Raw genomic sequence first — 144179 nt, 5'->3', positions numbered from 1 at the left:
CGCTCCGACCCTCCGCTTCTGATTTTCCTCCTTAGGCCTTCGAAACCACAGTTAGAGGATGCGTAGAGATTCTTGAACCAAGCTCAGTGCAACACTAAGGAGCACGCTAGTGAAACAGCGTGGGCTTGAGAGTGGCGGTGGAGCTTGGCAGATGAGGGCGGTCCTAGGGGTCCCCCTGACCAAGTTCCAGCCCCCACCTGTGTCATTTATTTGCCTGACAAGTTACCTTTTTTGTGCCTCAGTGTCCTTCTCTGAGTAATGGGGAGAAATAATAGTTCCGCATCAAAGAGGGGTTGTAAGGATATCATGAGTTATTTCAGCTCACATGCAACAGGCTCTTGCTCATAGAAACAACAACAACAAACAAAACCAAACTCAGTGCCGTCGAGTCGATTCCGACTCTCGCGACCCTGAGTTTTTGGCTCGTAGAAGGCACTCCATAAATGCCATTTCCTTTTATGTACACATCAGGGCAAACCCAAGATTCTCTCTCTCCTACACGCACACATCGCGCACGCTGAAGAGGAGGCTTGTGTGGGGGATGAGCAGGCAGTGGACTCAGGACTGGCGGATATGAAGCGGTGCAGAGGAATGAATGGTCACAAGTAGGCCAAGGGGCTTTAAAAGGCTAGGAAGGCTTTGGCTGAATCGATTTGAGAAGGATTCCTTTCCACTTTCATAACCCAAGGTCCCAGGTTTGTGCCTTTCCCCTCCTAGTTGGATGTTAAAACCCTGCTTTTCTTTTTTTTTTTTTTTTTAATTAAGGCAACATTAACCACCCTCACCTTCCAGAAACCCATTTCAAAGGACAAAGAAAAGCAACGAACTAATCTCCCTTTGCATATAGCAAAGGGAGATAAGGTGGGCTTAGAAGGGAGAGACAGGTGACCTGTTTTCTGGGCTGGCTTTAAAATTGTCATGCTTTAGAGGAGAGCTTCATGCTGTACCGCAGAGTTACTCGAAATATGCTGGTGTGCTTTTTAAATGTGTGTGTCTGGGGCATTAGAACCATTTTTTTTCATTTTATAGTCTCTCATTTTACTGTCTCTTTGCCCCACATATGTGTGTGTATTGCCTATCTATGTGCAAATGTCCATTTTGTTTTCTATTTTGTGTGGGTGGTTTTTAAGTTAATTCAAATTGCTGAACTAATTTTATTCAGTTTCCATTCAGAATTAGAGACAGATTTTCTCTCTCCTTTTTGTAATAAAACCCAACCTGTCCAACCAAATAGAACGTATCACCTTTATTTAATTTTGTAAAAGCTATTAAGTTATTATTTGGGTTGTGTTTTCCATCTTCTTAAAAATGTGAACCCATCAATTATATTAGCCATATGGCTTGATCATAACAGCTAATTTCCATTTCATAATGTAATTGTTGTTTAAACACTGACAATTTATTAGTCAAGGTGCTTAGGAAAGTTGTCTCTAGTTCTATTTCCCTTAAATGATGATTGAAATAACCGTAAAAACTGAAAGTCATTAGGCTGTTAGTTTTCATGGCTTTAAATTCTGTGCGTCCTCAGTTTTAAATCTCTAAGAAGAGAATCTTCCACTTGCTCTGTGGTCCTGGAACTCAGAACATAAACTGTTCAGAGCAGCTTTGTTTTATTTGCCAGGCACAGGCTTTCAACAGCAAGAATTTGATGTAATGGGAGGGGGCTCACAGGGCTACTCGGTTATGTTGGACGTGAGTGCTGGCTGAGAAGGCTGTGCAGTCACACTTTACTGCAAACAAAACATGTCAGCCTTCAGTGATCTTAATACTTTGTCCATTAAATTTACTCCCTCATGTAAATGGCAGCATAGTTAGCTGGTAAACAGATGTTCCCCACTATCATCTCAGAATTAGAAAGCTGTGGTTTATGATTTGCTTTAAGCTCTGAGCTTCTCATCCCTTCAAATATTTTCCAGAGTCATTTCTGTCCCCCACCCCCACCCACCCATCCAAATTATGTTTCTTTTGCAAACCTCACTCTTGTTGGTTTGGAAAGAAAATGCTCCTGACACTATCATACATACCTTATGGGCTCCTACAAATATTCACATCTAACACATAAAAAAAGATGTAGATCATAACACCCAAACAGGTGATATTTAAAGTAATTTGGCCTTAATGCAGCCTGAGTTTAACTGAAGGTATGGTTTTAATGAACTGCTCTGTATATCCCTCAGTTTAAAATACAAGATATTCGCCATGTCAGGTTGTCTCCTAGAAGATGGGATTTAAATGCCAGATGGATAGCTGGCCTATTGATAAGCAAAAAGCTTTGACTTTAAGTCAGTTGAAGAAATGTGAACTCTTTTATAAGCTAGCCTACATCTCAACTAACTAGAATTTATTTTTTTGTTATGATCACACATTTTCTCGTATTAATTATCACCTATTATATTTATGTTTTCTGATAAAGACATTTCATTTAGGTATGCTACATGGGAAGTGCAGCCTTGGTGGTGCAGTGGTTAAGAGTTTGGCTGCTAACCAAAAGGTCAGCTGTTCGAATCACCATCCGCTTCTTGGAAACCCTATGGGGCAGTTCAACTCTGTCCTATAGGGTTGCTGTGAGTTGGAATCAACTTGACTGCAAGGGGTTTGGTTTGGTTTTGGTTTACATGGAAAGTATTTGTTAACGGCCTGAGAAGGTTTTGCAAATGATTGTATTACCCAAGGAGGGGTGTTTATATTGAGGTCCTCCATCCTCATTGTCTGGTTATAGGACCACAGACCAGTGGACTGGCTTAGCATTAGCCGGCTGCTCTCAGAAATTTTAAACCTGCTGCCACTTTATCAAGAGAACTAAGATCCATTCCCCGAGAGTCTGGAATGATTGGTTAATAATAACAATAAAACCAAAAATTACGCTGGGAATGGCCAACAGTGCTTTGTAATAGTAGGTACTCAATAACTATTTGTGGAATAGATGCCTGAGTAAATATCTCAGATCTTTCATTTCCTTATATTATTACTATTATTTCTTTAATAAACATTACTGGAGTATAACATTGTTTTGGGCTGAGTTGTATCCCCCCAATACATATTGAAATCCTAACTCCTGTACTTGTAAATTTGACCAAGTGGAAAAAGGGGTTTCCTTTTGTTGTGTTAATGAAGTCATATCAGAGTAGTGTGGATCCTAAACTAAATCACTTCTGAATTATAAAAAGAGCACAGAGACACACGTAGGGGGAAGACGTCATGTGAAGACCAACAGGGCAGATGTGTCTACAAGCCCAGGAACTTCCACTGGAGTCAAACCCTTAACCTGGACTTCTAGCCTCCTAGACTGTGAGAAAATAAATTTCTGGTCTTTAAAGCCACCCACTTGTGGCATTTTTGTTATGACAGCACTAGGTAACTAAGGCAAACATGCATAAAGAAAAGAGAGCAAATTATAAGTAGACAACTTGATGAATTCTCACATAGTAAATGCACTCTTGTAACCACCATTCAGATTGATATATAGAACACTACCACCATGTCAGAATCCCCCTTTGTGCCTACTCCCACTTATGACCCCCCAGAGGTAATTGCTACCTTGACTTCTAATATGAATAAGTTTGCTTGTTTTAAAACTTTATATAAATGTAATCATACAATGTATAGTCTTTTGTACTGGCTTCTTTCCCTCATGTTATTTATGGTCTTCCATGTAGTTGCACGTTGCAGTAGTTCATTCTCATTGCTGAATAGATTCCAGTATATAGATAGTCCACATTTTGTTTACGTGTTCTTCTGTTGTTTAACATTTGGGTTGTATCTAGTTTTTGGCTATTGATAATAATGCTGGTATGAACACTCTTGTATATGTCTTTTGGTGTACATATGTATGTTTTTTTGGTGAGTATAATACCTAGGATTGGAATTGCTGAGTTATCTTAGGTTCGTCATGTATTAGTATTGATTTTACTTCTTGATAAGGATAATGCGATGATCCTCCAATAGCATCCCATGTACCTCAGAATAAACGCTAATAGCCTTACATTATGGACAAAGCCCTAAACCACTTGGTCCTGACACTGTTCTCTTTCTTGTGGCTTATACTCCAGCCATAGTGACCTCCATTTCTTGAACACACCAGCTACTTCTCCCTTAACGGCTTTTCCCCTTGCCAGTTCTCTTTGCCTGCTATGCCTCCATACAAATATCTGGTGGAGGAGCAGAGAGAACTTATCTCTGTCACCTCAATAAGGCTTTTCCTGACCAGTCTATTAGATCCATAATCCCTGCCGACATTCCCTACCGCCCTTCCTTGCTTTGTTTCTCCATAGCACTTATTGTTATATGACATGCTATATGTTTTTGTTTGCTTGTTTTCAGTCTCTTCCTACTAGAATGTAAACTCCATGAGGGCAGGGATATTTGTCTGTGTTTTTTTCTTACTGACTGCTATATCTACTGCTATATCAACAACTTGCTGGGCCCTGAACAGTGCCTGACAAATAAATAGATACTCAATAGTTACTAAAAGAATAAATTAGTGGATAAGAAGAGGAAGGCACAATTGTGAAAGCAGAAAGCTGCTGTAGCAGAGTCAGGAGATTTGGGTGTTGGTCCCTGTTATGTCATCAGTTGACTCTGTGACCTTGGACAAGTTGCTCCCAGCTTCCTTGTGTGTCAAATGGAGATAATAGAAACCTGTTGTCATGCACCTCACAGAACTGCTGAGTGGACAAAGTGAGATAATGTGGGTGAAAATGCTTTCCAAAGTTTAAAGTCTGCCTTCACTTGGCACAGAAGAGGCTCTCAGGAAAAATGAGGTGAGAGTGATAAAACAAATAAGGCATGTACGGTGAGAGCCATGAGCTCCCCTCACCCTTGGGTCTTATGTAGAAGGTTAGTACATGTCTCGATTCAGCTCTCTCTTACTCATGCATCTTAGTGATGTGCTTTTCTTCTTAGTAGAGACTAAAGATTAGGGGTTCCTGCAGGCATCTGAGATCTCAAACCTCTATTCATAGGTAGGGATGGGAGTCATAAAGGAAATCTAGGTTCAGCTTGAATGAAGAGAGCAGTAATAACTGCTTACATTTATTGAGTGCTCACCATATGCCAGGTAAATGGTGCTTTGCATCTATTAGCTCATTTATCATTATAACATCCCTTCAAGGTACTATTACTACTCTCCATTTTACATGTGGGGACAATGAGGCAGAAAGAGGTAAAATAACTTCACCAAGCTTGACAGGTGAGGTCAAGATTTGAACCCAAGTAGTCAGGTTCAGGGCTTTGGTAATTAACCACTCTGCTCTGTTGCCCAAGTTCTAGTAGGCTTCTCTGTGGCCCTGCTCTGTGAAAGACTAGCGCAGAATTCAGTTCATGGCAGGGTGGCTCTCTTCTCTGACATGTTTACACAAGAGGCCAGGATAGAGTGGGTGTGCTATGAGGCTGCTGGACAGTGATGCTCTTGTAAAGACCTTGCACCTTCTCATCACTGTCTTACACTATGTCATCATTTGAATTGGAAAGACAGCACATATAGTAGTGAAAGTAAAAACCATTCGAAGCATAGTAGTGCTTTTGAAAGCTACTTGTCAGTGGACAAAGTACTTTTTGATTGGTAGAAAAAATATCATCAATATAATAATAACTGCAATAGATTGAAATATACCAAAATATGAGTTTATCGTAATGATACAAAAGAAAGAAAAACAGCCCCAAACTAATTGGTCACCCTTGGAGGATACTATGGAACTAACTCATTATTTTAAAAACTGACAGATAAAAGGAAAGAATCAAGAATTTATCCTGCCTTTCTTACATGAACTGTATGTACATTGGGTAACCAGTAGATGAAAGAAGTTTCTCTTTATAGAGATATTCCAACACATAAATGAAGACAGGATAGAATTGGAATATTGTATTTTGTAACCCCAAATGAAGCATGGATTTAGGCATTGAGCATCAACAGTGCTGACATCATAAAAAAGAGAGACACCAAACAGTATGTGCCTCCTGATAGAAGAACACACTATCAACTATGAGGTCCTTTCGCTAAAAAGTTTGAACCTGAATATAATCAAACTCCTAGATCAAAAATTTAACAACTTACAGAAGACAGAGAGGATAGAGGAATATGCTAAGTGATGTAGCAATAAAATCCAATCTGTGGGAAACTTCAGATGACAACCAATTTTTGTAACAAAAACATTGCAAAGAAAAAAGAAGTACCTATGAATTAAAGAATCCTTACAAGACATATCACCTGATTATAATATGTACACTTATTATTAATATGTGCACTATGGATCCTAATTTGAGTGAACTGTACAAATGATGACATTATTGAAACAATTGGAGATTTTCACGTTGACTGAGTATTTGATTGTATTAAGGCATTACTTTTTTTTTTTTAAATAAATGTAATGGTACTTTAGTTAATGTTTAAAAAAAGTACTTACATTTTAGGAGCCCTGGTGACTCAATGGTTAAGCACTCAGCTGCTAACCAAAATATTGGTGGTTCAAACCCATTCAACGCCTCTTCGGGAGAAAGACCTGACGATCTGCTTCCATACAGGTTACAGCCTAGGAAACTCTATGGGGCAGTTCTACTCTGTCACATTGGGTTACTATGAGTCAGAATTGACTTGAAGGCACCTAACAACAACAACTAATGAATGAAAAGATACGATATCTGGGGTTTGGTTTGAAATAATATAGAAGGAGGGGATAAACGGGTGTAGAGATGAAACAAGATTGGCCTTGGGTTGATAATTATTGAAGCTGGGTGATGAGTACATGGGGATTCTATACTTTAGTAAATGTTTGAAATTCTCCATAGCAATAAAATGCTCCAAAGTGTTAACCAAAAAATGTATTGTGTTCATTTGACTTCTCATATGTCTAAAATGAAAAGGCTTGACAGCGCCTATATTGGCTAACATATGAAGCAAATTGGAACTCTTATACATTGCTGGCAAGAGTGTAAAAATCATACAACCACTTTGTTAAACTGTGTGGCAGTCATCCCACTTGTAGATATTTTAGGCATTTACGCTTATCTTAGTTTCCTAGGGCTGCCATAACAAAATACCACAAATTGGGTGGCTTTAAACACCAGAAATTTATTGTCTCAGTTCTAGAGGCTAGAAGTCCAAATGAGGGTGTTGGCCATTTTGATTCCTTTGGAGGGTTCTGAGAGAGAAACTGTTTCATGCCTCTCTCCTAGTTTCTGATGGCTCCCGGAAATCCTTGGTGTTTCTTGGCTTGTAGATGCATCTTCACATAGCCTCCTTTCCTCTGTGTGTCTCTTTGTGTCTGTTCTCTTTTATAAGGACAACACTAAGTTAGATTAGGACCCAACCTACTTAGGCACCGCCTCATGTTAGTGTGATTGATAACATCTTCAAAGACTCTGTTTCCAGGCAACATCATCTATCTTCACAGGTACTAGGTGTTAGATCTTCAACATATCTTTGGGGGAAACAGAATTCAATCTCTAACAACCCAAGAAACATGAAAACTTATGTCCACAAATAGATTTAAGCAAGAATGTTTACGGCAGCTTTATTCATAATAGCTCAAAACTCAAGTATCCATCAACAGCAGAATGGAGAAACCAACTATGCTATATTCATACAATGGAATACTACTCAGCAATATGAAGAACAAACTACTGATACAAGCAACAAATGGCTGAATCTCACAGCCTTGATACTGAGTAAAAGGAACCAGACGCAGAAAAGCCTATACATTATGTGATTGTTTTTATAGGAAGTTCTCAAACTGGAAAATCTAATTGAGGTGACAGAAATCAGAACAGTGGTTGCCTGCAGGAGGTTTTTGACTAGGAAGGCAGGAGCGACTGTTCTTGGGTGATGGTAATGTTCTGTATCTTGACTGAGGTTGTGGTTACATGGGTATATATGCTTGTCAAAATTAATTGACCTGTGCACTGAAGATTTATACATTTCTTTATGTGTAAATAATACCCTAATTAAAAAAAAAATGAAATCATGGAGGGGTTCTGACAATCTGTCGCGTATTGGGAAGCATACAGGCAGAGCTATCTATTGTTTTGGCCCAGCTGCTAGGGCAGCCTCAGCCTGATAAGACCCCAGGGACGTGGACTCCTCTACAACTAGATCTTTCTATATCTGATTTGGGGTTAAAAGTTTTCTTCCTTGGAGTAATTGGTCAAATGCGCCCTAAAGAAACAGTCATTTATGGGACTAGAAGGACCCCAGAGGCCATGGCCTCCAGACCTTCTGTTAGCCTAAGAGAGGAACCATTCCCAAAGCCAACTCTTCAGACAGGGATTGATATGGGATGGAAAATGATACTGGGAAGAATGAGCTTCTTGGATCAAGTAGACACATGAGACTATGTTGGCATCTCCTGTCTGGAGGGGAGATAAGAGGGCAGAGGGTTCCAGAAGCTGCCCAAATGGACAAGAGGAGAGAAAGGGAAGGCAAGGAGTGTGCTGCCTCATTAGGGGGAGAGTAATTAGGAGTGTATAGCAAGGCATGTATGAACTTTTGTATGAGAGACTGACTTGATTTGTAAACTTTCACTTAAAGCACAATAGAAATTAATTTTTTTAAAAAAAGAAACAATTATTTAATAGTCTAATTAAGTTCTAGCTCAAGGTCAAAAGGTAAGTGATATTTAGTGATCTCTGAGATCTCAGAGAGCAGGACAATGTAGGGCATAAGAAGTAAAGCCCTGGAGCTGGGAACAGGAGGGCTTTATGCTCAGCTGTGCTGTCTTGTGGACCGTGGGCAAATCACTTTACTTTTCTGTACCTTGATTTCCTTTCTCTGAAAATGAAGGAGAGGTACAGAAAACAGTCTCTGGGCACGCTGTCACATTCTGTACACCTTTATCTTTTCCACTGAGCTTTCTCTGAAGTGCCTCTGAAAGTCCCAAACTGAACTTGGCATCTTCCCCTCTAGATCTGCTCCTCCTCCTGAATTCTTTTTCTCAGCACCACGATCACTCATTCATTTATCCATCTTTGCAAATATTTACTGAACACATAATCGGTGCTAGGCACTGGTCAAGACATTGGTGATTTTCAGACTGAGTCTAGTACAACTAGATGGTGCCTGGCTACCACCACTGACTGCCCTGACAGGGATCGCAATAGAGAGTCCTGGACAGAGCTGGAGAAAAATGAAGAACAAAATTCTAACTCAAGAAAAAAGACCAGACTTACTGACCTGACAGAGGCTAGAGAAACCCTGACAGTATGGCCCCTAGACACCTTTTTAGTTCATCAGTGAAGTCACTCCTGAGGTTCACCTTTCATCCAAAGGTTAGACAGGCCCGTAAAACAAAATGAGACTAAAGGGGCACACCAGCCCAGGGGCAAGGACTAGAAGACAGGAGGGGACAGGAAAGCTGGTAATAGGGAACCCAAGGTCAAGAAGAGAGTGTTGACATGTTGTGGGGTTGTTAATGTCATAAATCAATATGTGTACTAACTGTTTAATGAGAAGCTAGTTTGTTCTGTAAACCTTCATCTAAAGTACAATTAAAAAAAAGAAAGAAAAGATATTGGTGATTTGGCAATGAACAAAAGAGACAAAGTCTCTGCCCTGAAGAACCATATACATCCTAATTGTGGGGAGGTAGATGGTAGTGGAAGTGTATGAGAGCTGTAAAGAAAAATGTAGCAGGGAAAGTGGAGGGAGAGTGCTGGCAAGAATGGTGTGCATTTTTTAATAGGGTGATCAGGAAAGGCCTCACTGAGCAGTGACACTTTAGGAGACATTTGGAAGTCATTCCTGATCTACCCCTCTCTGAAGCGCAACCATCTGGAAAGCCCTCCATCTCACCCTGTAATATTTCTCAATTTTACTTTCTCTCCTCTCTAGTAATGCCCAGGTTCACGCCCTTCCTAATCTCCTGCCTGAATTACTACAACAGCCTCCTAACTTCTCCCTGCCTCCTGTCTTGTCCCCCGAATCAATTTTCTACAAAGCCATGCCAGAGAAAGCTAACTGAAAGGCATATCTCACAATGCCATTCTCCTACTTAAAACTCATCAGTGGTTCCCTCCTGCCAACAAGATAAAGCTCCGATGCCCTAACAAGGCATTTAAGCCTCTTGTGGTCTGGTCCCTGATAACTTCTGTAGCCCCAACCCTCACCACATGAGCCTTGACATCTCTGCTCCAAAGTAGAATTTCCCCTCCCGTACACTGTACCACCTAGAATGCTCACATCTTCATTTCCTTTGCCAGTATGTCATTGTTATCATTGTCAGCTGTTGATGAGTTGGCTGCTGACTCATGGTGATCCCATGTGTTGCAAAGTAGAACTGCTCCATAGGGTTTTCTTGGCTGTAATCTTTATGGAATCAGATTGCCAGGTCTTTCGTCCATGGAGCTGCTGGGTGGGTTTGAACCACCACTCTTTAGATTAACAGCTGTTTGCACACGGCTTACACGATCCAGGATCCTTTGCCAGTATAAGTCTTATTGTAAGATTCATTTTAATATTCACTTCTTCCAGATGATTTTCAAGTCCTGCATTTAGCACCCCAACCTAGCTAGGCGGGGTGCCCCTCCTCCGTGCTCCCCTGACATCCTGGGCCCACCTATATTAATCACTGTTTGCCGCATTGTTTTGAAATGATCAGGAATGGCTGTTTCCTCTACTAGACTATGAACTTTCGGAGCACAGTACCACATCTTACTCATTATTGTACCTTGGCTGCAACTAAACAATCAATGACTTCTTTTGTGTTTTGGTCCTCCCGTTCTCCTCCCCCCTCACTAATCTCAGTAGGTCATCCATGATAGCTAATACAACTTGTGGCTGAAGGACAGCTTTTGGAAATTGTTCCATTTCAAGGCTGATTTCAACTTAGGTTATCAGGCAGTCACAGATTCTCAGACTTGGGAGAAAAATTCTAGGTGATCTAACTCAACTACTCATCTGACAGTTGGAGGCCCTTCTTCAACATTTCTACAAATTGTGGGGTTATGGAATCCTTCAAGCACGGTGTCATGGTGATAGGGATATGGGGCACTCTCAGCTCTCTGGAGATCAGTCCTTTACTACCATCCTCTGGTTCAGGATGTCGCGTGTGAAAATAATGAAGCTGGAAGTTATTTGTATTAGAACACATGTATGTTTACACACACACGCACACACAAACACGTGGTGTAAGTTTAAATCTATAAATTGCTTACAGCTATGAACAGTGGGCTATTGCCTAAATGTTAAGCATAATTTGGGGACTAAGACAGTACCCAGAGAGAAATTATTTGTAATTTGAAGTTAAAATCATCTGCTAAATCAAGAGGCTCAGAGTAAAACGCAAATGCAGTAAGCCCGCACACAGAGTTATGATGGGAGCTGAAGGAGGGCTGAAGAAATGTCTTAAGGAGCTTTGAGATAGAAGAGCATGAAGATAAGAAATAGAGCAGTTCACACGTTACTCAGGTGCAAAGGAACAAGGAATAAGGTTTTCTGGTTGAATGAAAGTCTTAGTCTAAAAGTGGTATATAGCAACAGGATCTTCAAATGGTGGCTGCAGCCATCAAAGGAAATGTGCTGTCATGGGCGCAGGTAAGGTAAGGAGAGAGAGGGCACTTAACATTTGTATAGTGTGCCTTTTATATGCCAAGCATAAGGTCAGTGGTTTCTCATACTGAACTACGTAATTCTCACAGGCAATCACATGAAGTCGGTATTACTTTCCTTTCTACCAATTTACAGATGAGGAAACTGACACTCAGCATCCTGCTCATGATCCCACTGCTAAAGGCATGTGAGACCTCAAAGCTCATGCGTTTCCTACACCAAGCTGCCTTCGACAAGCCAAGAAGCTATCTTTACATTAGAACGGTGGCTAGAAAGGATTTTTCATAAATATTAGTCCCCTAGACCTTGGAACATATGAGCATCAGTTTTATATGTCCTCTTTGAAAATGAAGAAAACATACCCTCTGAAGCAAGGTTTGGAGGGCCATACATTAGCTGTTTTTGATTACTTACAGAATTCTCCACTAATACCTTATTACTTTATATAGAGAGAAATGACCTTTAACAGAAGACACAATTTTAGTAATTTAAATAAGTTTGTAGTAAAGGAGTCCTAGTGGCACAGAGGTTAAGCTCTTGGCTGCCCCACTGGCGGCTCTGTGGGAAAACGATGTGGCAATCTGCTTCCGTAAAGATTTATGGCCTTGGAAACTCTAAGGGCATCTCTACTCTGTCCTATACGGTCGCTGTGAGTCAGGATTGACTCAAGGCCAATAGTTTTCTTTTTTTAGTAGCAAAGTCTTTTTTGTGGTTAGTTTTTTAAAAAGTATGCAACCATGGATGAATCTAAAGGACGTTATACGTATAAATGGAATCATACAGTATGTATGATTCCATTTATATGACATTCTCAGAATGACGTAATTACTGAAATGAGAACAAATTAGTAGTCTACAGGGATTAGGAACATTGGGGTGATGAAGGAAGGTAGTGTGACTCTGAAAGGGTAGTATGAGGGAGATCTTGGTGGTAATGGAATAGTTCTGTATCCTTATTGCAATGGTGGTTACATGAACCTACACATGATAAATTGAAATAATATTATACGCACACATTGTACAAATGTGAATTTTCTTGTTTTGATACTCTAGTATAGTTATATAAGATGCAATCAGTAGGGGGAAACTGGGGGAAACATATATAGGACTTCTCTGTACTATCTCTCAATTTCCTATGAATCTATTTATGTAGTTTTTCAACTTACTTTTCTTTTCTTTTAATTTCATCCTTTTATTCTTGAAGGACTTCTAGATGAGATTTATAATTCCATTTTATCTCCATGATTGACTTATTAGTTACATCTCTTTTTTAAAAATGTAGTGATGACTTCAGTGTTTGTAATATACATCTTTAACTTATCACCGTCCACGTTTCCACATAGTTTAAGAATAATCTTACAACATATATTTCCGTATCCTCCGTCTTAGTCATCTACTGCTGCTATAATAGAAATACCACAAGTGAGGCTTTAACAAACAGAAGTTTATTCTTTCACAGTCTAGGAGGCTAGAAGTCCAAATTCAGGGTGCTAACTCCAGAGGAAGGCATTCTCTGTCTGTTGGCTCTGGGGGAAGGTCCTTATCATCAATCTTCCCCTGGTCTAAGAGCTTCTCAGCGCAGGGACCCCTGGTCCAAAAGACATGCTCCACTCCTGGCTCCTCTTGCTTGGTGGTAATGAGGTCCCACTCCTTTCTGCTCACTTCTCTCTTTTATATCTCAAAAAAGATTGACTCAAGATACAACCTAATCCTTTAGATTGTGTCCTGCCTCATTAACAAAACTGCCTCTAATCCTGCCTCCTTAACATCATCCAAAAAACCGAAATCCATTGCATTCGAGTTGATCCAGACTTACGGCAACCCACAGGGTTTCCAAGGAGTGGCTGGCGGATTCATACTGCCTACCTCCTGGTTAGCAGCTGAGCTCTTAACCACTACACTACCAGGTTAGGATATACAACACATAGGGTAATTATATCAGATCACAAAATGGAGGACAACCACAGGCTACTGGGAATCATGGCGTAGCTAAGTTGAAACACTTTCTGGGGGCACAATTCAACCATAACATCCTCCATTCCATTCTTTGTGCTGTTGGCATGCATTTTACTTGTACATATGTTATAAACCTAACAATAAAGTTTCTCTTTTGATTTAGATAGTGAATTATTTTTTAAAGTGATTCTAAATAAAAAAAGATTTTTTCCTTATATTTATCCTTACTTTTACATTTTTGAGTGATATTTATCTCTCTCTGTAGATCCAAATTCCCATATGATATCATATTCCTTCTTCCCACAGAAATTCCTTTAACATTTCTTTTAGTGTGGATCTGTTGGAAAATCCTCTCAGCTTTTGCTTTTCTGAAAAAGTCTTTATTTTCATCTTCATTTTTGAAAGTATTTTTGCTGGGCATATAATTCTGGGTTGACAATTATTTTTACTTTTAATACTTTTAAAGATGTTGCTCCATTGTTCTGGCTTGCTTAGTTTCTGATGAAACGTGTGCTGTCTTACCTTTGTTCTTCTGTATAAAGTGTTTCCTTTTTTTCTGGTTCTCTTCAAGGTTTTCTTTTTATCTTTGGTTTTCAGCAGTTTGACTATGACATAAACAGAGATTTTTTTTTTTTTTTTTGCTTATTCTCCTTGGAGTTTTTTGAGCTTCTTGGATCCGTGGCTTGTTTCCTTTCATTAATTTCTCATTAATTTTGAAAAATCCTTGGCTGTGATCACATTAGAATTTCTTCTGCCCCATTTTTTCTCTCTCTTCTCCTTCTGGACTCTAATTACACATATGTTAGACCACTTAATGCTGTTTCATAGCTCTTAGATGATCTGTTTGATTTCTTTTTCTCATTTTTATTTCTCTTTATGTTTTATTTTTAAAATAATTTCTGTTGGCCTATCTTCATGTTTACTGATTCACTGCTCAGTTATGTGCAGTCCACTAAAAAGCCTGCCAAAGGAATTCTTCATCTCTGTTATTATGTTTTTTTATTTTTAGTATTTCCATTTGACATATATATATATATATATATTTTAATTTTGCTGTTCAAATTCCCTATTTACTTATACATGTTGTTCACTTTTTCCACTGGAGCCTTTAAATTATTACTCATAGGGATTTTAAATTCCTCATCTAATAGTACCAACATCTAGGTCATCTCTCGACCTGAGTTCCATTGATTGCTCTATCACTTGGCAATGGGTAATTTTTTTCTTGCCTTTTGCTGTTGTTGCTTGCCTCATAAGTTTTGATCAAATGCTCAACATCATGTGTAGAAGAACAGAAGAGACACACATAAATAGTATTTAAGCCTGGAAATGGTTATACCTCTTACTGTTGGGATATTAGTGTGGGTGGATTAAGTCAATTTAGCTAGTCATTGAGCTGGGTTTGGGTTTTGTCGTTGCTATCATTATCTTTCGGGCACCACAGGTTTCAAATTCCTCTAGCAGCGGGTTGCTATTACCTTCTGTTTGGTGTTAGGCCTGGGTGATGGAGTGGTTTTCTCTGTTCATGCTCCATCCTGTTTTCAACTGTTCCTGCATGCCTGTTCCACAGAGGGGAGAGCCTCTCTCCATGCTCTTGTCCCTCTTCCACTAACTGACTGCTGTCGCTTCTAATTTGGTGCTACATTCATTGTAGGAACAGGAAGATCTTGGTTCTCCTGATCTATCAACAGTTTTCAGCAAGGTCTGTGTGCCTGGGCCTAAGGGATGGGGCCTTCTCGGCATTCCTGCCAATGCCCCTCCCAGGAAAAAGTCTTGTATCTGTGCTGAGTCATGTGCAGGTCAGTGTTTCCTGCTCCTCCCCTACTGGGAGCCGATCTCTGCTTTGTACTGCTGCATAATCCTGGGCTCAAGAGATTTACCTACCTTTTTTTCTCCCAAGGGCAAAAAGCTTTTGCTTCTACCTTTTCCCCAGAAACAGTGGGTTTTTACCTGCCCCACTAGAATGAGAAGGTTTGCTACTCAGGCCTCATTGGCTTAAGGTTTTTGCTCTGTATGAGAGAAGATTTGGCGAAGCGAGCTATATTTAATAATCCTCCCTCAGTGGCAGTTTATCAACCTGCAAGCCTGAGCTCCCAGAGGGGGCTTGCTCCTGTGTCCTGCCCTTCCTCCAATTTTTCTTGTCATCACCTGGTGAAATAATTACAAAGTACCTTTGTAAAAGTCTGAGGTTCCCATTTATTCTAAACTAATAAACTTGCCCACATCCAGGCTTTAAGAATTCATTAAAAAGAACTAGACGGTGCCCAGCTATCACTACAGACTCTTCTGATCAGGGCCACAATAGATGGACCCTGATAGAAGGAGAGAAAAATGTGGAATAGAACTCAAATTCTTAAAAATTCCGTACTTACTGGACCAGTTGAGACTAGAGGAGTCCCTGAGACTATCACCCTGACACTACTTAAACCTTGAACCAAAACTATCCCCTGAGGTTCCCTTTTAGCAAAATAACAGATTGGCACGCAAAATAAAAGATACTACACTTGAGTACAGTGCTGCAGTAAAAACCCGTCTATATAGAGTCAGCCATCACTCTAAAGCAAAGCTGAGAAGATAAAGGAGACAGGAAACTAAAGTACTGGAAACGGAACAATCAGAATGCAGTTAAACAGAACGCTGACACATTGTGAAAAATGTAACTAATGTCACTGAACAATTTGTGTAGAAATTGTCAAATGGAAACCTAATTTTCTGTGTAAACTTCCACTGAAAACACAATAAAATATTATAAAAAAAAAAACAGAATTCATTAAAATTTAACTGTTTTCTTCTTACTTACCTTTGTGGTGGTCGCTTTACCCTTCCATACTATATTTCTTTCTCTAGTGGGAGAGGTTTTACACTCTTTGGAATTTACTTCATTTGGTTGGCTTGTGTCCTCAGCTCTCCAGTGGGTTCAAGAAAAATTGTGACTTTGTAGACTGGCTTTTTCTTGTTGGGATAGGAGAGACATTTTCTTACAGCTTTGGAGATCCTAAGCAGAAGTGGAACTCTAGGTGATATTAAAACAACAACAACAACAAAATTTTTTATTATGGAAATTTCCAGACATCAAAAAAAAAAAAAAAAAGAGAGAAGATTAGTATTCATTACACAGCTTCTGTAAGAATTTATCACTGACATTCCCCTTCATCAATACATACAGATCCACTTCTTTCATTTTAGCAGCAGCATATATTGCATGGAGCCCTGGTGACACAGTGGTTAAGAGCTTGGCTGCTAACTAAAAGGTCAGCAGTTCAAATCTACCAGCCATTCCTTGGAAGCCCTATGAGGGCAGTTCTATTCTGTCCTATAGGGTTGCTATGAGTCAGAATCAACTCAACGGCAATGGGTTTCGTTTTAGGTTATATGTTGCATAGTATCAAAATACTTTAATTTATATAACCATTCCCATGTTATGGATATTTAGGTTGTTTCCAATTTTTCCTTATATCGAATGGTATTGCATCAATATTTGGACATATTTTGTACGTATTTCCTCATGGAATGGGTTCCTAGAAGTGGACTCAGTGAGTCAATGTATATTTTACATTTTGATATAAAATATCAAATTGTCCTTCAAAAAGTTTGCACTAAATTATATTCACAGTGACATTGTATGAGTGGCACCAAAATCTTAACCTAACTTAAAAACCTGAGGCTGCTTACTCTAAAGGAAAATAATAAAGCAGTTAGGTTTCCAATTTAGTCCATTGAAAGATATTCTCACTGTAAAAACCTATTTGCCATTTCAAAAGAGCATTTCATAGAAAGAAGTAAACACTGATCTTTTATTTTTTTAGTCTAGATTTTACAGCTGAAGCTATTGGCTCTCTAAATGGAATTCACCAAAATTTAGCGCTAAACCACATCAACAACCTTTCTGGTTTTTATTAACTCCCTATCATTGTACATCAGTGATTGTAGCAATGGCTCTGATGACTGATATAATAAGCAAAGAATGTGTTTAACTTTTGGCATTAAAGGAAAAGCAACTGACTGACATTCTAAAGCTTCTAGGTTAAAAAAAAAAACCCACTAAACACACATTTGCTTAAACTCTCATCATTCAGATTATTTTAAATTCTAGCATCTCATACATAAGTATTTTCCCATTCAACAAATATTTATATTTCCTACAACATGCATGTTTATTTTCCCATGCACTGAGAAGATTTAAAAAAAATTAGACATGATTCCTTTTCTCCAAGAATTTACAAGATACATACATGTTGGTCTTGTTGGGTGCATGGAGTTGATTCCAACTCATAGTAACCCATGTGACAGAGTAGAACTGCCCCATAGAGTTTTCTAGGCTATAATCTTTAATGGAGGAACAGATCAGTAGGTCTTTCTCCTGTGAAGCCACTGGGTGGTTTTGAACTGAGCTTTAGAAGAATCTATTCATCTATTCATCCAATTATCTATCCATCCTACTACCTATTTATTCGGTAAACATTTGTCTCTAATGTCTACTCTGTTGTGGTAATGCTATGAGAACTTGAAGTTGAATAAAAAATGGTCCTTGTCCTCAGGGAAGGACAATCTAGTGGGAGAGATAGACATGTTTATATCCTACTGGGAGACTAGAGAAGGCTTCCCAGGATAGGTGGTGTAATAGATGAGATTGAAGGTTATGTAGGGTGTCAATATATATGATGCAGGAGGAAGTTCATTCCAGGATGAGGAAATATGCTGGGTAAAAACAAGGGTCTGCAAAAATGCATTTGAGAACAAGTTGGAGTGGGGTGGAGTGATAGATCCAAAGATGAAACCAAAATTAGAAAAAGTTGGCTAGGGTCAGTAAGGAGAAGGGGGCATTATTATGGGTGTGAATGGCTAGAGAAGGCTTTGTGAAGAAGGAAGAACCACTTAAACAGGACTTTGAAGGCTAGGTAGGATTTGATAGGCTGACTGTAGATGGAAAAAACACCAGAGGCAGAGACCTGCCAGAAGCACAATGTTCTTAGGGACTAAAGAAATGGATCTATGCAGGGGACAAGAAGTACCCAACATTGTATCACATTCTTTCCTGCTTCGGGGTTTTTCCATATGCTGTTTCCTCTGTCCAGAATCCTCTTTGCCAGTAACAGGATATTTTTGGTAGCCAGTAGCAGAAAAATTCAAGTTGGAAAGACCAGTGGGTGGTTCAGGCTTTGTTTCATAATGCCTTCAGAACTTTGTTTCATTGTGATTATGCTGTTTCTCCCCTTACCTGTATGTTGGCTTTTCTCATGGTAGAGAGATGGCTTCAGTTGGCTGCTAGGCTACATGCCCTTGTTCGAATTCAGGAAGAGAAAGCAGCTCTTTCCCTATCTTTAGACGGAAGCCCTGAGCTTCATTCTGATTAACCCAGTTTGGGTCACATGCCCACCTATGAACCACTTACCGTGGATTGAATATTGTCATGTGCTGATTGGCTTAGGCCAGTCCATTTCTGAACCAATTACTATGGTAAAGAGATTAGATTGGACCGATCAGGTCCACTCTTTGAAGTGAGGGTGGGTTCTATAGCAGCCCCAACCTGTGGCTGATACATAATGTGTGTGTAAGGGATGTCTGGGATGGGGGATATGGAAGAAGGCAATCACAATGTTTACTCCATTGTACCATTAGGGTGTCCAGCAAACTCATATTCTTCTTTTAGGCCTCACCTTAAATGTCAGGTCTTCAGAGAGGCTTTCTCTGAACTCCCAAACTAAATTAGAATTTCTGTGCTCATGGCACCTTATACTTTTTCTTCATAACACTTGTCACCTTTTAAATTATATAATTATTTGTGTGATTATTTGTTAAAAGTCTGATTCCTCTACTAGACCCTAAGCTATATGCAAGCAGGCAACATGACTTTTTCTCAGTACAAGTGCCTAGCTTGCACATAAAGGTATTCTATAAAAACCGTGCAATGAATGAATAAATTCATCTAGACTTCTATTCAGTAATTAATCTTATTTAGATCAACTTCAAAATTGGCATTGTACCGGAGCAGGGGAAATATGTAAGTGAATACTAAGCTCAGAACTATGTTACAATGTGACCAAGAACTGATAAAAACCATGTGTAACAGATAAGATACTCTAGGAAATACACAGATTAAACCACTCATTGTTGTAGATGACACTGTTGAATGCCAGTTTTTTGTAAAAAATGTTGTCATTTTTAGTAATATTAAGTCCCACTCTTTTTCATTATCAAAGTTATATCTCACAGCAGAGTTAATTTTAAATGCACTTACACAGACCAGGACTTCTTACTTTTCTTATAATAAATTATCTGCATCAGAAATGCACAATCATGGAACTGAAACTATAAAGAGATTTTTATGCAGGCTAAAGAAATGATCATAAACAAGCCAGTGGAGCTGCTGTCATTCAAAATATTAATTTTGATTCCTAGCTGTTTTAAAATTTATTCTCATATTAATTTTGGTGCAGTTTTCAAATAGACGGGCTTAAGAAAAATCAAGTTTCAACATTTACTCAAGTCATCAAATGTAGGTCTACAACATCGTACCAAGCCTCAGGATTCTGGTTAAAGATGTTTGAAAAATTCACCTCTAGAGACTCAATTAAATTTAGTCAGATTATTTGGACAGTTTATAGCAGGTTGAATAATGCCCTTCCAAAATTCACATCCACCTGGAACCTCAGAATGTGACCTTATTTGAGAACAGAGTCTTTTGCAAATGTAATTAGTTACAGATCTTGAGATGAAATCACCCTGGATTTAGGGTGGATCCTAAATTAATGACTGGTGTCCTTACAATAAGAGGAGAGGACAGAGGGATACAAACACAGAGAAAAAGGTGACAGGAAGGTGGAACCAGAGATTGGAGTTATGTGTGTCCAAGCCAAGGAATGCCAATGATTGATGGCAACCACCAGAACCTAGGAGAGCAGCATGGGATGGTTTTTCTCTCAGAGCCTCCAGAAGAAGCCAACTCTGTTCACACCTTGCTTTTGGACTTCTAGCCTCCTGAACTGTGAGAGAATAAATATCTATTGTTTTAAGCTACCCAGTTTGTAGTATTTTGTTACAGCAGCCTTAGAAAATTCACACACAGCTTTAATGTAATTATTTTCTACACTTTCAGTGGAAAAAAGTCTCATTGTTGGATTGGTCCTGAACAAACATTGAAGTGTTTTAATGACCACTAAATGGTTATTGATTTTATCACTTTTAAATGTAACATATTTTTGAGCTGTCGTACAGAAACAGCCTAAGAATATCGTATGTTTAGGTTTGTTAGAATACGTGAAGAAATTCATATTTACTTTGATTTACTTATGGTCTCATTCTGTTATTATTTTGTGCTTTCAGAAACTGAAAATTTCAATTCAGTAGAATATGGAAATTAATGATTTTTGTGTGGCTTAAGGATTTGTTAGCATTTTTTGGTGGGTCCTATTCAGAATTGGGTTTGTTTTTTTTGGTTTATTCAGACTTGTTTTGCTCATTGCAGACATGTTTGAAATCATTGCACCTTCATAAAACCAAAGCATGAAATTGGTGTTTCTTTAAAAAGTTAATACTGAAACTAAACCAAAATGCTTTATCTGTGAGCAGCCGCAGGCTGTTCTCCAAATTCAAGTTGGGTTTTTAACATCCCATTAAGAAAGTCAGCTTAGCTTGGTGAGTAAAAAATTGACGTTAGGACATCTGTGTTGCAGTTCTGTTTCAAATGTAACTTTGGACAACTGCACAACCTTTCTGTACCTCAGTTTCTCCACCTATAAAATGTTTTGCAGTAGGCACTCAATGTTTGTTGAATGAGTGAATAAAGTTATGTTGTCGTTAAGTTGTTAGGTGCTGTTGAGTCGGTTTTGACTCATAGCAGTCCTACACACAACAGAACGAAACACTGCCCAGTCCTGTGCCATCCTCACCATTGTTGCTATGCTTGAACTCATTGTTGCAGCCACTGTGTCAATCCATCTCGTTGAAGGTCTTCTTCTTTTCCACTGACCCTCTACTTTACCAAGCATGATATCCTTCTCATGGTCCCTCCTGTTAACATGTCCAAAGTATGTGAGATGTAGTCTCCCCATCCTTGCTTCTAAGGAGCATTCTGGTTGTACTTCTTCCAAGACATATTTGTTCATTCTTTTGGCAGTCCATGGTATATTCAGTATTCTTTCACCAACACCACAATTCAAAACTGTCAATTCTTCTTCGGTCTTCCTTATTTATTGTCCAGCTTTTGCATGCGTATGAGGCGATTGAAAACAGCATTGCTTGGGTCAAGTGCACCTTAGTCTTCAAGGTGACATCTTTACTTTTCAACACTTTAAAGAGGTCTTTTGCAGCAGATTTGGCCAATGCAATGTGTCTTTTGATTTCTTGACTGCTGTTTCCATGGGTGTTGATTGTGGATCCAAGTAATATGAAATCCTTGACAACCTCAATCTTAATAAAATTACAGCAACCAACATATATATATATATGTATATATATCTATTGAATTGATTCCGACTCATAGCTAGGACAGGGTAGAACTGCCCTATAGGGTTTCCAAGGCTGTAATCTTTACAGAAGCAGACTGCCATATCTTTCTCCTGAGGTAGGGCTGGTGGATTTGAACTGCTGATGTTTCGGTTAACAGCTGAATTCTTAACCACTGCACCACCATGGCTCCTTAACCAACACTTACTGAGTACAAACCACGGGCTAGGCATTTTGAATGCATTATTGCATTTACGTCCTATGAAGTAGATGCTATCATTTCTATTTTATAGAGGAAAAAATTGAGATAAATTAACTTGCTCAAGGTCACACAGCTAGCTGAACTCAGTCTAAGCCCAGTGCCCATGTTCTTAAACATGCTATGTCTGAGTTTTCCCCATGGCTCAGCTAAAGGCACCTATCAACACTGCAGCTATTCCTTGCCTGGTAACTTTGTGTCTGTGCTGTGTTCTGTGATGCCATGTGAAGAAGCAACTCAACAGGACTGGAATATCTTACCATGTGGTGTCAGTGATCTTGAGTGCAGAAAACTCCTTTACCTTTTGTGTCTTGAAGAGTGCCTCTCTAAGGACATTGTACATCAAACAAAGTGATTGACCTCAAAATATGAATTGCCCTTTGACCCCTCTGGGGTAAGCGAGGGGCATAAAGCTAAGTATTACTGCCATTTCTTTTGGAAATCTAAATATAACAACCCCAAAAAGAAATGCTTCAGACCCAGATTGTAGTGGTTGGAGATTTGGAAGGGGAGATTCCATAACTGTTTATCTGGGCCACAGATAGTATTGTAATTAATATTTTGAAAGTGTATGCGTGGACATTGAGGTTGAGTTTACATGAACGAAAACCTTCATTTCAATTTGAAAACAGTGACACATAGTGATCTGGCTATGTGGAGTGTGAGATGAGATTCAATGTTCTTCCTTATGGTTGAGAAATATAGTCCATGTTTTGGAATCATATTGAAATTTGATTTATATAGAGAACACATTTTCGGGCACAAACAGAATATTTTACAAAGCTGAAGTTAAATGAGAGTGACTCCAGTTACACTGTGGATGCCAAGGGCATGCTGATGCCAAGTGAGTCCTGTGTGCCTGGAAGGAAAATGGAGACGCTACTGCATGTATGAAGGGTCACGGGGAATTTACGGGCTGTGCTAGGCGTGAGAAACAGACAGAGCTGAAAAAGATGGACCTTCTCTAGTCTAATTTTTAATTATTCTTTAAAAAATGTAGTTTGGCTGAGAGGAAGAGAAGAACAAAGGAGCTACATTAATGAGCAAGGAGAGGATAGGTATAGGATAGAGGAGAGAACCGTTAAGAAAATGGAAGGAGATGTGATTTCTGAGTGTATTCTTAATCAGAATCATGTACCCAATAGAGATTAATGCTTCATAAACTCTCGAAAGTATTTCTAAAAACACTTAAGACATTTTTAAATCTCACTCCCCCTCCCCCCAAAAAGAAGAAAACTGTATTAAGACTGATGCAAGCCAGTAGGCAGCAAAACACTCGTTAATTTTAGAAGCCTACCATATGTCATCTTAACACCACTGAATGCTGTTTTCATGGCTCTCTTAACATACCCTGTGATGTCTGAGTACTGGATGACATAGTATCTTTCTGGTTTAATTGTGCATTTCCTTGCTTCCTTTGGTTTTTGTCTGTCAAAACAAAATATTCCAATGCCGATGCATATAAATATTTAAAAAAACTAAGAGTTAATAATTGAGCAATTTGATATGCTTGAAATAACTTTTAAACTCAAAGCAAAATTAATATAAAATGTTTAAAAAATTATCAATAGGAATCCCTAAAAACATTTTTTTTATACTCGCTGAGTGTAAATCTCCCAATTTACACTCAGGGAGAGAGCTTTTAAAGTGGTTATTTAAATCATGTACAATGCATCATTTCTTAAAATACTTACAAAAAATAGAGGTAACTAGCCCTGAAGAGATTAATACAACTATATAAAAAAATGATATTAAACTATCAACTCATAATACTGAGTACTATAAATGTTCAATGTACATTTATGATATTTTAGCAGAATGACTTGTATTTATTAAAGGGTATCTTTCCTTGTATAAAATATTTTAATAACAGCACTTTAATAATTTGAAATACATTTATATGTACTTAAGCTATTGTTTGAAAGAATCAAAATTATTAATAAAATGCCTGAATGTTTGATTATACCTAATTTCTTTATTAGGAAACACTGAGAAAGTAATAAAATTGTTTAGTGTTTTTTTAAGGCGACATAAATACTAATGTTCTCAAGACTTGGACAAATCTTGTTCATAAAGCCATATAGGCAAAGACCATCTTTCCTTCAGTGCCTGTTGCCTACTGCTGTCAAGTTGACTCTGACTCATAGTGACCCTATAGGACACAGTACAACTGCCCCATAGGTTTCCAAGAAGTGGCTGGTGAATTTGAACTGCTGAACTCTTGGTTAGCAGCCGTAGTTCTTCACCACTGCACCAGCAGGTTTTCCCTAAAATTAAAATAATACCCCCTCTTATTTCCAGTTAAACCTGAAGGCAACTCCTCTTTATAAAGAATTTAAGAATAATGGAATATATATATATATATTTAATAATTTTTATTTAGCTTTAAGTGAACGTTTACAAATCAAGTCAGTCTGTCACGTATAAGCTTATATACACCTTACTCCATACGCCCACTTACTCTCCCCCTAATGAGTCAGCCCTTCCGGTCTCTCCTTTGGTAACAATTTGCCAGTTTCTTTTTAACCCTCTCTACCCTCCCATCTCCCCTCCAGACAGGAGATGCCAACACAGTCTCAAGTGTCCACCTGATACAAGTAGCTCACTCTTCATCAGCATCTCTCTCCTACCCATTGTCCAGTCCCTTCCATGTCTGATGACTTGTCTTCGGGAATGGTTCCTGTCCTGGGCCAACAGAAGGTTTGGGGACCATGACCGCCGGGATTCCTCTAGTCACAGTCAGACCATTAAGTCTGGTCTTTTTATGAGAATTTGGGTGGAATATTTTGTCTAATTTAAAATTCTGGGTAACAAAAAATTGCCAGGTATATGAATCTTTTAGTTCTGGATCACACATTTCAAGGAAATAGGGTATAATAATGTGACTTTAATATTAAGACTATGTCAGACACAATTGTACTATTTTGTGCCTCAGCAGGCACTTTCATCTTGCAGTGTCAGGGCTGTCACAGGAACATAAATTACTGTCTATGATTACAAAGAAACCTGATTACTTGGGTCTGGTTAGATAGGAGCTTATGGTTTGTTGTTGTTAGGTGCCATGGAGTGGGTTCCGGCTCATAATGACCCCACGAACAACAGAAGAAAACGCTGCCTGGTCCTGTCCCATAGTCAATTATTGCTATGTTTGAGCCCATTCTTGCAGCTACCATTATCGATCCATCTCGGGGAGGGTCTTCCTCTTTTTCACTGACCTTTTACTTTATCAAGCATGATTTCCTTTTCCAGGGACAGGTCCCTCTTGGTAATGTGTCCCAAGTGTGTGAGACAAAGTCTCGTCATCCTTGCTTCTAAGGAGCACTCTGGCTGTACCTCTTCCAAGACAGATTTGTTCATTCTTTTGGCAGTCCATGGTGTATTCAACCTTCTTTGCCAACACATAATTCAAAGGTATCAGTTCTTCGGTCTTCCTTTTTCCATTGACCAGCTTTCCTGTGCATATGAGGCCATTGAAAATATCATGGTTTGAGTCAGGCACATCTTAGTCCTTAGGCGACATCTTTGCTTTTTGACACTTTAAAGAAAGGTCTTTTGCAGTGGATTTTCCCAATACATCACTTGACTTCTTGTCTGATGTTTCCACGGGTGTCGATTGTGGATTCAAGTAAAATGAAATCCTTGACAGCTTCAATCTTTTCTCTGTCATTATATACCTTATTGGTTCAGTTGTGAAGATTTTTGTTTTCTTTATGGTCAAGTGCAATGCATACTGAAGACTTAGTCTTTGATCTTCGTCAGTTAAGTGCTTCAAGTCCTCTTTGCTTTCAGCAAGTAAGGTTGTGTCAGCTGCACATCGCAGGTTGTGAATGAGTCTACCTCCAATCCTGATGCCGTGTTCTTCATATAGGCCAGCTTCTCAGATTATTTGCTCAGCATACAGATTCAATAAGTATGGTAAAAGGGTATGATTCTGAGACACACCTTTCCTGACTTTAAACCATGCAGTATATCCTTGTTCTGTTTGAGTGACTGCCTCTTCGTCTATGTACAGGTGCCTCATGAGCACAATTAAGTGTACTGGAATTCCCTTCTTCACAATGTTATCCATAATTTGTTACGACCTACAAAGTCGAATGCCTTTGGGTAACCAATAAAATACAGTAGGCATCTTTCTGGTATTCTCTGCTTTCAGCCAAGATCTGTCTAGTATTAGCAATGGTATCCCTGGTTCCATATCCTCTTCTGAATCTGGCTTGAATTTCTGGTAGTTCCCGGTCAATGTACTGCTGCAATTGCTTCTGAATGATCTTAAGCAAACTTTTACTTGTGTGTGATACTAATGATAATGTTTGATAATTTCCACATTCCGTTGGATCACCTTTCTTTGGAATGGGCACAAATATGGATCTCTTCCAGTCGGTTGGACAGGTAGCTGTCTTCTATATTTCTTGGCATAGATGAGTAAGCACCTCCGGCGCTGCATCCATGTGTTGAAATATCTCATTTGGCATCCTGTTAATACCTGGAGACTTGTTTTTTGCCAATACCTTCAGTGTAGCTTGTATTTCTTCCTCCAGTACCATTGGTTCTTGATCCTATGCTACCTCCTGAAATGGTTTAACATCAACCAATTCTTTTTGGTACAGTGACTCTGTGTATTCCTCCCATCTTCTTTTGATGCTGCCTGCATCTTTCAGTATTTTCCCCATAGAATCCTTCAATATTGCATTCAAGGTCCAAATTTTTTCTTCAGTTCTTTCAGCTTGAGGAAAGCTGAGTGTGTTCTTTCCTTTTGGTTTTCTAACTCCAGGTCTTTGCACATTTCATTATAATACTTAATTTGTCTTCTCTAGCTGTTTTTTGAAACCTTCTACTCAGCTCTTTTATTTCATCGTTTCTAGAGTCTGGTTAGATAGGAGTTTATGGCATTTGTTTCAATTCTTCTTTTGACTCAGTAAAAATAGCACATTAAGTGAAATTATTTTCAGAGCTTTTCTTTTGTTGTGCTAGATTGTCTTCAAAACTAAACGTAAAAAACGACCTGCAATAACGTACATCCTTTTTGTTAATTTGCCTCTGATTTGATAACAAATTAGTAACTAATGTAATAATATTAAATATAAGATGCAATATTAGTATATATATTAAATCAGATGTTAAAATTTCTTTCTTTCTTTTTTTTTTTCCATCCATCCATCCGTCCGTCCATCCATCCGTCCGTCCATCATCTACCTATCTAATCTACCTATTTGGTATCAGTTAAATCAATGTGAAACTACATTTATAACGTGTATGACTGAATAGCGTCTCCAATTTAAGAACCTAATTTAATTGCGAGATCAATGATGGGAGCATATATTTTCAAACTGTTCCATTTTTTGAAACTATGTGTATTCATTACTTTTTCAAAAAAAGTAATTAACATTTTATTAGGCTAGAATGGGGCAGTAACATTCTTAGTGCTATTAGTTTTAACACAGCTAAGATGGCTTATTAAAAAAGGATCTTGTAGAGTCAGAATTATACTTTTACTCATTTCTCTCTCATTGCTTTTTTTCTGGTAAAACTGCTTGACTTTCAGCCACGGTAATTTGACTATGTCTAAAAAGAATTAACATAATAAAAATCATCCATTGTATAAGAACATTATGACTAAAATTAGAGAATCCTGAAAAAGTCCTTCAACATTTTGGAAAAATATGTATCAAGCAAGAAAAAGCATTATTACGTTGAGTTTAGGAATAAGTTCTTAGAGGTCAGTTTCTATATTTCCCGTGTTTGAGTATGTTGAAAATAGTTGCGCGGTTGCAGCTGATCTAATAAAACCAGGTATATTCACTTACGATTTATTCATGAGTAGACACAGGGTGTGTATATTCTTGTTGATTTTAATTCAGGATAGTTTAGGACAAAAAGTAGAACACAATAATCTGGGGTTTTGGTGGAATTCTGAAGGTAACATGATATTAAATAATTGATTTTTTGGATAAGAAGCTGAGAGTTGGACACTGGTGGTGTCTTCTCAATATTTTAAATTGCTGCCAGGCAATCTAAGTAACAGCAGTCACATAATTATTTGGTTATGTCTCCAATTTTATGAGTGGTTTTTAATAAAAATATTTTATTGACTTCACAAACGAGTTAAATTTGTAAGATAACTTCTCTTATCCTCCTAGAGAGTCTCATTTCTGAATATTTAGCTGACTATATATAACAATAGTTCATCTTTATTGAGTGCCTACCATATGCAAAACAGTTTACATGCATTATCTCATTTAATCCCCCCCAAAATCTTATAATGTAGGCATTATTATTATTTGTACTTTACCAATAAGGAAGCAGACTCAGAGAGGTTAAGAGATTTGTCCAGGGACCTGCTCATAAAGATCAGAGTGGGATTAATTCCAGTCTATCTGACTCTAAAACTTGAGCTCTTTCTTCTATGCTCTTGTCATTCTCCAGAGCTCAGGGTCCTAACCTGTTAGACAGTCGTTTTGTTAACAACACACACATTTATTAAAGATCAAACATCTCTAAATGTTGTGACATATTGTCTTTAATTCACTGCATTCACTAATGTGCCCCCTCTTTCTTGTGAGGGTTAGTTTTCTTCTTGTACGTTATTTAGTTTTATTATCTTTCTCTTTATGTTGTTACAGATTGGATTCCAATTTGTACAGTAGTGTTCCAGATCTTTAAAAATGACTTACATAATAAGTATTTAACATTTCCAGTTTCTTGCTGATTTTTGTGAAAGTCATTTCCTTTGTATCATCACAGAAGATTCTCGTCAATTTTATTCTTTCGCCTTTCTGTGGAAAAGAACTGAGTGCCAGCAAACTCCAATTCTATTAAATACCATTCATTTAAAAAGAATTAAAATCTGAGTTTTTTCCCAATAAAATGATCAGCAAAGCAGAGAAACTGTTTCTGATGATGGAAGTAAATAAAGACAATAAAACACCTGTCAAGATTCACAGCCGTCATAAGTTAATCTTTTCCACATGCCCTGGGCACTTGGCTTACAATTTCTATCCTATTGTTTTTTATTTTTTCATCTGTTGCTTTGTCATTGTTTTACAGGTTCATACATTCCTCCTTTGTCATCTCAACTGCTTTATAATGTCACGAGAACAGGACCACATGTAGCTTTTTTGAGATATAATCCTGAAGATCTCAATATTATAATTAAAAAAGCATTCAACAAATAGAGACTGAAAAAATACCAAAATAATCCTTTGTGTTGAAGGGAAGAATTAACACTATTAACTAAGAAGTAAGCTTTATTTATTTTTTGAGTCAAAGTGACAAGATTGAATTAATGATTTTAAAAACACAGTATACTTTAAAGATTGTGCCGATTCAAAAGCAAAAACAAAAGAATTAAGTTACTAACAAACTAAAAACTTAGTTTTTCACGGTAAAACGACGGGGATGGAAGATGTTTGTTACGTTTTATATAGGTGTAATCTCACCGTGGGTGGTGAGTTATTTCACTGACCTCTGATGAAGGGTTCTTCCAGTGGAAATGGAAAGGGCATAGGCACCTAGTCTTTTGGCACAAGAGCATCACACTCTCTTTCTAAAATGCTGTTAGAGTGTTGGTTTGTGGGTAAGTAACTCAGGCTGTTAGTTCTTCATTAGCAACCCAAGAGCACTGGTTTTACTATGTTGATCGTCTTTACGGATTAGATTCGTGATGAGTTGCCAACTATTCGAGAGTCAGATTATTTGACTCTAGAAAATCTGGACTAAACCTTTTAACACAAGAAGAAACTAAGGCACAGAGAGATTGTCCAGAGCTGTATAATTGGGAGCAGAACTCCTTCACGTACAACCTTGTGGTCTCTCTTACTCTTTATATATATTATGCTTATAAAACATCTAAGTAAAATTCTCTCCAATGATATTAATTTATGGTGACTTAAATAAAAAAATATATGAGTAGGAAGAAACTTAGCATTTGAGCCATATAAAAACAATTTAGGATAGAATTTCCACATGGCAGACAGATTAAAAAAATACAACTGAAGGAAATGATTTTAAACAATATTAATTATTTTTCTGTATTTCTTAAATTATGGATACAGCCTATGCTGGTTTTAACATTGATGTTTATAGAAGGACGTGGTGACTATTCTTTCTTTATTAGAGCAAAGGTTCTGAATTGCTTGGTACCCAACTTTTTCACTGAAGAAAGAAGTTAGAGTGACCTAGTTGTTGGGATTTCACTTTCTCACTGAAAATATAGACATCCTTGGTCTCTCTTTTCCTCGTGGAGAAAATGATTCCTTTTCCTAGTCAATTTCTCTGGACTTTCCAGTAGCTCTTTTTCTCTGCTTAAGTCTCATCTTTTCCCTCCTCAACCCTGGTTTTGGGACACAAGATAAACATCACATGCAGCTAACAAGAAAACAACTCTGAAGACCCCAGAAAAAGTGTGTGGGTTTTATTGATGGGTGTTTGGTTTCTAATTTAGACATAATTTTTTTCTTTTGGACAATAATTGAGATAGCAGCAATCCAGGTCTGCTGAAAAGGGCCCGGGGTATTGACTCCTCTCCTACCCCAAGTGCTTGCCAAGTTTCCTGAAGCTGGGATAGCATTTAAGCCCATAAAATCAAAGTTCATTAATGAAAATTAATTGAAAATTAACTCACCACGACTCCAGGGAAGAGCTTGCATTTAAAATGTTGTGTTGTTAGCAAGCGAGTCTCTAATCACTAGAGCATGGCAAAATACTTCAGAATGACACATAGGTTAATGAGGTGGGGAAACATCAGAAGAACAAAGTCTTGTAATATTAAAATAGCCACTACATTTCAAATGGCTGCCTTTCCCCTCCTCTGTGGCTTCCCTTTCTGCCCCATTCCACCTTCTTGTTTCATTGGCAATCGGCAGAGCACATGCCAAGTTACTAAACCTTCCCCAGTAAGTTTTCCCAGAGAAGAAATTCCACAATAATTGTCCAGGATTTGATTACTAAATATAGACTTTACAAATACCAATTTATCTACTGTCCAAAGTTTAAGGAACCCACTTTTTTGTTTTTTAAACTTTTTATTATGGGCATTTTCAAACGTATGCAAAAAAGAGAATGCTGTAATGAAACCCCGACTTTAACAGTTATCAGGTACCTATTTTGAACCATATTTTAGTAAACTTGAAAAAACACATATTTATAATATTTTATATTTATGTTTATGTTTTCTTTCTCACAAGATAGAATTTGAGTTGTGGAGGCTTACTTTTCTTATTTCTTTCTCCTTTATCTAAATATATTTATTAAAAGCGGTCTGATTTTTTTTTTTATGTGGAAGATAGAATGTAGGAAGGATGGAACATTTATTTTTTTTAAATCCCACCTGTATCTCTTCTGAGAAATCATTTAGGATCTTTTGAAACTTCTTTACATGCAAAGAGTTCCTTATTTTATGTTTATATTCATGGATTTTTCTTTTTCTCTGTTAAGTCTCAGCTATCATTAAAATTTCCCTGTGTCTTTTGATTACTCCCAGTGTGATTCTTTTCCATAGAAACATCCATTTTCATTTTGCTCTTTCTTAGCACAGTTCATTATTATGTCTGGTATAAAAATATTGATAAATTGGTGTGTAAAAGAATCCAATGAATTCTGCTTTTCCTCTCTATACCATTTTTTTTTGTTGTTTTTTACCATTGTTTTTAAAATTTTGATGATGAGAAATCAAGGGAAGAATTTTGAAGATAAATTCTTTTTCTCCATTTGGTGGTTACCAGAGTCAATTTGTATTTCCCTTACTGTTAGTCCCCTTAGCAAATCTCATCTCTCAAAATTTATTATTCAAATATTCTTGATTCAATCTCAATTCAAAGAAGAGTATAAGTACACTCTCCTAATATATCTTTTGGAAAGCTTTTAAAAAGCTATTAAAAACTATCCAGGTGTTTGTGATTACCAAATGTTATGTCAATTCTTTCAAGGCGTAGAATTTAGACATTACTTCATAGTAGAGGAAGGCCATCTTAAGACTCCTTCTTTTTCACAATTTTGTATTTATCGGTTGTATTTTCTACTTTTCACAACTCACTTCAGAACAATTCTGCTTTTGTATCTTCTTTTTTAAATTTATTTTTCAGAAAGGAGTTCTTCCCATATCACATTACTCTGATATTTTCAACTGAATCGTTTAGGGAAATACATATTTAGGGTATTATTGTAATAGTATTTACAAATAATAAATTTTTAAATGGAATAGAAAACCTGATGGAGTAAAAAGTTAGTCTATGAAAAAGCCTAGCACTACCCCAGGTGGAGTAAGAGATTGGTATCGGGCTCTGTGATTTTTTTAAAATTAATTATTAAGGAAAGTTTTTGTGTAATCCAATTTTCAAGATAAGATTTCATATAACAATAGTGTCCACAACTTTTCTAGAGTCTATTTTAAAAGAGAAGTAAGGACATGAAAAAGACACATTAATTATCTCAGTGTGTCTATTGAGTATGTATTACATTTATCTGATACGTTTGGTCAGATGTTTATTTCCTTTGACTGAATTTTTGCTGCATTTACATTTATTAATTTTAAGTAACATTATGTAGTCTATTCTGGGTTCCTTCCTTGTCCTCCTCTGGGATATACAAGTATTCCATACTTAGTAAAAAACACGACGTGATGAGTTAACGGGAATCGGGGAACAGGAAAGGAAATAGACTGTTTACTGAAGAGAGCCATTATGAGAGAGCAGCCCCAGCTTGAATGCAGGCAGCAGCACATAAACTTGTCTTCTCCCTACAGAAATACGAGCACAGATGCGGCACGTGTGGCATCTGAGCGTTCCCAAGTGAAATACACGTACATGACGTTTCTTGAATTTTTACATGAGTCGTTATTTTCTAAAAGTCATACTCCTTTTCCGTGAATCAAAGTCCTTGGCAGTTGCCATTATGGGGAATTTTAGGACATGAACAAAGTATTTGAATGACATGTCAAAAGAAAATACGTCTGTTTTCCTTTATTATTAACCAGTCAATAAAATATCTCTAATTTTCCTTAGATAACTTACAATGAAAGTTAGAGTTCAGACTTGATCTTGTAAAAAAATTTTTTTAACTGTTAAAAAAAAAAAAAAAGCCACTAAGAAAAAAACCCTGGCGTAATTTGAGTTTGGGGGTTTCAAAGCTGGTATTTGCACTCAGGGGAAAAAAAAAAAAAAAAAAAAAAAAGAGCTTTTCATTAATCCATGACTTTGGAAACAGTTACTCTAACCCGCAACCACATACAAATACAAAAATCCTAATGGGACCATTTTCTTACTAAGCCTGTAACAGTTTACATTCACCTAATGGCCTGGGGTTATGAGCAAACTACTCAATTAGAGAATTTAGGCTGGTTGCCCACATATTTTAGAGCAAATTATCCCTTCACAAATGCAGAACCCCCTATATAAAATGCCTAACCAGTATTTCCTGTAAAAAAATACTATTCCCTAAATTCCCACCTTGAACCTACTAAGAATTTCTCTTTTGCTAGGGCAAAGATTTTATGGAAATATTTGTTTTTATATCACATACCTTACTGTCGGTCTTCCTGCTAGCTTGTGTTTTGACCTTAAAGCAGCTAAGAAATTATTTCAAAACACTCCTAAATAAGACATTTCTTTTTTCAGTAATTTTGCTACTGATAGCTAAGAACTGGAAGGTGCAGAATCCTGCCAATTCTTTGATAACAGATCTTCTGCTTGGGGGGTTAACAGAATTTCATGGTTATCCTTAACACTTACTATTTCTTCTTATGCCTCTTTCATTTAAAAGGGGGTCGGTGCTTCCAATCTATAAACACCCATTAAAAGTTCTCCACCCTTTTATACTTGGCTGCTGGTCTTAATTGTCTGCAGATGGGTGGATCACTGCACTTTTATTTCAAAGGTAGAGATTTGCAAAATGTAAACGAGCCTATTTAAAGTTCTAAATCAAGATTCTCAATGTCCATTAAAAGAATCTGTGTGTAAATGGAGATAGAATTTAACCTGAAAGTGTCTTTTTGAAAGAAACCTTTTCACCTATATCTAAGAAAAAGTTTATATCACTACCAATGCATTACATATATATTCAACACAAACTGTTTTGCTAAAAGGATATTTAAAAATTTCATGCAAATCTTGGAACTAAGGGAAATAAATGTTTGCAAAACATTATTTTCTTCTTTTATAATTGTTGTTAAATAAGAAATATTATGTAACTAATCCTACCTTATAAATTTTCATTGCGTTGAAAAGGGACAAAAGCATTTGTTACATTTGTAGACAAAATATGTACTAACATATTTTATTGCATTTCATATGAAATCTTAAAATGTGACTACTCAATTTTCAGTTCATCTAATGAATTATTATTTTCTAACCAGGTAAAAGTCTTTTTTAAAAAAATTAACCTCAATTGCTTGTGACTGAGAATTGAACCTGAGCTAGCTGTTCTTTTGGGTTTAGCTGTTCTTGGCACTGTGGTGTTCTGGCTTATCTTCGCTAAGGGACTGACAGTTTATCTCAGACCCTACAGTTTCTTCCATCCTTTTTTTCACTAGCGTTTCCCATTAGCCTTGCTTTTCATTAGCCCACCCTGATAGCTGACCACTTCTAATCCATAAATTAAACAGAAGAAAACCACAAAAGTGTGCTCCTTTTATCTCTGGAAGTCAAATCCATCACAAACTCAATTTAGTTTGATATCTCTGGGTCTAAAATAAAATATTCCAAGTACCACAAAGTATTGCTAGAATTCTTGCACTTAAAATTCAGTCTTACGCATTCACTTTGCAAGGGATTAGTATACAGAGGAATTGCTTTGGACTCTTTTATTCACTTTGGCTTTGTATGTTCAATAGTCAAATTCTATACCCATATTCTATATCCAGTAGTCAAATCAAGGTTTGAACATTTGACAGCTGTAATTCCCTCATCTTATCTCTAAATGAAGCGCACAATTTATTTAATTTTAGCAAGGGGAATGGTGTTTTTCCTAAACTCATTTTAAAACACAGATTATAATGACAATGTTCATAAAAGTTGTTCCAATCTTTGAGGCTGTGTTTAATTTTATTTTTTACTTAATTTTTCTGTGTGTGATGGAAAAGGAAGCAGAAACTGGGCACACAAATAGAAACACACACAAACAAAAAAACCCTAAAACAATTTAAGTTACTTCAGTTTGAAAAAAAACATTTACAAGCTCTCAACAAAATTTTACTTTTAAAAGCCATTTTAATATTTGTTATCTTTTTCTGAGTAAAATACGCTGATGCTTTTACATGTGGATCTTATTATGTGAACAGCCGTCTAAGCCTGCTATTGAACATAATCATATGAATTACGAACTGTGACTTTATTTCTTTTATAATCTTTGTAGTTCTTGCCATTACTTTTACATGTCTATGTCTGGCATTATGTAGCTTTGAAACTATGCCAAAAATATTTATTGTCGTATATCTGGCATTCTCATACAATGTGGCTGAGTTTGGTTTTCAAACTAAGCAAAGCTTATTAGCAGATACAATGTTCTTGGCATTTGTTCGGGAAAAAATCATATGTAATTTTAGTACTCCCCTGAAATATAACCTTTTGTACTCTTTGAAACATGTATGAAGTTGAAATTCCAGTGCCTGGACATTCCCTTTTTTCAAATTTTGGGTAATTCTTCTTCAGCTATACAGTATGAAAAATGAATAAAAAATAACAAAAAAACAGAAAATAAAAGAATGAATGTAATTACAAAGTGGAACATCTTGAAATATTTCTGTGGATTGTACGTATAAAATGTTACTCTAGTATGCAAATCCCAGAGAGCTGGGGTGGATCCCAATGATACAACACAGTGCTAATACTTTGAGGTTACTCAAACTAATAATAATGATTAAAATCAAACTATATATGAATAATTCTTTTACTAATTTCTTTGCTGCTTGGCTAGTAAAATTGTTTAAAGAAGTGTTATGTGGATATTCAGTTCCTGCACCTCGGTCTATATCCCACCCTCCATCACCACACTGTTGTTTATTGTGCTCAGACATAGCACAGTATTATGTGCACTGAGTTCACTTTCAATGAATTTTTGTGTACTTACATACAGTAATCTATTATAACAAGTTATTAGCATTGTTTAAAATGTTAAAGGATATTTTCTAAAAGAAGGTAAAATCAAAACCCTTATACAAATATGAAATGAACACATGTGAAAGATTTTACTTAATGCATTAAGTAATGAGGGAACTAGTAGGATGTTATAGCCAATTCAAAGAAAAATATACATATGGGCAATAAGAAATACTAAGATGTTTTTACAAATAGTTGCAAAATTGATCTATCCATAAAGTAATCATCAGTTACATTCTACTGGATATAATTTATTTGCATTTCTATGGGCAAGTATCATTTGTATTATCCATTTTCCGTAATTTGCAGAGTAATAAATTAGCACAGTGAAAGGTGGAGGTAATACAGAGGAGTGTATTAGACAGGATACTGGGTATCTTTTTTTTAAGCAGATTTTTAAGTCTTTTAAAATTTTTCCTGACAAAGGATATTAGCATTTTTAATTATATTAAATTGTCCAGTGTTATAACAGTTAAGGAGATTACAGAAGGGCTCTAGATTGTCATCATGCCACTTTTCAAACCAAAATATGATATAAATCACACTTAAATTTGTACTCATTTTCTAAATGAGTCCATTTTGACTACTACAATTTGCATTCTTCCTATTTTTACATTTTCTGACTTTGAACCACCAAAGTATCAAATTTCATATTTGATATGCATATACAGTAAAACCTGAGAGAGCTGGAACCTGTGTCAGTTGGAAACCTATGAGAGAAGGAAGACTCAAATATTTTCCACTAAGAGAGAGTGATAGAAAAGTGGTAAGACTGTACTCTGTTAAAAGCAGAAAACGTGTAATATTCAGAAAAACAAAGCATTTCCATTGGGTTCTGGCTTTCATAGATTTCATTGTACTTTAATGCTCCTTGATAATCAAGTAAGAACGAAGGAGGAATTAGAGACGTTAAGCCCAGCTTAATAAATCAACAGCTTATCCATTGTGCAAAGCAGTAACAGTAATCATAAGCATAGTTTACATTTTTATAGTAACATTCTTCCGTGCACCCAGAGTATTTTCCTGCCATTAGTGAGATATTTCTTCACAAAACTGTGACAAAATGTTGTAATATAAAACATTAAAAACACAATTCCCTGCTGCTGGATTTGTCACAGCCTAAATCTTTGCTTCCTGGCTTGGACTTGATCACCAATTATTGGCCACTTAGATTATCACCATGTCCTGCTCTGGACTCATTAGGACTGCCTGATAGATGTTAAGGTGACAGCTTGGTTACTCTTGGGACAATGGCTTGAATTTGGGGAACTCAGGCAGTGTTTCTTTGGTTGGGCTTCCCCATGCTAGACATGCCAGGAGCAGTTCTTGTGTCTCATGTCACCCAGAAAGAGCTCTGGGGGAGTCTACATATACAAAAGTTGAAAGAATCCTCAGGAGACTTTCTCTTTAATTTGCATGATATAGAAGTGGGAGGATGGATAGGATAGATAGCTGAGGAGAGGATGGCTGGGAGGAAAGCTCAGACCCAGAACCAGCTCACTTTCAGCCCAGCAGGCATGATGAAGGCAGCAGTTGTTACCACATATCAGCAGCACCCCGAGGATTCCACAGCTGAGTACTGTCTCTGAAGAGGAGGCAGTGTCTGATGCCATCTTTCCCTTTGGCTAGGGTTCCAGGGATTGTAAGGTTAGAGAAAATGGTCTGGTAGATATTTATTCTACAACTCGAAGGTTAAGTGGTACTTTCTGTAGGGTCAAGTAGCCGCATATGGTGCCTTTGTGCAAGATTGAAAAAAAGCAGCCCTTCCTCAAGACATTTTACTGCCACCTGCAGAAAAACTGTCTTCATAAATACACAATGACTACAACATGTTTTATACTCACTGGAACTGTGCTGTGTACAACCTGCACACCTACACACGTTAGTGGGTTTAGGATTATAAGGTGACAATGATGTCCAGTTTGGGTTGCGGTGAGAAATGACTAAGGGCCCTGGGCTGGTGGATGGTGAATAAAAATGAGTAATTAAATAGCTAAGTCACTGAGAAGGGTAAGTGGGTCATAAGGTGGTGGAAGGGGTCATAGGAACAGAGGTTATGGGGTGGCAGAAAAAGGGGTGAAGAAGAGGAGGTATAAACTACTGATGGGTTTCTATTTTACTCTAAGATTTTTAGCAACATTATTCTCACAGAAACTTCCTTGAGGTATTAGTACTTAAATTTATTGCTACTAAATTTTTCTTTCTCATTTTGCTTGAAATTTGAGGTAACTTAAGGATAGAAAAAAAAAATTTCTTTTCTTTTTTCTAAGGATAGAGTTCAATGGAATTGCATGAGATATGAAACAACCTAAGAGTAGCTTCCTTATTTTAAAACACAGTGTTAATAACATTTTACAAATTGTTAGTTTTTATATATGTTAATCTATCCCATGAATATACAGTGGAGTCAAAAACTTTTTCAAAAATCTAGAGAATCCAAATAGTGTGTTTCATTATCTCCTCATAATAACGATTGTATTACTTGTACATTAAGAGTCTTATGCTTTATGAAGTGTCTCCAATGGTAGACTATTCACAGTTCTAGAGAGGCACTACACCTGCTGGGCAACCATTCTTTAATCCTTGTACCATGTACTTTAGATGGTAAAGATTCTATTAATTTTGAGAATTTGTATAAATTATTTTGTATTTTTATATTCATTAGTTTTCTTGGTTAACAAATATTTTTTTGACTACCTACTATGTGCCAGGCACTGTATTTGGTGCTGGGGATACAATGGTGATCAAAAACAGCTCTCAGAGACCTACAGTTTAGTGACAGAGGCAGGCATTAATCAAATAACCACAGAAATAAATGTACAATTATAACTGGTCAGAGCCACAAAGGAGAAGTTTACAGGGCTCTGAGATGGTGAAGTTTGTAGAAGGGTAAACTCAGTGCAAGCTAATTTAAGTAGGATTTGTATTTCCTGATTTTTGTATTTATCAAAGATATTTTATCTTAGAAACCTAATTTAAAAAAAAGTCTATCTTATTGAGTTAACTACTCTATAAAACCTAGTAATTCTGCAACACACAATAGCCTATTATTTACGTACTCCAGTATTATTGTAAAAATACTATGTAACATAAACTGTTACTTTATTAATTTGAATCACAGAAGACGGTCATAGATGGTTAAAATTGGTGAAGTCAAAATTAACTTAGTTAATCTTTGCCAATTGCTTCTTCCAGAGACCCCCAGTCAAGATCCAATCTGTTTTCATTATGGTTCCGCAGCCAGTATCGCTGTTTAAAAGCAATTACAGGTGATATATTTGTTCCACTGAAAGATGTCAGTCTTCAGTGCTTTAGTTACTTTAGAATCCACGACATCCTATATTCTGAAACATTCTCACTCTGTGTTATGTTACCCAGTGCTGAGTATCGTTGAGCACTTTTGTTGCCATTCACTCCATTTATTTCCAACTGGAAGACATTACTTTTATGAAGCTTAACTTGATAATATACAGATGCATTCACTTTTTGAACAGGATGTAGAATTCACATCACAAAAGCTGAATGCATTTATGAATATGAATGTGACTATACCAAAAATACGCATTTCATTTTTTTTAAAGGGAGTGGTGATAGGTATGAGCTAAGTCATTCATATTTGTTGTCCAAATAATCCTTTGGGTCTTATTATGAGGCCAATAAAAATTACCCAGCAGTTTCCATCATACTCTAATCCTTTACCAGATGTCTTAGGTTGTGTCTTCTAGAAGCAGACCGTCAGATGAGGCTGTGCAAATGATTTATTAAAGAAGTGGTACTGGGGGAAGCCAGTAAGGGAATGGGGAAAGCAGGACAGCAAAGAGGAGAAAGCCAACCAAAGATGAATCTCAGGCTCACTTTCACAGAGGGTATCTTTAGCTTATGACTGTAGGGGAACTCTGGAGTATAAGTTATATCTCAGGGTGTACTGATCAGGAGCAAGGGAGTTGGGCTTTCATACTCATGTACCCACCAGTCCCCCTGAGGGTGGGGTGGTGAGTAAACTCCTAGGCATTTTCCAGTGTTGGCAAAATGGGATCCAATGTCTCAAAGGTATCTTCTAAAAAAAAGCCATAGTGTTTGCTGTTGAAGCAAAGCACTCTAAAGGGTAAAGACACAAAGAGGCTATCCTTGGGCCAAGGTCCTAGGATAGCCTTATCCATACTGTCTTTCTCTCCCTGCTGGCGGAAATCAGGGTGACCCAGCTTATACCATATAGATAATGGTAATGACCTGAGGGATGGTGATGCAACATAAGGACTGGAGGCCCTTAATGACTTCGTGGAGCAGAGCTTCTTGATGATCTAGAAAATTCACATTGGACTTTTACATAAGGGTAAGAGAGAAACCAGCCTCTACATCACTGAATTATTGTTGGTCTCTTTATCACAGAAGTCTAGTCTTTTTTCTAATTAATACAAGCAGCTTTGTTCCTTTCATAACATTATTATGTTATATTATAGATCCATTTTGGTTTATTATTGATTTCTTCTGTTAGAATATACATTAGATGAGAGCAAGGAATTTGCCTATCTTCTTCCTGGCACAAAGTACTTGGTAAGTATTTATGAAATAAACAAAAGTGTAATTACCTTGCTCTATAATAATTAAATCTGAAATTATATAAGTAAATCTGAAATTATATAATTAAATCTGAAATTATGATATCATCAGCAAAATACTCTAATTAGCTGAATATTTATTCAAATACTTACCTTTGAATGTGAAATCTATATGCCTTCCTTGTATCTTAAATTTACCCATAATTCCATTCAAAGTGTCAAGCTTCAAGGGTTCCTTTAAGAAAGTCAATGGTGATAGTTTAAAAAAAATTGAAGAACTTATTATAATACCATGTTAGGAGTGATATAGAACAAATGGAGAGTTTAATGAAAAGTAATCCAAATGATTAATGAGATAAAATGTTGACATATTAAAAATGGTAGAAGATAAATTACATAATCTTGAAAAAACAAGGCTGAAGGGCACCTTGGTAACTGTCTTTGCGTATTGGAAAAGTGATTATAAAGAGGTTGCTGAGCAACTGTTTTCCATGTCTGCAGAGGAAAAACTAGCAGGAAAGAGCTTAAACTGATCTGACAGTAATAGTGGTTAAACATTAGAAAAGACTCCAGAGTAATATTGTAGAATCTCTGTCCCTGATGAATTTTAAGGACAAACCATCTGTCTTAGACATTTCAGGCACAGGTCTGCATGAAGAGAGAGGTTTGGATTAAATGACTCCTTGAACTAGCTCCCTCTCAATTCCAAGAGTCTGTGCCACTGTACAGGATATCCAGGAGATCTATCTGGCAGTGACATCTTTCACTCCATTGACCAGGCAGATCGATTAAGTGGCATACCTTTTCTGTAACTTGAGAGAGTTATTTCTCTGGATGAGGCTGGTGGGTGGAAGCTAGGGAGTAGAAAGACTAGTCTCCTAAAATAATGACATTTAAAAGTATATTATTTCCCTAGAACACTAAGATACTAAGTAATTTCAATACAATCAGTATAAACTAATCAGAAAAGTCCTAAGAATTTTCATACATTTCAAGCACTATATTTTATTTAGTAAGATTAATTTCTATAGCAAAAGACGGGAAAAATAATGATTTATGGGTGACAATGAAATTCCACAGAACAGAAAAAACAATATTATTGATATTCTTTATAGTATTTATATTTGTGTTACAACACTAGCAACAATGTAATAATGTTATTTATGTATGCCACATTAAAATTTATATTATGTTTATACCACTTATTAATAATTAAGTTAGAAGGCCCCTAAAGACAAGGTTTCATTAGAAGAGAGATTTCCTAAGTCTTAGAAGTTTGCTTCTTTATTACTGAATATCACAGCTATTGTTTTAAACATAAAATGTAAATATTTTCTTTTGATTAGTAACATATATATTTTGCATTTTGGCATGGTGTATTGTGAATGACAGCTAAAATTGAGGATTTATATATTTTTGGGATTTTAAACTTTATTAAAAAATAATTTTAGTGAAACTTTACGTGCTTGTTACAGATCTAAAGATAATTTTTTAAATTCTTCCAGAAAAGGAGGGAAGATCTTGCTTTTATTTTATTTTTTCATTAGAAGAATCCAGTTGGAAGTAGTCGAGGGTGAGGCATTTGGACAGGAAAACTAGGCATTGTTGTTGTCGGTTGCCATCGAGTTGATTCTGACTCATGGTGACCCCAGTGTGTACAGAATAGAACTGCTCCATAGGATTCTCAAGGCTACGACCTTTTGGAAGCAGATCACCAGGCTTTACTTCTAAAGTGCCTCTGGGTGGGTTTGAACTGCCAACCTTTTGGTTAGTATTCTAGCACTTAACCATTGTACCACCCAGGGACTCTTGGATCCTGCTTTCATATTGTAAGATATTGCAGTCTTTTTTTGTTTTTGTTTTTAAATGCCAGTTGCTATAAAGTTACAAATCAGTAAGTTTTTTTCCATTGAGGGGGAAATATCTGGTTAGACTTAGAAGGAAATCTTTGCCAACTCTTCAAGTAATAAAGCTTGAAAGTAAATGTTGCTCCTAAACACCTGAAATGATGTTTAAACTCACTCATGATTAGAAAAATACAAATTAAAACTACAATTGGATACCTTTTTTTGAAATCTGTCAGATTGTTAACAATAAAAAAATTTGATCAGATACTGTGTCGTCCAGGGTGGAATAAGAGGTACACTGCTGTTGGAAATGTAATTTACTACAATTTCTATGGAGGACAATTTGACAATATCTAGTGAAATTATAATTGTATGTATCATTTAACCCAGCAATTCCACTTCGAGGAATTTTTTGCTGCAGATGTATATTGACAAAGAAATGTCACATGTTCAAGGTTATAGACAGCTGCATTGTTTCTAACAGTAAAAGACCAGAAATGAATCTTAAATACCTGTCAGTAGGAGACCAGTTAAATGAAGAACACTACATCCTTTCAGTTGAATACTAGCAACATTTATTGTCTCTGTGGAGGGGAACTCTAAGGTCTGAGGACAGGGGTAGGAAGGAGACTTAAATTTCACTGTACACTCTTTTTACAACTTTTGATTTTGTATCATATATAAGCATTACCCATGTAAAAAATAAACCAGGTAATTTAAAAAGGTAAATATTGTGAATATTATAACAACTCATTCATTATTAGTTTGAGGATACATTTTATAGTTAATATATAATTAACTTCAATTTCAAAGTGTAGAATTAAGGCAATTTCAAATTTTATTAGACTCTTCCCACACTTTCTGTATGGGTTATAATTGACATTTAAAATATTAAAATACACCTCAAAACAATATTAAAATATTGTCCTGTGTAAAGATCACAAGTTATACTTTTTTCTTTCACCCTTAGAGTGTGACGTCCTTGAAGCCAGGGACCCTGTGTTCTTCTACCTAGAAGGACAGGAAGGAAAAAAATACTTTTCAAAAAATTATTTTAATTATAAAAGTAACACATGCTGTGCATACTTTAAATTTGGTCATTGTTTTCAAGTTGACCTTAAACAAGTACCAATTTATACTTGTCACTAAAGAGTACATCTAAAGAAGTATATTTGAAGTGTTTTACTCTATCACCTCAGAGAACTGGCCATAAATAAACTTTGGCTAAATAATTCAGCTGGAAAATATGAACAACTTATTGATATATAGATGGAATTTGTGAAGAAAGCACACTGTCTCTGAAGTGGTCTGAAATGAGCCATTTTGCAAAAGTTTGAGAGTGAAACTTAGATTGCCTCAGTGTGGATAAGAATGGAATGTATATTATGAGTAGATCATTCTAGAGTGAAGTTATCCGTAATAGGAATTGTTAAAAGATTTCCAAAACTGTAAGCTACCTTCCAATAGTACAAAAAATATTTCTATCGTAAAGGCAATTTGATCATATTCACGTTGTACAGGTTCAAGTTAAAAACTAGAAAAATTAATATTGGAAGTATTGAAAGATGTCATCTGTAAAAACAACTGAAAGTAAAGAGAATAATTCAAGTTTACTATGAAATAATTACAAAGAGTAATAATCTTCCAAATTCTTCCATCAAATTTTAATCACCAGTACCAGGCTGAGACATAACGGGGCCTGAGGCCTCTTTATTTTAAAGCTTGGTATTTTGTTCATCATAGATTTTTTAAAATATCATTTATATTGATTACTGAGTTACTTGGTACCACTTTATGCTTTGCAGCTGAGGTGAATGGCTCACTTGATTCATCCTGGTTCTCGTCCTGTGGATTATTCAAATAATAAATGTTAGGAGAGAAGAAATCAATAAAGCCTCCCTTAAGCATCATTTTCCCAATATTTTATCTAGAGATATTAAAATGAGAAAAATAGAATTGATGAAATGTTAATATATTTGGAATTGTCACAATTCAGTAAGGTATATATTCTTATCCATATTTTATAGATTAAAAAATTGAGACTCAGAGAAGTCAATAATTTGTTTATAACACACAACTAGCATGTTGACACAACCAAGACTGAAGCAGATCTCTCTTTTGCCAAAGCCCAAAGCTTTTCAATACACTAGGTACTTTCCTGGAAATTATAGACATTTGAACCAAGCCATGATGAAAGATGGCATTCTTCAGACAATAAAATCCTGATGGGAATTCTGGAAATAATTTTTAAATTTAACTAATTTTTTTGCAAGAGAACTTGGGAAAATGCCCAAAATGAAAAAATAAAAACAAACATGTATGAAGAATGAATTGAAATAGAAGGAAATATATACATAGTGAAGGGGTTACTAAGTAAATAAATGAGACATCAAATACGAGTCCATTATGTAAATTCCATGCTGGATGTGACCAGCGCTGATTAGTTGGCCATCATTGTGCTTTACTGCTGTGATAGAAAACCCTATGAGTAGTTTTTAACTTTTTCCCCCAACTGAAAACTCACCTGTGGCTTTATTCAACATTGTGAAACGAGTTTTGGAAAACAGTAACCTGTGGTTGAAAACATTCACGGAGAGTTGTCAGACAACATGGTTGCAATGAAAGGTGAGGACAAGGGTGCTAGCACTCTTTAAAGATATTAATAAGTGGGTAGGATGCATACCACGTGCAGCTTGTTCCTTTAATCTGGTGGGAGAAAAAGCTGCCTCCACAGTTGTTAACCACGTTGGTATTTTACAACAGTTATTTTCTTTTCAGGTTCCTCTCATAAATGGAGTATTTACAAACACATGTAAACTTGGATTTTATTTTTTTTTAAAGTCTAAGTGTAATATAAAGCTGTTTAAGCCTTGCACATGGGTCAAGGACATTTTAAAGATTCTAAAATATATTTTTCAAAGACTTAGAAGAAAAACCCTAACACACATTCAAAAACTGAAAGCTTATTAAAAAAGTTGATAAAGATCAAATTAATCATTTTAATTGCAATTTTGAAAGACATGTTGGAATGTTTCAATAAAATATTTCAGCAATTATTGTATAATCACCTGATTTGAATTACATGAAGGGGAACTTCTTTCATTATCTTTAAATCTGTGTATAAAGAACTGACAAAGAATTCAGATAAAAATTAATGGAATATGAAACAAAAGTGTAAAAAGTTAACAAATCAATAGAAATTATCCTGACATAACACTTGGATACAAGAAAAAATTTCAAATCATATCAAAAGCAAGAATTTACTAGAAAGATGAAATGCATTTCAAACAGAAATAATGAATAGGTTCTTAGATTGTTTGATAATCTGGTTAATGAAGATTAGGGAACTGTATGAACACATTGGAAAAGGATTTAAATTACTTTCTGATTTGACATAAATGGTTACATTTACAAAAAGCATAAAAAAATCTTAATATCCCATTATAACAAGGACATCAAGAACAGATAATAACTCTCATGGATTCAAAGGCTATTTCAGATTAATCATCGCACGAGGAAACTTGAAGTACCTGAATTACCCTGAAATTTTACAGCACATACATGAAAAAATCAGAGAGCACTTTCCCCATGTAAAGATGGTGGCGCGGCGGCGTCAGACCTCCTTGTCTAACTTCACAAGGCGGGGAAGAATCATTATCAGCATGGACAACCCAAGGGCTGATTGCTATGAGGTGGAGGTCAGATATACCTCTATCCTCCAACCTTTTCCCAAATCTGACACCAGCCGACCCTCCCAAGGCACTCCCTACTTCTCTGCTGGGTTCAATAATTCACTGCAATGGCCACACACAACTCACAAACTGTACTTACAGTTATGGAGTTTATTAGGGAAGTAACAGGTTACAATTCAGAATATAGTTCTTTGATAAGGACAGCCTCTTCTCAGCTGTGGGCCTGAGCTTCGCCGGTCGGCAAGCCTATCTCCGTGGCAAGCCCGACTCCGCCAGGAAGCCTCCTGTCCAAAGGCGCTCAGCTCTTTTGCTCCACGAGTTGACAAACCCACTGTAACCTGCCTTACTCTGTGGGCTGGGAAGTTCACTGCACTGTCTTGCACTGGTTTCCTGGCTCTGCTGCCGCTGTATCTCTACTGCTGCCTCTTACTGTTTTTCAGCATCTTTGGTGTTACAGCTGTCTCCTGGGTCTAGGAGGTTCTCAGCACTGAGACCCTGGGTCCAAAGGACGAATTCTGGTCCCATTTGTTCTTCTTGGTAGTAGTGAGGTTCCTCTCCTCTTTCTGCATCTGGGATGGCTCAATTTAAGCCCAGCGGGATGACAAAACTGACCAATCCCCTCACTAGGGGTAATGTAGGGAGAATCCTTGTTTTTTTTTTCCTTGTTTTGCCTGGTGGGTGCCTCCAATTGTGGGAAGTGTGCAGTAGCATGGGCAGCTAGAAGTTCACAGAATAGTCCATCCAAGAATGCAAGGCTAGTTCAAGATTTGAAAATCAATGTAATTTACAACATCAACTCACTAAGGAAGAAAAACTGTATGATCAGAGCCAATAGATACAGAAAAAACTTTTGACAAACCTCAACATCCAATCACAATAAATATTTCCTGAAAGCTAAAAGGGCTTACTTAACCTGATAAAGAGATCTGCAAAAATACCTACACCTAACATTATACTAAAAGTGAAAGATTGAATATATTCTAATAAGATTGGTAATAAGGCAAGGATGTCTGCTTTCACCACTTCTAGTCAACATTGTACTGGAGGTAGTAAGCAGTGCCACAAGGCAAGAAAACAAATAAAAAATGTAGATTGGAGAGGAAGAAATAAAACTTTTTCTGTTCATGGATTATGGTATTTTTTAAATAGAAAGTTCCAAGGAATCTACAAAAAAGCTCCTAGAACTAATAAGTCATTTTCAACAAAGTCACAGAGTAAAAAAGTCAAAATAGAAAGGTAAAACTTATTTCTGCGTATTACCAACAAATATTTGGAAATCAAATTTAAGACAGTATAATTTACAATAGCACCCAAAACATGAACTACTTAGGTAAAAATCTAACAATATATATGCAGGATCTGTATGTTGAAATCTATATAATGATGAAAGAAATCAGAGAAGATGTAATACAATGGGAAAATACTGTGTCCAACGATTTGATGACTCAATATTGCTAATATGCCAGTTTTTCTCAAACTAATCAATGCAATCCTAATAAAAATCCCAGCAGAGTTTTTTTTCCCCTAGAAATTGATAAATTCAATTAAAAATGCATTTGGAACTAGAATAGCCAAGACAATTTTTAAAAAGAACAAAGTTGGAGGACTCACAACACTTCAAGACTTACTATAAAGGTATAGTAGTCAAGATGTTATGGCCAGTGGCAAAAACATAGAACATGAATCAATGGAAAAGAATGGTGTGCCCAGAAATAGACCTATACATACACAGTCAATTGATTTTTGACAAAGGCACAAAGGCAATTCAATGGAAAAAGGACAGTCTTTTCAACAGATGGTGCTGAAACAGTTTGACATTTATATACAAGAAATTAAACCTTGACTCATACTTCACCCCTTATGCAAAATTAACTCAAAATGGATCATAGATCCAAAAGAAAAACCTAAAATGTAAAATTTGTAGGTAAAAACATAGGAGGAAATCTTTGCGATCTTGGATTAGGCAAAGGCTTCTTAGATATGACATCAAAAGCACAACCCATAAAAAAAAAAAAAAAAAGGATAAACCGTCCGTCATCAAATTAAGAACTTCTGCTCTTTAAAAGACACTGTTAAGAGAATTAATAACAAGCCACAGACTGGGAGAAATACTCAATATAACATATCTGAAAAAGACCTAGTATTCAGAATATATAAAGAATGCTGAAAACTCACTAATAAAAAGATAATTTAAAATTGAGGAAATTCCTTGAATAGACAGTTCCCTGACAATGACCTATTTAGGGAATAAAGAGAAGTCTGGTGCATCTGGGCACAGCCCAGAGATGGTACAGGAAAAGAGGTGGAGTCAGACTGTGAAGGGTCCTGAATATCCTGCAAAGGAAATTTTTTTTTTTTAAATTGTACTTTAGATGAAGGTTTACAGAACAAACTAGTTTCTCATTAAACAGTACACATATTGTTTTATGACCTTGGTTAACAACCCCACGACATGTTAACACTCTCCCTTCTCAACCTTAGGTTCCCTATCACCAGCTTTCCTGTCCCCTCCTGCCTTCTAGTCCTTGCCCCTGGGCTGGTGTGCCCCTTTACTCTCATTTTATTTTATGGGCCTGTCCAATCTTTGGCTGAAGGGTGAACCTCAGGAGTGACTTCATTACTGACCTGATAGGGTGTCTGGGGGCTGTACTCTCAGGGTTTCTGCAGTCTCTGTCAGGCCAGGAAGTCTGGTCTTTCTTTTTGAGTTAGAATTTTGTTCTACATTTTTCTCCAGCTCTGTCTGGGACCCTCCATTGTGATCCCTGTCAGAGCAGTGAGTGGTGGTATTTTATATTTTATTGTATTTTTTGGTGGAAGTGCACACCGTAAAACAGGTTCCCATTCAACAATTTCTACACATATTGCTCAGAGGAAGCTGCTTTTAAATGTAGCTTCTAAAGTGAGGTTCCTTCTGTAATATTACTCAAAAAATTCATAACTTCTTAAAGTTATTCACAATTCAGCTGTATATAGACCTATATATAATTTTGTATATACATATGTTATAGATGGAATAATAAAGCTTGAAAAAGAGGTTTGGTTTAGTGTTTACTATTTAGGAAAACTACCTATTAAGTTTAACACACTTGGCTACTAACTGAAAGGTTGGTGGTTGAAACCCACTCAATGGCACCTCGAAAGAAAGGTCTGACAATCTACTTCTGAAAAAAATCAGCCATTGAAAACCCTGTAGAGCCCACTTCTATTCTGACACACATGGGTTTGCCATGAGTTGGAATGTTCTTAAAGGTACTTTTGTAAGAAATGAGTTGTGTAGTTTCCAGTTGTCTAATTTCAGAGGTTTGTCAAGAAAATCAACCCTGTATTCTATAACTCATGTATTGTTTCATGCCTCACAGCAGGAAGTCTTTTCCTTCATCTTTACCTTCAGTTTTTCCCCTTTCCTCATTTCTTACCACTTTCTTTGTCTTTTATTTCTCTCATCACTCTCTCTCACTTTTTTTTTTTAAGCTAAGACTACATTGTCTTTGTTTTATGTGTAAGCTTTACATGCATACGAAAGATTTAATTTTCATCAGCTCTTGATTTGTCATGTGAATCATTACTTTTTAGGTAGCATGAGAATACCACTTTTCGGAGTTACTAGGTACCAAACCAAGAATGCATTTAACTTGCTTAGCTTTTATTTTTCCAGAACAAGCAAAGTTTATTTATTTTTAATTGTAAGAAGGAAATGTTCTCCTCTTTTTTCAATAACTAGACTAGCATCATATGGAGTTCTGAAATATCTACATGCCAGGATACTTTGTGTTCTAATTTTAAATCATGCCTCACAGACAATAAATGGTTTCTGGAATTATGCGCTATTTATGATAACAAAAGTTTTAATGTTAGACTCGATAAATATCAATATCAAAATACACTGGATATTTTCAGAATTGTTTCATAGCATTCTAGACTTTATTTTCTCTAATTTTTATTGGCACATGGGAACCACATTTAACAGACATTTGCCTCAGGAGAGTGTGGTAGACAAGTCTAGATCTCAAGTAAGCCAACAGGAGTCTCACTGCTTGTTCCGTGCTGTGTTTTCTCCCTATTTGTTGTTCACCTTCTCCCAAGTAGTATCTGTCTTATCTACCAAACCCACCTTCAGGAGGCACCTGACAGAAACTTCAAATAGCACCTCCCTTAGACATATGTGAATTTTTAGTCTGGATATAAAAAGTTAAAAAAACAAAAAAACTCGGGTATGGGATTTGAGCAATGACCTTCCTGATATCATTCCATGTAGAACCCTATGATGAGCCATCAAAATTATTTTCCTTAACAAGAAAGATGTGTGGCTGCTAACTGAAAGGTTGACAGTTCAAAAAGAAAAAAAAAAAATGTGTTACCAGTTTTCTCCTGTTACCCTAACAAATTACCATGAATTTAGTGACTTAAAACAATACTCACTTATTATCTCATAGTTCTGTAGGTCAAAATCCAGGCACAGTGTGGTTCTATGGTTCTCTGCTCCAGGTTTCACGAAGCCGTGGGGAGGCTGCATTCCTTTCTGGAGGCAGGCTCATTCAGGTGCTTGGTTGGCAGAATCCAGTTCCATGTGGTTGTACGACTGAGTTCTCTGCTTGCTGCTGGCTATAGCCAGGGGGCATTCTCAGCTTCTAGAAGCTGCCTACATTCCTTGGCTCCTGGACCCCTTCCTCCATCTTCAAAGTTAGCAACAATGGGTTGAGTTCTTTTCACACTTTGAATCCTTCTAACTTCCTCTTCTCCCCATCTCTCCTCAGCTCCCATCTTCTGCCACACTGCTCTCATGGACTCTGTTGTTGTTAGCTGCCATAGAGTCAGCCTTTGACTCATGGTGAGCCCATGTGCTACAGAGTAGAACTGCTCCATAGGATTTTCTTGGCTGAAATCTTTATGGAAGCAGTTCACCAGGACTTTCTTACACAGAGTTCAGGGTGGGTTCAAGGCGACAATCTTCAGGTTAGCAGCCAATCACAAACCACTTGTGCCACCCAGGCTCCTGAGTGACTCTAGCTGGAGAATTTTTTTCTGCTTATTAGGCGTCTTAGTTATCTAGTGCTGCTGTAACAGAAATATCACCAGTGGATGGCTTTAACAAACAGAAGTTTATTCTCTCACAGTCTAGTAAGTTAGAAGTCCAAATTCAGGGCGCCAGCTCCAGAGGAAGGCTTCCTCTCCCTGTTGATATGATGGGGTGAATGTGTTTTACATGTGACAAGGACATGAATTTTGGGGGGCGAAAGGGTGGAATGTTATGGATTGAATTGTTTTCCCCCAAAATGTGTATCAGTTTGGCTAGTCCAAGATTCCCACTCTTATGTGACTGTCCACCATTATGTCATCTGATGTGATTTTCCTATGTGTTGTAAATCCTACCTCTGTGATGTTAATGAGGCACGAGTAGAGGCAGTTATGTTAATGAGTCAGGACTCAATCAACAAAATTAGGTTGTATCTTGAGTCAATCTCTTCTGAGACATAAAAGAGAGAAGTGAGCAGAGACGGGGGACCTCATACCACCAAGAAATAAGAACCAGAAGAATAGTCCCTAACCCTTTGGACTTAGGGTCCCGGCGATGAGAAGCTCCTAGACTGGGGAAGATTGATGACAAGGACCTTCCCCCAGAGCTGAGAGAGAGAGAAAGCCTTCCCCTGGAGCTGGAACCCTGAACTAGGAGGGTGAACTAGGACTTCTAGCCTCTTAGACTGTGACAGAATAAATTTTTCGTTATTAAAGCTATCCACTTGTGGTATTTCTGTCATAGGAGCACTTAGGGTTCAAGTGATTAGACTGGGTTTACCCAGATAATTCATAGCAACCTCCCTATTTTAAGATTAATAACTGTAATTACATCTGTAAATTCCCTTCACAGCACTACCTAGATTAATGATTTACTGAATAACCAGGGGACAGGAATCTTGGGGGTGGGAAGGACACATCTTTAGAATTCTGTCCACTAGAAAGTACAAGACCTATACAATGAAAACTAAAAAACTTTACTCAAGAATATACGAGGACATTGAAACAAATATAGAGTCATAGCATACTCCAGGAAGGGAAGGGTCCTGTGGAAGCATATTATTTCTCTCTGAAATTAATCTATGCTACACAATTAAAGAAATTTTAATAAAAATTCAAATGGATTTTTTGGGAGTTCTTGACAAACTGATCAAAAAATAAGAATTAAGTAGATGAAAATAATGAGACTAGAACTCATTATTTGAGCCAACTCATTTTATGAGCCAGGTAATATAACTTTGACACCGAATCCAAAAAAGGACATTATCAGAAAGGAAAATTACGGTCATTTCCATTCACGAAAGCCCCCCAAATCTTAAACAAAATATTAGCAGATTTAATCCAGCAATATATAATAAGGATAATAGATGAATGGAACAGAATAGCAAGGTCAGAAATAGATTCACACATATATGGTTGCTTGGTTTATGACCAAGGTGGCGCTGTAGGGCAGGGTGGAAAGGACCACCTTTCAAGAAATGGTGCTGAATTAACTTCCTGAACTGGAAAAAAAAGAAAACACTAAAGATGCTTTCCTCTCTCCATACGTTAAAAAAAAAAAAAAAAAAAAAATTAGGTCTGCCTAGAACGAAATTTGAAAAGCAAAACAATAAAAATTTAGAAGACAATATAAAAGACTATCATAATGACCTTAGGAGAGTAAAAGATTTCTCAGACAGGATACAAATACCACTAATCATAAAAGAAGAGTGATAAATCTGATTCCATTAAGAACTTCTTTTAATCAAAAGACACTATTAAAAAAGTGAAATTCAAGCTATAGAGTGATATCTGTAGCATGTATAATCAACAAGACTTGTTTCCATATTATGCAATGAATTACGAAGAATAAAGACAAAAGAACGTGATATAAAAATGGGCAAAAGGTCTTAATAAGCACTTTGAAAAAAACTCCAAATAGCCAATATTCATATGAAAAGGTGCTATTCTTCATATATAATCAGGGAAATGCAAAAGAGACACAGTAAGTTGCCATTACACATCCATCAGATTGGCAAAATATTAAAACATTTAAAAAGTATTGGTGAGGACATCTACTGGTTCCACCCAGCCTGGAGCAAAGGAGACTGAAGAAAACCAAAGACATGAGCGAAAGATTAGTCCAAAAGAGTAATGGACCATAACTACCACAGCCTCCTCCAGACTGAGTCCAGAACAACTAGAGAGTGCCCGGCTACCGTCACTGACTGCTCTGACAGGGTCCTGAACAGAGCGAGCGAAAAATGTAGAACAGAATTCAAACTTACAAAAAAAGACCAGTCTTACTCATCTGACAGATTGAAGAAACCCTGAGAGTGTGGCTCCTGGATGCCCTTTTAACTCAGGACTAAAGTCACTCCTGGGCTTCACCCTTCAGTCAAAGATCAGACAGGCCTATAAAGCAAACAATAACAAACATAGTTCAAGCATGTGTAAGAGACTAAATGGGCACACCAGCTCTAAAGCAATGATGAGAAGGCAGGAAAGGATGGTAGACTAGACGAATAGAAATGTGGAACCCAAGGTCAAAAGGGGGGCGGTTAACACATCCTGGGGTTGGCAACCAATAGCACAAAACAATGTGTCTTAATTGTTTAATGAAAAACTAATTTGCTCTGTAAACTTTTACCTAAAGCAAAATAACCCCCCCCCCCCGCAAAAAAAAAACAGTGTTGATAAGGATGTGGTGCAACAGGAACTTCTGTGCCATAAGTTTCGTTGTTGGTTATATAAATTTGTACTATCAATTTGGAAAAAATGTTTGGCATTGTCTCGTAAAACTGAAGATATACATGCCCTAAGAACCATGAATTCCATATCAAGGTAAAGACCCTATAGAAATCTGTGTTTATATGCTTTCTCTTTCTCTCTCTATACACACATATACATATACTGTATATATACACATACATACACACGTATATACATACATACACACATACATATACATACAAGAGAATGAAATGCTACCTAGGCCTGTGCCACTGTACCATTCCCATGAGCCATAAGGTTTTCACTGGCTGATTTTCCAGAGTAGACCTCCAGGCCTACCCGTGTATGTGTGTATATGGAGCCCTGGTGGTGCAGTGGTTGAGAGCTTGGCTGCTAACCAAAAGTTCAGAAGTTCGAATCTACCAGCCACTCCTTGGAAACCCTATGGGACAATTCCACTCTGTCCTATAGGGTCAATATGAGTTGGGATCGACTCAAATGCAACTTCGTTTTTTTAAATATATATGTGTAGGCAGGGAGCCCTGGTGGTGCAGTGGTTGAGAGCTACGGTGAGCTATGGCTGCTAAACCAAAAGGTCGGCAGTTTGAATCCACCAGCCAATCCTTGGGCCCTATAGCGCAGTTCTACTCTGTCCTATAAGGTCGCTATGAGTCGGAATCAACTGGATGGCAATGGGTAAGGTACACGTAGGCAGTGGTGGTTTAGTAATAGACTTCTCAGATGAGTAATTAGGTAGTAAAAGAAGTATAAAGAAAAGCAAGAAGTGAATATGATAATAATCGTGATAGCGTTCATCTCCAGGCAGGTATCTTAGTTATCTAGTGCTGCTATAACAGAAATATCACAACTGGATGGCTAAAAGTCCAAAGTCAGGGTATCAGCTCCAGGGGAAGGCTTTCTCTGTTGGCTCTGGAGGAAAGTCATTCTCATCAATCTTCCCCTGGACTAGGAGCTTCTCTGCACAGGGACCCCAAGTCCAAAGGACACACTGTGCTCCTGGCACTGTTTTCTTGGTGGTATGAGGTCCCCCTGTCTCTCTGCTTGTTTCTCTCTTTTATATCCCAAAAGAAACCCTCTCAAGACACAATCTAATCCTGTAGATTGAGTCCTGCCTCATCAACACAACTGTCACCCATCCCCCCCTCATTAACATCGCAGAGGCAGGATGTAAAACACATAGGAAAATCGCATCAGATGATTAAATGATGGACAATCACACAATACCAGGAATCATGGCCCAGTCAAATTGATAGACACATTTTTGGGGGACACAATTCAATTCATGACAGCAGGTGAGGGTTATAATAGGAAACGGGTACATTGGGACCTCTTAGGGTACTGGTAGTGTTCTACTTCTTGACCTAGATGGGATTACATGAATGCTTTATAGTCTTTAAGTAGTATACTTCTATTTTATGAACTGTTCTGTATGTTTGCTCTCATTCCACATCACAAAAATATAGTTCTAATCATTTTGCCTCCATACTTCCTGATTCTTCCCTTAATCAGAAGCATTCTCAGTGTTCATACAGACTTAAGAGTTATTATAGCAAGCCTATGAAAAGGACAATAAGGGCAGTGATGGCTCAGTGGTAGAATTCTTCCCTTCCATGCTGGAGACCCGGGTGCACTTCATGCACAGCTACCACCCATCTGTCAGCGGAGATTTGCCTGTTGCTATGATGCTGAACAGGTTTCGTTGGAGCTTCTAAACTAAGACATACTAGGAAGAAAGGCCTGGTGATGTACTTCCAAATATCAGCCAATCAAAATGAACTAGGAAGAAAGGCCTGGAGATCTACTTCCAAATATTATCCAATGAAAACTCTATGGATCATGGGGATGGTGTAGGATCTGGCAGTGTTTTGTTCTTTTGTGCATGGAGTCGCCATGAGTTGGGGGCTGACTGTATGGCAGCTAACAACAACAACAAAACAAAGAGAACAAACAATTCAGGCTTAAAAACAAATACAAAATCACTTCCAAAGTAAGCTCTTTAGAATAAAAAACCTTGCTAAACAGAGTGAAACATAGCATTTGACTCTATTTCCAGGGAGATAAGCTGAAAAACTCCCAAAATAGAGGAGCAGAAAGGCAGTGTTGGAGTATAACACTGAAGAAGTTTGGGGGTTGGGAACGGAAAAATGGGCCTTGATGGGAGCAGGTAGAAAAAGAGAACATCTGAGTGGATTCAGCATCATTCAGTGCGCAAGGCAGGAGGCCTGGGCTAGGAGACAGGAAAGCTGTTATCACTGTTGCCTACTAGGGCTACTTGCTGCCTACATATGCATTATCCAGCAAAGGAAGCCTCTTTCCTATGAACTGCCTGGTGAAGGGCAGAGGATACACCTGCCAAAGACAGAGGGTGAAGTCTCAGACCACCTGGTGTTGTACCATCTTCCTAACTCCATCTTATTCTATCCCTAGAGATTTTAGTCTGCAGGAATCAGAGTTTCATTTTAATAAGCACCTCAGGTGACAAACTTAAACAACTTTTGACACTGGAGGCTGCCCAGTGAAACTCCCTGATAAAAAGAATCACCAGTGGGACTTGTTAAAAATCCAAATTTCTGGGCCCCATACCAGACCTATGGAATCAGAAGCTCCAGGAAGGGCCTGAGAATTCTGATTTCTAACAAGGGTTCAGGTGGTTCTCAAGAACTTTGGGAATCTCCTCCAAACACTTCCAATTTTATTTTCTGTTCTTTTGCAATGTGAGTTTTTTTCTGAAAGAAAAAAATATATACATGGATATTTGCATTTAAGTATCTTTCAGAAAAGGGTAGATTACAAACTGTAAATTTTTTTTTTCCAGCCCAGACTTCTCAATGCTGTAGACTCTTAGGTCCAACTCTTAACCTGTCATTTCCCCTTGAAGTCACACAAACATCTTGAACTTACCATGTTCAAATTGAAATCAAACCTGGCTCTCTTCCAGTGTACCCCGTATCTCAGTGATGCCACTCACTGGGCAAGCCAGTCACGATTTGTCAGTCTCCTTCAATCCCCATCCCACCTCATCATGTCTAAATCACCAAGACCTCCCCATTTTACTTCCTAAATTGTTTCATTTTTTCCACTTGTTTCCATCTCCTTTGTTCCCATACCAATCCATTTGAACTACTGACGCTATTCTTAACGCATAGCTCCTAATTGGTTCAGTGATAGCCTGCTTGTGTTCTCCTCACTGAGGCAGGAATAATCTTTTCAAAACATATATCCGATCATTTCAAAATCCCCTCTCCCACCTTTGCTCTCAATGTTGCGGGTGGAAACCCCAGGTTCTGCTCAGTGCAACTCGTCTCAGAAAACAAATGAGGGACCGAGGCGGGAGAGTGGAAAGGTACCTTTACGTTGTTGCGCAAGGGAAGGAAACAGCTGGGGCTACCGCCAACAAGACTGCTCAGTGAAGGCAAGGGGGAAGGTTACTTTTAAGGGGTTTACAAGTAGGAAGTTCATGCAAGTTACATCAGCAACATTTTTAATCATATTAGACCGGTGCAATGGGGTTTACATATAACTTCATGCATTGCATTTTTAGAAAATGGCCATTAAACTCCACCTAGAGGCAGGGAAGTTACTATGTATGAGGTGTTTAATGAGTTAAAAGGTTATCCTGAATGTCAACACGACACCTAAACCAGTTTCTGCCAATTTCCTCTAGTTTTGGGCATCAGTTAAGGAGAAGCGGAACGAGGATTTTAATGTAATGTTATGGGGCATGCCATGCAAAGGAACCAGGACTCTAATGTAAAGTTATAGGGTGTGCCAAAGGAACCAGGATTCTAATGTAAAGCTACGGGATGTACCAAGCAAGCTGCCTGAGGTAGTGGAATTTCCCGAAGCTTGGGGACCTCTGTCTTATCAAAAACTAAGGTTCTTTTTTTTTCTTAAACCGTGCTTTGGCTTACAGAGCAAATTAGTTTCTCATCAAACAGTTTATACACATATCGTTTTGTGACATTGGTTGCCAATCCCACAACATGTCAACAACACTCTCCCTTTCTTGACCTTGGGTTCCCCATTGCCAGCTTTCCTGTCCCTTCCTGCTTTCTCATCCTTGCCTCTGGTGTGCCCATTTAGTCTCATTTTGTTTTATGGGCCTGTCTAGTCTTTGACTGAAGGGTGAACCTCAGGAGTGACTTCAGTACTGAGTTAAAAGGGTGTCTGGGGGCCATACTCTTGGGGTTAAGGTTCTCAATATGGCCAAAGAAACCCAATTAAATCTGGCCTCCAGCTTCCTACCACAGTACTCCCTCCCTGTAATCTATGCTCCAGCCACAATGGCCTCCTTTCAGTCCCTCACGCTTGCAATGTTCCCTTCTGACAAAAGGCCTTGATATTCCCCTTGTTTCCCTTTCTTTTTTCTTCAGTTTCTCATCCTTTGGATATCCATTGATTATGACTTCTTCAACCTCCTAGTCTTTCCAACCAGATTAATGAATGACCCTACTGTAAACTCTCCTAGTAATTTCTCCTAGCAATTTTCATTATTTCTTTAAATAAATGTGGCTCATGTTTGTTGAATAAATGGAGATTAGACCTTTTGGAATTCCATTGACCACAGCAGTTTGTTTTCTTTCTCACCTTCTCTGGTATTCTTCAGATTTCACTTCCTTAGAACCTATATCAGAACAATTTTAGGATTAGCAGGGGATAACTCATTATCGGGACTCAGCTAAAGCACTACCTCAATGGCTCCCTCCCCCTACCCCCTAGGATGTTGTTGCCTTATTATTTTCTGATACCTTGAACATTTGCCTCAATCATAGCACTTATTTACCTTGTATTGTATTTTTTGTTTGTGTTCTTGAACATTTCTCCCTCTAGTGTCAGCTGTTTTAGGGCTGTTGTGTTATTTTTCTCTGTTTATGGGCATTTAACACAGGGCCTCGTCCTCAGTATTTGGGATGACTCTATACCCAGTAGTCAAGCCGTATAGTGTATATATTGATTCTTCTGCTTATAATGTCCTTCCCTTATTTGCATGACAAACTCTTACCTGTTATATAAAAGAGGTAGTGGTATAGTGTTACCTTCAACAATGTATATAATCTTTTTACTTTTCAGTTTCCTCCCTGGAAAAATGATACTTTAAAAGGTTGTTGGGAGGATTAAGAGTTAATGATTCAATGCTTCTCTCCCTCCCCCTTGCCAAACCAAACTCTGCCACTTCTTAAAGCAATTCCCTAGTGAATTAAGCCTCAGGATTAGGTTCTTTTGGAATCTCTGGCACCTAGCTAACTCTTCTCTGCCTCCAACTCCTCCTCCCCCTATTTTTCCCCTTTACATCCTGATGGCTTAATTAACGCTGAGGCCAAATCATTAGCAAACAGAAAGCCATTCTTCCAGGTTTCTCTCAGGAAACAGGATCTTCCTGAGATGAGAATCATTTGCATAGTTTAAAATAGCAAAAGATGAAAAACAAAATAGTTAAATTTCCATAACAAGACAAGTGAAATATTTCTGTTCGTTTCCTTCTACATTTGTAAAGTGCCAGACCCACAGTACTTCATCCTTTTTAGTTTACTGAGCTGCAAAGGACTCCATGGTGAATCATCTGGTAGCTTCTGGTATAATAAATCATTCTTGCCAATGAAATACTAAACTTACTTCTTTTACTTTGCCTGTTTGTATTGTCAAAGCTTAAAAGTAACCTACTAAAACTATTAATAAAAAAAAATTAAAAAAAAACTATTAATATTCTTTAAAAATCATGGAAACTTTATTTTAAAATGTGTATGCAACTTAATAAAGTAGAAAAAACATGAAAGATGTTTACACACGGGTAAAACATATGTCACAGGTCAACTCAATAAAGAGCCTTTACTTAAGTTTCCTACCCTTCTCCCTTATCTTGTGCATATCTCTTCTAGTTTTTTCCCATTCAAGTATCATTTATTATTCAGACTTGTCTTTCGCAGTTTATTACGAAACTAAGCACTCTTGGTAAAGTTTTAAAACTGAGTCAAATATACCCTCAGTGGTTTATCGTGGGCTCACGTATTGGGACCAGTTGAGGGAGTATTCTTGAGGTAAGAGTTTCAAGATTGAAAACAACTTATGTAGTTATCTGCAGGTTTGAAGTCAACATCAACTGGCATTTGAAGCTTACCACACATCGGTGAGGTAAGCGCCCGCCCAGTCGTCAAATGATCCTTTCTGACGTCAAGAGTGATAAACGCTTGCGGGGGACTACGCTGAGTTTTCTTCACGGGCTTGTTTGGGAACTGGTCTCTTAAAAGCTGAGTAGTATTAACGTGCTCTGCTGCCCGCTGGTTGATAGCTGATCGGGGACTCTTCAGGACGGACACCTTTGCAGACGCACCTATCTCTACCCTCAACTCCCCAACTGTTGTCTTTCCCACACCAGGACCGATTTCAGTGTTTTTTCAGTAAGACTTGGCATAAGAGTCTTTAAAAGAGAAAAGGGAAGCAGAGAAAGAATAAGAAATTTTGTGTTAGTAATAGTCATTATAAACTGCAGTACACCTCTAAGACGCGACGAGCTGCCTGTATTTGCCACCGAAGCCACAAACACCCACAGGCCAAGCGTACGGCTCGCCGGCCCCAACTGCCCGCCCCTCGCCCAGTCACGTGACAGGGGCGAGGCGCGCGCCGGCCGAGGCGCGGATTGGCGGGCGGCGGGAGCGCGGGGTTTGATGGGAAGGAGTTGGCCGGGCCCATCGCTCTGTCAGTGGAGGCGGCTGCTGGCTCCGGAGGTCGGCTGCGCGTTGGCGGCAGAGGCTGGCGGGGTGGACGCCAGCGCCGGGCGTTGCCCGCTTCTCGCAGGTAGTGCTCAAGATGAGCGCAGTTGGAGGGCTTGGCGGAGGGGAGGTACGCTGAGTTTTCCCCCTGGGAAGTATGCTCCGGGTTCCCCCGCCTGCCTCTCACGGTGCCCCCGCCCCACATCTAGTGGCCTAAGAGCTCCGCTGCTGCTGCGGCGGCGGCGGTGGCCGCTCAAACTCCCGCGGTGGCCCGCGCTGACCCAACCACGCCGCCTCATCCTCTTGATTTCCCATCACAATGGCAGGGTGGCTTTGGAGCTGTGGAGACTCCCTTTGCTCTCTGGGTGGTGGTTTCCCCAGCCCTGTTCTCGGAGATCCCTGGGGGTGATGAGGTTGGGCTGAGCATCGGCTCTTCTGTCCACCAGTGTCGAGGGGAAGCGTCGGAAGGTTCCAGACTAGCAGGTCCTACGCCAAGTAATCGAATTGAGTGTTCTGCTCATCTGGTCTGAATTGTGCGGAAGCGCCACGAATTGGAAAGATCAAGAGGGACTGAAAACTGTCAGTGTCATGCTGCTCGGCTTTGGTGTGTGGGCGTGGATTTGTGCTATTTAGAGAGAAGCCTTTCTACAACCGTTGTCCTTATTTGAGGAACAGTGGGCAGTGTGAGGGGTGGAGGGGAGGGCGAGAATTTGTAGGTGTCATAGTTAGGCGTGGCAAAAGGCGAAGAGCCAAAACAAAGTAGTTTAAATTTTTTAATATTGCGTATGGGATTGAGAGAGTTGGGATTGGTGAACTCAGTTTTGCTGATGGTGCCCTCATGGTTTTAAGCCTGTGACTCACTGCTGCTTGGCTCCCGTGGTTTCTAGTGTCTACTGTTTCTTCTTTCTCTGTGGCCTGGGTGTTACCGTGGACAACACTGACCCTATTCAACAGCAGTTTCAGGCCTATGTTCAAGCTGGCAGGGAGTGCTAATCTCTTGTTGTCAGCAACCCCCATAGTTCCTCTTTTGGAGGACCAAGTTGATTTTGAACACTATTTTCTTAAACAAGAGTGGTGCCTTTAAAATTAGAATTTTAGGGTTCCCTGTCATCTACTGAGATCAGCCCGGTAATGCTGTTAATAAACTTGTATAGTGTTGATATATTGACTTGGAAGTGAATGTAAGGAAAGGAAGAAATTGTATGGCGGTTAAACAGATTTTATTTCAAATAGAAATCTAAATCAAATTGTCATTTTTTGGTAGTATTCAGAGTGAAATTTGGCTTAACATGAAAGCAAGAATTTAATCATCGTAATGACAATGCTTTTATAGTGTACTTCTTTCTATTGATTTCATTTTTGGGCAATAAATGGTGGTTGGGGATAGTTTAGAGTTGTGCCTTTTCAGTGAGGTCATTTGAAGGAGCTCTACAACAAATCATTAATCTGAAATTTAATAGTGCAATGTGTTATGGAGGTCCTGTTGATGGTGATTCAGTATTTTCTGCTTGAGCTTGGAACTTGATAAATTAAATGTAAAACTAAACTTCCTTTGTTGTTTTCTCAAAGGCCTACAAGTTAATTTTAATGGAAGACTTTTGAAAGAATTTTGCTTTGTGTTTTATACCAGGAAATATGAGAGCAACACAGCTTTGGTTAAAATATGAACAGTAATTTTACTTCTCAGCTTTTAAATTATGAAATAGGTGCTTTTTTATAAGAAGTTAGAAAGGTATTTCATATGAGAAGCCATTGTCTGTATTACTTATGTCTTTTGATGATAGTAATAATGATAAAAAAAAGATAGCTATCATTTATTAAACACTTATGTGTTGGACACTGCTAAGTGATGTATAATTTTATTTATTCCATACAACAATTCTGTGATATGTAGGTATTTTCATCATTTCACAAATGATGAAACTGACGCTTAGAGAATTTAAGTAATTTGCTCTGGATCACGTAGCTGTGATATGGTTGAGCCCTATTTTGAAGCCAAATCTATTTTGCTCCAAAGCCAGAGAGACAGTTTCTCTGGCCACTATTTTAATGTGAACTGAATATTTAAAAATAACATTCCCCAAGATTTAAAATTCTTATACTCAAAACCTAAGAGTGAAAGCAGTTAATAGAAAACATTCAAATAATATAGTAGGTATTGTTATTCATTGAAAAAGCACATTTAGATGTACCAAGCTCTTAAGGTCATGTCAAATGCCACCATGACAGAGTGGAAAGAGGCGCTCCCAGTACATGTTCATGGAAGTGTTCTTGGGGACAAGCCACTTGAAACTGAGCCATCGCTTCACTCAAGGGCAAGCAAATTGATTTACACTTCTAAAAGCAATGCTAGAGTTATTTGGTTCTTGTGTATTTTCCATGTGTTTGAAAGGAAGCAGAGATGGATTAGAGAAAGGCAGTTACCAGAGCAGTAGTAACTAATTTGTACTGAGAAATTATTACCTGTCAGGCAGTGTTATAAATACCTTAGAATATGTCATTTAAGCCTTTCAACATTTAAGAAGGTCCTTAACTATCCCTTTTTTGCAGATGAGGAAACTGAATCACAGAGAGGTTAAGTAACGTACTTGTCCAAGAAACCCTGGTGGTATAGTGGTTAAGAGCTCAGCTGCTAACCAAAAGGTCAGCAGTTGGAATCTACCAAGTGCTCCTTAGAAACTCTGTAGGGCAGTTCTACTCTGTCCTATAGATTCACTGTGAGTCAGAATCAACTTGATGGCAACCTTTTTTTTTTTTAAAAAGCCCTTTTTTGCAGAGGAAATTGAATCACAGGGAGGTTAAGTAACTTACTTGCCCAAGATTTCATAGTAAGTGATGGGCCACAGGATTTGGAGTTAAGATGGTTGGGTGGAAAGGAGAGAACCAGTAGTTGAAAACAGAAGTAGTATGCAATTAAAGATATAGAGAAATATTTAATTTAATCATTTAATTTGGTTATGCCTTCATATCTCTTGGAAAGTACCACCCATTACATATGAATTATAGTATGTGGCGCATACCAGAATTTGATAGAAAAGTAGCTGGAACAATTAGGGTCAATTGTTTCTTTGATTACGAGCCTGAAAACATGGATATGGTATTTCCACCCTAATGTTGTTTTAGGGAACAAATTTAAAAGTACAATCCCATGCTTCAGGGATCTCAGAGGCTAAGCTATAATTTGTTTCATTAATACTGAAACAATTTTCTAAGCAAATAATTAATGTCAAAATTGATATTTCTTGTGATATTATGCATATATTTTGTTACACTTATTTTAGAAGTGATATGCAGTAAACAAAGGCAGTGGTTGTAGGGAGAAAGAGAAGGCACTGGACTAGGAATCAGACTTTTAGTAGCAGTTCTGTCCTTAGCTATGTGTACACAATTTTGGCAAATCACTTAGCCTCTCTTCTATGCAGATTTAATAATTCAAATTTAACCAAATGAGGAATTGGCCTGTGTGGTACACTGTACTAACGCTGTCTTTTGTGTTTCTAACTCTCTTTCCACTTCAGTAGCTCTGTTTACCAACTATTTGAGAATGTCATAGGTGCTTTTATGTATTTTATATATAAGCGTACCAATCTAATCTATGTAAAGCAGACTGTATTTCTAATTTGTGTGTTATTGGGGATGACTGGTTGCTTAAAAAAAATTAAAAACTAAAATGCTAAGTCTGACTCTGCTACTTAATATCTTTGGGACCTTAGCAAATACTTCACTGTGGAAGTTATGATCCACACACTTCTGTAGCCTGAGTTTCCTCACTTGAAAATTGGTAGGTAATAGTATAGTTATAAAATTCACATAAAACATTTATATTAGGACTTGCTAGAGAGTACATCCTTTGCAAGTGTTTAACTGATGTTATTGATTTGAAATATAAAAAATTATATTCACAGTCTCAGGAGATGATGGCTACAGCCTTGACTTGGAGGGACATAAGTCTGCTACAAACCGAAATGTGTAGGTTAGTTATATACAAAACATTGTGTTAGGTTCCATACACTGTTGTTAGGTGCCATTGAGTTGATTCCAACTCATAGCAACCCCATGTACAATAGAACAAAACACTGCCTGGTCCTGCACCATGCTCACAATCGTTGTTATGCTTAGGTCCATTGTTGCAGCCATTGTGTCAATCCATCTCGTTGAGGGTCTTCTTCTTTTCCGCTGACTGTTGACAGGTTCCATACTCTAGTGCCAGAATAATGTGATGATGTATAATTTGAGAATACCAAGTTAAGGGGTTCATCTAAATCTCCTCTCTCTCTACCTTTCTTGGTGATCTTTTTTTTTTTTTTTTTTTAACATCCTTGTTGTTAGGAGCCGTTGAGTCAGTTCCAACTCATAGTGACCCTATGAACAGCAGAATGGAACACTGCCCGGTCCTGCACCATCCTCACAGTCATTGCTATGTTTGAGCCCACTGTTGCAGCCGCTGTGTCAATCCATATTGTTGAGGGTCTTCCTCTTTTTCGCTGACCCTCTGCTTTACCAAGGATGATGTCCTTCTCCAGGGATTGGTCTCCCATGATGACATGTCCAAAGTATATGAGATGAAGTGTTGCCATCCTCACTTCTAAGGACCATTCTGGCTGTACTTCTTCCAAGACAGATTTGTTTGTTCTTCTGGCAGTCCATGGTATATTCAATATTCTTTGTCAACACCATAATTCAAAGGCATCAATTCTTCTTCAGTCTTCCCTATTCCTTGTCCAGCTCTCGTATACATATGAGGTGATTGAAAATACCATGGTTTGGGTCAGGCACACCTTAATCCTTAGGTGACATCTTTGTTTTTAAACACTTTAAAGACATCTTTTGCAGCAGATTTGCCTATGTGGTACGCTGTTTGATTTCTTGACTGATGCTTCCATGAGTGGATGGAAGTAAAATGAAATTGTGAATTGTGGATCCACAATTTGTATTTGATTGTGAATCCAAGTAAAATGAAATCCTTGACAGCTTCAAACTTTTCTCCGTTTATTATGATGTTGCTTATTGTAGTGAGGATTTTTCTTTTCTTTATGTTGAGGTGTAATCTGTACTGAAGGCTGTAATCTTTAATCTTCATCAGTGCTTTAAGTCCTGTTCAAGTTCAGCAAGCAAAGTTTTATCACCTGCATATCACAGGTTGTTAATGAGTCTTCCTCTAATCCTGATGCTGCATTTTTCTTCATGTAATCCAGCCTCTCAGATTGTTTGCTCAGCATATAGATTGAATAAATATGGTGAAAGGCTACAATCCTGACGCATACCTTTCCTGACTTTAAACCTTGTAGTATCCCCTTGTTCTGTTTGAACTGCTGCCTCTTAGTCTATGTACAGGTTCCTCATGAGGACAATTAAGTGTTCTGGAATACTTATTCTTTGCAGTGTTATCCATAATTTGTTTTGATCCACACAGTCATGAATGCCTTTGCATAGTCAAAACGTAGGTAAACATCTTTCTGGTATACTCTGCTTTCAGCCAAGATCCATCTGATATCAGCAATGATATCCTTGTTCCACAACCTCTTCTAAATCCGGCTTGAATTTCTGACAAATTCTGTTGATGAACTGCTGTGATCGCTTTTGAGTGATCTTCAGCAAAATTTTACGTGGGCGTAATATTAATGATACTGTTCGATAATTTCCGCATTCTGTTGGATCACTTTTCTCTGGAATTGGCACAAATATAGATCTCTTTTCTAGTCAGTTGGCCAGTTAGTTGTCTTTCACGTTTCTTGGCATAGAGGAATGAGAGATTCTAGTATTGCATCAGTTTGTTGAAACATCTCAATTGGTCAATTCCTGGAGGCTTGTTTTTCTCCAGTGGCTTCAGTGAACTTCTTCCTTCAATACCATCCGTTCTTTAATTATGTGCTACCTCCTGAAATGGTTGAATGTTGACCAGTTCTTTTCGGTATAGTGACTCTGTATTTCATCCACCTTCATTTGATACTTACCATGTCATTCAGTATTTTGCCCATAGAATCCTTCAGTATTGCAAGTCAGATCTTGAATATTTTTCTTCATTTCTTTGAGCCTGAGAAATGCCAAGCATGTTCTTCCGTTTTGGTTTTCTAACTCCAGATCTTTGCACATTTCATTATGATACTTTACTTTGTCTTCTCAAGCCACCCTTTGAAATCTTCTATTCAGCTCTTTTACTTCATCATTTCTTTCATTTGCTTTAGCTACCTTCAAGCATAAGTTTCAGAGTCTCTTCTGACATCTATTTTGGTCTTTTCTTTCTTTCCTGTCTTTTTAATGACGTTTTGCTTTCTTCATGTATGATGTCCTTGATGTCACTCAACAGCTCATCTGGTCTTTGGTCATTAGTGTTCAGTGTGTCAAATCTTTTTTTAACACCATCTTGAGATGGTCTCTAAATTCAGGTGAAATATACTCAGGGTTGTATTTTGGCTTCCTGGACTTGTTTTACTTGTCTTCAGCTTCAACTTGAACTTGCATGTGAGCAATTGTTGGTCTGTTCTGCAGTCAGCCCCTGGCCTTGTTTTGACTGATGATATTGAGCTTCTCCATTGTCTTTTTCCACATATGTAGTTGATTTGATTGCTGTATGTACCATCTGGTGTAGTCCATATATATATATATAGTCGCCTTTTATGTTGTTGAAAAAAGGTATTTGCAATGAAGAGGTGATTGGTCTTGCAGAATTGTGTCATGGGATCTTCGGCATCATTTCTATTACCAAGGCCATGTTTTCCTTGGAAGGACAACTACCGATCTTGTTTCCAATTTTCCATTGCAATCACCAAGAGTTATCAGTGCATCTTGACTGCATGTTTGATCAATTTCAGACTACAGAAGTTGGTAAAAATCTTTACTTTCTTCATCTTTGGCCTTAGTGGTTGGTGCATAAATCTAAATAATAGTTGTATTAACTGGTCTTCCTTGTAGGCATATAGATATTATCCTATCACGGACAGCATTGCACTTCAGGATAGATCTTGAAATTTTTTTTTTTTTGATGGTGAATGTGACGCCATTCCTCTTCAATTTGTCATTCCCAGCATAGCAGACCATGTGATTGTCCAATTCAGAATGGCCAATGCCATTCGATTTCAACTCACTAATGCCTAGGATATCGATCTTTCTGCATTCCATTTCATTTTTGTTGATTTCTAATTTCCCTAGGTTCATACATAGTACATGCCCTGTTCCACTTATTAATGGATGTTTGCAACTGTTTCTTTGCATTATGAGTCGTGCCACGTCAGCAAGTGAAGGTCCTGAAAGCTTGATTTCATCCATGTCATTAAGGTCAACTATTTTGAGGAGGCCATTTTTCCCGAGTTGTGTTTTGAGCACCCTCCAACCTGAGGGGCTCATCTTCCAGCACTATATCAGACAATGCTCTGCTGCTATTTATAAGGTTTTCACTGACCAATTTTTTTAGAAGTAGATCATCAGTTCCTTCTTCCTAGATTGTCTTATGTCTTAAGCCTGGAAGCTGTACTGAAACCTGTTCACCATAGGTGACCCTGCTGGTATTTGAAATATCGGTGGCATAGCTTCCAGCATCACTGCAACATGCAAGCCACCACAGTCCCACGAACTGACAGATGACATTTCTAGGAATGTTTTAAGATCTATTTAATGTCTTGGATCAGAAAAAAATTTATATTTTTATTCATTAAAGTTCCTGGATTTTCTATTTTAGAAATTTTAGGATTGAAGTAATATTGAAGGATTAGTAATATTTAGATTACAGTTTAAGGGTGGCTCGTAATATTCAGTATGTTTATAAACTTCAGAATTTTTTTTTTTGTTGTGCTTTTTTTAAGTGAAAGTTTACAATTCAAGTCAGTTTCTCATGCAAAAACATATACACACATTGTTATGTGACCCTCGTTGCTCTCCCTTCAGTATGACAGTACACTCCTTCTCTCCACTCTGTGTTTCTCCTGTCCATTCAACTGGCTCCTGTTCCCCCTCTACCTTCTCATGTCGCCTCCAGACAGGAGCTGCCCAGATAGTCTCATGTGTCTACTTGAGCTAAGAAGCACACTCTTCACCAGTGTCATTTATGCCTTATAATCCAGTCTGATCTTTGAAGATTTGGCTTTGAGAATGGTTTTAGTTTTGTGCTAACAGAGAGTCCGGGGGCCATGACCTCTGGGGTCCCTCCAGTCTCAGTCCCATGGTCAGGTCTTTGTACTCAAATATGAGGTCTGCATCCCACTTTTCTCCAGCTCCATCACGGATTCTCTGTTGTGTTTCCTGTCAGGGGAGTCATTGATGAGAGTTGAGCACCATCTAGTTCTTCCATAAACTTCAGAATTTTTGAAGACAGATTATAGGTATTTATGTCCTTAAAAATCACTTTGATGAATGAAAGTATTTTATAATTCATCTCTTTGTTACTTTTCTGACCAAGAAAGTCCAAGATAGGTATGACTCATGGTAATTCCAATCTATAAATAGCATTGCAGAGTGAATGTACTTGCTTGGTACTGGCATTATTTTGTGAATACATTTATGGTTTTAAAAACATGAATAAAAAAGGCCTAAATAAATTTTTTGAGTGGTGATGAAGTAGTTTTATACATTGGCAAGTATATAACTGTAACCTGGTAAAAATGTCAGTTTAAAAGTATACTTTTACCATTTCAACTTAAAAAAAAAATTTATGTAATTATTGACTGGTTAGTTGATTTAAAATATTATCATGCTAAATCTATTATAAAACTTTTGAGAAAAAGAGCTAAAAGAAAGGGATAATCAACTAGCTGACATGAAAGCCAATTACCTTGAGGGACTTAGAAGTGTTTATGTGGTTGTTGAACAGTAGCATTTAGTAATAGAGTAGCACTGAAGGCAGAGAGGCTTTGGGCCATGTTTCTTCTGAGCTACTAGGCAAATCATTAAACTTCTTTTCATTTAATTTTTTTTAAATCTGTAAAATGGTAATAATAAAGGCAATAATAAGAGTAAAGAGTACTATGATCAGTGGTAGAATTCTCGCCTTCCACGAGGGAGACCTGAGTTTCATTTCCAGCCAATGCACATCAAACGCAGCCACCATACCTCTGTCAGTGGAGGCCTGTTCTCTGTTGCTGTAGTGCTGAGCAGATTTCAGTGGAGCCTCCACACTAAGACAAAGACAAAAGAAAGGGCTGGTGATCTCCTTCCAAAAACCAGACAGTGAAAACCCTATGGATCACAATGTTCTGATTGATCCCGTAATGCACGAGGTTGTAGTGAGTCAGGCGCCTGCTCAACAAAAGCTAACAACAGTGTATGAGAAGGTATTATTAACTCCATTTTATAGAAAAGGAAATTACAGCTCGGAAACATTAAGTGATTTGCTCAAGGTCACAGGTACTCTTTTACTCTTATTTTCTTATTCAGAATCATTTTTACTTTCTACGGTTACTTGTAAGGTGATGTTATTCTGAACATTAAACACCCCTAATTTCAGATAACTGGGAGATATTTGAATGATAGAGATGGTTTGATTTTATTTAAATACGTAGTAAAGCTTATCTTACAAGAGCAACAAAGGGGATTTATTTTAAAGAACAGAAAAATGCGAAGTTGTCATTGTCATTAAGAAAAAAAATTTCCAGCTTGATTTTCATTATTAAATATGTCCTGGCTTTGAAGAAAAGGCTTAAAAATGGTGGACTCCACCCCAATGATTGTCTTAATTCAAATACTACATAAGTAGAGCCAAAAGAAGTTAATATTTCATAGTATTAGGCAGGATTGCAACATCTAAATTTTATAATGGGTGTGCTGTGTGTTTAACTTAAAATTTTAAAATACTTTATTTCTAGCTGAGAATTCCTTTGGACGATTAATGGTGTTTATCATTGTGCTCCGTTTCTACAAGTAAACGATGGGTGGATTATTTTCTCGATGGAGGGTAAGTTTTCTTTATAGCTAGTTCTTAAATCTAACACAGAAGTGTCACATGAAGCTATTTGTAAAAGTTTTCTTTGTAGTGCAGACAAAGTATTAGTTTGATATTACCCCCAATTCTATTTTTTCTTTCTTTGATTCTTTTCTGAATTAGTTTTTTATTTGGGCTTTATTTTCAATAGTTTGTCTTGTTATATAGGTGTCCAATGCTCCTTGTAAACCTTTGGGGTAGTTCTACTTCTTCCTATAGGGCCGCTATGAGTTGGAATCCATTCAGTGGCAATGGATTTGGTTTTGGAATGTCTCTGTTTTACAGTATTATTTCACTTATGAATTATTTTTCTGTATGTATTCATGGGCAAATGGTAGTTTTTTTCTTGTTTTCTTCTCATACTGCCTTTTATTTGAAAGGTGGTTGAAACTAAATATTCTATATAATAAATTTTTACCAATTATATCCACAAATATTTACTGAAGTGAAACGATACACTTTTAGGAATTACAGATTAGACAAATTTATCAAAATTAGAAATGTAGTTTAATTTTTTTAGATAAGCTTTTAGGAGAAATAGCTCAAATTTAGAGCCAGAAGATATTAAACAAAACAAAACAAAACCAAATCTGTTGCCGTGGACTTGGTTTTGACTCATAATGACCCTGGAGGACGGAGTAGAACTGCTCCATAGGGTTTCCAGGAGTGGCTGGTGGATTCAAACTGCCAACCTTTTGGTTAGCAGCCGAGTTCTTAACCACTGTGACACCAGAGCTCCAGAAAATATAAATTACACTGATAAATGCTCTTTTCTGCTGTTGTTGTTTAAGTACTGTTGAGTCAGTTCTGAATCACAGCGACCCTTTAAGACAATAGAACTGCCCCGTAGGGTTTCCGAGGAGTGGCTGGTAGATTTGAACTGCTCACCTTTTGGTTAGCAACCGAGCTCTTAACCACTACACCACTAGGGATAATGTTATCTCGGACAAACTACTTTGCTTATTTCTTGACTCCCTATTACTATAAGAATGGTACATAATTTAGATTTTGGACTGTGACTGGACCACTTTGTTTTGGATTGGCATTATATTGACAACCCTCCTCTCCAAAACAAAAACAAAAAATCTTCTGCCTGAGGATCATATTAATCTTTTCTTCCCTTATCTTTATTAGGTTAAACCATATGAATTTGCCAATATTCAACCACTTTGACTTGTAAAAATGGCAATTTTGTATGGTTTAACCTCGTGTTAATAAGTCTTGTGGTAACTAGAGTGAATTGATATTTATTACTCTTTTAGATTGGCAAATATTTTCTGAAGTGTTGTGTGAGTCATTTTGGCTGTTTTTTATTCTTGGTATAAAACATATGTCTCTGTCAAACATGTTCTGTTATAATGAAGTATTCCTATATGCCCTTTTAAAATCTGATTTCAGAAAAGCATATTAGGAATTCAGAATGAAGATAGCCTATTGATTTTAACTTTCAGAGTCCTAGGTGAACTTTTAGCAGTTGCAACATAGGCCATCTTTAGTCTGTGAATTTTTTAATATGTGAATTCTTCTGAATCATATATCCAAGAAAATTTCTGTGGGAGGAAAATTTGTTTCTCTCTGTAAAAATGTGTTCTGTTGGGATTAAGAATGATAAAACAAATGAGTTATCAGAGTTGCATGTCCTTCTAGGGCTAAAAGGAAGTTAAATAAAATGCTTGTTTTTTAATCTTACATAGTTCTGTTTATAATTATAATTATTTTAATTTAAACCTAACCCTTCTAATTTATAAATATTAATACGCATTGCTTGATAACATTTGAAAAAATTTACTTTTAGATTGAAACGTTCTTTTCTTTTATGATTATATAAAATGTTTCTTGAACATGAAAATATGTTTAAAGTGACTAGTTTTAATGCTGTCTCTTATTTCTGTTTCTGTAATAGACAAAACCTTCAACCATAGAAGTTTTGGAAAATATAGATAAGGTATGTTCTTTGGCTGTGAGGTATTTTAATTCATTTTAGGTGTTAAATAAGTATTATTTTAATATGTATGATTTTGGAGACAAGACCTGGTCTGGGAATTAGAGATGATATAGAATAAGCCTGAGAACTTTAATGTAACGTGACCTCAAAAAAATCCAAAGTCTGTCAGTGACTTAAGGAGTCTGTGTCTACTAGCAGAGTCTCTTAGAGTGAAGTTAGATCTTACAGCGTGATGTAAATCAGTGCTATGGATAGGATAAGGTAGATATAAGATAGCCTGCAACGGTTTTTATCTGTCTGCAAAATTTTCACAGGTTTTTATATTGTATCATTATTAAAAATTATTGTTCTCTGGGAATATTGAGAGCCATGAAAGAAACAAAGAATCTGGTATAGATCACTGTCTTAATTTTTATCAATTTTTTCTTTTTACAGCCAGATTTTTTTTTTAAGCCTTGTACAGGAAGAATTATTCTTTGTTTGACTCAACAAGTATTATTTACTGATGCCAATTTCATTCCTTTAATCCTTGCTAATTTGATAATTTAAAAGTGGTATTTTAATTTTGCATTTTAAAAAGTGGCTTGTTAGAATAGGCATTTTCATATTTTTTAGCTTCAGTTTTAATTTTCGTTTTTGTGTCCTATTTTAAGATATTAAGGTATTATTTTTCAGTGAATTTTAAGAGATCTTTTTATATGATCTTTCTGTCATGTAAATTTTTTGTTACCATTTTAATTTCTTTAGGAAGTTTGAGGTATAATATAGATTTTTTTTCTCTTAACAGGAAATTCAAGCGTTGGAAGAATTTAGTGAAAAAAATCAGAGATTACAAAAATTATGGGTTGGAAGATTAATTCTCTATTCCTCAGTACTGTACCTGTTTACATGTTTAATTGTATACTTGTGGTATCTTCCTGATGAATTTACAGCAAGACTTGCCATGACACTACCATTTTTTGCTTTTCCATTGATGTAAGTATATTGTTATTTTGGTTGACATTTCCGCTTTCTGACCAGATGGTTTTAGTATATTCAGTCTCTATTTTGAAATAGTAAGGTCTCAAAAGATTGAATAAATTTGGATTTTTTTCTTAAAGTTTGAAAAATACTTTTCAAAAAGTGGAACAATTATTTTAAACCTTTATTTACAATCTAACATACCTGAGGAATATGATCCAGTGATATTAGTAATAATGGCTCTGTATAGCAATATTTTGATTCTCAGATGACCGTGATCCCCTAGGGATATTGGGCATGGAATAGGCATTTCAGTTTGTGGGGAGTAGTGGTAAGTGGGAGAGGTTTGTAATACTAAAAGAACAACTATCCAAATATATTCTGAATACACCCACTCCTTACTTATTGACATGATTAGGTTCCAAAGGCCAGGTTATGCAAAAATGGAAGATAACCACATCAGATCACAAAAATGGAGGATGACTATATAATCACATAACTGCCAACCACTAAGAATCATGACCTAGCCAAGTTGACCTATAACCGTAACCGTCACAGCCAGTGTTATTCTCACCTCGCAGCTTGGCGTTGTTACTACCAGATGTATGTTGTCAATGAACAAAACAGTTGAATGGTAGATTTTTTTACTGTTGTTGTAAATACAGAATGTCGGATAGTGAGATAATTGGTAAGTGAGTAAAAAAAAAAAAAAAATGTGAGTAGTAGGTGTATATTCTGTCTTCCCACCTCTTCCTTTCTTTCTACTCATTGCTGTGAGCAATTGACTTTTATTGTAGATATATTTTGTAATATAGCATTTTATAGAGGGTATATCATGCTTGAAAATTTTTAGAGACAATTGAATAAAAACTTAGTTCATTCAGTCAGCAAAGATTTATAGATACAGGTTGTTCAGACCTTGGATTATAATGGTGTATAATACAGAAATATACAAGTTCCCTGACTAGATACTACTCAGACAACATAATTAAATTAAATAATAAGCATGATGAGTATTATGAAAGAGAAGTGCAAAATACTATGGGAGCATTTAATAGGGAGCCCTAATCCAGTCTGGGGCAGAGGTCAGTAATAGTTTTCTGTTGCTGCACCAAGCTTATTATCTTATAATTTTGTAAGCCAAAAGTTCAGGCAACTCAATTGGGTCTTTACTTATGGTCTCACAAGGCCTGAGTCAGATGTTTGCTGGCCTGGACTCTTTATCTGGAGTCTCTGGGAGAGAATCTACTTCTAAGCTCATTCAGGTTGTTGGCAGACTTCTGCTGCATCTCTCTAATATCCTCTTCTACCCTCAGCTGGGAAAAAGCTCTGCTTTTAAGGCATCAAGTGATTGCATTATGCCCACCAGGATAATCTGTTTTAAGAAAATCAACTGAAAACAACCTTAACTATATCTGCAAACTCTCTTTATAGTAGTTCCTAGATTAGTGTTTGATTATATAGCCAGGGGATGGAAATCTTGGGGAGGAATCTTTAGAATTCTGCCTACCACAGCCTTCCTGAGAAGATGATGGTTGAGCTGAGATGTGAAGGATGAGTATGTATGTCTAAGGTGGTGTGACATGGTGAGTAGAGTGTTTTAGGCAGAAGGAACAGCATACCTGACGGACCTCTGAGGGGTGATATAGGATGGTGAGTTTAAAGAATTGCAAGAAGGCCAAAGGCTGGATTATAGAAAAAGGCTGGATCGTTAAGCAAGGAATATTTCATGTGTATGTTATAGTCCATGATAAGGATTTTAGTCCATGATAAGGATTATAGGCTTTATTCTAAGAGTAGTGGGAAGTCATTAAAGATTTTTAAGAAAGAGTATGACATGATCATATTTGTGTTTTGAAAATACCACCTAGGCTACAGCATGAAGACTAAATTGGAAATAAGAATGGATCTGGAGTAACAAGTTAGAAGATTATAGTTATCTAGGAGGGAAATGACAGATGATGATTTACACTCGGGTGGCAGTGAGGAAGAGGAACAGGGACAGGTAAAGAAGAATGAAGTAGATTGAAGAGAGATTTAGGTGGTAGAATTGAGGTAATATGAAGAGGCTTTTGGTGATTGACTGGATGTGCAGGGGGAGGAATTTCATGCACCAAGGGTAAAACTTAAGTTTTTGGCTCGGGAAATTTGATTGATGGTAGTGTCACTCATCTAAATAGGAAACAACAGGAGGAGGAGCAGGTTTGGTGTCCCGCTGAGTCTAAAATACCTGTGTGCTACCCAGACGGAGCTGCCAGGTAGACGATTAAATGTAGTCTGAAGCTCAGGAGATAAATTTGAATAAAAAGAAAAAAAAATTTTTTTTTTTCTTTTTATAGGAGATATAAATTTAGGATTTGGCATCTTATGGATGTTAATCGAAGCCATCCTATGTTTATTCAGTAAATATTGGACACCCGCAGTCTGTTAGGTGTTGGTCTAAACACTAATGATAGAGAAAGTAGTGACAAGATCTCTGCCCTCATAGAGTTTACATTTTACTGGGGTTAGACAGACAAAAAATGAGAAACAAGTAAACAGTTAATTTAAAGAGAGATAAGTACAGTGAAGAAAATAAACAGGGTGATGTGATAGAGAGGAATAAGCTATTTTAGAGTGGCCCTGGAAAGCCTCTTTTGAGGAGGTGGTATTTGAGTTAAGAACTAAAGTATGAGAGGAAAAAAAAAAAAAAAAAAAACAACAGCATGGAAATAGATGGAATTTATGGAATATTGTTTATATGTACAGTATATACCAGCACACGTCTATAGAGAGTTATATGAAGGGATTATTCCCAGAATATTAATGGTAATTCTATCTGAACAGTGGAATTTTAAGATGTTATTTTCTGTATACTTTTTGGTATTATTTGAATTTATTACATTAATGTGTTCTTCAGTCCTCAGCAGCAATAACGAAAAAATCCATGAGTTGAGGGAAGATCTTTCCAAGAATAGAAAACAGAAAATGCAAAGGCTGTGAAGTAGGAGAGTGCATGACTTATTTTAGGGTAAAAAGATGGGTGTAACTGGAATGTGTGATGGAGAAACCAAACCCAAACCCATTGCTGTCAGTTGCTTCTGACTCAATAGTGATATGAAGTTGGAGAAGCAGGCAGGAACCAGATCACGGACTGTCATAGCTCAAAGTTTAAATTTCATTTTGGGTGAAATGGAAAGCTTGTAAAGGTTTTAGTGGAAGAATGGCAGGATGTGGTTTGTGTTAAGGAGATTATACTTGCTGCCATGTGGAGATTGGATAAGAGGAGGACAAGAGCAGAAGCAGGGAGCTAAGCTTAGATGCTATTGTAGAAGCTCAGTCTAAAGATGAAGATAGACTGGATTACCCTACTCTAGTACAGCGGAGATGAAGAGATGATATTTGGATGTATTTTGGAGGTAAAATTGATACAGCTTGATGGGAGGAAATGGAAGATAAGAGAAAAGGACTAATCAAGGGTGATACTTAGGTCTTTAGTTTGATATTTGGTAGATGTAGGATCTTTTTCTCTACAGCAATAGCAAAAAGTTTTTTTTTTGTTTAATTTTTAGTGCAGGGAATATTTTCAAATTGGAATTCCTAAAGCTCATAAATTTTTAACTTTGTATGTAGATATACAAGAGCTGAAGACTTAGTGCATGCGTAATATATAAAATAATTGTCTCTGCCAATTTATTTTCCTTCTCTCTTGAAATCTTTTGGGATGCTTTTTATCCCAGGTGTAGTAGTAGATTTTATAATGCTTAGCCCTTTATTTCTTTTTCTCCTTCTATTTTTGCATAAAAAGAGTAGAGAAAAGAAACTTAGAAGGGGAATAAGTGTGGGTGGGATGTTTAGCTCATTTAAAAGCTTTAAAATATTTGACATCTATTTCTGTATAAAAACTGATTTTCTTATAAAGTATTCATATCTACTTGCAAAAGAATGTCTGATGGGGAACTCTCTTGTTCTGATTCTAATGGCTGATCCACAAATTATGATCCACTGGATCTGCTATTATGAATCATAAGACAAACTTTTTGGCAAATCATATACTAATTGTTTTTAAAAGTAGAAAAACTTGATTTCTTTAAGAATGTGCATAATTTCTTCTACTTCAGTTTGATCTTTCTACTATTTTGAGTAAGAAGCTTTACTGTCTTTTCTGTGTCTCTCTGACTGTACTGCATCTAGTATTTCTTGGCTTATTAAGCTTCAGAGCCATTTCTCACTTTGCTTCATTCACACTTGTGACCTGGTTCTCAACTGTTGCAGCTCAATTTCAGTGAGCTCTTCACTTTTGGAAGCATATACCAGTTACCCAACAAAGAATAGAATTGTCCTTCTGATTGATGATAGTCGAAACAGCATGAAATAAAATACAACAATGTGAAAGTAGACAGTGTGGTAAATAGAAAGAAGGCTTACCACAGGGCATTCTTTTTTATATGAATGTGAGCTATTGCCCAAGCTTATCCCTAGACTTGTTTCCTTCGGAAACAAAAATTTTGAGAAGAGATCAGAATTTGTTTAAACAGTTGGCAGTAGAAAGAACAATATAAAATCTATTGCATTGCTCATCATTGTCAACATTGATTATACAGCTTAGAAATCTACCTGATATCTGCAAAAAGTGACTGTCATCTCTGCATTCCAAGTTTCCCACATTCTTTTTACTGAACATAGAGGTCATGGATTTGGGAGCACATTTGCATATTCACTATTCCAAAGTTATTCTTTATGGTAGAATATTAATACTCCATATAAGATGTTTTGAGATTTTATTATATCTTCTCTTCAGAATGCAATATTGAGGAACTTGTTGTGATTCCAAACTTACTGTTTTTCTGCCTTTCGTATTCAGTAGCATATTTATATCCTCCTGATCTTTTCAACTGTTACTGAAATTTAAATTTAAAATGCTGCACTTATTTAGTGGGAGCCATTAAAGCTGTGCTCCTTAAGGAGGAAAGGTTTGGGTTACAGTTACAACTTTGCATTTCTGCTTTATACTGGCAGATATGCATTACCTTGGGAGTACGTTGACCCTTTTCTAAGAGTGAACAACCATTAAAATTTATCTCTACTCTTAACTAACTCTACAGACTGTCTTAAAGACTTTTTTACTCCTGGTGGTGTAGTGGTTAAGTGCTATGGCTGCTAATCAAGAGTTCAGCGGTTGGAATCCACCAGGCACTCCTTGGAAACTCTATGGGGCAGTTCTACTCTGTTCTATAGGGTTGCTATGAGTCAGAATTGACTCGATGGCAGTGGGTTTTTTTGGTTTTTTTTTTTGATCTTATTCTTACAAATTAAAACTTCCTAGAAATTCCATTCTCTCTAAGATCATTTCAGAAACCAATCATAAAATACAGGTAGCCTCTGATTTACGATATAAGTCAAAGACCTCATTTTTTTTTTTAATTGCCTTTCATTATCAGTATCTTTATAAATTCAATCTTTGCCTTTGGGAGTTGGAAACGTTACATATAAACTTACAGATATATTTTAATACATACGTACATAAAAATACACAAATCATAAAAATGACTCTGATGATGAAGAAGAGTTGGATGATGTTGGCATTTTGTCAGTTGTGATAATAAGTCCACTTTGTGCAAAGTTCTGAATCCTCTGGATTATCCCTGGGAATGGGGATGGCGTTGCTAATCAAAATTACTGAGAGTTGTCTGTATGGTCCTTTTCTTTTTTTCATCATGTGTTTTGTAGTAACATGTCACTGCTTCCCGAATCTGCCTATCAATTTCAGCAGAGTAACCAGCGTTTGGGCCTATGTTTTCTAGCAACTGAAGCTCCTGATTTAGTTTAGACAAAAACGCTAGCTAATCCTTTCACCGTAATATTTTTGACAACTTCTCTCCTTCCTATTCTTCATTATTTATTTCTTCTTCAAAATCCATGAAGTCCTAATGTGTCAATTCTCTTTCTTTGTGATCTGAGCTGTTCCACATCAGCGATATCAAGTTCTAAATTCAGTGTTCTTACCATATGGACAGTTTTTCCACCCATCTCTTCCATCGTATTATCCTGATCAGATGCTTGGAGCGTGTTCATATAACTCAGTAATTTTTTCCATATCCCCTGCATGCATTTTCCTGTAACTTCCTCCCAGGAAGATGCAATGTTCCAGTTACACTGACGGTCTTAAGTATGGTTTGTTTTAACTTAAATATGTCGTAAGTTGGGGGCTACCTGTATTTGCTTTCCCAGAGGAGTTAGCTATATTTTACCTCTGTGTTTTCTTTTGCCTCTTAAAATGGGGTTATAGGGGAGAAAATTAAGCAAGGGAACTGAGGAAGGTGATGATCATGTTTGTGTTCCTTTTGATTTTGTACTTAAATTGAAACCTATTTGAGAATAAGGCATGATCTTATACAATTTTTATGCCTCCTTCATACCTCCCTCCAACTAGCACATATTCCATGTTTCCTCTATCCTGCTAGAAGGTTGGCAAACATAATTTGTATCCTTTTGAAGAAAGTTAAATGTTTGTTTCACTGTACTCTAATAAGAATACAAAGTATCTTTCATCAATTATAGTTGGCTTTTAATTTTTTTAAGGGAGAAGGTGTGAACATCTGTTAAAATTTACTCAAGGAGAATTCTTACTCTTAGTTTTTGGTAGATAAGAAAAACATTTTGGAAGCATCTTTGATTGGTAGATATTTTTTTGATAGAATTTTGTCCTTAAGGAATTATGTACTGATATAGAAGTTTTAATTAATTAAGAGATATATCTTACTTTTGGATGGGAAGATAGTATTGTAATGGTATCAGTTCTCCCTAAATTAATCTAAAAAACTATGATCACAATAAAAATACCAATAAAATTAAAAAAAAATCTAGGCATACTTATTCTATAATGTTTAATGGAAAAACAAGCACATAAGAATAACCAGGAAAACTCTGAAAAAGAAGAGAAATGAGAAGCAGAGATCTACCAGACATCAAATACATTATAAAACTTCATTAGTTAAAACAGTTTGGTATAGCATATAGACAGAAGGACCAAAGAGACTTAAGAATCCAGGCATCAAGTAAAAAATGAATATTATATATGGTAAAGATGGCATTTCAGGTCAGTGGGGAAAATGATGTTGAGTTATATACACAGTAAAACAAAAACAAACAAAAAAATAAACTAGACACATAAACCCAAAGCTGATTCCTACCTTATTCCTTATATAAGAATCAATCATTGTTATCAGTTTGCCTGACTGACTGTGAAGATAATTCTTGCTAAAGCTTTCAATGGTTAAATAAAGCGGGGGGGGGGGGGGGGGGGGGAGGGGCAGAGGTCAACATAGTTAGAAATATTGAGGCTTTTTTTTTTTTTAGCTTTATATATTGCAAAATTGCATCTAAAGCATTTCAGTAAATTGGGTAGGGCTTATGTGATTGTTGGAAAGGGAACACAGAAGGAATGAAATATAGGTGAAGAGTGTTCTACGTATGAAGGTTGGTGAAAAACCAGAGATTTAGGGAATATTAATTCTTTAGTAAAAGTGAGGAAGGTTTGATTATATTGATTGAGTTTTAGGTGTTTTGCTGTATTTTAACTTTTAACATTTTTAGTCTGAGTATAGTAAAACACTGAATATTAAGGACTTAAAATGTTTTACCATATCCAAAGTATGATTGTTCATGGGGTTTTTAAGTATGATTGTTGTATTGAGGTTCTAAATATTTCCTGCTAGAAGACAGTTATGATTTTATAGTGTAAGCCACAAGATAATACTTAACAAAAATTCACGTTAAGCTAATTTTTCAAATAGCATCAGTTTCACTCAGAAAAGAACAACTAGAATACTTTGGTGAATGTGAATTAAAGAGTTTTTAGGATATTTTAGAACTACGTGGTTATATGCATGAAACATTACTTTTCCTTATACTATTTTTGTATTCAACTACAATAATTATCATGTTTCTAATTTTTGTTGGTTGATTCTTGGAGAATTTATAAGTATGCAATTATATCATCTGAAAAAGACAATAATTTTACCACCTCTTTTCAGATTTTTGCCTCTGATTTTTTTCTCTTGGTTACTTGTGTTGACTCATACCTTCAGGACATTGTTAAATTATAGAGAAAATAGTGGACATCTTTACTTGTTCTTTGGGAATGTGTCTAATATTTTCCACTGAACATTAGTCTGACTTCTGGGTTGAGACATTTATTTTATCATGTTAAAGAATTTTCCATCTACTCATAGTTTATTTCGTTTTCTTTTCATCATCTATGGAGGTGGTGGTGGTCGTTAGGGCCATCGGGCCGGTTCCAACTCATGGCAACCCTACAGGGACAGAGTAGACCTGCTCCATAGGGTTTCCAAGGAGTGGCTGGTGTATTTGAACTGCCAGCCTTTTGGTTAGCAGCCCAGCTCTTAACCATTGTGACACCAGGGCTCCTCTATGGAGGTAGTAATATGATTTTTCATTTTATGTCCAGTGATATTAAATATTGAATCATTCTTGAATTTTGGAAAAACTCTACTTTCAGTGTTTAAGTCCTTTTATAAACATATCCAAAAGATTTTCTATATTTTGCTTCTTGATAAGTTTGTGATTAGGATCATTTGAATATATTTCAAAGCTTCTGGAACAGTTTAAATAGCACTGGCGTTATCTGTCTTCTACAGGGTTAGAATTCCCTTTGAAACTGTTTGGGCTTAGTGCTTTTTATAGAGGGTAGCTCTTGACAACTTTTTAAGTTTAATAGTAGCTAATCTTTTTTTAGGATTTTTGTCTCTTCCAGGGTTAGTTTTGCTAAAAAAAAAAGGAAAAAAAAATATGTGTGTATATATACACAGGAAACCCTGGTGGCGTAGTGGTAAAGTGCTACGGCTGCTAACCTAAAGGTCGGCAGTTCAGATCCGCCAGGTGCTCCTTGGAAACTCTATGGAGCAGTTCTACTCTGTCCTCTAGGGTTGCTATGAGTCAGAATCGACTCGATGGCAATGGGTTTGGTTTTTTTTTTGTTTTATATACACACATATATAAAAATTACTCATTCTACAGTTTAAAAATATATTTGTATAGTGTAGTAATAGCAATAGTTGTCACTGTCTCTTATGATTCTTCTACTTTGCATCCATGATGATTACCTTAATCATTTTTGTTTCTTCGTTCTTTTTTGTTTTTATTACTGTTTACAGACTGTTTTCCCCTTAAAGAATGAGCTTTTAAAAAACTGCTATTTTTTAAATTCTTTTTCTGCCAAGAATATACGATGAGTATATTTCAGAATGAAGAACTAATTTTCATAACTTATTATCTGAATTTATATCTAGACACAGTGTGTTTCTTTTTTAAAATGATGAATAATGTTTGTATACTTACTTCTGCCATGTTCTATGCAAAAGAGATATTTTGCTCTATCTGCATAGAATTTAAGAGATGACCTTGATAAGCTTGTGATTAGGCTCATTTTGAATTTCTTTTAATATCATTTGACATCTTACTAATGCAAGGCCTAAAAAAAATATTCTCATGAAGTCTTTGGAAGGATGTATTTAGCGAAGTTTACTTACCAAATGTTTGTTTGAACGTAAAGTTTCTCTGCCCTCAATAGTGTATTCCATTGAGTAGAGAAACCGCACCCCCCCCACCCCACAGTGTTAAATAATAGAGAAGGATTAGTAGCTTACATTTGTGTAATGCTCTGCTTTTGCAAAATGTGCTTTTCACTTACGCATGGGAATAGACAAGTTTTTGGAGTGGATGCTTACTTTGTAAGAAAGGATTATATGATATTGTTGTTAACCTTTTGGGGGTCCATAGATCCCTTTAAGAATGATAAAAGCAGTGGATTCTCTAGAGAAATACACTTAGGCACACAAAGAAATTTTGCATGTAATTTTAGGGGAACTCACAAAAGGTGCACGGACTTTAGGTTGAGAATTTCCTCTTTGAAAATACAGGTAGACTTCTGATGTAATCTTTGACAGAAAAGAGTGCTTTTTGATTTTTGAAATATAAAGGGAAACAAGGTACCTTAATTCTAATTGGAAATGTGTGTTTGTTTTCATCTTATATGTCTTCTGATTCACTTGTCCTAACAGTTGTTTTTGTTTCTGACTGTTGCTTCCCCTGTAGCATCTGGAGCATAAGAACAGTGCTTATTTTCTTCTTTTCCAAGAGAACAGAAAGAAATAGTAAGTTTAATTTCCAAGTTTTAGTTTTTTTATTGAAATAAAAAAAGGCCTATTTTACAGTGAGTGTGTTGATTTATAATTAATGGCAGGTTGTGAAATGGAATATTGAAATGACAGAACAGTAACTATCAAGAGTTTTTTGCACTTAAGCATAAAAAGATTATGAATATGGTTCTATTATTCATTTGTGTTATTTCTGTCTTGCTCATTCAGAATATTTTATATAAAACAAAACAATTCATCTCTTTAAATCAAGAGAAATTACATTCGTTTACACTGAAAGGTATAACTGTTATCAGCATATAAACTAGTCTTGATAGAAAACTTTTATTAAGGAGTAAAATACAGTTACACATCTTTTGATTTGTTGTATTAATTGCACCACTCTTTAACCTCACAACCCCATGGCCTTTGTTTTTGTGGAAATATGCAAATTATTTATAAACTATCCTTCTGTATTTGATCCATGTATGTACAGATTGCATTACAATTAACAAGGGATATATAAATTTCATTTTAAATGAACTTTACGTATGGCTTTTTTCCCCTTGTTTTAACTTTTTATTGTGGAAAATTCAAAACATACAAAAGTAGACTGAATAGTAATATGCTTGTTACCCAACCTAAACAATTACCAACTCAGGGTCAGGTTTTTTTTTCATTTCTACCCCCACCCACTTTTCTACCTCTTGTATTGAAGTATAGCCTAGATATATCTATAATAAACCCATTGCCATTGAGCTGATTCCAACTCATCAGGACCCTGTAGGACTGGGTTTTCAAGGCTGTAATCTTTCTCACATGGAGCAGCTGGTGGGTTTGAACTGCCCACCCTTCGGTTAGCAGCCCATTGCTTTACCACTGAGCTACCAGCAAACCAAACTCATTGCTGTCGAGTTGATTTTGATTCATAGCAACCCTGTAGGACAGAGTAGAACTGCCCCATAGGGTTTCCAAGGAGTGGCTGGTGGATTAGAACCGCCAGCCTTTTGATTAGCAGCCAGATGCTTAACCACTGTGATACTTAAGAGACAATTGGAAATTTAACGCTTTAAATGTTTAATATTTTATGACATTAAGAATTCTTTTAAAATATAATTTATATATTTAAAACGTTAAATTTCCAATAGTCTCATAAGTATCATACCTTTTTTTTCAAGTTTTGTTTGACTCCTAATAAAGATCCAAAATAAAGTCCCTACAAGTATGCAACTTTTAAATTACCCTCTTTATTCATGACCTTTCTTCCTTCTCTTCTGCTTTGTTTAGGTCCTATAGTCTAGCCCAATGACAATTTCCTTGCAGTTACCCTTGACTCTTTGGCCCCTTTTCCCTTCCTACTTCTCTGGCAAACCCTACTCTATTTAAATACAGTTATATGCTTAATTTGTGACATGCAAAACCCAATCCTGGTTAAATACATTTATATGCTTAATCTGTGCCTTCATCAGAGCAGCTAAACTTGCTAGAGGAAAATCATACAACATACAAAATAGAACGGTGATTGCAGATATCAAGTTTGCACTCAATGCTGCTATACAGTTCTATTATAGTTCCCTATTGAATTCATATTTTTCTCTTTGAGAGCATTGTTTGCTATTGTATTTCTCCTTAAATTACTAACCCTTGCCTCCCCACCGGAAACTAAGAACCAAACCAAAATGAACTAACCAACCAACCAAAAAAATCAGAAGCCACAAAGAAACAAGCAAGCAAACAACACCCCACAAAAATCTACCTGGCTATTCCTAACTAATGGTCTCAATTTATAGGGAAAAAAGATGCAAACGGATATGAGCTGTCGTCCACTACCAAATACATCACATTAGCTTCGTCCTCAGTATGTTGTCATCCTTCATGGTGTTGTGGAATTCTGGCCTTGATCTCGTCTATGGCTAAAAAACCAAAAAAACCAAACTGGTTGCCGTTGAGTCCATTTATGCTTTGGACCCTATATACTCTGCCCATTTCAAGAATCTTGCTTCTGTAGTTTCCCTTCCTGTAATTATCTTTTCTTCTGCATCATCTGTATCTACTGGATTGTTCCTATTGGCATGTAATTATGCCTCAGTAGCACCATCTCTGGAGGAAAAAAATCTATCCTGACCCTATATTCCCTTTAAGTTCTTTAACCACCTCATTTCTGTCTCCCCTTCAAGGTGAAATTTCATAAAAAGTTGTAGTTGGTATCTCTGCTCGCCTCCCCCCCCCCCCCCACTGATGCCTTGTCACCTACTCTGTTTAGGTTTTGTTCCTACCTCTTTACTACAATGGCATGTTTCAAGGGCACCAATGGTCTGTGTCTTGTCAAAGCCAGTAGTCAATTCTCTTTCCTCCACCTTGATCTCTTCACAGCATTTGAAATAATTCAGTTATCCACTCTTTTCTTGAAACATGTTTATCTTAAGCTTCTTTGGCCACCTCATGGGTTATTTCCTTTTTTAGTTTTTTTGCTCACTCCTCCTCTATTAGAATTTTGTGCATGGCTGTCTTTTCTTTTGAATAATTTGTTTAGATCAGTGCTATCCAATAGATCCTTCTGTGATGATGAAAATATTCTATACCCATGATATCCAATATGGTATCTGCTAGCCATGTGTGGCTGTTGAGCACTTGAAATGTAGCTAGTGTGACTGAGGAATTTTAAATTTTATTTAATTTTAATTACTTTAGATTTAAATAGCCCATGTGGCTAGTGGCTATTGTATTGAGTAGTACATATTTTGGTGATTTTTATCCACTCTCACAGATTTAAATATCATATGTTTGTTGATGACTATCACATCTAAACCTCTGGCCCAGATCCTTCCCTCGAGCTCCAGATTTGTATACCCAGCTATGTAATTGAAACTTTCACTTGGGGACCCAGTAGGCATCTCATATTTAATATGGCCAAAATGGAATTATTATTGCTTCTCCCCTTTTCTCCTGTTCCCTCATGTCTATTCCTCCTTGTGTGTTTCCTAGCTCAGTAAATAGTTATACTGTCAACTAGTTGTTGATAGTATGATAAATACTTTGGACATGTTATCTGGAGGGACCAGTCCCTGGAGAACGACATCGTGCTTGGTAAAGTAGAAGGTCAGCAAAAACGAGGAAGACCCTCAACGAGATGGATTGACACAGTGGCTGCAACAATGGGCACAAGCATAATGATTGTGAAGATGATGCAGGACCGGGCAGTGTTTTGTTCTGTTGTATATGGGGTCGCTATGAGTTGGAACTGACTCGATGGCACCTGTCATAGACTTATGTACCCCCTAAAATGTGTGTATCAGTTGGGCTGGCCCATGATTCCCAGTATTGTGTGATTTTCCTGTATGTTGTAAATCCTGCCTCTATGATATTAATGAGGGAGGATGGGTGGCAGTTGTGTTAGTAAGGCAGGACTCAACCTACAGGATTGGATTGTGTCTTGAGGCAAGATAGAGAAAATAGAAGCAAGCAGAGAGACAGGGGACCTCATACCACCAAGAAAGCAATGCTGGGAGTAGAGCATGTCCTTTGGATCTGGGGTCCCTGTGCAAAGAAGCTCCTAGTCTGGGGGTACATTGATGAGAAGGCCGACAGGGAGAGAAAATCTTCCCCTGGAGCTGATACCATGAATTTGGGCTTTTAGCCTACTTTACTGTGAGAAAATAAACCTCTCTTTGTTAAAGCCATCCACTTGTGGAATTTCTGTTATAGCAGCACTAGATGACTAAGACAGCACCTAACAGCAGCAGCAACAATTGTTGAAATAAAAACACTGGGAGTCATTCTTTTTTTTTTTTTTTTTATTGCATATTAGGTGAAAATCTACACTGCAAATTAGGTTCCCATGCTGTAGTTCGTACATAAACTGTTCCATGGCCTTGGCTTCATTCCCCGTAATGTGTCAGCACTCTCCCCATATCGGCCCTGGGTTCTCCATTTCCTTTCGTTCTGATTTTCTACCCCGTTGTGGCTTCTCATTTTTGCTTTTAGGCAAATACTGTCCTTTTGATCTTGTATAATTGATTGTTCTAAGGAGCACATTCCTCTTGGGTGTTATTGTTTATTTTATGGACTTGTCTATTGTTTGGCTGGAAGGTAGTCTCCTGGAATGGCTTCAGTTCCAGGTCAGAAGGGTGTCTTAGGTTCCTGGGAGTCTCACATTCAGTCTGTTTACCAGCAAACCCTGTCATCTTTGCCTCCTTGCCTCTTGAGTAATTGACAGATACTACTGATACTCTTCAATGGTGGTTGTTTACTCAAGGAGTCAGTGCTGGGCTTGAAGTGAATGAATAATTAGCTTTTATAAAATGTCCGCATGAAACAACTATGGCGAGAATATTTTCAAAGAAGTTGAGAAAACACTTATTCAATACAGCCTGAAATGGAACCTGCTGAGATGTATTACAACTAATGGTGGTAAAGATACATGTGAAGCAGAAAACGGGCTAGTTAGACAAATTTACACAACTCATGAATATGTAAGATGTTAAGATTCTGTATTTATTTATTGTTCAGTAGCAGGTATTTTCAGGAAATATTTGAATCTATCATGTGTTGAACCAGAAGTGTCAATGGTGAACATTCATTCTCACGGACTTAACCAGCATCAGCTCTGTGAATTTTATCAAAAATAGAACCTGAATATCTTGACTTGCCCTACCACACAGCAGTTTGATGGAGTAGCAGTGGTCATATTTTATTGTGATAGTTTGGGCTCAGAGCCCAGCTTGTAGTTTTTCTGAATGAAAAGAACTACCTTCTGCCATTATGATTGAACACTAAATGGTTTTTTTTTTTCCTTTAGCTACAGACTTGATGTTTCTTAATAAATTTAACCTAAATTTGTAAGGCAAAATAATGCTTACATGCAAAATGTGTGCTGTGGTAAAATCATTTAGAAAACGTGTGAATCACAAGAAATGACAAAAAGCAATTTTAAAAAGTACTGTGAAAAGTTACAACAAGAAGCAAGAACTTCATTTGATCTTGAACCATAGTTCCAGCAGCTTTTTTTGCAAAGGAAATTTCTGTATTTCAAAATCCATTTAACTGTACAGCTGAGGAGCTCCAACCAATCTTCCATTCAAAATGATTACACCTACTCCTAGCTTACCGATATCTCATTATCCGACATTTCGCATTTATGACAATAGTGATTAGCAATGTAATGACGTGCTCGAAGGCAGATATCAAGAGAAGAATATAATAGAATTCTATAAATGCCTTCCAAGCAGTGAATATACTCAGTTAAAATCATGTGCTCGTGGATTGATATCAATATTTGGCAATACCTACCTGTGGGAAAAGACATTTTCAGAGATCAGATGTGTAAAATCTCATTACAGATCAGTATTAACTGTTCTGCATGCACCTACATAATATCCTTGATGTTGGCGTTTGGCCCCCAGAGCCTGAAATGTTTACTGCTTGGCCCTTTACAGAAAAAGTTTGCTGAGCCCTGGATTAAAGGATGGATGTTTAGCTTGGTCTTATCTAGCTAAAGATGACTATTTTCTTTTAAGATTTCAGCAGATTTTTTTCCACCCTTCGATAACATATTAATATTACTTAATGTATTTTGAAAAAATTCTTTTGTAATAAAAACATTCTTTTATAAGTTTTATATTTCTTTGGCCTTTTACATAAATAATACACTTTGAATGGAGTATTCAGATGTTTGCTACTCCAGAAGTTCAATAAAAAGTCAATAACTTTATAAATTCAATTAAAAGATCAAAACTTAAGAATAACTACTTAAGTTCCATTTGATATAAATGTTTAAGTCAAATCATAACTCTCTTTTTTTCAGCTGGAATAGTATCCCTATTTACAGTAGTTAAATATTTCAAGAGAAAAACTAGAAACCTAAAATAAGTTTGTAAAGCAGGCATTGACAATCATAAATTGTATCCTTTGAAAATATTCTTTATGTCTCACCATGCAAACCTGAATAAGTAGGCAGCTTTTAGAAATGTTTAATTTTGAAAAGTTATTAGTATCCCATTCCTTTCCAAGTCCTTCCTCAAGCTATAATGCTATAAATTTTCAAAGTTTTCTTTATTAGTGTTCAGTATCTTGAAGTTTGACTAACTTTGTAAAATACATGACCTATTTCTCTGCCTTATAAAAAAAGATAATTTTTATTACTAGTGTATAAAAAGAGTTTAGGTATTTGTGAATTAATGTGGTTGGGTGTTGAAAGGAAGGAAGAATAATAGAAAGTAATGTTTCTGAAACATTTTAAATATATGTGTGTCTTTTCATATTTCAAAAGGTGTTTCAGTTATGCAAAGTTCATTTTATTCCTAAATGACTTGTAGTATATAGGCAAAAATGTGGAATTTATATGGATAAAGATTGAGATAATTCTTGTTATCTCATATTAGGTAAATTTAGAGAAATCCTAAGATGAGAAAGTTTTTTTGTGCCTGCTTGGTGTATAGCATTTAGCATGATTTTTTCTTATATCTAAGTATCTTAATATCTGATTTATCTTTGATATAAATCTTGTTTTCTAGATGAAGCATTGGATGATTTAAAATCCCAGAAGAAAAAAATAGTAAGTTAACTTTTATTTAAAGTTAATTTATATAAAACTAGTAAGAGCTGAATAATGAATATGTGTTGTAAGTTAATGACTCTCTGAAGAACAGATATGCTTTTAGATAGCATTTTAATGATGAGGCAAAATTATGGATATTTTTGCTAGCTAATAATGATTGTCAGGAAAAAGTGGTTTAGATGGAGTTTGAGATTCTGAGGAGCTATGCCAGTTGGAAGCTGTAAAGTAAATAGATGAATCGTATCAGAGGATTAAATGAGGCAGAGAGGGTTAAAAGGTGACTTCCCAGATTGACTATCAGAGCCAAAAAAGGACCAAACATTTATATATGTCATTTCTCAGTTTTTCTTGACACCATAAGGCCAAGAGGGAGGAATCAAGAAGATTTAAGACAAATTCAATGTGAAAAGACTGAAGAAAGGGGACAAGAGAGGGGATTTTTACTTCTGTGTCTTCCACTTTCTGTCAGCAACTTTGACCATATGGATATCTGTTGTGGGCCAGTTAAATATATTCTTTGGAAAGGTTGGAGAGAGGGCCAAGAGTAAGAGAGAAAGGGCTCTAGGTGTTAGAGGTTGATATGTAATAGTCTTTAATCAGTGAATGAAATTGGTTCTTGATTTGTATAATTGTGATTTTTTTAATGTAGTTAATTTTGAATTGTGGAAAATGGTAGTTGCTTGAAGTAATATTATGCTGTATAGAAACTTATTTAGTGAAATTTAATGAGGTGCCTAATATGTAAAAAGTAACGATTATGTTTGAAACTAATAAAATTTACAAAAGATAAGATTAATGTTCAAGATAGTTCTATGAGTTGTTCTGTAGAAGAGCTTGATCTTGAGGGTTTTAAGTTCCTGGAAAGTAAAGGAATGTGAATTCCTGAAGGATTTTTTATCTTTTGGATACTTATTCAATATTCTGTGAGGTATCTATCAAAATTGCATTGTCAATCGTGATAGTCCCAAATTGAAACATAGCAATATGTCCATTTTATCATCATTGTATTTTTGGCATTCTGCACATTATGGAACAGCCAGAAATTCAAAACAAAGAAATACTGATGTTCTCAATAATATAGAAGATGTGGTGGGTGGGGACGGGGGTGCATTACGATAAGTGACTGGTTTTGTTTGCTGATGAGAAAAAAAGAAGAGGTGGTAATGGTGATCAGAGCCAAGTCCTACTGAACCAAAATGAAGAGTAGTGCTTAAAGTAGAAAAGACAAGGAGGAAGACAAAAAAAAAAAAAAAGATTTCAAGTGATGAAAAACAGACCTAATGCTGTTGGCATCACATGACCAGAAAACAGAATCTTGAAAAACTTTCAATAGAGTAACAGAATAGTCTTGGAAAATTCTGTGAAAGGGCAAGCTAAGCTATTTACTTCTTTAATAGCTCTTAAAGGAATCACAACTTAAAAAATGCTCCATCCAAGCCGACAGTTGGAAAACTCAGTTCAAGGTTCAGTAGCTCTGTATATCTAAATGGTTCATGAGGCATCAATATTACAGAATAGATCAACATAGTGTTTCTCTTGTAGTATGATTAAAGAAAAATAAGTTGACTATAACTCACTTTATTAGTTAGAGAACAGAGTTTTCTACTGACTTGACTGTTCGTTATAGTACTGTTTCTACCGGGAACTGGTCTCTTGTCTTTACTACTCAAGCCCTTACCATAGTTGCTTTGTTTGAGTAGCTTTATACTTTGTTTAGAACAGTAAGTGTTGAGGATGAATTCGTAAGGAGTACAATCTAGCTAGTAATTGTGCTGTCGAGTCAATTCCTATTCATATCGACCCTTTAGGACAGAGTACAGTTGCCCCATAGGGTTTCTTAGGCTATAGTGTTTCTGGAGCAGATCACCAGGTCTTTTCTCCCACAAGCCTCTGATGGGTTCTAGCCGCTGACCTTTGTGTTAGCAGCTGAGTGCTTAACCATTGCACCACCAGGGCTCCTTATTGTGCTGTTGTCGAGAGGGAAAAGAAAGAGGCGTTACTGTTGAACAACTAAATGTAATCAAAACTGATTTTGTTCAGTGATGCTTAGGTATAAACTTTATAGCTTTAAGAATACTTTTATTGTTGAAATGCCTGCAGGAAAAATAGTTTTGTTTTTACTCTAAAATTATCCAGCCCCTAATCCTTCCCTAAGGAGCCCTGGTTGTACAGTTGTTAAGCTCTCAGCTTCTAACCAGAAAGTTAGCTGTTCAAATCATCAGCTGCTCCATAGGAGAAAGATGTGGCAGTCTGGTTCTGTAAAGATTGTTGTTCGGTGCCATGGAGTCGGTTCTAACTCCTAACGACCCTATATACGACAGAATGAAACACTACCAGATCCTGTGCCATCCTCACAATGCTTGCTGTGTTGTTGTAGCCACTCTGTCAGTCCATCTTGTTGAGGGTCTTCCTCTTTTCCACTGACCCTTTACCAAGTATGATGTCCTTCTCCTGATAACATGTCCAAAGTACGTGAGACAAAGTCTCACTGTCCTCGCTTTTAAGGATCATTCTGACTGTACTTGGAAGAGATACAGCCAGAATGCTCTGTAAACATTACAGATTAGGAAACCCTATGGGCAGTTCTACTCTGTCCTATAGGGTTACTTTGAGTTGGAATCGACGGCAATGGGTAACCCTTCTCTTTCATTAACAGAATTAATATGTCATACATATTATTTGATATTTTATTAAGGGTAGTTTCTTTAATCTGAATACTGTAATTTGTAATGACGCATATGAACTAACAATTGGTTAAAGTGAATAATTTATAGTTTACTTTCTTAGAAAGGAACATGGTAACATCGTACAGTATTTTAAATCTTAGGAGCTTAAAATATTTACCTATTAAAATAATGCCAGGAATTAATCTTTAGTCATCTAAAAAATTCCCAAGTCTGGATGTGTACATTTTGCCACTCATATATTGTAAGGTCCTTTAAAGGAAACTTAGTTTTTTTTAATCACTGAGTAATCTGTGAAATAGATAATCCCTCTTCATCCAGGAGCAAGGATGCTATAAACAAGGTTCAAAATCAAAACCTATCAAAATAGATGAGTCGAAATGACTTCTTTAAGTCAGTGTTTAGGTGCCGTACTTTTTTCAGAATAGCGCTTGTATGTGGTAATTCCTTTCTGGCATTTCTTAGGAAGTTTATGCTTTTCTGAATCCTGAGAAAGATCAGATGAAAAACTGGGAAAATGAGAAAAAGTGTTATAGTTTTATGAGCATTAAAGCTCAACGATCAACTACAGATGTTACTGTTTCAAAGGAATCTGTTAATGCCAGCTGAAAACAAGAGCAGGAAGCGCTGACACCCTGGGCTGCAAGTTAATGTCACCATTTCTAGAAATGGAATAGGGCCATGTAGAAAAGTGGTCACAAGCTAATCGGTTAATTTTGCTTTTGAGGCCATTTAAAAAAATTTTTTTTTAGCCCTATCACGTATTAATGAGTCAGTCTTACAAATAAATACTAGTAAGTTTATATGCATAATATACTTTATACAAATCTTATGAAAGATATTCCAGGAAATAAGTTTTGGAAACAAGAAACCCTTAAATTGGTAATTTCTGCATGTAATTCTGTGTAGGGCTGCTAACCTCAGTAGAAGATACAAATGTTGCATTTTTTATATTACCCAATCATGTTTGCCTGAGTTTTCCAGTACTGAGTAGTCTCTATAGGCTACAGATCTTTGTAAATACTTTAACAGAAGAAATGCAAAAAGAGGTGACTGTTATTGTGAAGTACTTCTGTATGAAATCAGAAAATGATATAAAATCTGAATTAGTAAAAACAATATGGATTTCAACAGCAAAACCAAAATTGGGATAAAAACCAAAAAACCTGTTGCTGTCAAATTGATTTTGTCTCATAGGGACCCTATAGGACAGAGTAGAATTGGTTTCTAAGTAGAATTTGGGTTTCCAAGGAGTGGCTGGTGGATTCAAACTGCTGACCTTTTGGTTAGCAGCTAAGCTCTTAACCGCTGCACCACCAGGGCTCCAAAATAGGGATAAGCAGGCAATATTTTTGTTGTTGCAAAAGGAGGAACTTACATTATGCAGCACGTACCATTGTGCTCTAAAGATGCTTTTGGACATACTCTTAGTAATTTGACCTAAAACAATGTAAAATTAAAGAAATTTCTCTGTATCTAGAATAGTTCTCACAAAACAAAGATCTAGAATATTGGGTAGGGCAATTAATGCTTTGTGTGTTTAAAATATTTCTCAAGAGTGATAAAAAAATATTTGTAGAATTATCTTTCAATTTAAATGATTTTTGACATTTGTGTTAATGCTACCTTTTAATATTTTTATGATTAAATATCAGATAGGAATAATTTTTGTTATTGAAATATATAACCTTGTCATAGTACATTGATTCATAATAAGTAATCAACCATACATTTATTATTGTATCTTTTTTACATTAAAAAACCTGTGAAACTTTTAGTGTAATCATAAGTGATTAACTTTTTTCACTTATTGTTATTTAAAATAAACTATTATGAAACATAACAGAATAATTTTTGACTTAGAGCATTCCTGAGAATTCCAATTCCTTGTTTCTGAATAGTGAGGTTAATATGTCAGTTACAGAGAAATATGGCTATTGTCAGGCCCATTCTGAATGACTGAGGTGTCATTATGTGTTACCGTGTAAGCACTGTTCTGGATTCTTTTTCCTACATTATTTAAACTGTACGACAGTGCTATGAAGAAAGTATTAATATTTGTATTTTGCAAAAAGCCAAACTGAGGCAACAAACCTGTTCAGGTTTTTTCTGGCTAATTCAGAATGAAGGTGTGCTTTGAACTTAGGTTTTTCTGACTTCAAAGTTTAAAGTTCACATTTTTTCCACTGATCAGAATATTTCTCCATTTAAAACAATTTTTTCTAAACATATATTATGGATAAGTGTGTGAAAGCTTTTGGTTAGAAGTAAATGTAAAAGAAAGGATAGATACACATCTATTTTGTGTTTTTTTCCTGATTTTATTTAAGATACTTTATGGCACACGCACACACGTATGTATTCACATGTGCACACAGACATACGCATGCACACACATATGAACTCTGAATGATGTGCTGGCAATTGCAATCATTCAGCAAGGTGGCATTTTGATTTGAGTTTTGTGCCTTGATGTAAAGATCAGAGTTGTACCTAATCATTTTTTTTTCAAACTAGTAATGGTCTCAATCTAGAGCTGTACAGTCCGAATCAGTAGCTATTAGCCACATGTGGCTATTTAAATTTACATTTTTTTTATTATTAACTTTTATTGAGCTTCAAGTGAACGTTTACAAATCAAATCAAACTGTCACATATAAGTTTATATACACCTTACTCCATACTCCCACTTGCTCTCCCCCTAATGAGTCAGCCCTTCCAGTCTCTCGTGACAATTTTGCCAGCTTCTAACTCTCTCTATCCTCCCATCCCCCCTCCAGACAGGAGATGCCAACACAGTCTCAAGTGTCCACCTGATGCAAATAGCTCACTCTTCATCAGCATCTGTCTCCTACCCACTGTCCAGTCCCTTTCATGTCTGATGAGTTGTCTTCGGGAATGGTTCCGGTCCTGGGCCAACAGAAGGTTTGGGGACCATGACGGCCGGGATTCCTCTAGTCTCAGTCAGACCATTAAGTATGGTCTTTTTGTGAGAATTTGGGGTCTGCATCCCACTGATCTCCTGCTCCCTCAGGGGTTCTCTGTTGTGCTCCCTGTCAGGGCAGTCATCGGTTGTGGCTGGGCACCAACTAGTTCTTCTGGTCTCAGGATGATGTAGGTCTCTGGTTCATGTGGCCCTTTCTGTCTCTTGGGCTCTTAGTTATCGTGTGACCTTGGTGTTCTTCATTCTCCTTTGATCCAGGTGGATTGAGACCAATTGATGCATCTTAGATGGCCACTTGTTAGCATTTAAGACCCCAGACGCCACATTTCAAAGTGGGATGCAGAATGTTTTCATAATAGAATTATTTTGCCAATTGACTTAGAAGTCCCCTTAAACCATGGTCCCCAAACCCCCGCCCTTGCTCCACTGACCTTTGAAGCATTCAGTTTATCCCGGAAACTTCTTTGCTTTTGGTCCAGTCCAGTTGAGCTGACCTTCCATGTATTGAGTATCGTCCTTCCCTTCACCTAAAGCAGTTCTTATCCACTAACTAATCAGTAAAAAAACCCTCTCCCAAATTTACATTATTTAAAATGAAATAAAATGAAAAATCCAGTTCCTGCACTGCATGAGCCACATTTTAAGTTCTCATTTGTCACATATGGTCTAGTAGCGTGTATTGCTTATAGAACATTTCTGTCGTTAAAGTTCTATTGTACAACACTCTTCTAAAACATAAAAAATCTAATTTTTAGAGATCAGGCATTTAGTTCTTTGGAGTTGATATTCTATGTAGATTATATATGTTGATTTGGGAATATATTTATTCTTCACATTTTCTCTCTACCGCTATGCCCAATCCCCCTCAACTCCAAAGTGATATCATAAACATTTCTTTTACATCAGAAAATTAAACTTGCTTGTTTCGAGAATTGATCATAATTTTGAAATAATTAGGAAAATATTTTCGTTTCGCTAAACCAAGGTTAATGAATCATTCATCTAAGCTCTTAGCTTCTTAAATGTTGAATCGAGTGTTTAATGAGAAATCTATTAATTGCTATTGTGGTAGCATATTTTAAACTGTATTTTTAACTTGGTAAATGTACTCTGTGTTGCTCTTAAAAATAAATGTCATTTGGAATAAATATGGCATTTAATGAATCCAAGAGGTTATTGGTGGTCACTGAGAAGGAAAAGGTCCTGTTCCAGTTTTTATAAAGCATTTTATTCACGTAGCACATTAGCTGTTTGTCCTAACTATGACTGTCTTGTACTAAAGTTAAACTTTTTCTGATGTTGGGCCATAACTGCTAAAATGATACTTTACTAGTGATTACTTTTTAAATTAAACCCATGTATAGCTTAATATAAAGTGACTTGAGAGCATTGTAAATAAATACTATAATAATGAAGTGTTTTAATTACATTCCCTAGTGTGAGCATAGAACTCAGTAAAATTTTTACTTAAATTCTTACTATGTTAAGTTTTTTCCTCTAAAGTTGAATCTAAGTAAAAAAAAGGGGAGCTTAGCTTTTAAAGTCATTTGAGCAAATTCCATGGCTGTTTTCCCAGGTAGTGAGTTTTCACTGCGTTTGCAGCAAGCTAATTGCTTCTGCTAATGAATAATCTAAAATCGATGCTGACAGCAGTTAATTGGCGCAGAGATTTTATTTGGTAAAGCTCTTGGCTAACGACCTTCTTGAAATTAATAGCATTAAATGCTGTGAGGAAATAAATCTGAGGAATTGCCTGTCATTTGCTTGTCATGTCTAATAACTTCCAATAATGATAGCTGATAGATTTTTGCACATTCCATTATTGAAGTTGGTGCATGTAATTATTCTCCTCATTATATGTAAACAATTAGCAATAGTTGGTATTTCCTTGCAGTAAAGCTGTTAAATACAAGTAACATATCAGAGGTTAGAAGCCATTTTAAAATCTGGATTTTAATTATTTAAAATAGGAAGTCTTTAATTCTATCTGGATATATTATGTGCTGTTTATTTTAAGCCTTGTACTTGAACGCACTGTGTGTTGTGTTTTAAAATGTGACAATTTATGGAAATTTTTGTAGCTTGAAGAAGTCATGGAAAAAGAAACTTACAAGACAGCTAAATTAATTCTTGAAAGGTTTGATCCAGACTCAAAGAAAGCAAAGGTAAGGCTCCAATGTTACTACTATTTTATTATATATTGCACATTGTAACAGGCCACTGTAATAACATTATTGTAATTGACAGGAGTATGAGCCGCCATCTGCTGGAGCAGCTGTAACTGCAAGACCCGGACAAGGTAAATAACTTTGTAGAAACTGCTGCTGCTGTTGGAAAGATCCGTATTTACCCAAGTGAGTTCAAAAGTGTGATGGAAGTGTGTGAAAACTATATGTAGAATGCTTTTATGTTAACTTGGTCATTTGGCCTGTAACTTGGAGTGAATGGCAATAATTGTGTTTCATTTTGATGTTATGGGACTATGTTGATATGTAAGCGTGTCTAATACCTTTTAAGGTGAAATGGATGATTAGTTTTAATCTTTTGAAATCGAAGTAATTTAAGTTATTAAGTGATTCACCGATATTTTATAAGTTTTTCTTTTCAAATAAGAATCTCTTGGGATAGCTGTTATTAAGAAAATCCTTATGTTTTTATGATTTATTATTAAGGAATTCAATGAAGATTTTTGTGAAATTTGAAATTTCTTCTAAAATAACACTTTTATTTGAATACAGAATAAAATAATTTAGAAATAAGAAAAAAGGAAACTGAATTACTGCTATATAATTATGTTAACTTTTCTTTTGTGAGGTTACATTGCCAGATTATTAATGAGGCTGTTGTTATTATATCATTAAATATTACATAAATGGAAAAAATTCATTATTTTAAGTGATTACATCAAGTATTCCCAAGACCGGCATATGAAAAAATGTTCCTGAATTTGCATTGGCTTCCTTCTTTGTTCTCTTCTGTAGAATCTAATAATATAGTTAGTAAGGTTTGTTATAATGCAGAATACATTTAAAAAAAAAATTAACTTCTGTTTTTGCAGAGCATCAGAATTATAGTTTGGTGTGTAAAGTTAGCATGACATTTAGCACTTCGAAGAGTAAATGGTTTTCTAAATATCCACAAAGACGATGGACACTAAATAAGCCATAATAGTTTTAGGTTTTCTAATTGGCAGGGCTATATGGAAAGAATCCTCACCTTCTCACTCCTCCTTCCCCCTGAATCTTCCATAAACAGGATTTTGGTTTATAAAGAGATTAGACTGCTATTTTGAAAAAAGTTAAAATAAATTAGATTTTTGTTTTAGTATACTTACAGTGAAATTTCTACTTTTGTAATTAGTTTAAAGTTTCTACAATTTATACTTTTCTGTAGCAATTATAAAAAAAAGTTTTGAGGCCTATAAATCAGTTTCCTATAATTTGTACAGCATTTTGTGTAATTGGTACTAAATTTTCAAAGTTACTTTCTAAATCACTTTAGTGTATGCATTTTTCAAAATACTTTCCAATTACATGTTTAAAATGTGTTTTTGAGATGTGTACCCCCTTAACAGTAGTCTAGATAAACCCCACGTACAACTTAATACGTGCTAAAAACCTTAGAATCAAGCCGATTAGGTGAGACAAGAAAACTGTTTTCATTTTCTGGGACAGGGAAGTCTGTAATGATGACGAAATTCAGCTTTACTAAGTACTTGGCCTCTGTGATATGCCAAACAATGTGGTATCTTAGCTAATTTTGTGACTTCTTTAAAGTCTTACTTTCCTCCTATTTTTGTTTTAACTTTTTTCTTTGAAGCCAAGAGAAATAGGAAAGAGGCATTTGTTATGGATTGAACTGTGTCCCCCCAAAATGTGTATCAACTTGGCTAGGCCATGATTGCCAGTATTGTGTGGTGGTTCTCCGTTTTGTGATCTAATATAATTATCCTGTGTATTATAAATCCTAACCTCTATGATGTTAATGAGGCAGGACACAATCTACAGGATTCGCTATATCTTGAATCAATCTCTTTTGAGATATAAAAAAGAGAAGCAAACAAAGGAGGAAAGGGACTTCCTACCACCAGGAAAGCAGAGCAGAGTGCATCCTTTGGACCCAGTTCCCTGTTCTGAGAAGCTGCTAGACGGAAAGATTGACGAAAAGGACCTTTCCTCAAAACCAACAGAGAGAAAGGAGCTGGTGCCCTGAATTTGGACTTCTAGCCTCACACACTGCAAGAGAATAAATTTTTTAATGTCATCCTCTTGCGGTATTTCTGTTATAGCATTACTAGATAACTAAGACAGCATTTTATTGGAAATTTTTGGTTAGAGTGAATAGATTAGTTTTGTAGTAAATTTCTCAACTTCTTCCTCATCTCTTCTTCCCATCTACTTCTCATAAGTTTTATCTGCAAGAGTGTCTCCAGAAAAGCATTTCTGAAAATAGTTCATTTGTAGAAGTGTTCTAGGATTAGCAAAACCAAAATAATCTGTCTTTACCTGATACTGTTATCACTTCCATAGCTTTGTTTTTCCCAATGTTCTGCCAACGAGAAGAGTTATTTTGCCATAGAGCATTCACCTTGGTCCCACTTTTTCCTTCACTTTGATTCATACTCTTGTATAAATACTGTGATTTTGTTTTTTTTATCTCATTCCTTATCCCCAAACACTGTCTTATAGGCTGATTAAGGCCACGACTAATAACTGAGAAACAGAGAAATGTGAAAGGAATTTAGACACCAAGTAGGGGTAGATAGGAGAGCAATGAATGGTGGTAGGAGGAATGCTGGGAGTTTCAGATAAATGCTTATGAGACTGTTCTTTGTTCCTTTTTGTCTGTAGTAACCATCTAAGTAATTTACATACCCATGTGTCCTAAAGTTTATCTTTACCACCAAACTAGTGGTCTGAGATAAAGTTCAGATTGCTTGGGAGATCATACCAGCCAGTCATTTTCAAAAGTTCCCTTCCAGTGTGCTGTAAGATCAGTGACACAGAGTCATAGGTTTTTGACTATCCGGTAGTTATACAGCCATTTATCTGCAAAGGCGCCCGAGAATATCAGTTATGATGAATATGGGCAACCTGTTGATATGGAATACATGTGATTTTTGCAGAAAAACATTACTGTTAGTTTTTTTTATCTGTTCTTTTCTGTCTTATAAAAAAAGTAACAGACCTATGATCCCCTTTACTGACATTGCTATTTTAAGTATTTACTAATATTTAGGCAATGTAAGTTATTTCAAGAATCTGAAGTTATTTTTCTTTAGAAACTTTCGAGACTCAAGCAGATTTTTTCCTTCTGATGCCATGTCTAATTATAGAAAAAACATTCCTGGTCTCTCTGCTTTGGATTCCTGTGGCATTGCTTTTGGATATTCTTTTAGGGGGAATTAACAATTAGCTAAGGAGCCCTGGTGGTATAATAGTCAAGTACTCGACTGCTAACTGAAATGTTGGCAGTTCGAACCCACCAAGTGATTCTGCAGGAGAAAGGCCTGGCGATCTGCTCCCATAAAGATTATAGCCTAGAAAACCCTATGAGACAGTTCTGTTCTGTTGCATGGGATGGATAAGAATAGAAATCAACTTGATGGTACCTAACAATAACAATATTTAGCTATCGTATAAACAAATTGTTTATTTAAAAAAATATGTCTTAGATATTTATTATATGCAGACGCCACAGGGACTAAAGAACAATGTAATGTGGTTTGCCCTTAAGAAGCTTATAACCTATTTTTTTCTTTAAAAAAAAAAAAAATCTCTTCTGGGGTGTACTATTTTAGTATTCCTACCGTTTCCAGATGTGTAGTAATTAATTGCTGTTTGGAATTTTTCGTTACTTTTAAAAAATTCTAAATTATGGTCTGACTTTATTCTACTTTTTGAGAATTATATTTTAATTTTGTTTAATTTGATTCTGTTGAATCTCTTAGATTCCTATCATTTTTATAGGTGACTTAGTCATTAATTTTATTTCTATTTGTCTAAGTTCTGTGTTTCACTGAGTTTGAAGTACTTCTTTGTTGAACTGCTCTTCTTTTTGAATTCAGGTTGTTTCTGAACATAAACAATAGAAAGGGGGAAAAAAACTACTGAAGGGTGTATTTATGTACATGAGGCCCTTGTATAGATCTGCGCAAAAAAATTGAACTTAATTGTAGTGTCTTTATTTTACTGGCTCTCTTGCATGATCGCTGAACCAGAACTTTGACTCATGTGATTCATGTATACTAGGCATTTTTTTTTCTTTTAGTTTTTATTACTTAGCTGTTAGTGATGTATATTATGCTGAGACTGATTATAAATTTCGACGATATTGTTCTTGATTTGCTTAGGTTTAGCACTAACAAGAGCATTGCATCATGTTTGCTGGGCAGTTAACCCATCTAACCTGGCCTTCTCTACCCTTTTTAATAGTCTTTAATTTTAGAACAGTTTTAGATTTACAGAAAAATTATGAAGGTAGTGCAGAGAGTTCCCATATACTCCCATTTGTGGCTTTTCCTATTTTTAACATGCTATATTAATATAAAAAAAATTTTTTTTTTATATTAATATGGACCAATATAATTTATTCAGATTTTCTTAGGTTTTATCTAATGCCATTTTTCTGTTTTAGGATCCCATCTAGGATGCCAAAGTATTTAATTGTCATGTCCTTTTTGGCTCCTCTTGGCTATGACAGTTTCTCAGGCTTCCCTTATATTGATGACCTTTTTAGTTTTTACCTCACCCCCCTCCTTTTTTTTTTTAAAATAATACTTTATAGAGCTTTTGGTGAAAGTTTACACAGCAAGTTAGGTTCCCATTTGACAATTTCCACACAAATTGTTTAGTGACATTAGTTACATTTATCACAATGTATCAACATTCTCTTTAATTGTGGTCTGTTCCCTTTCCAACACTCTGGTTTCACTGCCCTCTTAATCTTCTCATATTTGCTTTTGAGTAATTGTTTGGTCTCATACTGATGGTTTTTGAGTAGTGTACCAGTCTTATGGGTAATATCCTTTATTTTGTGTGCCACTCTGCTATTTTGCTAAAAGGCGATCTTAGGGGATAGGCTTGGTTCTAGATTTGAAGAGTGACTCAGGGTGATTGTCTCAGGGAGTTCTCTATTCTCTATGGTTACAATTTGTCTGGGTTTTTTTTTTTTTTTTTCTGAATAAGAATTTGAGTTCTGCTCCATATTTCTCTCCCATTCTATCCAGGACCAACTATTGTGATCTCAGTCAGAATGGTCAGTGGTGGTAGCTGGGCACCATCTAGTTCTTCTATGACCTCACCCCTTTTAAAGCGAATTTTTAGCAGTGGGTGCCTAATCTTGGAAAATCAGAATCCTAATGTGATATCAAGGAAAAAATAAAATTAAAAAGCAAATAAATATCTGTATATATGCATATTAAATAGAACGGTGGTGCTTAGATGCTTAGCATTTATTTTATTTCTGTAGAAATCATTGACTGAGAGATGGAAAGACTGTGTCCTTACTAGATTAAAAAGTAATCAAGTTTAATTTTAAATGGATGGCTTCCATAGGATAAAAAATCTAGATATTTGGGAATGGTGAAAAAGTAAATTTCTTTTCAAGGTTTTAATTCGTATGTAGCATTAAATTTGGTTTTTATGCACTAATTTCTAATATATTTGTTTTTTTCAACAAATACTTGTGGAGCATCTACTATCTACCAGGTACTATTTTAGGCCCTGGGGATGAAGTAGTGAACAAAATAGACCAAAAAAAAAAAAAAAAAAAAAAAATCCCTCTCCCTTGTGGAGGAAGAGAGAGACAATAAATGAAGGAAGGAACATAGAAAGGAAGGCAGAAGGTGAATAGGGAGTGCCTTGGGTGAGGGTGCATTAAAATTTTCAGTATAATGGGAAGGCCTCATTGATAAGGTGACATTCCATCAAAGACATTAAAGAAGTGAGGAAATGAGCCATATAGCTATCTGAGGGAAGAATATTCTAGACAGAGGAATCAGTAAGTGCAAAAACACTGGGTGGAACACATAGCTGGAGTGCTCTAGAGACAGCAAGGAGGCCAGGATTGCTGGACTGGATTAAGCAAGGAGGGCAGAGTAGCAGAAGAGGCAACAAGAGAGGTCACTAGTGGTCATATCATGTAGGGCCTTGTAGAATGTGAACCACTGTAAGAACTTCAGTTTTAAATAATATTTTCCCCCAATTTTATTTTGTTTTATTTTGAGCACAAGAGTGACATAATTTGTTATGCTTTAAAACGAAGGTAGATATTAGTTAAGAAGAAGCTGGAAAGGGATGAAGCAAGGGTAGAAGCTGTTGTAGTAACCCAGGAAAGCATTGATGGTGACTTAGATCTAGGTTAGTAACCGGAAGTTACTACACAGGAGGTGATTTAAGAAGTAGTCAGATTCTGCATATATTTGGAAGGTAAAACCCAAAAGATTTCCTGGTGGATTGTATATGGATTTAGAGAAGGAGGAGTCAGAGATGACCTCAAGGATTTTGACCTGACTAACTAGGAAGATGTAGTTCCCATTTATTGAGATGGTGGAAAGTGCAAGAGGGATACTTTTTGGAGGGGGGTTAGTCAAGGTGGGGGCAGTGAAGAACAGAATTTGGGTTTGGTTATGTTAAGTTTGAGATGCCTGTTAGACATCCAAGGTGAGTTTTTAAGGAAGGAGTTGAATGAGTCTGGAAAACAGGAATATCTGGCTTGGAGGTATAAATTTGGGTATCATCAGTATGTGGATAATATTAAAACCACAAGACTGGATGAGGTTACAAGGGAGTAAATGTGAAAGCAAAAGAGTAGAGGACCAAGGTGTGTGTAGTAACTTCCTGTTACTAACCTAGGTCCAGGTTACCAACAGTGCTTCCCTGAATTACTGCAGTGGCTTCCTAGTTAAGTCTCTCTGCTTCTACCCCTGCTTCATCCCTTTCCAGCTTTTTCTCAACTAACATCAGCCTTGATCCTTGGTCCTCTTAGGATATTGATGTAATAAAGTGGAACCAGAAAAAGAAACTGAGAAGTAGTAGTCAGTGAGATAGGACACCCAAGAGATTAGAGTCCTGGACTCTTAAATGAAGAGAGTGTTTCAAGGTACTGATCATTTGTAACAAATACTGCTGATAGGCCAAGTAAGTTGAGGGCTGAGAATTGACCATTGATTTTAGTAATGTGGAGGTCTTTGGTGACCTTGAAAAGAACAGTTTTGGTGGAGAGGTGTGGGCAAGAATCTAATTGGAATGGATTTAAGAAGGATGAAACTAGAGCAATTGGAGGCAATGAGAAGGGGCAACTCTTGAATAAAAGTTAGTAGAGAAATGGGTAGATGGAGGGGAAAGCATTTTGTGTGTGTGAGCAAGGGCGCTGTTTGAAAGAAATGATAGCATGGTTGTGTGCTACTGGGAATAACCCAAAAGATCAGAACAATTGATGATGTAGGAGAGTGGGAGAATTGGTGGAGAACTGCCCATGAGTAGGCAAGAAAGGATGGAAACCAGTGTACAAGTGGAGGGATTGGCTTTTGATCCAAAACCTAAACCTCTTGCCATCGAGTCTGTTCCGACCCATAGCAACCCTATAGGACAGAGTAGAACCGTCCCATGGAGTTTCCAGGGAGCAGCTGGTGGATTCAAACTGCCGACTTTTTGGTTAGCAGTTGAGTTCTTAACTCTTGTGCCACCAGGGCTCCTGGCTTTTGATAGGAGTATGGGTAGTTCATCCATAGTAACAAGAGGGAAGACTGAGAATATAGTACAGATAGGTGGTGGAAATTTTCTTCTGATTGCCTATTTTCTTAGAGTGAGGCTGGGGGAGGTGTGTTGGGAACTTGAAGAGAAGATATGATGTAATCCTCTACAAGAATGAGAAGGTGTATTAGGGAAATGCAGTAGGATTAGGGAAATGTGCCAGGTGGCACTAAAGGCCACTTAAAATTACTGGCCATGAATTTAAAACATGATTGTGTGTGGTTTTCCAGTCAGGTTCAGCTGCATGGGTGCAGGCCTGGAGTAGGCAGGTAGTTGATTTTAACCAGGCTTGGGCTTTGCCTAACGAATTAGATAAAGTGGTAAAAGGGCAGGGAGTTGAAGGTGTATGCAAGAGGGTAATTATAACAATAGATTATATAATCTAAGATGATAAGGAAGGAAATAAGGAGGTGACATGGGGATAACAGATAGTTAAAAGGTGCTGGTAGTAGTAATGTAACCAAAAACCAAACCCCTTGCTGTCCAGTCGATTCCTATTCATAGTGACCCTATAGGACAGAGTAGAACTGCCCTATAGGGTTTCCAAGGAGCAGGCTGGTGGATTCGAACTGCTGACCTTTTCTTTTTTTTTGGTTAGCAGCCGAGCTCTTAACCACTACATCACCAGGGCTCCAGTATTAATGTAGGGGTCTGCAAACCACACAACCTGCAAGCCAAATCTGGGCTACAACCTGTTTTATATAGCTCTCGAACTTACAATGGGTTTTACGTTTTTAATGGGTTCTAAGAAATAACAAAGAATGAGAATATTAAACAGACTGCATATGGCCTGCAAAACCTAAAATACTATCTGGTCCTTTACAGAGAAAGTTCGTTGACTCCTTTAATAATAATTACTGGGTTGTAATTCCTTTTGGAGTTGAACAAATAATAGAGAAAGTAAGCTGGAAAAGGAGCTGTGGATGGAGAGTGGGATGCTTGAATTGAAAGGGGTGCAGTTACTGGTAATGGCAAGGTCTAGGACTAGGCTATGACCACAGGAAGTAGGGAAGAAGATAAGATTATTGGAGGGTGCCGCAAAAAGATGGAAACAACCTAAGTGCCCATCAGCGGATGAATGGATAAACAAATTGTGGTAAATACAATGGAATACTATGCAACTATAAAGAATAATGATGAGTCCACGAAACATAACATGGATGAATCTGGAGGACATTATGCTGAGTGAAATAAGTCAATCAGAAAAGGACAAATATTGTATGGTCCCACTTTTATAAAAAGTATGAAAAGTCAAGAATAGGTATACACACAGAAGGCAATGTTCTTTGATGGTTACCAGGGATGGGGAGGGGGAGTCACTTTCTACATAGTAGACACTTGTTATTTCTAGTGATGGGAAAGGCTATACACAATACAGGGGAAGTCAGCACAACCTGACCAAAGTAAATAAAGACTCTGAGAGGTATGCAAGAATAAAAGGTAATTGTGGTAAATTCTATAACATATACAATTTTGCAACAACAGTAATAACAACCAAAAAAAAAAAAAAAAATTGTGGTTAGATAGATAGGTACGTATGCTGTTATGTGTACACGAAGGCGTATGTGAGTATATGCATGTGTATATATAGGTATATTTGTAGGTATACGTACATGCATGTGTATGTTGCATATATATTCATGTATATAATAAAACATATAGGGGCATAGTTACAGAGACCTCTAAATATATCCAAACACCTCGTGTGATTGGTTTACTGGGTTAAGAGGTTTGGGGCCCATAGTCTCATGGGACAGCTCAGACAGCTGGCATAACATAGTTCATAAAGACAATGTTCTACATCCTAGTTTGGTGAGTAGTGTCTGGGGCCTTAAAAGCTTGCAAATGACCATCTCAGATACAACTATTGGTCTCTTCTGCTCTGGATCAAAAGAGAATGAAGTAAACCAAGACTCAGGAAAGAAACTAGTCCACAGGACTAATAACTCACAGAAACCACAGCCTCTTCTAGCCTGAGACCAGAAGAACTAGATGATGCTGGGCTACCATTCCCAACTGCTCTGATCAGGGACATAATAGAAGGTCCCGGAAAAGTGTAGAACAAGATTCAAATTCCCAAAAAAGACCAGACTTACTGAAAGAGACTAGGGGAACCCCTGAGACTATCGTCCTAAGATACGCATTTAACTTGAAACTGAAGCCACTCCTGGAGGTCACCTTTCAGCCAAATAATAGATTGCTTTATAGAATAAGCAGTGGCATCCATGAAGAATGTGCTGTCTTAAACAATCAACAGTGTGAGACCAAATGGCCAACATTTACCTAAGGGCAAAAATGAGAAGGTGGGCGGGGTGGGGGTTGGGGCAGCGGGCAGGGAAGCTAGATCAATGGAAACAGAACAAACAGAATGGAAGTAATGAGAATGGTGATACATTTGCAAAAATTGTAACCAATGTCATGGAACAATTTGTATAAAAATTGTTAAAGGGGAACCTAATGGGCTGTGTAAACTTTCACCTAAAACACAATAAAATATTAAAAAAAAAAAAAGATTATTTGAGGATGCCATATGATAGCTAAAAGTGAATTCTTAACCAACCCTTCTATATTTGTTTAAAAGGCAGCCACATTCACTTTTGCCTTTGTACATAACCCTGCATCTCTATTAATTACATTAATAAAAGAATAGTGAATTGTTTGTATCCTGCCACAGCTAAATTTGAAATCAGTATTGCAGAAGAACTAACTAGTTCTAGCAAATGGACTAATTACAACCTCCTATTTAGGTAGGTTTTTACTCACTCACCTTCCTTTGTTCCATGATACGTATATTCCATGGCATATATGGAAGATTAAAGTAGGAATCATTAATATTTTTGATCTTGATAGCAAATGTAATAACACTTCATGTTTTGTTGATTTTGGGGATGTACATTTGATTAAGAGAATCTGGAAAACATTATAAAATTATGATTTCTACCCCTTTTGTTGTTCTTTACTAAAGTATTAAATCTGTACTATTACAATTATCTATTTCTAAGAAAACACTGTAAAACTTAGTAGCTTAAAACAGCAATCATTTATTCCATTCATGAATTTGCAGTTGGGCAGGGTTTGGTGGGGACAGTGCATCTCTGCTTCATTTGGGCTACATGATTGGAGCTGGAGGATCTGCTACCAAGGTGGCTTACTCAGGTGGCTGGCAGGTTGTTGCTGACTGTGGGTTCTCTCCACATGGGCCTCTCCCTGGGGTCGCTTGGGCTTCTTACTAGCATGGTGGCTGGGTTCTAAGAGCAAGTAGCCCCAGAGACAGGAAGTAGTCCTGGCAACTGGCATGGCTCTATTCTTTTGGGTAAGCAGTCATAGGGCACAGATTGAAGAGGAGGGGACATAGATTCCTCCATTTGTTGGAGGAGAATCAGAGAACTTTGGGGTCTTATTTTAAAACTGCTATACCTTTACACTTAATTGTGCCCGTGAGAAATGTATACATAGATCGAGAGGCAGTTGTTTGGACAGAACAGGGGGATTCCGCATGGTTTAAAGTCAGGAAAGATGTGCATCAGGGTTGTATCCTTTCACCATACCTATCAGTCTGTAAGCTGAACCAATAATCCAAGAAGCTGCACTGTATGAAGAAGAGTGGGCATCAAGATTGGAGGAAGACTCATTAACAACTTGTGTTACGCAGATCACACAACCTTGCTTGCTGAAAGTGAAGAGGACTTGAAGCACTTGCTGATGAAGATCAAAGACCACAGCCTTCCATATGGATTGCACCTCAACATAAAGAAAACAAAAATCCTCACAACTGGACCAATAAGCAACATCATGATAAACGGAGAAAAGATTGAAGTTTTCAAGAATTTCATTTTACTTGGGTCCACAGTCAACACCCATGGAAGCAGCAGTCAAGAAATCAAAAGATGCATTGGATTGGGTAAATCTGCTGCAAAGGACCTCTTTTAAAGTGTTGAAAAGCAAAGATGTCACCTTGAAGACTAACGTGCACCTGACCCAAGCTGTGGTCTTTTCAATAGAATCATATGCTTGTGAAAGCTGGTTGATGAATAAGGAAGACTGAAGAAGAATCGACGCCTTTGAATTGTGATGTTGGAAAGAATATTGAATATACCTTGGACTGCCAAAAAAATGAACAAATCTGTCTTGGAAGAAGTACAACCAGAATGCTCCTTATAGAAGCAAGGATGGTGAGACCGCGTCTTACATATTTTGGACATGTTGGGAGGGATCAGTCCCTGGAGAAGGATATCATGTTTGGTAAAGTACAGGGTCAGCAGAAAAGAGGAAGACCCTCAAGGAGATGGATTGACACATTGGCTGCAACAGTGGGCTCAAGCATAACAAGGATTGTGAGGATAGCGCAGGACCAGGCAGTGTTTCGTTCTATGGTACATAAGGTTGCTATGAGTCGGAACCAACTTGACGGAACTTAACAACAACAGCATACCTTAATACCAATAGCAAAGGCATTCTGTCCTCACCAGTTTTTCAATGCCCATCTCAAATGCCACCATCACCATGAATCCTTTTTTTGTTTCATCTTTGAGTTTAATCTGCCCCTTCTTGGGCCCTCTAGTACTTTTGTTGGTTCCCTTTTTATGGGATTACCTTGCACTAGAGTATTTAGTGGGCTTGTCTTATATTTGCTTGCCACCTTTATATGCAGCTCAGAAATGCACTTAGTGGTGCTTGTCATGGTGCCTTACTCATAAAAAAAAAAAACAAAAACCCTTTGCCCCCTTACTCATAGTGGTTGCTTAATAAATGAGTTGAAGAAAATAAGGGGAAACATTCAAAATGCTTGAATTTTGAAAACAGTAATTGTAAAACAGTAATTTATCAAATGGAACCCTGGTTAACTTCAAGTTGCAGGTTGTTTAAAATTTAAGGTTGAAAGAGCTGGAAAACAGACCAGAGTAGAAATAAATCATCAAGGTAATGAAAATAAATAAATGAACAAATAATGATGAGATGGAAAACTGTAAAGCAAAATGTACTCTTAATTTAAAAAGCAGAATCAAAAGAATCCCCACTAAAGGCTGGCAGGTGGTATATATTATTAGCAAATTTTGTGCTTGAGGGTAACTTTTCGCAGGATCTCCTGAAATTAGGCTGAGATTCTCCATGCGGTAGGCAACACAAATTCATTTTTCTCTGTGACCTCGGTGGTGATGTTTGCCACCAGAGACCGAGTCCCCCTCAAACATATCTGTCAAAGTATTTTGGCCATTGACATTGGTTTCACATGCATCCTGGAATATCACTCTATCTCCCTCTTTCCAGTATTTTTTTGTTCCCCTTTACCTCTTGATAGGGTGATTTTAGGTCTTGGATTAGACATGTACTTCCATGAAGCAAGCCAGGCATATTCCTGTAATACCAAACTCTAATGCACAGTACTATTGTTCTCTCTCAACCGTCTAACATGAGCCAACTAGTGAGTGCCAGGACTAGAAGACAGTGTCCTTGCTGAATTAATTAATTCAGTGCTAAGTTCTTTCTAGAGGTGATGATGTCGTTTGGGGTCAGAGACACATAGGAACTGTAGCAAGCTGGTAAGGTAAAAGCAGCTGGGAATTTTTATAAACAAAGGTGTTGTTGTTAGTTGCCATTGAGTTGATCCCAACTCATGGTGACCCATGTATGCAGAGTGGAACTGCCCTATAGGGCCTTCAAAGGTGTGACTTTGTGGAAGCAGGTCGCCAGTCTTGTCTTCCACGGAAGTTGGTAGTCACATATAGCCATTGGTGCCACCCAGGGACTCTTTAAACATAAAGTAGGAGATATCAAAATGTACGTGAAGTTACAAAGCCTGGGAATTTATGGAGGGATCAAGACAGCCCTAGGACCATCAGAGCAGCTGAACCAACAGCACCATGGACTACTTCATCTTAGTTCTGTGGAGTTTATGGGTCCTGGTTTGAATCCACCAGCCATTCTGCCAGAGAATAATGTGGCAGTCTACTTCCGCAAGGATTTACAGACTTGGAAACCCTGTGGGGCAGTTGTACTCTGACTTTTAGGGTCACTAAAAAAGAAAAAAAAAATTTTTTTTTTTTATGAGTCAGAGTCTGCTTGACAGCAACGGGTTTGGTTTTGTTGGCTGTATAACTATGTGTATTCATTTCCTATTGCTGCTGTAATAAATTACCACAAATTTAGTGGCTTAAAACAACACAGATTTATTATCCTACTGTTCTGGAGGTCAAAAATCCGAAATAGGTCTCACTGGGCTAAAATCACAGTGTCGGCAGGGCTGCATTTCTTTCTGGAGGCTCTACGGGAGAATCTGTTTTCTTGCCATTTCCATCTTCTAGAGGCTTTCTTTATTCTTTGCCTCCTTTCATCTTCAAAGCCAGAATGGCTAATTTAGTCTTTTCTCATTTTCCATCATTCTGAAATTGACTCTACTGCCTCCGTCTTCCACATTTAAGGAACCGTTATAATTACATTAGGCCCAAGTAGAGAATCGAGGATAATCTCTTTATTTCAAGTTCAGCTGATTAGCAACTTTAATTCTATCTGTAATCTTAATTCCCCCTTGCTGTTTTAAATAACATGTTTAATAGGTTCCAGGGATTAGGACATGCACATCTTTGGGGCTTTATTATTCTGCCTACTACACCATGTACACTAGGCAAAAGGAAGTTGGAAATCTGATGTTGAAAAGCAGGAGAAAAGTAGATGCATTTCACAAACCTTTATTAAGCTCATACTCTGTACCAGTTATATTGCCACATCCGGAGGCTACAAACATGCAGTTCCTGCCTATTAGGTCATGGCTAAAAGGGGTATAAACAAAACAAAACAACCCAAAAAACCAAACTCGTTACTGTCAAGTTGATTCTGACTCATGGCGGCTCCATATGTTAACAGAGTAGAGCTGAGATCCATAGGATTTGCTCGACTGTAAGCAGATCACCAGGCCTTTCTTTTGAGGCACCACTAGGTGGGTACACACCGTCAACATTTTGGTTAGTAGCCAAGTGCAAACCGTTTGCACCACCTAGGGACCTAAAAGAGGTATAAACAAACAAACAAAAAGCCCATTGCCGTTGAGTCAATTCCGATTCTTTGGGACCCTATAGGACAGAGTAGAGCTGCCTCATAGAGTTTCCAAGGAGTGGCTGATGGATTTGAACTGCCAGTCTTTTGGTTAGCAGCCAGTCTCTTAACTGCTGTGCTGCCAGGGCTTGGAAAGGGGTGTACAGGCATGTAAATAAACAATCTTGATACAATCTTGACACAAAACAATCTTAGGACCACAGTGAAGATAGGCACAAAGCACAATACAGAATAAATTTTAATAATCTGCTAGGAGAACAGGGTTGGGAAAGGACTTTTCAGGCAGAAGGGACTCCCTATGCAAAGACAAGAGAAACAGCTTGGTACTTTGAGGGACTGCAAATGGTGCCATATGTCTGAAAAGGGAGGTATGGTTCATGTGAGGGAGGGGTCAAATTATGAAGTACTTGGTATACAACATTATGGAGTTTGGGGCTTTATCTTATAAATAACATGAAAAGCTACTGGGGGCTTTGTATTTTAGGTTAAGTTTGCATTTTAGAAAGAATATATATATATATTTTAGTATGGGGAATGGATTGGAGAAAACAAGGTTGAAGACATAAAGATCACTTAAGATATCATCTAATTAGGTAAGAGATAAAAGCCTGGAGTAGGTATTTATGGCAGTTGTCTTAGTTATGTAGTGTTGCTATAATAGAAATGCCGTAAGTGTGTGACTTTAATGAACAGAAATTTATTTCCTTACCATTCAGGAATCTGCTGTTGTGTGCTTTCGAGTTGATCCTGACTCATAGCGACCCTACAGGACAGAGTAAACTGCGTGATAGGGTTTCCCAAGCAGTAATCTTTACGGAAGCAGACTGCCAGGTCTCTTCTCCTCCAGAGTGGCTGGGGGGTTCGAACTGTTGACCTTTTGGTTAGCAGCCAAGCTCTTAACCATTGTGCCATCAGGGCTAGAAGTCTGAATTCAAGTCATGAGCTCTAGGGAAAGCTCCCTCTGTCTGCTTGGGGAAAACCCTTGTCTCAGGTTCTGTAATGATCTTATGGCATCTATTTTTTGCCCATTTGTGTTGGCTTCTATCTGTGCCTAATTAACTCTTTTTGTATCTCAAAAATGATTGGTTTAAGATACACCCTACACTCATATGACCTCATTAACATAACAAAACCCTATGGGATTATATCTAATACGTATTTTTTTGGGTACACAATTCAATCCATGACAGCAAAGAAGTTGGGGGAAGGAGTGGGGGAAAGAGATTTAAGTGATAATTCAGGAGTAGATTGACAGGACTTTATGGTAATTAGACATGGAAATTGGGGGATGGGAGGAGGAGTCAAGATGTTGCCTAGGTTTTGGATTTGGGTAGCCAGGTAGATGTTAGTGTTATTAAGCAAGATAAGAAATATAAGAATTAGAGTGGTAGGTTTGTATCCAAGGTTTCGAATTTCTTTGGTCCTTTTGAAAAAAATTTTTTTTTGAGCTAGTGTTATATTCAGGTGGTGAAGTTCACAGACGGTTGATTATTTCATGTGGTGCTCAGGAAAGAAGTTGAGGCTACAGGTACAGATTAGGAATTATTGGGAAGTATAGGTGATTTTTTTTTTTTTTGGTAATGAAACTGTAGGATTAAGTAAAGTTGCCCAGGGAGAGAGAGCATTTTTTTTTTTTTTTGGTAATGAAACTGTAGGATTAAGTAAAGTTGCCCAGGGAGAGAGAGCATAGAGTTTGAAGATCTGTGACAGAACCCCAAGGAACATTAACATTTAAGGGTAGATGGAGAAAGAGGAGCCCAGGGAAAAGACAGAAGGGTTGATCAGAGTTAAAAGCAGAGCAAGACTGGCACCTAGAAAGTTGAAGGTAGTATAGTGGGGATGGCATCCTACTATCATATTTTGTAAAGAGTCAAGTAATTAGAAGACTGAAATGAGATCTTTGGATCTGACAGGTTGTACAACAGAGAGAGTGGGCATTGTTATCATACCAACTAGAATTAGAATCCTGGCTCTGTGTCTTATTTTACTGTGAGACCTTTGGAAAGTTACTTAGCCTCTGAGCTTTACTTTTTTCTTTTAAAAACTGAGCTAGGAGTTATCGGAAAGGATTGGTCTAAATATTAAATGAAATTAGTAAGCTTACTAAAGTGCTTAGTATAGTTCTTGGCTAATAATAGATATTTGATAAAGAGTAGCTAGGATAATAACAATGATGTGGGGGGTGGTAGTGTAAGTTTGTTAGTGACCTAAGCAGTGGTACTTTCTCAGTGATAGGATGGTAATGATATAGCTAAAAAGGAGGACAGAAACTGGGTTGAGCTGGGTAGAAGAATGAAATGGAAGAAGTTTTTTTTGCCTTTTTCAAAAAGATTTGCTTCTAAGGGAAGAGGATTTAAAGTCATTTTGGTTAATAAAAAGGCATCAACCTATTGAGAGAGCAATTTTAGTAGAGAAATAGGGCAGAAATTGAATATAAATGAGCTTAGTATGAGTAGGATATGAAGATGATACAGTGAACACAGACTTTAGAGTATTTTGAAAGTAAAAATTTGGTTCTCTAAAGGAACCATGTTCACATAAATTCAAATACAGACCTGAAGAAAAACTCCCCTGAAGATATATCCTATGCCCTGCCAAACTGCGTCTCATAATCCCACTTATAAAGGGCTAGATTCAACCCAAATTTAAGAGCCTTCACATCTGCATATATGAATTATTCATAGGCTTAAAAAATTGTGCTCCCTCATTACTAAAATCCTAGTGACTGAAATTTTTTTCATATGAGGCTTAGAACTGGACACCTGAAAACCAAAACCAAACCCGTTGCTGTAGAGTCTAGTCCAGAAAGCCTCTGACCAGTGCTAGGGAAAATGTGAAGATTTATCTTTGTAGTTCTGCCAACACTCCCATTTTACGGAAATTTGAAATCCAGTTGTGAGTAAAATACTTTTTAGTTCACCGTGGGAACTGGTGGTGTCAACTAGGACGGAACTCCAAGCCTCCTAACTATTGTATGGTGTTTTTTCTACTATAGTTCAGTATGAAAATAAACACAATCCCTTCTGCCAGTATATGAAGAATCAGTATCTTAAAACCTAATAAATTAAGAAGTGGTTATTTGAGATAAAGAACATTCATCTCAAGAATTATTTAATAGCAAGCTAGAGTTACAGATTTGAGTTTTTACATAAATTGTGAGTTTACACATTTAAAAAAGTTCACGGATTACTTTAGAAACACATTTAATGTATAAATTGATATCTGTTTTATTTTAAGAATGACTTTAGAAATTCTGAATTTCTTAGCTTTTGATTTATTGTAATCTGAAACCTTTAGATATGCCCTACTGCTATTAGCTATCATTTATGAAAACCTTGTACTCTGGCTAAGCTCTTTGCATTGATTATTTCATTCAGTCTTCATAACAACTGTAAGAGGTAAGTATTCTCATTATGGAAATGGAACTGAGACATGCCATCAGCTTGGCCAAGGCTGCATATCTGGTATACAGGGTGGAGCTAAAACTTATTGTCTTTGCTTTCTTCTCTTTGTTTACTGTAATATAGTAGTCTTTATCTCATTTTGATTCTATTTGCTTCATTTTGAATTTAAAATCAGTGTAGACATGTCCTCATACTCAGTGAGGGTGATTTCTGTTGAATTGTAGATTGATCATTGATAAGAATGTTAAAATATCCTCCAGTTGAGAATTGACCCTTCTGGGACGAACACTCCTTATGATATTTTGCCAGATTGAGATAGAATGCTTGGTAAATCTTTCTTGGAGCTGGTATTTTACATTTAAATGTAGGAAATGTTGAGTATCACCAAATGGCTACTTTGTTGAGCACTAAAAACTATTTAGAGTAGTTAATAACAAAACATTTGTGAATGGCAAGTAGCTAAAAGTAGATAAATCTTAGATATTTTAAATTGAGACTACCAGTGTCTTTCATGGCACTTTACCAAATCTAGATTTGGTAGTTTTGCTAGTTATTGTAAACTATTGATGATGTTGTAACCCTGTTACATGCTTTTCCTTTGAGAATGATGAAATTCCATATTCCCCCTTTTATGACTCTTCTATAATATTTTTCTCCCTTTGCCCAAATTTATGTGTAGAATTATTAAGCTAAGTTTCTCTTATGGAGTGCTAGACGTAGTGTACTTTGTTAAAAAGTGTTATCAACTTTGCTTTTCAGTAGCACATGAGTGATGTTAAAAGAGCGATTCATTTGATTTTCACAGGGTAATGTATATTCAAGTGTTTATGAGTCGGAAGGACTTGGTGGCAACTGGTCTTGTTTTGGTTTTAATTATCAGAAGAAGCAGTTATAAGTCTTTGATCAAGAAGTAAAAGGATAATAGCAACTTTTAATATAGTCTAATACATGTTAAGCATATTTATCTGGAAGAAATGTCATTTTTTGAGTTACGCTTTGCCTGAAAATTGGCTAAAAATGATATACAGTATTTGATGCCTTATTTTTTTTAAGTAGCAATTTAAATAATCAAATCTCAATATGGTTTCATTGATCTCAGTACCTTTTGCAGCGTTTAATGGCTTTCCTAATGTGTAATCACCTACCAAGGTTTTCCTTGTGAGTAAAAGATAATTGTGTGCCCAGCTAATTTGCAGGAAATATTGGGATATGATTAGTCTAGGTGAAAATCTGAAATTTTCTATATAAACTACATGGAAAGTAGCACAATATAAAGATGGCTCCATTTACATAGTGGTGATATGCTTGTCATTTATCGTAGAGGCTTGGTTACAGACCAAATTATGGACCAGTGAAAAATTAATTGGTCTCAGTAATTGTAGTAAATGGCCGTTTGAAAATACTTAGTTTGTGAAAATACTGTCCCCTGAAATAATAAGTATTCAGTAAATATCAGTTATCAATTTATAGACATTGTCCTATTTAATTCTTATAACAATTCTGTGAGTTGAGAATATTATCCTAATTTTACAGATCAAGAAACAGAAACTTAGTGAAGTTGAGTAAACTCATAGAGCCAGGATTCCAATCACACATTTGTGACTACAGGTCCCAGGTTCTCAACTAGTAGACTAGGTTATAGTCCACATAAAAATCTGAACTGAGGTCTAATTTTAGAGCTGTGTTCTCAACCGCAGTGAACTTTTCATGAAAATCTTTTAACAGTCAAATAGAGGCCAAATTTAAAGTATTTCGATTCTGAAATAGTATGCAGTTTCACTGTTCATGCCAATTAAAATATAACTTATTTAGTTTCAGCCCACTAATTTAGAATTTGTGATAATTTAATGCGATGTATATAAAAAAAAAGCTATTATGCCTTTTTAACTTGAAGTCGTGCTACTGTCACTTAAATAAGGTATTGGTGGGAATGGGAAATGATAGAATTTAATTTTATCTTGTTGAGTAGAGGTCATGAAACTCTTGTGTAAAGAGCCAGATGCTAAATATAGCAAATGTCTTTGAGGCCCATGTGGTCTGACTTAGCTCTTCAGAAGTAGCTACAGACAATATATAAACAAATGTTCCTAACTATGTTCCAAGAAAGCTGTTTATAAAAACAGGCAGCAGCCTGGTTTTGGCATGTTTGCCGACCCCTGTTACAGATAATCTTGTAATTTCTGCAACTATAAAGGGTAAGATTTACTTATGATGATACACAATTTGTATGGAAAAGAAATTTGCGAATAAAGGTAACAGTAGCATAAAGGAGAATGGCAGTGGTACGTGATAGTAAAGAATACTTTTTCAGCATTTCTATGACTACCTCGATTAATTACTTCATAAATTATTTGATAATTACAGAATATTCTTATTCACTGATTTCTGAAAGTTACTGATTTTTTTTATCTTGAAAAATAAATTTTCAATTCCAAGTTTTATTAATTTGAATTAACTTTCTTTTCTTTATCATAAGTTAGGAGTGTTTACTGTAAAAAGATATGACATAATTGGGTGATGATTTATTAAATTTATTTTGAAAAAAGTTTGACATCAGTGGCTGAACTTAGATCATGGCTTGTGAAAACATACAGTTGAGTTGTAGGCTTAGAAGTATAGTACTCTGCTGTAGTTAGTTTTCAGTGTTAAATTTTATAAATTCCTTGTTACAAGCAGTTTTGACCCTACAATGCCTTATGGTGCCACAAAACTTTAATAAATGTAAGTCATTTGTGATATTGGCTAATGTGGTATATTGGGTGTTAAACCTAATATATATATATATACTTAATCTTTTCAGAGATTCGTCAGCGAACTGCAGCTCAAAGAAACCTTTCCCCAGCACCAGCAACTGCTAACCAGGGCCCTCCTCCACAAGTTCCAGTATCTCCTGGACCACCAAAGGACACTTCTGCCCCTGGTGGACCCCCAGAAAGAACTGTTACTCCAGCTCTACCATCAAATGTGTTACCAAGACGTCTTGGATCTCCTGCTACTTCGGTGCCTGGAATGGGTAAACAGAGCACTTAATGTTATTTACAGTTTATATTGTTTTCTCTGGTTACCAATAAAATGGGCCATTTTCAGACAGTATGGAAATGGCATTTCATTTGAAAATAGCAGAGCAGTTATCTGATTAAGCAGGAGTTCCATATTCAATTAGCCATAACTCTTTACAGCTGGTGCCTTGTGATACTGAAACCTATTTCTTGAGCTCATTTAACTGTTATGGCTTCTTTGTTTAAATGGCAATAAAACTTTGTAGTATTCTGTAGTCAACAGTATAGCATATCTTTTTATATTCAACTTTAGAATGTCTCCAGATTTATCTAAATTGAAGATAGAAGAATACACTTTTGGAATATATTCATGTGTTTTGCCAAACCCTGCACATGTGTTTTTAAATGTGACAATTACTTAACATATTTCAGGAAGAGTATTCCTGCATGGTGGTGTACAATACTACTATCGCTGGTATAGGCTGGTAGATTTTTCTTTTTTTAAGTCATAGAACATTAGTATTCTCTGATAGATACTTTAGTATAAAGTCCTATCATGTTAATGTATTACCTTTACTACTGTCTTTTGTTCTTTAGATTCTTTTTTTTCCCCAGTGTGGTAAATTTCTAGGGGAAGATGCCATTTTAGAGTTTATCAGATTACCCTGAGATTTTCTTTTGGACTGTGACTGGGGCATGGAAGTCTACTGCCTTAGTAGATGGCAGTATTTTATGTAGATTTACATTCCAGATTATTGAATATGACAGTAAATTATTTGTCCTATTTTGGAATGTTTAATTCTAATATATTTATTAGAATTTATATATTATATATTCTAATTTAATTTAATTATATTTAATTTATAATTATATTTAATTTAATTTATAATTCTAATTTAATTCTACTCTGCCCTATAGGGTTGCTATGAGTCAGCATCGACTCTAATATGACTTTGCTATTTCATGACTAATTACAAACATATAACTTCTGAGGCGAGGCAGTAGTAGATATCAAGTAATCAGGGCATTTATGGAATAAAATCAATGAGCAATTTATTGCCATAGATTTTTTCATCTGTTTTTCCCTCCAAAACAGAATAAGATTTTAGAAAACTTAATTTATAAACAAAGCTGACTGCAAAAGAAATGTGCACAAATCTTGTAACTTTTAAAAGTTACTTTAAAAAATTTTAAAACTTGACATAATGATATCACTATACGGCAGCCATATATTTTGTGAAATTGAGAAAAGTTAAATTGATTGAAAATTATTCATCTTTCAGTATTTGCTTGATTACAAGTACCCATGATTTTTAAACTAAAATTGTAATCGTTTAATGAAAGAACATTTTTTTGTGACAATATATGAATTATATACACTTGTGCATATAACTAATTTTAAAGAAATAAAAGTTTAGCAATTTACATATAAGAGTAAAATTGTATTGCTCATGTAAGGATACGGTTATATAAGGAATAATGGCCTAAATTTCATGATCATGTGAACATACATGTTCTGCCAGGGTTACTAATTTATTCCTGTGTGGAAGACCGTTGAAGTTGTACATTGCCAACAATATGAATGAGTTAAGTGATTTCTTATAGAGAAGATTAATAATTCATTTTTTCATTATACCATATTTGTGGAAGAGAATCAATTTAATGTGTATTACCACAGGGTACCCATATGTTTGAAAATTAATAACCAGCAGGTACTTGATAATTTGCCAAGCTGTGCGAAAAGGACGAGTATTCCTACAATGATTGCTTTTGATGTTTGTATTAATTACTGTTGTCTATAACAGTATGGCTATGAAGATGTGTGGTTTGAAAAGTTATTAGTATGCAAGGGATTTAAGATATTTTTATGAAATCTCTTGTCATGTTTTATATATCCAGATTGCTTTATGGACATTTTCATTTTAAAAATGTAGAAGTAGAATACTCAAGCAAAAGAAAAGTTTGAGTTAAATGCTTTCAGAATCTAATTTCGCATGTCTTTTCAATTTGAAAATTTGATAATGAGGGATGACACCTAATGTCTGCATCCAAATTTATTTTTTGATAATAATGATTGAATAATGATATTAGTACAAGTAAACCAGCACCTTATCTGAGGAAACTGTAAAAATGTACTTGATTTGTAATACTAAGAATTTGTTCTAGAACCTAAATTTCATTTCGTAGGTATAACTTTTGTATCAGTTGCCCTTTTTTAGGTGGTAACAGCTTCTAGGTTTGTGATTATTTATAATTTTCTTTTTTTTATTCCTTTAAAATATTAATACAGTAAGATACCCCAAAACCAGTCTTGAATGCTTTAAAGTTTTTGTCACAGCCATTTTGAAAGCCTTGTATCCTTATATCCCAAGAGTTGATACAGCAGGGCCTTATTTTGTTTGAGAGTTTTCTATGAGGTTTCAATGTAAACCTCCATTGCTACACACCGTATTATGTTTATCCTGCCTCAATTACAATAGCAAACATTACATTTTATTTATTTGATTATCTCACTTCCTTCTTAGTGCCTTCTAGGTTGTCTCACAATTCAGAATATTTCCCGCTAACAGTTCTCTTTCAATTTTCAGAGATCTTGGAGTTACAATTCATAAAATTTGAATTATGTAGCTTTTTATTGATACTGCTTTTATGTAATGTAAATCATTATCTAAATTCTGTGATTGCTTCTTGCACTCCATACTCCCCATTAGTCTCTTCTTATATTGCCTAATATTATATGAACACAGTATATCTCCTGATTTATTTTGTTGTTGCTAGTTGCTGCCGAGTTGGTTCTGACTCATGGCAACACCATGTACAACATAAAAAAGTGTTGCTTGGCCCTGCACCGTCTTCATGACCTCTGGTATGCTCAAGCCCTAGTAGTGAAGTGCTTAACCATTCGTGTCACACAGGGACTCATATACAGGCATACCTCGGAGATATTGTGGGTTCAGTTCCAGATCGCTGCAATTAGAGTGAATACTGCAATAAAACGAGTCACATGAATTTTTTGATTTCTCAATGCATGTAAAAGTTATATTTATACTGTACTGTAGTGTATTAACTGTGCAATAGCATTATGTCTAAAAAACAATATGCATACCTTAAAAAATACTTTATTGCTAAAAATGCCTTCAGCAAGTCGTAATCTTTTTGCTGGTGGAGGGTCTTGCTTCGACGTTGATGGCTGCTTACTGATCAGGTGCTGAAGGTTGGGGTGGCTGTGGCAATTTCTTAAAATAAGACAACAATGAATTGTCACTTGACACTTCATCAATTGACACTTCCTTTCACGAAAGATTTCTCTGTAGTATATGATGCTTTTTGACAGTATTTTATCCACCATAGAGCTTCTTTAAAAATTGGAGTCACTTCTCTCAAACCCTGCCTCTGCTTTATCAACTAAGTTTCTGTACTATTCTAAATCTGTTATTGTCATTTCAACAGTGTTTACAGCATCTTCACCAGGAGTACATTCAAGTACTCAGGAAACCACTTTCTTTGCTTATCCATGAGAAGCAACTCCTCACCTGTTAAAGTTTTGTCATGAGATTACAGCAGTTCAGTCACGTCTTGAGGCTCTACTTCTAATTTTAGTTCTCTTACTATTTCTACCATATCTGCAGTTACTTCCTCCATTTAAGTCTTGAGCCTCTCACTCAGAGTCATCCATGAGGGTTGGAATCAACTTCTTCCAAACTCCTGTCAATGTTAATATTTTGACCCCCTCCCATGAATCACGAATGTTCTTTATGGCATCTAGAATGGTAAATCCTTTCCATAAGGCTTTCAATTTACTTTGCCCAGAAGAAGACTGCAAAGTCGGAATTACTCCTTGATCCATGGGCTGCAGGATGGGTGTTGTGTTAGCAGGCACGAAAACAACATTAATCTCTTTGTACATCTTCATGAGAGCTCTTGCGTGACCAGGTACATTGTCAATGAGCAGTAACATATTGAAAGTAATCTTTCTTTCTGAGCAGTAGGTCTCAACAGTGGGCTTAAAATATTTGGTAGACCGTGTTGTGAACAGATGTGCTGTCATCTAGGCCTTTTTGTTCCATTTATAGAGCATAGGCAGTGTAGATTTAGCATAATTCTTAAGGGCCCTAGAATTTTTTGAATGGTAAATGAGCATTGGCTTCAACTTAAAGTCAGCAGCTGCATTAGCCCTTAATCAGAGAGTCAGCCTGTCCTTTGAAGTTTTGAAGCCAGGCATTGACTTCTCCTTTCTGCCTTTAAAGTCCTGCATGGCATCTTCTTCCAGTGTGGGGCTGTTTAGTCTACACTGACAATCTGCTGTTTAGTGCAGCCGCCTTCATCAGTTATCTCAGCTAGATCTTCTGTACAACTTGCTGCAGCTTCTCCATCAGCACTTGCCGCGTCACCTTGCACTTTTATGTTATGGAGACGGCTTTTTTACTTAAGCCTCATGAACTAATTAATCTCTGCTAGCTTCAAACTTTTGTTCTGCAGGTTCCTCAACTCTCTCAGCCTTCAAAGAATTGAAGAGAATTAGAACCGTCCTCTGGATGAGGGTTTGGTTAAGGGAATGTTGTGGCTGGTTTGATCTTCTATCCAGACTGCTAAACTTTCTCCATGTCAGCTTTCTTATCATTCGTATGTTCACTGGAGTAGCACTTCGAATTTCATTCAAGAACTTTTTCTTTGCATTCACTGGCTGACTGTTTGGCACAAGAGGCCTAGCTTTGGGCCTGTCTCAGTTTCTGACATGCCTTCTTCACTAAGCTTAATCATTTCTAGCTTTTAAGAGACATGTGATTCTTCCTTTCACTTGAACACTTAGAGGCCATTGTAGGGTTATTAATTTGCCTGATTTCAATATTGCTGTGTCTCAGGGAATATGGAAGCCCGAGGAGAGGGAGAGAGATGAGGGAAAGGCAGGTTGGTGGAGCACTCAGAACACATACAACATTTATCGATTAAGTTCACTGTCTTGTATGGGAGCAGTTTGTGGCACCAATTACAGATCACTGTAACAGATATAATAATAATGAAAAAGTTTGAAATATTACAAGAATTACCAAATGTGACACAGAGACACAAAGTGAGCGTGTTATTGAAAAAATGGCACTGATAGACTTGCTTGACGCAGGGTTACCACAAACCTTCAATTTGTAAAAAAAAAAAAAAAAAGCAGTATCTGTGAAGCACGATAAAACGAGGTATGCCTGTACAATGTCGAAGTGGCAAGAGCAGACATCCTCTTCTTATTTTTGATCTTAGAGGGAAAGCAATTCTTCTTTTACTGTTAAGTTGATGTTAGCTGTAAGTTTTTCATGGATACCTTTTATCAGGTTGAGGAAACACCTTCTTTTCCTAGTTAGCTGAAGGTTTGTTATCAGGAGCATATGATGAATTTTGTCATATTTATTTTCTGCATCTATCGATATGATCTTTTTTTTTCTTTTCTTGTTTTAAAATCCCTTCATGTAATGAACTACTTTGATTTTAAAGTGTTAAGACATGTTACTTTCCTGGGATAAACCCCATTTGGTCATGATGCATTATTTTTACATAAATTTTTGGGTTCAATTTGCTAAAATTTTGCTAAAAATGTTTTCATCTCTGTTCTTAGGGATATTAGTCTGTACTGTTCTCCCCACCCTGGTAACCTTTTTTGTTATTGTTGTTCTGGACTCAGTCTGGTAGAAGCTGTGGTAGTTGTGGTCCATTAGTCCTTTGGACTAATCTTTCCCTTGTGTCTTTGTTTTTCTTCATTCTCCAGAATGGGGTAGGACCAGTGAAGTATCTTAGATGGCCACTCAAAAACTTTTAACACCCCACCAGCTTTTACTCACCAAAGTAGGATGTAGAACATTTTTTTTTAATAATTTTTTTTCTAATTCTGTTGTGGTCAGAAAACATACTTTTATTATTTGAATCCTTTTAAATGTATTCATACTTGTTTTATGCCTCAGAATATCATCTGTCTTGGTAAATGTTTTATGTTCACTTGAAAAGATATCTTTATGCAAAAAAAGTGCACCTTCTATGTTCATCTGACAATTTCACCCCCCGCCCCCGCGTGGTATTTTCGTAAATGCAGTATGCTAATTTTTTTACAGCAACATGTAGAAAAAATTGGCATAACAGTGCTTATGAAAATACCTTGTGGGGGGAGGGCGTTGTTGGCAAATAAATGTAGAAAGCACATATTCAGTTCCTGTTGGATAGAGCAGCTATAAATGTCAAGTTGGTAGTAGATAGTGTTGTTAAAGTCTGTAGTCTTAATAATTTTCTGTCTGCTTATTCTGTCAACTATTGAGAGAAGGATGTTGAAATCTCCGACTATAATTATGTATTTGTCTCTTTCTTGAAGTTCTGTCAGTTTTTGTTTCATGTGTTGTGAAGCTCTAAACACATATACGTTAGGAGTATTATATCCTGTAGATGAATTAACTCCTTTGTCATTATGAAATTATGGTTTTTGTTTCTGGAAATATTCTTTGCTCTAAAGTCTACTGTGTCTGATATTAATACATCCACTTCAGACTTTAAAAAAAATTAATGTTAGCATATTATATTTCTTTGGTATCATTTCATTTTACTTTTAAACCTTTTACTTTAAAGTTAAAATGGTTTTCTTGTTGGCAGCATATGATTGTGTCTTGCTTTAACATCCAGTCTGATAATCTCTGCCTCTTCATTAGCGTATTCAGGCCAGTTACATTTAATGTAATGATCAATATATTTGGGTTTGGATTTAAATCTTCCATATTGCTATTTTTTTCTATTTGTCTCATCTGCTCTGTTACCCTTTTCCTTGCTTTCTGACTTGTTTTTGATTGAGTATTTTTTATGATTTAATTTTATGTTCCTTTTTGCCTTATTAGCTATAACATTTTATCATGCTGTTTTAGTGGTTGCTTTTGGGTTTAGAGTATATGTATCTTTAATTTTAGTCACCCTCAAGTGATATACCATTTTACACATAGTTTAAGAGTCTGACAATAGTATGCTTATGATTCTTCTCTCCTGGCCTTTGTGCTATTGTTGTCATACATTTTACTTCTACATATATTATAACCCACTGAAGCTCTAAAATAAATTGTAGTTTTTTAAACTTTTCAAATTAAACTATATTGATGTTTTATAGCTTCATATTGAGATTTTACAATGCTGTCTTCTTTTTTTTAACATTTTATTGTGCTTTAGGTGAAAGTTTACAGATCATATTAGTTTGCCATTCAAAAAATTTGTACACAAGTTGTTCGTGACATTGGCTGCAATCCCTGCAATATGTCAGCACTCTCCTCCTTTACCCCCTGGGTTCCCTGTTGCCATTCTTCCGATTTCCTCATCTCTCAGTCAATTTATGCTGACTTCCCCTATATTGTGTATTGCTTTTCCCTTCACCAAAGTTAACACGTATCTACTATCTAGTTAGTGGTTTCCTCTTTCCACCCACCCTCAAAGATTGTTTCTTTTTGCAGTGTAAACATTTCCTTGAGTTTTTATAATAGTGGTCTCATGCAATATTTGTCCTTTTGTGATTGACTTATTTCACTCCATTTTGTGAGGTGATTTGTGGATTCAACGTTATTCTTTATCATTGTATAATATTCTGTTGTGTGTATGTACCATAATTTGTTTATCTGTTAATCTGTTGATGGCACTTAGGTTATTTCCATCTTTTTTGTTATTGTGAATAATGCTACAGTGAACATGGGTGTGCATATGTCTATTTGTGTGACAGCTCTTGTTTCTCTAGGTTATATTCCTAGGAGTAGGATGGCTGGATCATATGGTATTTGTATGTCTAGCTTTTTAAGAAAGTGCTATATTATTTTACATTTTCACCAGCAGTGTATGAGAGTTCCAATCTCCCCACAACCTCCTTAGCATTTAATATTTTCTGTTTTTTGATCGGTGCCATTCTTGCAGGGGTGAGATGGCATCTCATTGTGGTTTTGATTTGCAGCTCTGTGATGGCAAGTGATAGTGAATATCTTTTCAGGTATTTGTTGGCCACCTGAATGTCCTCTTTGGTAAAGTAAGTACATTGTTATTATGTTTCCTTTAAGTAGTCAATGATCTTTTAAAGAGGTTTAAATAATAAAAAAAGTCTTTTATATTTACTCACATGATAAATATTTCAGATGCTCTTCATTCTTTTGTATAGAGCCAATTTTCCACCTGGTGTTATTTTTCTTCTGCTTGAGAGACTTCCTTTAACTGAAGAATTTCTTTTAACATTTGTTATAGTGCAGTTCTGCTGCTGGTGAATTCTCTCAGCTTTTGTATGTCTGAAAAATCTTCATTTTGCCTTCATTAAAAAAAAATATTTTTACTGGATATGGAAGTTTAACAGCCTTTCTTTTACAACTTTAAAGACATTGTTTCACTGCCTTCTGGCTTGCATCGTTTCTGGTAAAAAGTCTGTCATCATTCTTATTTCTTTCTCTGTATGTAATGTATCTTTTTCTGGCTTCTTTTAAGTCTTTTTCTTTATCACTGATTTTTAGCAATTTGATTATGCTGTGTCTTGGTACAATATATATATGTTTCTCGTGCTTAGACTTTGTTGAGATTTTTGGATCTTTGAGTTTATAGCTTTAATTGAATTTGGAAAATTTTTGTGCATTCTTTCTTCAGATAATTTCTTCCCCCCCCCCCTTCATGGACTCCAATTATACATATATTAGGTTGCTTGAGGTTTTTCCACAACTTGTTGATGATTTATCTAAAAATAAATAAATAAAAGTATTCTTTTCTGTATATCATTGTGTATGGGTTCTATAGTTATGTCTTCAAAGTCACTAATCCTTGTTTTTTTCTTTTGGCAGTTTTTTAATCTGTCCATCCCATCTTTTAAATTTTCATCTCAGACATTATAGTTCTCATCTGTAGAGGTCCATTTTTGTCTTTTTCAATATCTTACGTGTCTCTACTTAACATTTTGACCTTTTCTCTAGATTCTTGAACATATGGCATATAGCTATAATAGGCATTTTAATGTCTTTTATCTACTAATTCTGTCATTTATGTCATTTCTGGGTCAGTTTTGATTGATTTTTCTTCTCGTATGCATTATGTTTTCCTGGCTATTAACATACTTGGTGATTTTTGATCCAGTGCCAAACATTGTGAATTTTACCTTATTGGATGCGGAATACTTTTGTATTCCCATAAATATTCTTGAGCTTTGTTTTGAGATGCAGTTAAATTTTTTGAAACAAAACTGAACTTTTCAGGGCTTACTTTTAAGCTTTTTAGGGAGGAATCAGAGCAGTATTTAGATTAGGGCTATTGAGGCAAAACTCCTGAATACCCATGACCTGCAAGATATGGCTGATGGGAACAGATAGTATTTCAGGCCCTGTGTGAACACTGTTTCCTTTAATCCTTTTGAATAGTTCTTTATTTTCAGGTAGTTTCCTTACATGTGCTGATTAGTACTCTGCTGAATTCTCTAGGGGGACCCTCTGCAGATCTTTGGTGTTCTTTCTATGTGCATTCTCTCCTCTCTGGTACTCTTCCCTCTGAACACTAGCTTCCTTCGCCTCCCCAGAGTTCCAGCTCTGTCTCTTCAACCGGCAAGACTACTATGCTTCACCTGGTTCAACCTCTCTCTGTCACTGCCTGGAAACTCTCTAGGTAGTAAGCTGGGGCAATTGTAGGGCTCATCTTATTTGTTTCTCATCTCCCAGGGATTATTGTCCTATATTGTCTGATATCTAGTGTCTTTAAAACCATTGCTTCATATATTTCACCCAGTTTTTTAATTGTTTCAGACAGGAGTGTAAATCTAGTCCCAGTTCCTCTATTATGACCCAAAGAGGAAGTCCCTTAATTTATTACGTAAACTCTTAAAAGTTGAGGATTTTTTAGGATTAGTTTATGCAGGGCCGAACATAGTTTCATTTCCTAATAGAGTATGTTGGCAATTCTGATATAGCATATAGTTACTTTTTTTTTTTTGTAGTGCAGTATTTTTAATGAAAATTTGAATGCTTCAAAGAGATTTGTAAGAATTAATAATGTTTTGTAAACATCTTTTAAAAATTCTAACAGGCATAAATATTTCTTGGTAACTGAATTAAATTTTATAGTTGTATTTATGTATTTGGCAGGTCTCCATCCTCCAGGTCCACCTTTAGCAAGACCCATCCTCCCTCGAGAACGAGGTGCTTTGGATAGAATTGTTGAATATTTAGTTGGTGATGGTCCACAGAACAGGTAATTTTTACTAGGATGGAAGATGAATGAAAATAAAAAATATGTCCATTGGTCAGGGTGTATGTGTGTATGCTAGATAGTCTACAGTTTTGTGGCTCCTATTTCCTAATTTTAGAACTTCATGGAGTATCTTATAGCCCTGGAAAAGCATACACACTCAGTTGTTTTTAGTAGGAGTTTGGATAAAGTAGTCTAGATAAAATCCCTTTGGAAAAAATAATATTAACCCTACTATAAGATTATTTTTATGCTTGAAGAACATAAAAATAGTGAAAATCTGGTAGGATATAAGAAATAGATTTTCATAGATGTCAGTACTGTACTTGGTGATGGTGATAATTTTAATAACAATGAAGATGATTTACAGGTATTTAGTTAGCACTTACAGTTCTCAAAATGCTTTTCCAATTATTATCTTATTTGATCCTCATAATAACTCTAGGAAGATAAGCATAATATAAACAGAGCTATTGCCATAACATTGACTTATAAAAAATGTTTATGATAATAGAGTAGATAACTGCCAAGTTTACTGGTTAATATTGTTTGATAAAGGGTTCAGAATTTAATGATAGTATAATAAATTGTATGTTATTCAAAACAGATGGAATGAAGTTTGGTAGCATCAAGTATTTGTTAAGTACGTACATGAAGAATAGAAAAAGTGTATAAATTGAAAATGAGGAAGATGTTTAACTGGAAAAGGTATTGGAATCATGATATACAGAAATGTACCTTTGGACTGGACTAAACAAAATTACATTTCTTTACTCTAAGACTTCTTAGAGGCTTTAATAATATTAATTGAAGGGGAAACCCTGGTGATGTAGTGGCTAAGTGCTACGGCTGCTAACCAAAGGGTTGGCAGTTCGAATCCACCAGGCGCTCCTTGGAAACTCCGTGGGGCAGTTCTACTCTGTCCTATAGAGTCGCTGTGAGTCGGAATAGACTCGATGGCACTGGGTTTGGTTTGGTTTGGGATATCTTTTCCAATCTTATGTGACCACAGATTTGGGGGCTATCATCTCAAGGAATATACTTTGGGGAACATTTAAAATTAAATGTTCTGTTAACAAATGTGTTTCTGCTAACTTCCAAACAAAACTTGTTGCTGTTGAGTTGATTCCCACTCATAGCAACCCTATAGGACAGAGTAGAACTGCCCTGTAGGGTTTCCAAGCCTGTGATCTTTATGGAAACAGACTGCCACATCTTTCTCCCTAGGAGTGATTGGTGGGTTAGCTGCCGAGCTCGTAACCACTGTGCCACCAGGGTTCCTTTCTGATAACTTGATATATTCATTTAACTGTTACCTAGTTTATTTTTAATTTGATGTATAAGTTGAATTTTAAAATGACTGGAACTTTGGCTTTTTTAAACATGTTCAATGAGTATTGTTTATGGTTTACTAAGTAACATCTAATTTGGTATGGCATATTTGCTATGTTGAAATATATATTAGCCATGATGGGTAAAGTAACTTTTCTCTTGAGTTTTGTCTATGTTTGTAACTGGTCTGTTCGTTTTTCCTTTTTGTGTAGGTATGCCCTTATATGTCAGCAGTGTTTTTCTCATAATGGCATGGCTTTGAAAGAAGAATTTGAATACGTTGGTAAGAATTATTGAGCAGTTTGATTTAAAATATTTTACTCTTAAATATTTTATCCTATGCCGGTGGTTAAGAGCTTGACTATTAACCAAAACGTTGTCAGTTCAAATCTATCAGCCACTCCTTGGAAATTGTTTGGGGCAGTTTTACTCTGTCCTGTAGGGTCGCTGTAAGTTGGAATGGACTCAATGACAACGGATTTTTTTATGCCACTTTCCATGTGAAATGAGTTTGTTACAGATACTGTCTCTGTATAGGAGCTCTGGTAGCACAGTTGTTAAAGCACCCAGCTGCTAACTGTAAGGTCAGTGGTTTGAACATACCAGCTGCTCCTTGGGAGAAAAATGTGGCAATCTGCTTCTGTAAAAATTATAGCCTTGGAATCCATGTGGGGTTGCTATGAGTCAGAATTGACCTGACAACAATGGGCAGGGTTTTTTGGGTTTTATTTCTGTATACATTTGTCAGGCATATTTTTCTTATTTTAACACTTAAAACAAAGCAGGTCTTGGAAGACAGCTCAGGTTTCTTCCTCATACAATGCACAACTTCTAGCCCACTGTGCATCAGAATCACCCAAAGAGCTTTTAAAAATGATGCCCATGACCTACCTATAAAGAGTCTGATATCATTAATCTGGGGTAGTGACTAGGCATCAGCATTTTCTTTTCAGCTCTGAAGATGATTCTCATGTGTAGCTACTATTAAAAACTACTAAACTAATTTTGCTTCTAAAATATGACATAGCACATTTTTACTTTGACATGAGAAAGGTTGTAGATATTTAAAATACCTAATAATTTTGGTGACTAGGTCATTATTAATATTACTTTGCTGTTAATTAACCTGCTGTGTAACTTACTGTGCCTTTTCTGCTTTAAAGTTAGTATTCTCATTCTAATAATAATTAGAAAATATTTTTTAATATTAACTAGGTAGAACCTGCATCATAATATTAAAACAACACGTGACTTTCAGAAGAATTAATAACTTTTGAAGCGTTCTTTGACTATGTGCAACAGTAATTGTAAATTATCTAACTAGTCCTTGAACTTTCTTTGGTTTGTAGTTTTGTTTATTTTTAAACTTTTTTTCTGCAGCCTTTCGATGTGCCTACTGTTTTTTCTTGAATCCTGCAAGAAAAACCAGGCCCCAGGCTCCAAGACTTCCAGAGTTTAGTTTTGAGAAGAGGCAGGCAGTGGAAGGCTCCAGTTCAGTTGGTCCCTTGCCATCAGAAAGTGTGCTTCCCCCATCAGAAAACCAACTCAGTGAAGGTATGAATATATTACCTTAGAAGTGTTTTTTCTCTTAATAATGTGTGCTATTTAACAATAAAGCATAGTGCTTTTATTTTTAGAAGAATTTATCAGATTTTGCAGCATGCATATATTAGCTATTGCTCTGATACTGTAGTCTCCCGTGTGGTTGTAGTGATGTGTTTCAGTTTTAACATGGAGGTTATATTGTGCTAAGCAGCGTCTAGCAACTGCTAGGTAAATATTGCTTATGGATTGACCTCTTGTAATAACTGTTGGGAGATTTGACTAGTGATGTTTTCATGGAATCTTTTTTTTCACATTAGTGGAGCAGATTGAGAATTATGAAACATCTATTCATAAGGCTAACATTTTTATAAGATTTGTGATTAACATTGATTAAGATAGGTTTGTATCTACCATTGAATTGGTAGAAATTACCAGAAAGCAGAAACCTTTGGAACTGGAAAGGCATCCTTGCATAGGACTGGTGTTCCTCTGAAACAATTTATGGAGACCCATGAAATTAACATTACTGATGATGGGCTGCATGCGTTTGATGTAAAATCAACTTTATACAGGATTTATCAGAGTTCATGGGTTTTAGAATTCATCTTGCAGCTGCCTTAGGAATTCTAGAGGCAATGTCATGAAAAATTGGGAGAGATGAGATGGAAGATCTGACTATTAATTGCCAGCTATTTCTTGCTATGCATGTTAAGCCAATGTAACTGTTTGTTAAGCAATTCTGAATTATGAAGATTGCTAAAATTGTGGCACAGGCCATGATATTTTGTTGCTAATCCTGCTCTATACAGTTTATCCAGTCAGTATTCATCCTATTAATTTTTCAGAATTATCATTTACATATATAAAAGCATTGAATGTTGCAGAAATTGCTTTAACCGACAATAATATATGAGGCAGTAAACATTTAGTTATCAGAAATTTAGTATGAGAATTTGAGTATCTTTTTTTGTTTATTTTTGTTTTTACTTTGAAGAATTAACCTAAAATACGTGTGTTAAATTAGGCTTGGCTTTTGGCTTACTAACAAATATCAAAATGAATTTAAATACAGATAGCTATGACAGAGGCCGGTATATTTCCAACACTGAATCAATGCATTCGTCTTCTCCAAGTCTGCAACATCAACTCCAGACACAATGTCAAAATTTTTTCTTTGGCTTGAGTCGTGCTCTGAGCTGCATGCTGTCACACGCAAACCATCTACCTTGCCAAAGCAGCCTCTTGGAACTGAAAATTAAAGAATTTTCATACTGAAGATACCTAGAGGAAAAATTGAAGTCCATCGCATGAGTAACCTTGCTTTTGAAAACTAAAGTGAATATTTGAAAGCCAATAGTAGTTGGGACAAAACAAAACAAAACAAAAACAAAAACACGCAGCCAACAAAATAAGAAATCTTGATAGTAAATCCCATGCTTTAAAACTTCTGCTAAGGTCCAGATGGATAGTTAGCAAACAACACCCAGCTCTACCTTTCCTTCTCATCTAATCTAGGAGGAGCAATACCCCAGATGTCTCATTTTCTGTCTGAAATCTCTGGGATGAAGTCTAACTGGCTCAAACTCAACCCCAAAAAGGTAATGTTAATAGCTGAAGACAAAACTTGAGGTAGAGTCTGGTAACTCCATAGTGCTAGAAACTGAAGCAGTGATTCCAATTGGTTAGGAAAGCCTCTAGAGTAGTGCTTCTCATACTTCTCTTTGGATTCGTCAAAATGGCTTTGAGCACCTTTTTTCTTCTTTGGCTTTCTGGAAGACTGAAACTTTTCTCCAAGACTCCTATCGCAACATTATGATACACACTTATCAATTCCAAGCTGGATTCCTTTAGTAAATGACTGGAAGCTTTTCTGAATGAACAGATGAAGGCTGCAGTTGATTTGAACTCCGGTGGCGTACCCTATGATTAAATTGAACTACTTAGTAAGATCATATCATCTAAATCATCTATTCTCTGTGCTGACAGCCAATATAATTGGGGGCTTAGATTTCTAAATTCTTGAGTGATCTAGAAACAAGGTCTAGAAAAAATTTTCTCACTTTAATTTTTAAACTTTTTAAAGTGTTGAAATAGCTGTAGGAACTGTAGAGATTATATTATTGAACTTATAGATGGAAAAACAGGCAACTTTCTTTCATCTAAACTTTCTTTTCAATGAACACTCAGTAACCATTTATATGAATAATCTAGATTTAATGAAAGCAACATTTTTTTTCAATCTAAATTTTGCCTGGACTCTGATACTGGAAGATTTTCCTTTACAATGAAGTACAAGGCTTTAAAAAAAATTGGACCACTCTTTAGAAAAACATGTGGAATCTTGCAAAAATTTTTCACTAAAGAAGGAAACCTAGAAGAATTTCTTATAGTAATTGCTCATTTGAATTCCTAGAATTTTTTTCTAGAACTGTATATCCAGATGCTTTGGTAATAGAGTGTTAGAGAAATACAAGAAATTAGAGCTGTGGATTGTCTTTTTATCTGAAAGCATTAGCAGAAGGAGTATGCCTAAGTAATGAATTGCTTTTAGGTTTCTCAGTTTCTTTGATGGTTAAGTGAGTAGCATAGTAATATTTGAATCTCTGCTTAGTCACATTAAAGTACTTTATCTGTTTTGCTTTTTTTTTAAAAAAAATATGGTTTCCAAAATGCCTCATGTAGAGCATTCTTTTTATTAGATGTGGTAGTCATTAGAATAGTAAGTTCCTCCATTGTTAGCATATACTAAACCAAACCCGTTGCCACTGAGTCGATTTTGACTCATAGCGACTCTATAGGACAGAGTAGAAGTGCCCCATAGAGTTTCCAAGGAGCGCCTGGTGGATTCAAACTGCCAACCTTTTGGTTAGCAGCCGTGGCTCTTAACCCCTACGCCACGAGGGTTTCCTAGTATATACTAGCAATGTTTAAAGAACTTTACTATTGTGTTTTCGTTGCTCAGTTGTCTTGGTCTAGGTATTATATGTAGTTTAGTAGAAAATAGATTTTTTCTACTGGAAATAACTTGCTAGTAGTAAAACTCATGATTCGTCTACTCAGTACTATCAAAAACAGAAGGTAAAATTTACATAAGATGAAATTTATCTTGGTAATCTGATTTCTGTCTTTCCCTTTCTTTTAAACAAAATACTGTTACCATTAGATTGTCCAACTAAAGAAAATTCTGTTTTCAGTACTGTTTGTTATAATGCTCTAGGAAGTTGAATTACTTGATAATGTAAATTTCATTGAATTTGTTTATTTACCAGGTCCAAAAAGCTTATACCTTTATTTATATTACATTATATACAGCTTACCCAAAATATAAAGTTGCTTGTAGTATGTTTTTTCATGTTTATTTTAGACATAGAGATCTTCTGGTCTTCTGAGTCCCTTTGCTAAAATACCTTCACCTAATAGTTTTTTTTTTAATAGTGTAGTTATAGAGCATTGCTTAATAATGAAACCTTCATTTGTCTGATTGATTTGTTATACCAATGGTAAATGACTCAACAGTATTCTCTGTGTTGAATACTAGCTATTTTCTTATAGGTGGTTGTAATTTAATTGAATTTTATTCCTTGAGCCTTTGTGTTGAGTTGGGATGAAATTCATGCCTTTGTTCCTTAAATATAAGTTGGCTGCTTTCCTTAAGGCAGGAAAATCTTGTAAAAACGGACTTCTGTAAGCCTGTAAGTTCAAAGACAAATTGTCAATTTTAATTTAACAAAGCTCCTTTGGGTAAGTTTTATAGTCTGCACATATAGTTGGTAATGACTGATGTGTTAGCAAGGCAAAAAAAAAAAAAAAAGTTTTTTTTTTTCTGCTATTGTTAAAAGGAAGAAAAGTAAGAACCTAAATGAATTCACCAAAATATGAAGGTTTCTTAAAGGCTTAATCAACATATCAGCAGTTTGACATACTACATAAATTATTAATTTAATTTTTCTGTGGAAATGTATGAAGAAGTTGTTTTGCTAGACTCTTCTTTAATTTTCTTAGGAAATTATTTGTTCAAGTGATAGAATAAAAACCTAAAGGTAAGGTGATGTTACATGTTTTTTGCATGTGTGTGGTTTATAGGTAAGGCGGTGGTATTCATTATACAATTACACTCAGTTTTATGAGTTTTGAGCTGTCTAGTGGAGGCTTTGCCCAAACAACTGGAAGCCAGTTGTTACTCTTGGGTAGAAAAAGCTTCTCTCTCAAGAATATTGGGATGGGAAAAGGAACAAATTCCATGGATCACTTTTGTTTTATTACATTGCAGTATATTGCTTTCTTGGCATTACAAATGTCAAAGTCGATTTTAAAAGATTTTCTTACAGATGAAATTAGGTCATTCAGGTAACTTTGTTTCATATCTTAGTCTTAAACTGGTGCTGAGCAGGGAAAAGAGACCTGTTTAATTAGTGTGAACACAAGGGCTAGTTTCTCTTTTAGTGTTTTATGTCCAAATGTTAACATCTTCTTAAATGTAGTTTATATCACCAAGCTATTTTAAGCCACAGCTTCACCGGAAAAATGTACTGTTTTTATTAGAATAGGCAAATGATGTTCTCCCATAGAAATAAAACAAGTACTTTTGGAATACATTAAAGAATTTTATTATAAAGCTCTGTGGTTTAGTTATTAAACTGGTATGTAATTCTTTATTCTTGCACACCTAGCTCATTTAGGTCTTGTTTGTATAATTTTTCACAAAATGGCATTGGCGCCCAAACATCAAATATCAATTTCATTTAGACTAGCAAATGTCAGCATTAAAGGTGCCGTGTCACGTGTCATTTTTTTGTTAGTGTTATTGCTACTAAAATTTACCACAGTATTCTGCAAATTAACCTGTAGGTAGAAGAGCATTCATTAATATGCTCTTTGATTATTTTAAGCTGTCACCCATCATTTCACTATTTTTTTTTTTTAACTCTTCCATACAACATTTACTTACAAACTTTGTGTCTCATGTTGCTTTTTAATTGATAGTATATGGTTCACTGGCATTTTTTCGAATTCATGTATTATAGACATTAAAAAATTTGGGGGTATTTTAATTCTTCTCATTGTATTAACTACTACTTTATGGACCCCAGAATTATTGAATTAATTTGGTTTTGAGTAATAATGTGTGTGTTTCTGAAAATAATAATGCCACAAAGCTTTCGTATGATAAGCCATGCAGTGTGACACCTCTCCTGTTTCATGCAGTTGTGAGGTAGTCTGTCAGAATATGATAAACGGTGTGGGCCCACGCTCACTTAAATAAGTTGGTGAGTTGAGTCCTGGTTTCTGAGTTTTTTGTTTTTTCATTTCTTGTAGCTTTATTGGTTTGTTGGAGAAGGCTCACCCAACTATAACAAATTGTAAAGTTCTTAGGAAATAAGTATTACTTTACGGCCAGAGAATTGTGGAAAACTGTGACTGAAAATTCTGCTGTGGATAAGGGTAGCATTATGGATGGCTAGTGGCTCCTGAAGTGTTCCACTGAAGAACTTGCCAGCTCTTGTAGCAGAAATGATCTGTATATGTCCCTAGAGTTTCAGTTGCGATTTCTGCTTTTCCTTTGTGCACTGTAACATTCAGTTAGCAAAACTTGAATGACCCTACCCCCTTTCTACCTTGATTTTTATAAAATTCAAAGCAGTGCAACAATGCCATTTTAAGTTCTGTATTAAGATACAAATAGGATTTTTATGACATTTAGCAAAAGTATCCTGATTTGTGGACACTCCTCACTGCTTTCCCTAATCATGCAAAGTTTTCGTACAGTAAAACCTCATTAATGTGGATGTTCCTAACTGTGGAATTTGAGTTTTTATTTTTGTATAGAAAAAGGGGAAGATAAAAATAAATCAGAGTCCAAGGTATCTGAGGAAGGATATTATTCTTTTAAAATAATCCTAAGGTCTTGGTATAGAATGATATATAAATGATTTCTATTTATTAAAAAACTAGTATTAATTTGTAAGACCTCCATTGCTAATATATGTGAATAAAACGTTTAACTTTTTTACAAAACTAATATATGTGTTCTTTATTTTGGCAAAGTTCTGGTCTGTGCTATGCAAGGTACTCAACTAAACCTTGTTACAAATGTAGGCTGAAGAGTTTTTGAGTCAGTAACATTTGTAGTATGTCATAAGCGATCTTATATAAGGATGGGAAAATCTGATTTTTAGTTTAGTTGCTGTGGTATAACCGTATTTCTCCTAGCAAGAATATTAACTGCTATTTATTACAAAAACCACCTCAAAGCTAGATTTTTATTTTTGTCTGCTCCTGTAATCCCTCCCCCAGTCTTTAAAATTTAAAGAATTAAAGGGAGCTTATTTAATAAAATTGCTGTCATTAAATGATCATTAAGGGAATTAAATTTAATAGAACTCAAAGAGTTAAAGTTTAAAGCTTAAATTCTCAGGTAAGGACTAGACCCGTCTACTACGGAGAAGGGAGAAAGGGACTCTTCCATTTGTCTCCCTAACGTTCTAGGTATGTAGCATATTCTAAACCAGAGGTTTAAAGACTGAGGTGTCTTGCAGAGGAGTAAGGGGAAACTTGTCATGCTTTTAGGAAAATGTGGATTTTACAATTCTTGGATCTTAGAGATTAAATCGATGTGGGAAATAGCATCTTCTGCGTGCGCACACACATGCACACACACACACACACAAAGTACCTTCACTGTTCACAGGGTTTCCTGTGCTCAAGGGAGGCACTGCCTTTAGGAAATGTAATCTGGAATGAAGGCATGAATACATTTGCCTTATTTGCTGGGCTGTTTTCTTATAACACATAATTCTGTTGGAACTTTGATTTCTAGGACATTTCAACTTTCAAATGTGTTTTAGTAACTTGTATGAAAATATGAGGCTCTAGGTAAAAGTATATTTAAGGGTTCGTTTCCCTCAAATTGTTATTTTTTCTTCATACCAACTCATACATGGTATGCTATAGGAACTTAATTACGTGTTTGAAAAGATTCTAAAAATACTGTTAGACTGACTAGTCTACTGTTTCTTAGTCTGTGTGTTTCTATCTTTTGCTTGCCTTATTTAGCAGTTTTAACATTTGGACATTTCTAAAGTCCTGAATCTTTATCTTTTCAGAATCTTTAGAAGAACAAGACGTTCTTGATAATAGTACAGAGCAAATAGATGACAAAATGTCAGCTACAGAGCAGACAAACCAAGTGATTAAAGAAGCGCCTGGCACAGAGGAACCAGAGGAAAAACCAGAAGAGACCGAGAATGAGGAAACCTCAGTGAATGAAGCCAAATCAACAATTCCCAGTGTTGATTCTCTTCCTAATCCTGAACCAAGTGGAGAATCATTGATGACAAAGGAGTAAATGCTTCCCTGTGCCTTCAACTGGATATTTGTAGTCTTGTTGATGTCAGTTATTGCTATTGAGGTGGTGTTTTCTTCTTTTTTTCTCTAAGGATGTGCTTGATATCATTTGAGTTTAGATTGCCTAGCTATTTCAATGTCAAAGCTGTATCTACTGGGTATTAAAATTAAAGAACAAGTGATATCAGCGAGGTAACATCCTTTGTAGACAACTTTTAGATATCTTTTGTCTGTTTTAAAAGTAAACAAACATGATGGCATCCCTGTTTTCTATATGTGTGCCTGTAGATAATATCCATTTTGACATAGGAAGAACTTTGGTTAGGAATAATTTCTCTAACAGTGTTTGATTTAAGAAATGAAACGCAATTAAGATTTTGAACACTTCATCATTAAAAAATGGGTAGAGTTTTAACTTGAGTTATTTGCCAGCAGGGGAGAGTGTCTATTTAGGCATTTTCATTAAGCAGTATGAAAGTTGTAACTGTAACTACATAGGCATTGGTAGGAATTTTGAGTAAGAATGCAGCTGAACAGTCAAGTGCAGGGTTGCTTTTTGGTATTACTTATTTTACAGCTGGGCCAAAGGCACATGATGTATATAATTAGCTTATGTTTACATATTAACAAGTAGGAAATATCTCTGCATTTGACTGTGCTTGAATTCTGAACATTATTTATATTTGTAAAATAATGATGATATATAAGTGAATATTGTGCTCCTGTATGTATTTTGTTAAGGAAAATAAAAATGACCTGGCAGCAGTTTATTTTTGGTAAATATTTAGACTTTTTCAAACAATATCTTGGTGGATGGCTTGGACACCTGAAAAGTCTTAGTAGGAAGAGCTCACAGAGCAATAATCTATAGCTTCTGCTTAGAGCATATTATAATGCCTATATTCAGATGTGTTTTCTTTAAAATTCATAGAAATAGTGATATTTAGAGGTTCTAAATTTTAAATTTAATCAGAGGTTTTTTTTTTTTTTTTTAGCCAGGAACACTTTAGGCCATTTGTAGCTTTTAACTTTGAGAGGCAAATATGTTTTGTGAGAATTGGTAGTCAGTGGCTTGTAGTTCATTTGATTTAATACGTGCTCAAAGGATCAATTGGGAAGAAATTTTGACCTAGAATAGTAGTTCTTGGACCTCAAATACAGCGTGGCTATCTTTTATAGCTTCATTTTATCTCTCCATTGTTTAAAAACAAAAAAAAGGAATTATTATGCCAAAGCAAATAATATGTATGAATGGTGTGTGTGGCTGATGTTTCTAAGTTGTACATAGTTTATTCTTAATCATTTAAAAATTTATCTTTATGGTTTAATATCTTATAGTTGACAGATATTTTTAAGGAATCCAATCTGTTAATCAGCTGAGACATCATGGTATAGTGACTAGAATTTTAGAGCATACAGAACTGGGCTTAAATTCCAGCTCTGAGGTCTTGGGCAAGTCACCCAACTTCTCTGAGACAGACTGTTTTCTCATCTGTAAAATTGGAAGAATAATACCTACTTTTCAGGGATATTGGGAAGATTAAAAATAATTTATATAATCTGCCTAACTCACTGCCTGACAATAGATATTAAGTAGTTAGTAGCATTTGTTATTATTGATTGTCTTGTGAAATATGAAAGGGCCATAAATTCTTCCATTTTAAGATACAGAAATTAAATAATATGAGCATATGATTCAGCTGCTCAAAACCAAGCCATAGTTTTCTGTACCGACATACAGTGCTCTGGCAACTTTACTCTATCATGTGTTGTATGTATGTCAATACATAGATTAAGGAAATAGAAAACTGAAACTCTTATGGAATGTAGCTTTTTTTTATGAGCTTCATCAGTTTTTGTACTGTTATTGGCCCATATACTTTGCTAACACCTTGAAGAGTCTTCTTGTAAAACATTCAGATTCAGACGTACATTGCTTGAAAATGAGTACCTCAGAGAAATACAGTTTAATGATAGAATCAAGCAAATATTGTGAGAAATATTTTTGAAAGAAATATGGAGGAAGGCTAAAAAGGGGATTAGTGAATTAATGCAGCAGGTAACATATGCTGTAATGATATAGTATCCTTTAAAATGGAAAATTTTTTTCTGATACCATTGTAATAAATACTTAATGCTTGAAAGAGTAGTAAAATGTCCCGTTTCTGATTGTTAAGACTAGTATAAATGAGGAAACTCAGCCTTATTAGGTAGTTAGCCAGTGGTCTTTACTTCCCTACTTAATAACGCTCAGAAGGCCATTGTCTAAACTCTTCTCACTATGCCCTCAGTGAGATCTGCAAACGTGGTCCAACTTCTGTCTCTCCATCCCTCCTCGATCATTGTGCTGTAGCCACATGACCTGTTGCCATCGAGTCAATTCTGCCTGATAGCAACCCTACAGGACAGAGTGGAACTGCGCTGTAGGGTTTCCAAGGAGCAGCTGGTGGATTTGAACTGCACACCTTTTGGTTAGCAGCTGAACTCCTAACTGCTGCGTCACCATGGGGCTCCTTTAAATTCCCTGACCATGCTGTGGTATAAGCCCTTTTCTGCCATAGGTTTTGACTTAAATTTTCCATCAGAGAGATGCCCTCCAGAGCTCCCTATCTAAAGCGGGCCTCTGCCTTTTACTCTCTGTCATGCCACGCTATCTCTGCTGGTAGTCCTTATCACAGTTTGTGAGTATTTTGTTTACCGTCTTATTCACCTCTGTGTCTCCAGTGCACAGTGCCTGAAATATTTTTATTATGTGAGTGAATAATTTGGTGCTAAATCCAGTGAAAACTCTCACTCCCTAACTTATTTCACTGCTTGGCAGTATTGACATCTTTGAACACTCCCTTTTGTTTGAAACACTTTCTTTTGGCTTTTGAGAGCTTGCACTTTGTTCTCTTATCTTCACTCTAAGTGTCCTTTCCAGCTTCTCTTCTCCTGTCCACCCCTCAAATATTGGGGTTCGTTAGGTTCTATCTAGTGTCATCATTTCTTCACTCTACATAGTCTGTCTCTGGAGGGCTGGGTGTCTCACCAACCCCTATGGGTTAATTACGTCCATGTTGCTGATACTCAAATCTGCAGTCTTGATCTCTTTCCTTCACTTCAGAGCTCTATATTCACCTGCCTACTGAATTGTTCCTCACAATCAGTGTATTCAAGAGTGAACACAGTCTTCAAATTTGCCTCTGTGTTTGTCATCTCAGCAAGTAGCACCACTGTCCGCGCCAGAAACGAGCCTGTCTGCTCATCCCTTTCCCCCTTTTCCTAGATTCAAGCTGTCAGTTCCTGTCTCCTAAGTATCTTCCAGTTATAGTCTCGTTTCTCCATCTCATTAACACTACATTAAAAATGATAATAAACATTTGCACTCTTACTCTGCCAGGCAACATCTAACTACTATATGTGTGTTATTTTATTTGTTCTTTGGCAGTAATCCTGTGAGGATTTTTATCTCTGAATGATAGAAAACTGAGGTATAGAGAGAGTAAGCAACTTGCCCAAAGTTATACATCTGGCAAGTGGAAAAACTGGGATTTGAATACAGGCAAGTGACTTCAGAGGTCTTATTCTTTTTTTTTTTTTTAATTTATTATTTTATTTTTAGTGAAAGTCTACACAGCAAGCAAAACAGGTTCCCGTTCAACAATTTCTACACATAGTATTCAGTGAAGCTGGTTATATTCTTCACATTGTATCAACATTTTCATTATTTCCCCTCTAGTTACATTCCCCTTAAGGTAGTCTCACTGCCCCCCACCCCCACCCCACCCCAACTTTCTCGTCTATGCTTTAGAGTAACTGCTGTCCATTTGGTCTCAGAGAGATAATTTTTAAAAAGAGCCCAGTACTCAAAGATTTTTTTTTTTTTTTACTTTTTGAGCTAACCTGCTATCTACTTGAAAGGTGACTTCAGGGGATAGTTTTGGTTCAAGGTTTAAAGAGTATTTCAGGGAAGAGGATTCGTCCAGTCTCAATGGATCAAGTAAGTCTGGATTCTTTGAGAATTTGAATTTTTGTTCCACATTTTTCTCCTTCTCAGAATCCATCTATTATGACCCTTTCTAAAATGTTTGGTAATGGTAGTGGCACCAGCTAGTTATTCTTGCGTCAAGGTGCAGGAGGCATGGTTCCTGGAGACAATTAGTCCTGTAGTCCGGCTCCTTCTCTGGTTCTTAAGTTTCCTTCTTTCTCTTGAGCTCTTATTTTTATTTACTTTTCAACTGCCTTCTAATTCAGGCCTCCTTCATCTCATTTTGGAGCTGTCTTTTCACTGGTTTCCCTGTCTCTAATCTTCCCCATGGAAACCCTGGTGGTGTAGTAATTAAGAGCTGTGGCTGCTGAGCAAAAGATCGGCAATTCAAATCCACCAGGTGCTCCTTGGAAACTATGGTGCAGTTCTACTCTGTCCTATAGGGTCACTATGAGTTACATTTGACTCCATGGCAATGGGTTTTTTAATCTTTCCCTCTGCTGTCTACTCTCTGCACTGCAGCCTGAGTGAGTTTTCAAAAATGAAAAATTAACCATGCCACACTAGTGCTTAAATCCTTTAATGACTCCTTATTGTTCTTGTGGTGAA

The 144179-nt window shown here is 36.4% G+C and overlaps 1 protein-coding gene across 3 annotated transcripts; it reads left to right on the top strand.

Moving 5' to 3' along the window:
* Window positions 1–60778: 60778 nt before the first annotated feature.
* LNPK (lunapark, ER junction formation factor) lies at window positions 60779–140368 on the top strand. 3 transcript variants are annotated; one of them, XM_049887506.1, is made up of 14 exons: window positions 60779–60918; window positions 70628–70716; window positions 72647–72688; window positions 73476–73663; window positions 83744–83802; window positions 90297–90337; window positions 98050–98133; window positions 98216–98267; window positions 118978–119190; window positions 129277–129382; window positions 130924–130994; window positions 132092–132265; window positions 133772–133854; window positions 139360–139445. In XM_049887506.1, the coding sequence occupies exons 2-14, from the start codon at window positions 70690–70692 to the stop codon at window positions 139366–139368; spliced, it is 1149 nt and encodes a 382-aa protein (XP_049743463.1). In that variant the 5' UTR covers window positions 60779–60918; window positions 70628–70689; the 3' UTR covers window positions 139369–139445. The 3 variants fall into 3 exon arrangements, with proteins under 3 accessions (XP_049743463.1, XP_049743461.1, XP_049743462.1); XM_049887504.1 differs by lacking the exon at window positions 133772–133854 and having other exon boundaries at window positions 60780–60918; window positions 139360–140368; XM_049887505.1 differs by lacking the exon at window positions 133772–133854 and having other exon boundaries at window positions 60780–60963; window positions 139360–140368.
* Window positions 140369–144179: the final 3811 nt, after the last annotated feature.

Source organism: Elephas maximus, chromosome 6 (assembly GCF_024166365.1).
Source record: "Elephas maximus indicus isolate mEleMax1 chromosome 6, mEleMax1 primary haplotype, whole genome shotgun sequence".
Classification (NCBI taxonomy): Eukaryota; Metazoa; Chordata; class Mammalia; order Proboscidea; family Elephantidae; genus Elephas; species Elephas maximus.
This window is presented reverse-complemented; position numbering and strand designations above follow the sequence as displayed.

What these genes read in the sequence shown, in the direction of transcription:
- LNPK (XM_049887504.1), top strand. Translation starts at nt 70,690, where the DNA reads ATGGGTGGATTATTTTCTCGATGGAGG. An exon ending in TTTTGGAAAATATAGATAAG is followed by an intron (nt 72,689 to 73,475) that starts GTATGTTCTTTG and finishes TTCTCTTAACAG; the next exon opens with GAAATTCAAGCGTTGGAAGA. An exon ending in GGTGATGGTCCACAGAACAG is followed by an intron (nt 129,383 to 130,923) that starts GTAATTTTTACT and finishes CTTTTTGTGTAG; the next exon opens with GTATGCCCTTATATGTCAGC.